Here is a 135,657-nt window from a genome sequence, read left to right on the forward strand (position 1 = left end):
TTGTTACTGCTGTTTCTAATAAATAACAGACCTATAACAGGCCTTGGTAGGAAAATGTAGGCTTGTGAAAGACAGATGAACAGAAATCTACACAGATGAAAGGAGCTCTGACTGGAGTCAGGGACTGGTGGGTTATGCCATCCCATGGAGTGCTTAAGGCTTAACTGACTGCCCTGATGGTTTTTTTAGGACCTTTCTAGGTCTGTGGGTGCATGTTACAAGAGGAGAAGAGGAGCTGGGCTCCTCTCCTTTTGTTTTGACCGAGGCCGGTTGGCCTCAGCTTTGGGTCCTCGATCATGGGCACATCCTTTGCTCTCAGCCATTCAGAAGCTCTGACCTTAGATTTTATTTCCTGTAGTCTTAACTTTTCTGCCTTCTCACTGTGCTTATAGATCACATACATGCTCCAGGTAGACTGCTTGTCCACACCGGTCCATAGTTGGGGCTTCCTAGTCCCTGTAAGGTGAGAACCCCTGATCACTGCTATGGTAGTTTGAGGTACTGGAAGACTAGTGACGTGTGACGTTAGACTACTGTCCTGTGCAAGAGCAGCTCACAACATGAGCTGCTACTAGTTTTCTGCAAGTCATTTTAGTATTTCCACAAGGTTTAGTCTTTTTAGTAAAGAGTTTCCATTTGAGTGTTTTGTTAAAGTGCCTTTGTTATTTTTGAATTAGAAAAATAAGGTAGGCATCTGTTTAACTGCTTATAAATAAGCCTCTGGTTCTAAACAGCTGCCAAAGGAGGCCTTAGAATCCTGGGGTGTGGGATGGAATGGAGCTTAGAGATCACTGTAACACCGGTGTTCAGGCAAGAGAACAGAGACCGCTCCAGGCATTAAAAAAAACCTTTAAAAATGTTTAATTATTTGAGAGAGAGGGAGAGAGCAAGCATGAGCAGGGGAGGGGCAGAGAGAGAGAGACACAGAATCCGAAGCAGGCTCCAGGCTTTGAGCTGTCAGCACAGAGCCTGATATGGGGTTCGAACCCACAAACTGGGAGATCATGACCTGAGCCAAAGTTGGACACTTAAATGACTGAGCCACCCAGGTGCCCCAGGCATTTTAAACAGAAGTAATTTAATATGCAGATTTCATTACAACAGTATTAGGGACGGAGGCTCTAAAAACATAAAGGAAGTCTACACGAAGATTAGTAACTGCTGGAAGCTGCTATCCCGGTGGGACGGGGATACTGGGAGGGAAAGTGGCCTTATCCAGAAAGCTGGAACTTAGAATCCCACACTCACCTAGAAGTGACACACAACACTTCTACCTAGTTTCCAGAGGCCAGAACTCAGTCACATGGCCACGCCTACCTGCGGCCGTGCTGGGAGTGGTCTACTGAGTGGCCAGAAGGGAACCGACCTGCTGGACAACCAGTCTGTGCCTGTGTGGGTACAGGGATCACTGTCGGGAGAGAACAGCGACACTTTTGCAGAAACAATCTTCAAGACTGTGTGCACATTCACACCTGCCCTGGCATAGTAGGGTGGATGTATGTCAGAGCGGAGTTCTCCTACCCACCTCCTGTTCTACTTCCCTTTCCTTCCCCTTGCTGGCCCTCTGAAGCGCTGCATGCTGAATTCTGTGTGCTCTGTTTTCAGGGGGCGCTGGCCCAGCCCCAGCCCTGGTGGAAGAGCCAGCTGTTTGTGTGGGAGCCAGTGCTGTTTGGGACCTGGGACGGTGTGTTCACATCCTGCATGATCAACATTTTTGGGGTTGTCCTTTTCCTGAGGACTGGCTGGTTAGTGGTGAGTGATGAGCTGGTGGCCCTGGAGTTTCTTGTGAGCTTGTGACACGGAAAGGTCTGCACTCTTGGGCATTCCACAGGGCAGGCAACAGATTCCTGAAGCACGGATGCTCCAGAAACATGAAATAAGAAGCAAGCACATATAACTAGCATTGCTATTTAAATGAGAATCCTGAGAACCTAGGCCTCAGACAAAGCCTCCAATGGGAGCCTCGCCATGGGTTTAAGTTATATGAGCACAGAAATATGAGCAATGTGAATCAGGGCACATCATGGGTGGGACTAGAGGTGGATCAGAGAGAGCAGACTGGTGGCAGTTTTGCTTCCGGTTTGTAACCCTCTCCTGCTTTCCTGGTATTTTTCAACTTGTCTGGTGCCCTCCTGGTGGCACTGGTTGCCTTGTCCCACCACACACAGAACCTGTGTGAGAGGCTGCACATGGCAGTGCTTGATCACAGGTGCATGAGATCATGGGGGTACGTTTGCTTCCTCCACGGAGAAACCAAAGGCCTCTTCTTTGTGTCTTTTCTGAAGGCATCCTGGGAGCTTCCAAGCAGATGTGTGTCCTGAGCAGGGGTTCTGAACCCCTTACATGGCACCTTCTTCCTGGGACACCAGTAAACTAAACAGGCTGCTCGAAACAAAAGGCTAGCCAGTCAGGAGTCACTGATGAGCACCTAATGTGTTCCAGGCACTACAAGGTACCAATGGGATTATAAAACAGAAGGCCCTGTTCTTCCCTCTGGTGAGCTAACAGTCCTGGGTAGATTTCACATCAGGAATCCAAGTGGTTTCTCAAAGCAGTATTAAATACCTCAGGAGTGGAATAGGCTATGAACATATGGTGGCTAAGTGTCCAGGAAAGCTTCCTGGAAGAGGTGTGGTTCAGCCAGGCTTTGAGAGGTGAGCTGGGTTGCACAGATGAAAGAGAGAGGGGGTCATTCAAGGTGTGGAATGTACTAGTCAGGGTTCTTCAGGGGAACACAGGCAGAACCAATAGGAGCTATATATCTATAAGAGATATATAGGATGTCCTATATATATGACTGGGGGGTCTGGTGAGTCCAAGTGAGACTCAGGTAAGAATTGATGTTGCAGGCTTGAATCCAAAGACTGGGAGCACAGGCGGAATTTCTGTGTTGCAGTCTGGCTACAGAATTCTTTCTTCTTTGGGAAACCTCAGTCTTTGCTGTTAAGGCCTTCCAACAGATTGGATGAGGCCCTTTGGCAGTATAGACGGTAATCTCTTTTTAACAAAAAATTTTCTTTTTTAACATTTATTTATTTTCAAGAGACAGAGAGAGACAGAGTGCGAGTGGTGGAGGGGCAGAGAGAGAGAGAGAGGGAGACACAGAATCCGAAGCAGGCTCCAGGCTCTGAGTTGTCAGCACACAGCCTGACGTGGGGCTTGAACCCACTAACCTGAGCTGAAGTTGGACACTTAACTGACTGAGCCACCCAGGTGCCCCTAGACAGTAATCTCTTTTACTTAAAGTCTACTGACTGTAAATGTTAAGCACAGCTAAAACAAAAACAAACAAACAAAAAAAACTACATTTACAGCAACATCTAGATTACTGTTTGACTAAATATATGGTCACCATATTCTATCCAAGTTAACACAGAAAATTAACCATCGCATGGGCAAATTCTGGGGGAGGAAAGCTGAGCTGTGACAAGGTGTATGGGGTTCTTAGCCCCTCAGGAGGCCTAGGTGAGGCCAGACCTTCCTGAGCTCTTTTACCTAGGTCATTAGCTCAGGGTTCAGCCTTAATCATGGCCTGGGTTACGCCTGGGTGGCTCACTTGGTTAAGCGTCCGACTTCAGCTTGGGTCATGATCTCACGTTTAGTGGGTTCGAGCCCTGCTTCGGGCTTTGCAGTCTGGAGCCTACTTCAGATTCTGGGTCTCCCTCTCTCTCTGCCCCTCCCCCACTCACACTCTGTCTCTGTCTCTTGAAAATAAATAAATGTTAAAAAAATTTTTTTAGGGGCGCCTGGGTGGCTTGGTTGGTTAAGCGTCCGACTTCGGCTCAGGTCATGATCTCACGGTCCGTGAGTTCGAGCCCCGCGTCGGGCTCTGTGCTGACAGCTCAGAGCCTGGAGCCTGTTTCAGATTCTGTGTCTCCCTCTCTCTCTGCCCCTCCCCTGTTCATTCTCTGTCTCTCTGTGTCTCAAAAATAAATAAATGTTAAAAAAAATTAAAAAAAAATTTTTTTTTTAAATCAGACCCACCCAGGAGTGGGTGACTTTTTTTTTTTTTTTAGTTAACATGTGAAAGCTTAGAGTAGGGTCAGCCAAACTCCCTAGTGTAGCTATAAGAATTTATGCCTCCTACACCCTTCCCAGACTTACAGGGCCTTCTGCTTACAAAAACACAAAGCCTTCATCTCAGACTCCTTGTTGTGCAGGCAGATTTAGGCTTCTGGGATCCACCTCTGTTTTTAACCTCTTCCTAAGGGCCACCTCACTGCCCAGCACCTCTCCAGCCTGTGTCCAAGGGAGGCCCATCAGTCTGACTGCTGTGTGGCAGAGGAAGGTGTAGCCAGTGACAGCTGGGTCCCTGGGCTCTGCTTCACACAAGGTAGTTATGGAATTGTAGAAAGGAGAAAAAGGTAAGCTTTCTCTATTTTTTTAAGTAGGCTCTATGCTCATCATGGGGCTCAAACTTATAACCCCAAGATCAAGATTCACATGCTCTGATGACTGAGCCAGCCAGCTAGGTGCACCCCAACTCTCTTTATTTTGATTCTTTTTTTTTTAAGTTTATTTATTTATTTTGGGAAAGAGAGAGCAGCGGAGGGGCAGAGAGAGAGGGAGAGAGAATCCCAAGCAAGCTCCACACTGTCAGAGCAGAGCCCAATGTAGTGCTCAAACCCATGAACTATGAGATCATGACCTGAGCTGAGATCAAGAGTTGGATGCTTAACGGACTGAGCCACCCAGGCGCCCCTCTATTTTGTTTCTTAAGTCTGTAAGGGCTTCTTCTGAACCCTCCCACTGGGTTATTTTTTGGAGAAATGACTATCCAGAGGTGTCAGTTCCCTCTGCAAAGTGAAGGTACAAGTTGTATTCATTTTCTCTTGCTGTGTAACAAATTAGTCCAGTACCTAGCAGCATGAGGCAAATACGTGTATTATCTTATGTATTATCTTACAGTTTCTGTGGTCCAGGTATCCAAGTGCAGCCTAGCTGGCTCAGAGTCTCTCCCAGGGTCACAGGCAGGCTCTCAGTCAGGACTGCATTCCCACCTGAAGGCTCTACCAGAGGAGGAGCTGTTTCCAAGATCACTTGCGCAGTTGTTGGCTGGCCTTGTTATGTGGGCCTCTTCCTAGGGCTGCCTCCTTACATGCAGCTCACTTACCCGGGGACCAGCAGTCTAAGGGAGAGAGAGAGAGAGAGAGAGAGTGAGAGAGAGCGCACCCAAGATGAAAGCCACGGTCTTTTTCTATCCTCATCTCAGAAGTGATCTCCTGCAGAGTTCTGTTCATTAGAAGTGAGTCATCAGGTCCAACCCCAACTCAAGGGGAGGAGATTACACGGGGCATGTGTGCCAGGGGCTGGGGGTCATGGGGGGGCTGCCTTTGAAGCTGCCTGCCACACAAATGCATCCTTTTGCCCTGAAATGATCTCTTGTTTTTCAGCTTTGACATTCGTTTTACCTGAAACATCATATTTGATCATGGGGAAAAAAGGCAAATGTGAAATGGCAAAGAAAAGATAGAGCTTCTAGGAGGTGGCATAAAGCTGGAGTGAGTAGAGGTCATGCTCAGAGTCTCAAATAGACCATGTGAACTCTAAAGAATAATTTGATAGCACACTTATAATTTTGAAGATGTTAAAGTGGCAGTTTTGGCCTGAAAACTTAAAGATTGGTGCAAGATATTTTATTATCACATGCAAACAATTTGAAAACACAAACAAAGGAAGAAAAGAGTAATTCTATAATTTCATTAAAAATATAAAATCAGCAAAATAAGAAACTGTCTGAATAAAGCATAACTGGATAAAACATCATCCTGCTCTCTTGGCACTGACAGCCCGGAGGTAAAGATGGGCTTGGAAGCAGTACTTGACAAATACTGTGGAAAGTACTAAGCCCGGGCACTGTACAAACCAGAGGAGGGTTCCAGGGACAGTTTTCCGGAGGAGGTGGCCCCTAACCTAAAAGGATGAGATGGAGTGAGGCTGTCTAGGAGATGGAGTGAGCAGGAAAGGCATGCCCAGGAGGGTGGTGGGGAAGAGCATGTGACTTCCTGCTGGGGCACAGGGATGAGACAGACTGGAGGGCGGGGAGGGGATGGATGGGGAGGGGCCTCATGAGGGTATCCAGTTGCTTTGACTTTACCCTATTGGCAGTGGGAAGTCAGTGAAGAGTTTGAAGCAAAGATGTTTCCCTTCATCTGAAATTTCTTCCAGGCCTTACGCTTGTGGGCTGCCTCTGTCCTTTTTCAGGTAACCAGCTCTTCCTCCCCGACCCCTGTTGCAGCTCTGGAGGTGTCGGGGGAGGTGGTTAGTGCTCCTGGGAGGGGCCTGACTGGCAGGGCCTCCCTGTCCTAACCCCTGACCTTGCTTCTTGCTGTTTTGCTGCAGGGAAATACAGGAGTGCTCATGGGCATGTTTCTGGTGTCCTTTGTCATCCTGGTGGCCCTCATCACCGTGCTGTCTGGCATCGGTGTTGGGGAGCACTGTGGTGTTGGCAGCGGTGGTGTCTACTCGATGATCTCCTCGGTCCTTGGTGGGCAGACCGGTGGCACGATTGGGCTACTGTACGTGTTTGGACAGGTGAGCCTGGGGGCTGGGGGAGGGGAGTTTTGCCCTGAGGCCATCAGCATATGGGATCTGTTCCCTCACTTGGCTGTTTGCCACCATCTTCTCATCCATGTTCCCATTTGATCTGAGGAGAGGCAAGTTGGGGTAATTGGCCCCATTTTATAGATGGGCAGACTGGGGCTCTGAGAGGGAGCTCAGAGGCATAGCTTAGCCCACTGTCCAGGACCCTGACCCAGAGTCCAGGGCTCCTTCCTCTCTACCTCTGGTGCCTTGTGGCATCCTGATCTGCCCAGGAATGCAGGGCTTGGCTGGAACTATTCTTGATGCCCATTGTAGGGAGGGGAGTGCATGACAGTGGCCCGAGCCCAGGTGGCAGCTGGGTGGCCCTGTCCCTGGGGCACTTTAGTGCTGAAGAAGGGACATTTTACCTGTGCCAAAAGACTTTCCTGGACGCGGGCACTTCTCAAATGAGCTGGAGCTCCAGGCTCATTGACAGCTTGAAGGCCTTGCCGAGGAGGCCAGAGCCGTGTGTGGACGCCCTGTCTGAGAAGGAGGGGGCGGTGCAGCAGGGTGGACACAGGCTCTCAGAAAACTAGTGAGCAGGGAAAAGCACTGGGACTTACTTAGCTAAAACACAGGGATGGTGACCTAATGAGGACGAAACAAAGACAGACATTAAGAAGCAGCTCTTTGTAAGCACTTCTTGGCTTGAGAAAGGCTTTTATGATGGTGCAAAGGGTGGTGGGTGGTTGAAAACACAGTTTCAAGAAAAGAATTTGTCTAAGGGTACAAGAGTCTCCTCAAAGAAAGGATACGTTTGTTCTTTTCTTTTTCAGCAGGGTTATTTTAGTATAACTACATCTGATTCTCCAACAGCGCAAAGGGTGTGTGTATGTGTGTGTCTGTGTGTGTGTGTGTGTGTGTGTGTGTGTGTGTGTGTGTGTGTGACATGCATGAAAGGCAGAGAGATTGTCACTGCACTCTTAAAGCCACTTGCCTTTACTGGAGAAAGATCTTTAAGCTCCGTAGCTTGGGAGTGAGAAATACATGGTTAGTTTACTTTATTACCCTGGAAATTTGTCTGTCGATGTTTTACTTCTGCGCTGTCTCCTAGCCAGGTTGCAGCCCTGCTCTCTGGGTAAGCAAGCTTACCTGCAGCAACAAATGCCACGACAGGGGCCAGTGCCAAACCGGGGGCCAGTGAAGGGCCCCTGTAGAGGGGAAGCTGGGATGTCGTGTCTCCTGTGTGTGGGTTGCTTCAGAGGAAGGGTGTTCACAGAAAAAGTGTTTTCTGCACACTGGCAGCTGCTGCCGAACAGCCACCCCATCTACACCCTCTCTTGCTTAGCTTGCTCTCTGTTCGGGTCTCGGTGAGAAACACCGGAGCCCCTCTGGCTGGCGTCTTCAGTACGCCTCTCCTTTGCCTGCTGCTGACCTGGGCTGGCTTCTCTGATCAGGGTGTGGGTGCTGCATAACCCTTTTTATATGCTATTGGATTCACTCCGCTAGGATTTTGTTGAGGATTTGGGGTATGTATTCATGAGGAATATTGGTCTGTAGTGTTCTTGTGATCTCTTTGTCTAGTTTTGGTCTCATGATAAAGCTGGCCTGATAGAATGAGTTGGGAGGTGTTCCCTCCTCTTCTATTTTTTAGAAGAGTTTCTAAAGGATTAGTGTTAATCCTTCTTTAAATGTTTGGTAAAACTTAGTGGTGAAACCATCTGGTCCCTGGCTTTTCTTTGTAGGAAGTGTTTTGATAACTAATTCAATCACTTATATAGGCATAATCTGATTTTCTATTTCTTCTTGAGTCAGTTTTGGTAGTTTGTGTCTTTCTAGGAATCTGTCCATTTTATCTCTGTTATTTAATTTATTGGTGTAAAATCATTCATAGATTCCTTATAATCTTTTTAGTGTTTGTAAAATTGGTAGTAATGGCTTCCCTTCCATTCCTGATTTTAATCATTTGAGACCTTGCTCCTTTTTTTTTTTTTTTTCTTCAGTCAGTCTAGTTAAGGAAAGTTTTGGTTTTGTTGGTTTTTCTTTTTTCTTTTTTTTTTTTTTTTCTGGTCTCCAATTTATTCCTACTCCAGTCTTTAGTATTTCCTTCTCTTGCTTCCTTTGGGTTTAGTTTGCTCTTCTTTTTCTAGTTTCTTAAGGTGGAAGGTTAGGTCACTGACTCGAGACCCTTCTTTCAGGGTGTAATTGGGCTTTCTGAGGGTCCCTATTCCTGGGTCTTACTGACCTGTAACCCCGTCATTCCAGGGCATGAATACACTCATTTATTTTTAATGACTGCTGAGCAGATTGCCTGCTTGCCCTAGAGCAGGGGTCAGCAGACTTCCACTATAAAGGTCCAGATAGTAAATATCTTAGTTTTTATGAGTCGTATATCTCTGTCACAACTATTCAATTCTGCTGTTGTAGTTCAAAAGCTGCCATAGTCAATATGAAAAACTGGGCTTAGCTGTGTTCCTATAAAACTTTTTTACCAAAACAGGCAGCAAGCAGGATTTGGCCAGCATGTTAAAGTTTGCTAACACTTGTTTCAGGCATAAAAATTTAGACGATATAAGGGTACCTGGCTGGCTGAGTCAGGGAGCATGCAAGCTCTTGATCTCAGGGTTGTGGGTTTGAGCCTCATATTGGGTGTACAGATTACTTAAAAATAAAATCTTGAAAAAATAGAGAGACTATAAACACTTAAAATAATCATTTTAAAGCTTGCAAATATTTTCATAACCCTGCATCCTCCCAAATCCTTCCCCATCATCTCTCTGAGTTGTTGGTGACCCCTTGGCCAGTGGAGGAAACAGTGAACTGGAGCCCCTCCTCACTCTATGCCCCACTCACTTTTAAAAAATTTTCAATGTTTTATTTATTTTTGAGTGGGGGGGGGAGAGAGAGAGAGAATGGGAGAGGGGCAAGAGAGAGACAGAGACAGAATCTGAAGCAGGCTCCAGGCTCTGAGTTGTCAACACAGAGCTCGACACGGGGCTCAAACCCACGAACTGTGAGACATGACCTGAGCTGAACTCAGATGCTTAATTGACTGAGTCATCCAGGCTCCCTCTGCCCCATTCACTTTTGGGTCTGAGGGCTTCTTTGAGGTTGCTTACCCTAGATACCAAAATATACGGCTTTCACCTGCATGGTTGTGTCTGTAATTACTGCTTTACATGGTCTTTGCTGGACTGTGCAAAAACCATGGAGAACTGGAAAACTTTCGTAGACCTGATATGGGCTGGAGTTTTGTTGTGGGAGTTAACGCAGTCAAGCAGCTTGAACCTTAAACAAGGATTTCATGTCAGAAAGGAGGGGTGTGGAGGGCAGCTCTGGTCTGTTAGGTAGGTACCCAGAGATGAAAAACAACATGCCCATGATTGTGAGGTGCAGTTGTTGTAACATAAACATGTTGGAGTGGAAGTGTTCTGCCCTGAAAGTAGGTCACTTTCTCTCTATGAAATGGTGGGTGACGCCCCCAGCTCCCTGCAGCAGAAGATTAGAAAGAAAAGGGAAAAGGAATGTCTGTGATTATAAACTTTAAGAGGTGATAAAAATACTGAAAAACTATAATAGGGGTGCCTGAGAGGCTCAATTGGTCAAGTGTCTGACTCTTGATTTCTGCTCAGGTCATGATCTCACAGTTTCGTGAGTTTGAGCCCCACACTGGGATTCTCTCTCTCCCTCTCTCTGTCCTTTCCCTGCTTGTGCGCTCTCTCTCTCTCTCTCTCTCTTTCTCAAAATAAATAAATAAACTTTAAAAATATATACATAATAAACTCTGGGGGTGTTTATGCATTAAACAAGTCGACAGGGATGTTTTCCAGTGAAGAGGTGTACTCATGGTTGGAGGGGAGGGTAGCTGGACTTCTCTGGGGAGGGGTCTGTGGTGTTGTCCATACCTCTGGGGTGGGGGTGTCAAGCTCAGTGGGCAGAGAGGTGTGGGGGGAACTTTGCTTCCTAGACACACCGTGCTCTCCGTACCTAAGTGTAGCATTTGCATAAAGTCTGCAAATCTTAATATATTTGTTTTTATTTTTCCCTTATAAAATTCTTTTAAAGTTACAAAATTATGTTCATTGTAACTAGTTAACATATCAGCGATAATGTAAAGAAAAAGTTTATTTCCCTCCCCATCCTAAGGTGTCCATTGTGAATACCCACCATCCTTTTCTGCCACCTTCCCTGTGTTTATGTATGTGAATTCATGATTGTTGAAGTGCTTGCTTGTTTTTACAAAAATGGGGACAGAGTTTATACTCTATTCCATGGTTTGTGTTTCTCACTTAACAATAAGTTATAGATATTCCTCAAGGTCAGTGTTTCAAAAAAGCCCGTGCTTTTTTGAAAAAACTGTTTATTTGTTTTGAGAGAGAGTGCATCTGTGGAAGCTCATGCAAGCTCACACAAGTGGGAAAGGGGCAGAGAGAGAGTGAGAGAGAGAGAATCCCAAGCAGGCTCCATACTGCCAGTGCAGAGCCCCATGCAGGGCTTGAACTCACAGACCATGAGATCATGACTTGATCCAAAATCAAAAGTCAGATGCTCAACCGACTGAGCCACCCAGGTGCCCCTAAACCTGTGCTTTTTAACTAGTAGCTTAGCATTGCCTAATATGAATGTACGATAATTCATGGCACATTTGTCTTCTGTATTCATCATTTTACTCTCTTCTATAAGAGTAGTTATATTTCTTTTCTCATTCCTAAAATCTGTAATTTTTTCTTTTCTTAATCAGACTGCTAGGTGTGTATGTATTTTATTTATCTCTTAAAGGATCAGCTGTTATTTTTATTTTAAATATCTTATTTTTAAGTAATCTCTACATCCAACATGGGACTCAAACTCACAACCCCGAGATCAAGAGTCACATATTCCACAGACAGGGACAGCCAGGCTTCTCTTAAAGGATCAGCTTTTATTCTCTGAATTCTTTCTTTCGTTATTTTTCTTTTATTAATTTCATATTTCCTTTTATTAAATGCCTCTTCCTACTGTCTTTTTATTTATATTGGTCTTTTTTATCATGTCTTAAGTTAAATATTTTATTTTTTTTCTGCCCTTTTTAACTAATAAAAATATTTAGGGTTATACTTTTTTTTTTTTCATTCTGAATGCAGGATTAGTGTGCCTCTCAAGTTTTAGGATATAATATTCTCCTTTTCATTACTTTCTAGATCATTTGAAATTTAAAAAACTCATTATTTTGCCAACATGGCTCAAATTTATTTCTATGGTATGTTTTCCCCTTGCTGATTTGGAAGTTCTACTGTGCTTTTTGTTCTGAGAAGAGTTATAGTCCACCCTTAGAAAAGCCATAATTATACTTTTCCTATAGTTATCAACCGAGCAACATTGCTTACTATGTTCATCCTCCTACCAAATATGAAATCTCTATGACACTTTGACTCCCCCACATTCCATAAATACCCTCACCTCTTACCCCAAAGCTCTTAGATTTTGAGAAGACGGTTTAATTTGTGGTTGTTATTGGTTTCCTTCATAGTAAGTCTTTTCAGCTTTAAGAATCCTTATTTATAAGTTACATTGCAAATTTCCAGTGACAATACCATCATCTATTTAACATTAACAAAGTATTTTATGAAATTCATGGCTAACTACTGTTCCTTCTTTTTCAGTAGCTAATAATAGTACAGTAAAAATGATAAGGCCAATAGCTAGTATCTCTATAACTCAAACTATGAGCCAGATACTGTTCTAAGAACTTACATAAATTATCTCATTTCACCGTTACAGTAACTTCTTTTTTCCTTGACTTTATTTATTTTGAAAGAGAGAGAGTGCGAGTGGGGGAGGGGCAGAGAGAGAGGGAGAGAAACCCAAGCAGGCTACCCACTGTCAATGTGGAGCCCAATGCGGGGCTCCAACTCGAGAACCATGAGGTCACAACCTGAGCCAAAACCAAGAGCTGGACGCTCAACCAACTAAGCCAGCCAGGTGCCCCCTCACAATAACTTTTGAAGCAAGTACTATTATTATTATTTGTATTTCACAGATGAGGAAATGAGGCACAGAGAGCTTAAAACACTTTCCCAAGTCACACAGCTAAGCCTGGGAGCCACAGCATTTGGCCCCGGTCTGATTTCACAGTCCATGCTCCTAACCACCATGTCCTTTCACACAACCTCCACAGGCTTCTCCTTTATGTTTTGTTCCTAGCATCTTCAGGCTAAAAAGTGATTTTAGCTATGAATTGGAGAGAGGGACTCTACTGGAGCCACTGGAGACAAAGGCAGTCTTTACTGCTTGGCCCACTTCATGTGAGCAAATTCTGTTCACCAGCTAGAAAAGGAAAATGGTGGGTTTGGAAGCTCCAGATGCAAATGGTTGCATTCCAGTTCTGGTGTCACCCTCTGCACATGTGTGGTGTCAGACACCTGGGAAGGTGATGATCATCACTGCATTGTTACCATTTGTTTTTTTAAATTCTGATATATCTGGCCATGCAGAGTCCTGTTGACCTGGCCAGATAGTGACAGAATAGCAGCATCCTTATGCCTGTCACACTCTTGTTATTTAGCCAAGTGTAAGTTTGAGTCATGAGGTGATGTTTCTCTCTCATCTCTCTCTCTCTCAAGGATGACTTTCCTTCTGCTTACATTTACTGGGCTCCCCCCTCCCCACTCCAATATAGACAGAAATGCCTAGTGTAAGTTTGGGGAACATTGACAATGATGGTATATGTCTAGTAGCAAAATGAGCTGATCTCAGTGAAGAATGGGACCTCCTTCCTGAGCTCATCTCCAGTACAGAAATTATATCGCCCTTCTGGTCTTTACCTAAAAGAGCAGGAAATTAATGGTACCCGCTTCCCAGAACTCTTTTCATACAGTCAACATATCACAAAATATCTGTTGAATGTTTGCAACATAGTTAGCAAATGTAGGGGCTTTGAAGAGGTATGATCAGCATAAACATTTTTGTTTTTTAGGATGTTTGCATTCTTGGTGGCTTGGGGTAGGGGACAAGCTTATATGCATGAACTAAGAATAGACTACTGACCCAGATAATTAATTGCATTACTTACTGGCAGTAAGCATAATATTTATTCAGAAAAGGGGGATGAGGAAAGGCTTCATGGAGGAGGAACTTGACTGAGGCCCAAGAAGAATTTGTTTCCTGAGAGAACAATGGGAACAGAGCACAGTGATGACCATGACCCAGTGGCCTGGGGGTGGGGAAGGATCAAGCCTTATGGAGAGAAGGGTGCTGAGGAATTATGAAAAGTGAGGTTGGTGTTATTTTCAAATATTTATTTGAAGTTGAGATTTATATATATATTCTCTTGAGACAGAGCACGAGCAGAGAGAGAGAGGGAGACACAGGATCCTAAGTAGGCTCCAGACTCTGAGCTGTCAGCACAGAGCCCCACATGGGGCTCGAACTCATGAACCACGAGATCATGACCCGAGTCAAAGTCAGGTGCTTAATCCACTGAACCACCCAGGTGCCCCTTAAATATTTTTTTCAAAGATAAAATCATGACTTTCAGGCAAATATAAAATATACATGGACCAAAGATTTTTTTTTAACTAATTAATTAATGGAGGAGCCAGTAAGATGTACCTAGTTCCTGGTGAAGCAATTTCATAAATAAATGTAAGGATAAGATTGCTGATACAAAATTGGTTAATGTCTTACAGGATAAGAAACCGAATCTTTTGGATTGTCTGTTCCACTGGACAGAAGCTATTTGCATCTCTGCTGGGAAAAAAAAAATCTATAAATGGACAGTAACTTCATAAAGTCTGGGACATTTAACACGTTTAATCAATAGTAAACAATGAGTAGAACTAAGTACATTCACCTAGCCAGTCCTTGGGTAGCCTTTGTTCCATATGACATTGAAAGGATTTGCTGCCCACTTTTTTTTCTTATTCTAAGTTTCAGGTAATTTTTTTTTTTTTAAATAATAGTGACCTACAAAGAAGTGGAGAAAAAACTGGGGTTTGCGTTAGTGCCTTTCTTAGGCTCTGCGAGGGGACCCCCTGTGTGCTTCTATTCTGTTTAGCTCTTGAATAACTCAGACAGAGAAGTCCAGAGTGCTCTTTGGCCCCGAGTCCCATCTCCCTCCTTCTCATTTTAGTCACTACTGACTGGCATTTGTGCTCCCCTCTGGGTGATGGTAGAGACGTAGATGAGAAGAAATGGGGCCAGAGGCAGAGGGCATGGCCAGGAAGGGCTCGCTGACCCCTCCCCCATGTTGGTTCCCAGGTGCTGAGCCCTGATGAGGGTGGGTGCAACCCTCAGTGCTGGGCGGGTCTGACCCACGGGTTCCTGATTCTCTGTTCTCTTGCCAACTCTTCCCACCTTGCTTGCCTGTCAGTGTGTCGCAGGGGCCATGTACATCACCGGCTTTGCTGAGTCCATCTCCGATTTGCTGAGCCTCAGGAGTATCTGGGCCGTGCGAGGAATTTCGGTGGCGGTGCATCTGGCCTTGCTGGGGATTAACCTAGCAGGTGTCAAATGGATAATCCGCCTCCAGCTGCTGCTGCTGTTCCTGCTGGCCGTGTCCACACTGGACTTCGTGGTGGGCTCTTTCACACACCTGGACCCAGGTAAGCCTTTGGGAGTTGAGTGGATGGGGTCTTCTAGGGGTCTGCACTGCTTTCTAGATGTGTGTAGGTGTGAGTTTGCAGGACTACCTCCCCATAAGTTTTGCCTACCAGGAGTGTGCTGTTCCTGGAGCAGGTGAGTGGGTGTATCTTGGCTGCAGAGGCCCTAAAGCCCCTCCTCACACAGGCATTTTCATTTAGCATATTTTCCACATTCCTTTTTGTTTTCTTTCTGTTAAAAAAAAATAGGAACATTTAAAACAAAGAATAAAGTAGAACTGGATTAGATAAAGATTAAATTCATTAACAGTAATTGGGAGAGTGGGCAGGAAATAGATTTGAAAGTAGGTAAGAAGATAGATTTCAATTTTGTGTGTCATATTTTATTTCTTTTGTTTCACTTATTTATTTATTTTTTTTAAAATTTTTTCTTAACGTTTATTTGTTATTTTTGAGACAGAGAGAGACAGAGCATGAACAGGGGAGGGGTAGAGAGAGAGGGAGACACAGAATCTGAAACGGGCTCCAGGCTCTGAGCTGTCAGCACAGAGCCCGACACGGGGCTCGAACTCACGGACCATGAGATCATGACCTGAGCTGAAGTCGGACGCTTAACCGACTGAGCCACCCAGGCACCCCTATTTTTTATTTTAGAGACAGAGAGAGAGAACTCGCACATGCACACATGTGTGCTGGTGGGGGAGGGGCAGAGGGAGAGGGAGAGAGAGAGAGAATCTCAAGTAGGCTTTATGCCCAGCATGGAGCTCGACATGGGGCTCGAGCCCACAAACCGTGAGATCATGACCTGAGCTGAAGTCAGGAGTCGGACGCTTAACTGACTGTGCCACCCAGGCACCCCTCTTTTGTGTTAAAAGGACTTGATGCAAATATTACAAATGCTACCAACTGTCATTTGTGGGAGATGGGAACAGATATAGGTTGATCACCTATAGTTTCTTTAATAGTACATTTTCTTTCAAAATAAGAACATAAGTCCATTAACTAAGCTTAAAGAAGGAGAATAAACAGCAGGTGTATTCTGGACCATTTGGAAATGGTGTCACATGTTGGTAACGGATGGACCACTGTTTAACCCTGGGTTTTCCTGGGCCTGGAGGATGCTTGGCAGCTATAATCCTCAATCCTTATGCTTTGAGTGGGATGCTGTTGCCCACAGTGTCTGTAAGGGTATAGCTTTGTGGTCTGGGTTGGTTTGGCATCAGAAGTCTTTGTTCCTCTCCAGAGTACAGGGCTGTTCATGGGTGCCTTAGAAAAAAGATAACTGAAGGGGCGCCTGGGTGGCGCAGTCGGTTAAGCGTCCGACTTCAGCCAGGTCACGATCTCACGGTCCCTGAGTTCGAGCCCCTCGTCGGGCTCTGGGCTGATGGCTCAGAACCTGGAGCCTGTTTCCGATTCTGTGTCTCCCTCTCTCTCTGCCCCTCCCCCGTTCATGCTCTGTCTCTCTCTGTCCCAAAAATAAATAAACGTTGAAAAAAAATTTAAAAAAAAAAAGAAAAAAGATAGCTGCCTGATATTTCACACTTTGGGGACTCTGGCTTTTTATGGGAACAGTGGCCAGGCATCTACATTGGAATCTGGATAGGGAAAGGGAAATGGGGCCATCCTCTATGATAGAAAAGAGAAGAAAAGAAAAAGACCTGCAGCACAAGGGCCTGTGATGGTGGGGGCGAGCGCCTGCTTTGTGCCAGGCCTGGTGCTTAGCACTGCACATGACTTAGCTCGTGGAATCCTTACCATAACCCATGAGAGAAGAACAGTTATACCCATTTTACAGATGAGGAAACTGGGGATTATATCACTCATGGTGATCTGTGGCAGAGCTGGGAATGAAACTGGATCTATTCACATATGTAGTCGTGCTGTTTCCTAGGTAGGAAATGAGAGAAGAACAGTTATACCCATTTTACAGATGAGGAAACTGGGGAGTATATCACTCATGGTGATCCGTGGCAGAGCTGGGAATGAAACTGGATCTATTCACATATGTAGTCGCGCTGTTTCCTAGGTAGGAAGCGATGTCTGTCTTTACACCACCAGCTGCCTTTTGGTGATAATAGCTCTGCTTTCCCCGTGAGGGCTGCCCTCGCGTGTTCTAAATAGTCTTGTCTTTCATAAAGATGTTGGTTGCGGGAAGTTCAGAATTCAGTTGGTACACGCTACTCTGGCCTTATTTTTCATATGTTCAAATTCTTCTGTTGGAAAATAGTCTCTCCCCTGAGCTCCCTGAGTGCCCCCTGCACTCTGACATCCTGATCCCTGCCCCAGAACCTCCAGACTGCCCATCACCCAGCATCTAAAGGGTTAAGCCCTGTGCAGGAGGGCTGCCCCAGGACCTGCTCCAATGTTAAGAGCCAATGCAGTGTCCAAACCGATCACTTGGCGCCTGGGCCTTGCAGCTTGCTAAACACTTGGAGCATCTCCATCGCAGGGGAGGAATGATTTGTTTCCTGGCCTTGCACCAACTGCAGAGACAAGCCCACATCCGGAGGGAGACCTGCTGGCTGTTTGGCTGTAAAACTAACTGTCAGTGGGGGCGAGGGGGTCCACTCCAGTCTCCCATTCCTGGGTGCTTTCTCCCTCCATCAGCGTGGTTGCTGAAAAAGCTTAATTAATTAAATTGCAGGTTGATGCTTCTAGCCTCTTTGAAACCTCACTAGGCCGATGTGTTTTCCTTCTCGATTAGAAGCTATCTTGGCTGCTCTTCTGTTACTCCAAGTATTTCTCCTTCTTTCTGGTCAGTGCATTAGCAGGGTGTAGTGTGAAGTGAAATTTATTTTCAATCATTTCCATGGCAACTGGCCCCTCTCAAATCTGTTTTTGGTATCACTGATGTTTTATATGGGCTACTTTCTTTGCAGTTAAAAATCCAAACTAAAACTAGATCATAAACCTTCAGAATGCATTTAGCAGAATGATTTCAGCCCTTTGGAAAAACGACATGCACATAGACATTTGAAAAAAGGCTGGAAAAAGGACTGGAAGGAACTATACCTAAGTGTCAGCAGTGGCTGTCTTTCTGCTGAGGTTATGGATGGCGGCGTTATCCTTTTCCATCAATTGGTTAGTGCTACTTAAAAAAGGCATTTCTCCTTTTCCATCAATTGGTTAGTGCTACTTAAAAAATTAATAGACTGTATTTTTTTAAGTTTATTTATTTATTTATTTTGAGAAAGGGGTGTGCAGAGAGAGAAAGGGAGACAGAATCCCAAGCAGGCTCCACACTGTCAGCACAGAACCTATCACGGGGCTCAATCATGAACTGTGAGATCACAACCTGAGAGCCAAAACCGAGAGTCAGATGCTTAACTGACTGAGCCACCCAGGTGCCCCTAATAGACTGAATTTTTTAGGGCAGTTTTAGGTTTATGGAAAATTGAGCAGATGGTGCAGAGGTCCCCATATCTTTTCCCTCTCCTTTCCCCACTTCCGTTCCCCCTCTTATCAATATCTCTCATTACTGTGGCATGTTCATTACAAGTGATGAACCAATGTTGATACCTTATTGGTACCTGAAGTCCATGGTTTAGAGTAGGATTCACCCTTTGTGTTATGCAGTTCTGTGAGCTCTTACAATAATAATGTGTATCCACCATTACAGTGTTGTAGAGAATAGTTTTAAGGTGTCAGAAATTCCTGTGCTCCACTTGTTCATTCCTCCTTCCTCCCACCCTTGAACTCTTGACAACCACTGATCTTACTCTTTCCCTCTCTTGTTTTGCCTTTCCTAGAGTTGGAATCATATGGTATGTAGCCTTTTCAGACTCACTTCTTTCACTAAGCAAATGCATTCAAGGGTTCTCTGTGCCTTTTTGTGACTCGCTAGTTCATGCCTTTTTGTCACTGAATATTTCATTGTGTAGTTGTAACTCAGTTTTTTTTTAATCCATTCACCTAATTAAAGGACATTTTGGTTGATTCCAACTTTTGGCAATTATGAATAAAATGTCTGTAAACATTTGTGTGCAGGTTTTGTTGAAGATACAACTTTTTAACACATTTGAATAAATACCTAGGAGCATGAATGCTGGGTCATACAGTAAGACTATGTTTACCTCTCTAAGAAACTGCCAAACTGCCTTCCCAAATGGCTGTGCCATTTTGTATCCCCATCAGCAGCTGGTGATAGTTCCTGTTTCTCCAAATTGTCACCAGTGTTTGGTGTTGTCAGTGTGTTGGATGTTAAACACTCTGATATGTATCTCTCTCTAATAGTAGCATCTCGTTATTTGAATTTGAAATTCAGTAATCACATATAATATTAAGCATCTTTTCATATGTTTATTTGATATCTGTATGTCATCTTTGGTGAGGTGTCTGTTCAGGTCTTTTGATCATTTTTTAATCTGGTTGTTTTCTTATTGCTGAGTTTTAAGAATTCTGTGTATATTTTGGACACAAACCCTTTATCACATGTAGGTCTTGTAAATATTTTCTCCCGGTCCATGGCTTATCTTTTTATTCTTAAAATAAATTTTTTTAATGTTTATTTTTGAGAGGCAGAAAGAGCACAAGCTGCGGGAGGGGCAGAGAGAGAGGGAGACACAGAATCCAAAGCAGACTCCAGGCGCTGAGCTGTCAGCATGGAGCCTAATGTGGGGCTTAAACTCACAGGCTGTGAGATCATGACCTGAGCCAAAGTCAGACACTTAACTGACCGAGCCAGGACTTTCCTTATATATAATTCTATATTGATAGATATAGAGTTCTATATTGATAGTCTTTTTACGTTTAATACTTTATTTTTATAAAGTTTTTATTAATATATATATATATAATTCTATATTGATAGTCTTTTTACATTTAATACTTTATTTTTTTAAAGTTCTTATTAATTTATTTTGAGAGAGAGAGAGCAGGGGAGGGGCAGAGGGAGAGAGAGGAAGAGAGAGAGAGAATCCCAAGCAGACTCAGCGCTGTCAGCCTGGAGCCCCACGTGGGGCTCGAACTCACAAATTGTAAGATCATTACCTGAGCCAAAATCAAGAGTCGGACGCTTAACCGACTGAGCCACCCAGGTGCCCCATCTTTTTATTCTTTTAACAATGTCTTTTGCTGAGCTGAAGTTTTTAATTGTCATGAAATCTAACATCAATATTTTTCTTTCATGGATCATGCTTTTGGTGTTGTACCTAAAAAACTGATGATTAAATCAAAGGTCATGTAGATTGTCTCCTATGTTATCTTCTAGACTTTTTACAGTTTTGTGTTTTACGTTTAAATCTGTAATCTGTTTTGAGTCAATTTTGTGTACTGTGTAAGGTCAATGTCCAGATTTGCTTTTGCATGTGCCTGCCCTGGTGTTGCACCATTTTTTAAAAGACCACGCTGCCTTTGCTCCTTTGTCAGAGATCTGTTGACTGTATCTGTGTGTGTCTATTTCTGGGCTCCCTGCTCTGTTCTAGTGCTCTTTGCTTGTTCTCCAATACCACACTGGCGTGGTTATTGCTACTTTCTAGGGAGGGCTGGGGTTGGCTGGTGTCAGACCTGCAACTTTGTCCATTTTCTTTTGTGTTATGTTTAAAATCAGGGAAGGAATGTTTTAAAAATACACTTAAGCCTAACTTTATTTCTGTCTCTTTATTTAAATATAAAAGACTAACTAGAAAAAAATCTAAACAGTCCTGGAATGTATAAAGTAAGAATGTGGAAAGTAAGACCACACTTTCATTTTCACACCTCTGCCCTCCCCAGGGAGGTTGGTACAGGCATTCCTTATATACTGCTGTCAAATACATCACCCCAAAAGTTAGTGGCATAAGACAACAATCAACATTTATTATTTCTTGCCTTTTCTGTGGGCTAGGAACTTAGCTACGGCATTGCTGGTGGTTCTGGCTCAAGGTTTCTCATGAGGCTCAGTCAGACGTCAGCAGGGGTGGCAGCTGCCTAAAAGCTTGACCAGGGCTGGAGGAGCTGGCTGGCAAGTTGGGGTTGGTTTTTGGAGGGAGGCCTCCCTCCTCCTCCATGTTGTCCTTTCCTGAAAGCTGCTTACGTGTCCCCAAGTCATGCAGTGGCCAGCCTCCCTGAGAGCAAACAATCAGAGGGAACAAGAAGGAGAGAGAGCGCACGCTCTGTCCTTCACATGATCTAGTTTCAGAAGTCACAGAGCCCTACTTCCGCCATAGTCTCTTTGTTAGAAGTGAATCACTTAGTTCGGTCCTCTTCAAAGGGAGGGAAATTAGTTTCTATAATTTTGAATGGAGACGTGTCAAAGAATTTGAGGACACACTTTAAACCATAACAGTTCATTTTAAAATCAGAAAAAAAAAATTTAAGTACACTTAAGTGAAATTATATTTCCCCTTTATTTCAGAGACAAATGTTTTATAAGAATTTTAAAAATATTGAAATATAAAATAAAAAATGGAAGTTCCCTCCCCTACTCTCTTCTTTTGCTCCTGCTCCCCAGAGGGAGATTGGTAAATATCTTTCCAGTCTATTTTCAAGTGCATGTGCATGTACATAAACACATATAACATAGTTCTTTGTAAAAATGTGCTTAAATTCTGTTGTTCTACTATTTTTCCTCTTTTTTTTTTAATGTTTATTTATTTTTGAGAAAGACAGAGACAGAATGCGAGTGGGTTAGGGGCAGAGTGAGAGGGAGACACAGAATCCAAAGCAGGCTCCAGGCTCTGAGCTGTCAGCATAGAGCCCGACGCGGGACTCAAACTCAAGAGCCATGAGATCATGACCTGAGCTGAAGTCGGACGCTTAATCGACTGAGCCACCCAGGCGCCCTGCTATTTTTCCTCTTGTACTCAATAATATATTATGGACATCATGACTGTAATGTCAGTACATTTGGGATTCCCTCATTCTTTTTTTGACATATAAATAGTATTCCATATAACAAGCTGAAAATACTTTATATTTAAACATTTGTTTATTGATGGATATTTAGTTTTTTTCTAGTTTGTTGCTACTAGAAGTATTGCTGACATGAATATTGTTGTGCAAAATTTAAAGCTTATTTCTATAGGATCAAGGGTTGTAAATAGAATTAATAGGACAAAGGTCAAGAATATTTTAAATTTTGATAGGTTCTGGGGCGTCTGGGTGGCTCAGTCAGTTAAGTGTCCAACTTTGGCTCAGGTCATGCTCTCACAGTCTGTGAGTTTGAGCCCTGTGTAGGGCTCTGTGCTGACAGCTCAGAGCCTGGAGCCTGCTTTGGATTCTGTGTCTCCCTCTGTCTCTGCCCCTCCCCCATTCTGTCTCTCTCTCAAAAATAAACATTAAAAGATTTTTTTTTTAATTTTATTATGTGCTGCCAAACTGGCTTCTCATAAAGTTGTTCCATTTTGAACTCTCATTGACAGTGTGTAAGAGTTATTGATTCCCCATACCCTGAACAATATTGGATACGTTCATTTTTTAAAATTTCTGGCAAGAAATGATGGGCAAAAATTGTGCTCCTTTAAAAAAAATTAATTTTTCTGAAATCATTAATGAGAATTATTTTATTCATATTTTTATTGCCATTTATATTTATTTTCTTTGAATTATTTATAATCATTCCCTATTGTTCCTTTGTGCTATCTTCCTTTTCAATGATTTGTAACTCTTCTACCTTCACAATTAATTCAAAATAAAACAAATACCTGGTTAGCTTTTATTAGTGTTAGACAGTGTTTGTTGTATATGTTGAAAAGTTTTTTCTAATATGTCATTTGTTCTTTTAAAATTAATTTTTATGTGTACTTAAAGTAATACATATACATAAAGATACTCAGTTTTGAGCCAAATTGCATACTCTGATTGCTTTCTTGTTTGTATATCTTCAGCTTCTCCTGAAACTAAGCTTACTCTATGTCTTAGTTCCTGGGGCTGCCTTAACAAACCACCGCAAACTGGGTGGCTTAAAGCAACAGAAATATAACAGTTCATGGTTCTCGAGGCCAGAGGTGGAAGAGCGAGGTGTTGGAGGGGCACACCCCCTCCCAAGTCTCTAGAGGAGAACACTTCCTAGTCTCTTCCAGCTTCTGGTGGCTCCTGGTGTTCCTTGGCTGGTGGCCACATTGCTCCCACCTTTGCCTCTGTGGTCACATGGCCTTCTCCTCCTCTTGCCTCTCCTCTGTGAGAAACTCGGGAGGACAACTTGTCACTGGAAATGGTCCAGTTTGGATAATCCGAGATGATCCCATCTGGAGATCCTTAACTTAATTATATCTGCAAAGACCTATGTCCCAAATAAGGCCACATTCACAAGTTTCTAGGGTTAGTGTGTGGGCATATCTTGTTAGGGTCCACAATTCAATCCACTATGCTCTATTTTTTTCATTTGCTTTATTTTCTAGCTTAAAAAAATTTTTTTTAGTGTTTATTTATTTTTGAGAGAAAGAGAGAGAGAAGTAGACAGATAGACCATGAGTGGGGTAAGGGCAGAGAGAGAGGGAGACACAGAATCCAAAGCAGGCTCCAGGCTCCATGCTGTCAGCACAGAGCCTGACATGGGGCTCGAACCTATGAACCATGAGATCATGATGTGAGCTGAAGTCAGATGCTTAACCAACCGAGCCACCCAGGCACCCCTCTAGTTTTTTTAAATCACCGTTATAAAAATATCCATAGAGTTTTATTTTCATTTTATTTTTTATTTTTTTAATGTTTGTTTATTTTTGAGAAAGAGAGGGAGACAGAGCACAAGTGGGGGGGGGGCGGGCAGAGAGAGAGGGAGACACAGAATCTGAAGCAGGCTCCAGGCTCTGAGCTGTCAGCACAGAGCCCGATGAGGAGCTTGAACCCACAAACTGTGAGATCATGACCTGAACTAGAGATGAACACCTAATCGACTGAGCCACCCAGGAGCCCCATCCATAGAGCTTTTAAATATGTACAGGCATTTTCCCCAATTCTCCCTATATTACATTTTCTCTTGGAAACCCCATCCTCACCTTCCTTCTGGATGGATGATATCAGGCCAGGATCACAGCTGTTGTTTGGTACTTGCCCTCACTTCTCCCAGGTGCTGTCCCTACTGTCTGGATCCCAAATCATCCTCTTCTGTCTAGGATGGAAAATGTCACTTTGGTAGGAGTGATTGGTAGGAGATATAAAAATCTAGGCTGAAAATCACTTCCCATAGAATTTTGAAGTCATTGCTCTACCTTCTGGCATTCAGCAGCATCCAGGAGTTTGGTGCTATTTGGATTTCTGCTCCTGGTAAGTGACCTCTTTATCTTCTTCAAGTGCTTCAGAACCTTCCCTTTTCCCTTGAGGTTCTAAGATTTCATGATGAAAATCGCTATTTGTTGACCTGGGGCACTTTCGATCTGGAATTTTCAAATTATTTCTTTGACAATTTCTTCCCCTTTGTTTTTTCTCTCTTTTTTAATTTTTAATTTTTTCCTTGAATTCTGAATACTTGGATATTAGAGCTCCTGGCTTGAACCTCCTGTTATTATTATTATTTTCATCTTCTCTCTTCTCTAGCATATTCCTTTTTTCCATCTGTATGGGAGAGTTCTTCAACTTTATTTCTAATGTAGTAAATTTTTCGTTTTGACTAGCCTTAATTTCCAAGAGCTCTTTGTTGTTCTTTGATAATTTGAGAATCTTGTTTCATGAATATAATATCTCGTTTTGATTCTTTTAGGCTATAACTTATAGGAGTTTTTTTTTTCTTGTCAAATTTTCTTCTGTTCTCAACATTATCTGTTTTTTTTCTGCATTTCCTTGTTTCTATTATCTTGTTTTGTTCTCTGTGTTAAGTGCTGCAAGCCTTCTTCAATGTCTGGTAGTCCCTGGCTGTTCATTCTTTCTTTTTTTTTTTTTTCTTTTTTAAAGTTTATTTATTTTGAGAGAGAGAGACAGAGACAGAGAGAGAATGAGTGGGGAAGGGGCAGGGAGGGACTCCGAAGCAGGCTTAGTGCCCAGCGTGAAGCCTGACACAGGGCTCAATCCTATAACTGGGAGATCATGACCTGAGTGAAATCAAGAGTCTGACACTCAACCAGCTAAGCCACCCAGGTGCCCCTGTTCATTCATTTTTTTAAATTAATTAATTAATTTATTTATTTATTTATTTTTAAAGTTTATTTATTTGTTTTGAGAGAGAGTGTGCACACACATGCACCTGTGCGCACAATGTTGGGGAAGGGTGAGGGGCAGAGAGAGAAGGAGAGAGAGAATCCCAGGCAGACTCCTTACTGTCAACACGGAGCCCGTCTTGGGGCTCTCATGAACCATGAAAACATGACCTGAGCCAAAACCAAGAGTTGGGATGCTCAACTGACCGACTGAGCCACCCAGGTGCCCCCATTCATTTTTAATAAGGAGGCACAGGTCAGCCATTGGAAGGTCTATGTAGCGGAGGTGGCAGTTGTGGTGGGAGGCTTCACTGTGGGGTGATGGTGTGGCACACTGTGCTGTTTCACCCAAGTCTCCCAAATGTGAGTTTCTGTAGGTCTTTCCTCTGGTACAGTTAGTGTCTTCCAGAGAACTCTCCAGTCTCCTGCCTCGGACAAGCCTGGCTGCCACAGTGATGGGAACAGGGCAGAGGAACAGGGCTGGTCGACTCATGGTCAGGGTGCAGACTTTCATTTAGTCTGGTGTCTTTCACCTGGTGCATCCTTCCCTGCACTCAGGCTCCTATGTCACACCTCATCCTGCATCTCAAGCCACTATGTCATGTCTCTCATTTCGTCTCCATGCTGCCTATAAAAATGGATCTTACTCTTCATCTCCATTTCCTCACTTCTTGACTCCTTGGCCTGCAAGCAGTCAGCACAGGCCCCTCTCTCTCTCCCCATCTCCCATCCTGTCTCTTCCAAAACAGCATCCTTGCACAAGGCTCTGTGGAGACACAGCTACATTACTGTAAAAAGCTAAATAGCACGGCAACTTAATTTAAACAAGGCCCTCTCAAACATTTGTTTGGCTTAAGGCTCCTAAAATGCCATTTTGTTGGATTATATTTTCATTTATGTAAGATGTGTGTCATGCCAAAATGATTTTATTGCCATAGAAGTCAGGCAAATATAGATAAAATACATTTTAGAAAATAAAGTGACATGTGGCACATTTTAATTCTATGTTCTGCATTTAAAAATGAAATTATGCATCTCCAAGCTTAACTTTTTGGTTATCTAGGAAGATGGCTGCTTTGCATGGGTCTGTAGTCTCCTCCAGTCCACTTCACATGCTCTGCTCTGCCTGGGTACACTGCCATCCGTGGGAGGGGGCTATTGCTCAGTGCACGGCTTGGGCAGGCACAGGTTCATGTGCTGAGTCTGGCGGGTGGGATCTGGGTCTGCCTATGCCCAGCTGTAAGGCCAGCTTGCTGTTAGGAGCTATTAAAAGATCAAGGGTCAGGCATGGCTGACTCTGCCATCTGCTGAAAATGCTGTACTTGAGGTCCCACTGACCTCTTGGTCTTTAAATCCAGAACCTTTGCTCATTTCTTATACCTGACCCCCTTGCACCACTGACCACTGTCTCAGTCCACTCAGGCTGCTATAACAAAATACCCTAGACCGGGTGGCTTATAAACAATGGACATTTATTTTTCACAGTTCTGGAGGCTGGAAATCCAAAATCAAGGCACTGGCAGATGTAATGTCTTGCAAGGGCCTGCTTCCTAGTTTGTAGAAGGCTGTCCTCTCACTGTGTCCTCATGTGACCAGAGGGCAAGGAAACTTTCTGAGGCCTCCTTTATAAGGGCACTGATCCCATTCAAGAAGACTCCACCCTCATGGCCTAATCACATCCCAAAGGCCCACCTCCACATACCATCGCACTGAGGATTAGGCTTCAACATATGAATTTGGAGGGGAGGGTACACAAACCTTCAGACTACGGCAACCACCTGTGCTGACTGGAATCAGTCTCTTCCCATTTCTTCTTCAACACAATGCTTCCTTGGCTCTTTTCTGAGTCTTCTTGTCCTGGACACAGGCAGGGGACCACAGGTCAGTTGTCAGCGCTGCTTTTCTCTGTGCTGTCTTCTTCAGAGGGATCCTGCCAGCACCACTGCTGTTGTCGTCTGCTTCTTCAGCTTTCTTGGATGGAGCTCCCATGTCACCAACTGCCATTCCATTTCTCCCTGGATGTCTGAGCATCACCTTGAATTAGAAGCAAAACTGAAGTCTTGCATTTTTTCCTCTCCCTTTATTTATCTTCTCCTCCTCACCCCCTAGCCAAAACAAAACAAAACAAAACAAAACAAAACAAAACAAAACACCTGAAAAAAACTCAATAAGCAAATAATTAGGTTATCTCCCAAATGTCTACACCATTTCCCCATGCCTGGAAAGCTGGAGTGAACTTTTATTTCTCTGTGTAGCTTAAACCTTCCTACCCTTTTCAACCCAACAATTCTCCCCTTAGATCAGCAGAGGCCACTTCTTATGTGGGGCACTTAGATGATTTCCAGATCTGAATTTATCCTTCCAGGAACTTCCTTTTGGTTGATTCTACCCATCTCCTATGGGCAACCAACCCTCCTGTACACTGAAGCCAGATTACTTTTCCTAAAACCATGCTTTGCTTAGGTTACTCTCCAGCTTAAACATTTCCAGCAGCCTTCTATTGCCTATAGGACAGAGTCCAAACCTAGTGGGTTTGTATTAACTGAGTTTCACGGGCTAGCCCCAAATTACTTGTTTGGTTGCATCTCCAACTCTGCACCTTCCTGCACCCTCTTCTTCCCAGAAATGTCTCCACTCACTGGGTCATAAGTACATATGAATACAGCCCTGTTCCTACATCTAGAATTCTCTCTACATACTCCGTTTGACATAGGTGCTCTCTCTTGGATGAAATAGTAGGAATTGTATATGAAGAATATGGTCTGAAATCTGGAAGCCTCTGGTGGTCTTGAGCAAGGTTACTTGTTCTGAGCCTTTGTTTTCTCATTGGCAAAAGTGAGGATAAAAGTGTTTACGACACCGGATTGCATTTTTGATTGTGTGGTGGGGCGGGCAGCCACAGCGGTGTGCTCAGGCCCCCCAGGATGTTAACGAGGGCATTGGAGACTCTGGTTCCTCACTAAAAGTTTTAAAAAATGTACTGATGAAATATTTCAAATATACAGGAAATAATGTGACAGATTCTCATCTACCCATCCCCCAAATTTAATGGATGATATTTTGCCAGTTTTGTTTCAGAACTCTCTTAAAAATAAAAACGTGTAAACTGTTACAGGTACAATTTAAATAGTACTTTGCTCCACTCCCTTTTCTCCCCCCGGTGACTACCATCCTGAGTCTGATATTTGTCCCTCCCGTGTGTTTTTATTTTTCTAACATATGTAGATACCACCGTTGATCTCTATTATTGTTTAGTGTTTGAAAGTTTTACACACATTTTATCATACCGTATGGACCCACTCACCTGGTAAATATCTAAATAGTGTGGATGATTGAATGATTTTGCAGTTTGCTTTTCCCATATTTTTGAGATTTGTTCACGGTAGGTCATGCCTTGCCATTTCTTTCATTTTAACTCTTACGGCGTCCCGGGAGACCCAGACAAGTAAACGGTTATTAAGTGACAAGTCCTGTGACAAGGATTTTGGGGTGGGGGGACTCCCAGTCCAGCTTGAGTCAGGGAAGATTTTCCAGAGCAGATTCCTGCTGAGCTCTGAGTGCTAAAGGAGTACAGGATTTAGCCAGAGGAAGAAGAGAAGGAAGCACATCTTGCAGTTCATGCAAAGACCCAGGAGCCTGCTGTGCTTGGGAAAATGAGAGAGCCCCGAGTGGCACGTGTGAAGAGGAGCCTGCAGAGCATGTGGAGCCAGCTCCTGAAAGCCTGGGCTGTCACGCTTAGGGGCCTGGGCTTTGTCTTGGGGCAGTGGGAAATGTGACATAAGTTTTCCATTTTAGAAAACTGCTCTGGCCGCGGTATGGAAAACCAGTGGCTTGGGGTAGGGGTGGAGGATGGAGGCAGGAAACTTATTTGAGAGGCTGTTGCAGTGATCTGGGAAAGCAGTGATGCTCCAGAGCCTCTGGAGACAGGAAAGGGGGCAGGTTAAAGACAGATGAGATGGCAGGGTGGGATGTAGGGATGAGGCAGAGTGGAGCGACGTGGCTGACACGAGGCTGACTGGCTGATGGCTTCGTGCTACTGGGATCTGGGAGGAATCTGGCAGGAAGAGATGTGGGGGAGAGGGAGAGGTCAGCATAAGAGTTCAAGTGAGGTCCAAGTGGAGACGACTAGAAGGCAGCGATGTGTGGTGGCCGAGGGCTCCCAGGGGCAGTCAGGCCTGGAGATGAAGCACCGGAATGGGCTGGCGCTTGGGGACAGCATGCCCATTTTGAAGCCAATAGCACCACACTTATACTAAGATGGAATTTAATTCACAGAAGAGGCTTTTTTTTTTTTTTTCACTTTTCCGTATTAAACAACAACAAATCCTCTCTGATAGAATTCCTAACATACAAAGCAGGTATCCTAAAGATTAATATTCTTTACCAAAGAACATACCCCATAATCTCTTCCGACGACGGTTTCCTGGTCCATTCAGGATATAACAAACACATGAATGTTTTGGCTGCTTCCCTGGAGCTTGCAATCAGCCTGCACTTGGGGTACTGAGGACAAGGCTTGTGGTGTCCCTGGGATGCACAGTGCCCGGCATATAGTAGTTCAGTAAATATTGGTGCAGGAATGCGCACACTAAGGGAAAGATGGTGATGCAGACTGCGACCTCTTCTGGTGCCAGCAGGTGCAGATGGCACATCTGTGCCCCCACTCTGGAACATCTTCCCTAGGGCCCCTTTTTCTTCCTGAGATGAAGACAGTGGCCCAGCTACCATCATGACTCTGTAGCATCATCTTCCCAGCCACGTGTCTTCCCGAGCCTTCCTTGTGGGCTCCTTTCCCCCTGTGGTGGGAGGGCATCTCTGTATAGCTTTGCTGGGAAGGGTTTTCCAAAGCCTGGGAGCAAGGCCTGCCTGGAAGGCCTTGCAGTGCCCCAGGTGGCCTCTGTGTGGAGTCGTGATTCTGGCTGTTTGTTTTCTGGCCTCTGAGGGCCAGGGAGCCTTGTCCCAGGGTAGCTCGCTCAGTCTTTCCTCTCTGCCCACAGAGGTACTAGGAGGAAGCACGACTCCTTTGTGTAGAATGGTCTATGGTATCCTGGCATTGGCATTTTACTTACACGGTGGTCAGTAGGTGATGCTGTACTGAAAGCTTTCACACCCACCATCTCACGAGACCCTCACAGATAAGGAGGCTGGGCCGGGTTATTTTCTCCATCTCACAGATGCAAGAACCCAGAGAAGTGAAGTAAGTTCTGAGAAGCCAGGCCTCGGAACTCAGCCCTCCCTGGTCCAGCAGAATGGAATAGAGTCTTCTTGGAATAACCGATGACCCAGCCTCTATCCCTGGTAGGGGTCTCAACGCTGCCTGCACATTAGAAGTGACAGGGGAGCCCCACCCCAGACCAAGTCACCCAGCACCGATGGGCGGGACCTATTGGGCTGTATTTTCTAACTTTCCAGGTGATTCTACTGTACACCCAGGGTCGAGAACCCCTGTCTGGGCCCCTGCTCATATAGCATCTGCTTTGCTGTCTAACACAAACTCAGTGGAGTAAGAGCCAGACAGTGGTGAGGCCACGTGTCATACTGCTCAGACTGGCAGAATCCTGGAGACAAGACCAAAGAATTCATTGCCCTAAGAGGGGGCTCAGGACAGAGACTAGCTCCTCCTTCCTCTGCCTGTCTCATTTGGCTAGCACTCAGCTAAGGGCCCTATGTGTCACAAAACCTGCTTATTCGTGTGATGTATGTGGGAAAATTATAATGAGTGCCAACTTTATGTCAGGCACTTTACATATATTATTCTTTAAAAATTTTTTTTCTTAATGTTTGTTTATCTTTGGGGGGGGGAGGAGTGTGAGCGGGGGAGGGGCAGAGAGAAGGAGACACATTATCCGAAGCAGGCTCCAGGCTCTGAGCTGACAGCATAGAGCCCGATGTGGGGCTCGAACTCGCAAACTGTGAGATCATGACCTGAGCCAAAGTCAGACACTCAACTGACTGAGCCACCCAGGTGTTCCCATATATCGTTCTAAGTAAACCTTAAAGCAACCTAGTGATATGGGTGGGATGGTTATTCCCATTTTACAGACAGGAACATTGAAACCCTGAGAGGTTATGCAACTTTCCTGAGATTGCATAGTAAGTGACTTAGCCAAAATTGGAACCCAGAGCTCCTGACTCTAAAGCACTATTCCATGGTGGTCTGGCATGCTCTTGAACAAGGGTGATGGAGCCATTCTCCTCCACCATATCCTTTATGCTCACCTTCTCCTTTAGATCAAGGGCGTCTGAGAACCTGTTAGTCTCGGCTGGGCCTTCCCATACATGATCAGAGATATTATGGGTCAGCGCTTGAAGGGGAAGCAGGAACGAGACAGAGGACTATAAGGCTAGGTGAGGAGCCAGAACCAGGTACTGAAGTGGCTAAAACATGGTTCCCGAATCCCTCCGGCACTATGGGAATAGACAAGGTCAGCTGACCAGGATCCAATTCAGGGCAGGGCATGGTGTCAATCAGGATAGGACCTGGTGCTCCCTCCTGGGTCCTCAGGCCCCATTCCTCTTCCTGGAGAATGCAGTGGTGAGGCCTGGCTCCCAAGACTGCTCAGCCCTCAGTCCTCCATATTGTTGGTCTCAGGCCGTCTGACCCCAGCAGAGGTAAGAGTTTCTGCACTTTCTTAGGTGACTCCTTGGAAAGTTTTGCTAATTCAGAAAGGAACAGGACCACAGGACCCCTAGTGGGGACAGCCGACCATCTGCTGGAATTTGTGGCCACGGTAAAAGGGATGGGAAGCAGCCCTCTTTTAGATTTTTCCTATCTTCTTTTCCTTTCTTTTCCTTTCTCTCCATCCCTTTCTGACTCCTTCCCCCCCACCCCCTTCATATCCTGGTTTCCTACTCCGAACTTCTCTCTTTCCCTCTACCGCTATTCATGGCTGGATCCTTTGAATGGGCTACTATACTGGGGTTTCTGGCTCAGCCTGGGGTCCTCATTACTGCCCTAATCCCCCTTTGCAAAACACAGATTTTGCCATGATGGATAAAAGTTAGTTGCTATCCAGTTAAAGACTTGCTCCATTGTAGACTGGTAATGAGCAGGCTTTTGAAGGCTTTTTGCAGACTGAGGCGGTGTTGATGATTTAGGCTTGAAAGGTTTATTCACGCACCAGATCAGAGCCCAACAGGTATGCCAATTAGCACGGCCAACCTTCCAATTGGTTGTGACAAGATGTGTCCTTGGGACCAGAAAGTGGACCTAATTTCTGGAAGCCATATTGTTGTGCTCAGGGAGAGATGAGGCCCAGGAGGTGGGGCTGGGGCTGCATCATCTACTGCCCAGTCCCCTACCCAAACCCTCCGTTGCCTTGTTTGTCATGTTATCTTCGGGACTCTACTGGTGGGAGTGCAGAGAGGTGGTTTCACCGGGGGCTCCTGAGAAGTCCAAGGTGTCCAGGGCTGCCCCTACACCAAGAGGCCTGTCACAGCAACACTGGTGCCCCTGGAGACAGACAGACATCTCAATCCCCTTTTGTCCCCAGCTCCAGAACAGGGCTTTATATCAGCAGGTGCTCAGTATGTTTGCTGAGTGAATGAATGAAGAATGAATCAGATAGACTGAGGGTACAAGGGAAAGGCTCTGGAATGTGACTGGAGGTGTGGAAAGCCCTGGCCCCTTCATCTCTTATCTGTAGTCACCTAGGAGACGGATACTCCCCAGGCCTCCCTTCTGAGAGGCGCCGACCTTCCTGTTTTGGCAGCAGTTCCCAGGTATTCTGTCTGCACAGGCTGCAGCTGGCAAGAGAAGCCACAATGCCTGTGTGGAGGGCCCAGCCCAGGGTGGGGTCAGGTTGCGAGTTCAGTCAGACAGTCTTGGGAAGGAGGAAGGAAGGAAGGGTTGCAGCTGAGAAGAAACTGGCTTTGAAAGTTTTCCTCCTGGATTTTTTGTTTGCAAGGAGTGGAGATGCTTGGAGAGGCATTAAATGCTCGACAAAAGAGTGTAGATGAATCACTGGTAAAATCAGAGTGCAGATCTTACCTGCAGCAGGTCAGCCGGGATGGTTTTGTCTGGGAATGTCTGTGTGCTGGAAGGATGCCACAGGCTCTGTTAATAACAGCTCTGTATCCCTTAGGAAAAAAAAAAATTTTTTTGAGAAAGCACATGTGCTTCATATTATGCATATCCACTGAGCATGTGTGTCCAGATGGCTGGGACAGGAGTCTCCTGACCCGTTCTTTCCGACTGTGTAGGTTTGAGAGAAAGACCAGGGATCTGGCAATGTTGGCTAGAAATTCCTGTAGGTCAGCTGGAATCCGGCTGGGGATTTGCTGATGTGAAACATGCATGGACAGTCAAACGCACAACAAAGGAGTCAAAGAGCAAAGCCAACTTGACCTTGAACAAAATCTTCCTTTGCTCCCGAACCACACACCAAGCAAGGCAAATTAAGGGAGATGGGAATATGGATTCCTATTTGTTAAAAAATAGACAATTGTTTTTCATTAGGCTTTCCCAGTTATAGCACATAGGATTGTGGTGACCTCATTTTTGACCAATGGCCAATGCATTCAACTGTCTGGTGGAATAATCTATTAATTGGGCACCTGCCAATTGTCTGCAATAGGAACTAGTTTAGATGTATGTTTTAAAAAGTGATAACGTTGTTATGGGCTCTGCCTAGACATGGGAATGGAAGCCCAAGCAGGTCACCACCAGCACTGCAGTCAGTTTTGGATGATGGGCTGTGTTTTCAGAAGCCTCACTGTCCCATGAGTGTCTTCTCTTACCCCTACACTAATTATATGGTATTGAAGGGAAAGCTGACATGTGCCTAGATTCCTTGAACTTCAGTATGTTGAATCTGGGTGATGTGCCTGATCCTGTGGGTGAGGAAACTTAGGCACAGAGAGGTTGAGTGACCTTTGCTGGGTCGCACAGAGCCACAGTTGCAAGCCAGTTCTCCCAGCGCCCCATCCAGTGCTGTTTGCCCTATACTCCACTGCAGCCCGAGGCCCATGTGTGACTCGTGTTTACAGCAAAGTGGTTGCTCACCCCTGTGTGCTGGCTGATGCTAGTTGGTGAAGGAGGCAGCTATGCTGTTTGACAGCCCACCTGCAAGCCAAGTTTGCCATTTTTAGGGAACCATGTCCCAGTCCCAAGTGTGAAAAGGCTTGGACAATTTGTTGCGAAGGCCACCTGCTTCATCCAACCTGCATCTTCGAGCAGCCACTGACTAGAAGATGGTGGTAGTTGTGGAACACCAGGAGGCCATGAGGAGAAGGGCTGACCACAGTGAGTCCCCACACTCATGGATTTCTTCCACGGAAATAACTTCTTCTGTAGAAAGATAGTTGCCATGCATAGTAAGACAGTTGCTTATCTATATAATAGTAATAAAACTGAGCACTTAGTATATGTCAGGCATTGTTTCATGTGTTGTACATGTGTTAATTTATTTACTTCTTACAGTGAGAGGTAGGTACTATGATTATTCCCATTTTACAAGTGGGGAAACTGAGGCTGTGCGTGGTAAGTACCTGCTGGAGGTTGCCTTGTTGGTAGAGGTAGGAATCAAACCCGGATAGTCCACCCAGAGCCCAGGCTCTCAGTCCTTAACTTTTATGCCTCCTAAGACTCTCATGACTCTAGACTTAGGCCTGCAGTCAGAGATGGGGGACCTTCTAGTTCCCGACTTAATTTCATCTGGTCTTCACGCCACTTTTTACGAGGTAATATAACTTTTGCCTGACACTGTGAAAGTGCAAAACGAAGATTCTCAAAGTTTTTACAGAAGGCATACCCACATCTCACAAAATGTATATTACTTTATAAATATAAACAGTTATGATTTTATCTGTAAAATGAAGTACATCACTTTGCAGAGAAAGAACATGGAAGGGGAGGTCTCTAAACAGGAGGAAAAACATTAATGCTTCCAATATTGGTATTACAATTACTTTCTTAAGTTATTTCATTCTAAAACATATATTGTGTATAGAAGAGTGTCTGAGACATCCATGCTGGTTAAAGAACAGCAGAATGTCATCTAGTGCCCAGGTTAGGAAATAGAAGGTTGCTCCCTCAAGGGCTCCCTGTGCTCTCCGCCAGGGGCTTCTCCTTCCTTCCTCACCAGAGTAATCTGACTTTCAGTTATTCAGGTCCCTGACTTTCCCAGGGTTGTAATATGTGTCAGGTACTAAAATCTGGAGGGGTGTGTTGGCGTACAGAACTGCTGTCTGTTTTTACGTCTGAGGTCCTCATTACCATCCTTAGCCCTTGGCAGTCGGTCGAATAGAACAGTTCTATGGGGTGACGAGTAGGCTGAAGAGGTGAGGGCAGCAATTTCATGGTCAAGTTCATGGTCAAGATGAACCAAGTACATGAGATTCTGAGATAGGCTCAGGCCAGTGTTCTGACCTCAGGTTAAAAACTAGGTGTGGTGGGCTCCAGAGAGCTTGGTGATGAGGGCCCTCAGCATGTCCTTGGTCCCATTGCTCCAGTCTGGGAGGTCACCCCATATGCATGTGCAGAGTTGTTCACCCAGGATCTCTGTTCACCCTCCTTTATCTCCCCTCTCTGTTGGATCTCCATCAGAAATGTCATTCTGATTTGCTCTCTCATCTTTAAAAAAAAAAATCTTAAATGTTTACTTTGCCTTTGAGACAGAGAGAGAAAGACAGAGTGCGAGTGGGAGAGGGGCAGAGAGAGGGGGAGACACAGAATCCGAAGCAGGCTCCAGGCTTCGAGCTATCAGCACAGAGCCTGATGCGGGACTCGAACTCATGGACTATGAGATCATGACCTGAGCCGAAGCTGGATGCTTAACTGACTAGGCCACCCAGGTGCCCTTGCTGTCTCATCTTGATGGAGGTTATCTTCCAGTAACTTCTTGAGAAAGAGCTCATGGGAGAGAAGTGGTTTGAGACTTTTTGTGTCCGAAAATTCTTTTTTCTGTGCTCACACTCGACCCATAGTTTGGCTGGATGTCAAATTCTAGGTTGCAAGCTATTTTCTTTTAAACTTCTGATTGCTTGTCTCCTGGCTTCTAGTATTGCTGTTAAGCAGTCCATTCTGATTCATAATCTTTTACATGTAACTATAAACTAGTAGGAAGTTCTTTTTGTCCCCGGTTTTCTGAAATTTCAAAACAATTCACGAACATGAGGTTCTCTTTATATTATGCTGGGCACTGGGTGGGCCATTTCTGGTCTGGTAATGTATCTTTCGGTTTTGAGAAATCATCTTGAATTATTTCAGTGGTGATATTTTTCTACACTTTCTGTTCTCTCTGGTACTTTTACTATTTGGGATTTTTTTTATTACCTATTTTTATCTTCACTTTCTGAGGGTTCCCTTAACTCAGTCTTGCATGCCTTCAATCAATTTTCTTATTTTGCTAAAATGTTTTTTAATAATCAAGACCTTTTTCTTAGTTTTTTGATTATTACATTTCATTTTATTGTTTTAATGACATCCTTTTTTTTTTTTTTTTTTTGGTTTGCTTCAAGGATGCAATACTTTCTTGTAGCCCTCAGAGTATTTGTTGATATATTTTTCAGAGTTTTCTTATCTATGCAAAGTTTCTGTTTCCTTTAAGCTGCCCTTTTCCTTTTGTTTGGGTCTTTATCATCCCTATCAGAGGGACTTATCAGATATCTGGTCATTCTTGGCTTTCTGCTCCAGAGTAAGAGTAGGGAGAAAAGGCCGAATGGAAGTCTGAGCTCATAGCTGGGTCCGGTCAGTTTAGTCTGGGTACACTAGCTATTGGGGACACTCTCCCAGGATCATCTTTTTAGGTGCTTCATGAAATGTTTCACTTTCTTCAAAGAGGCATCTTCCAGTCTGCCTGAAGGATGAGTCAAGCCACCCTTGTTGTGAGAGCTGAGTTGGGGGAAAGGGTTGGGGACCCCTGCTTCAGTATTCAGTAAACATGGACTCGATTTTTCTCAGCTGGGCCTGGCACTCCAGTCAAAGTCCTTGGTTTGCCGTCTCCAGAGAATGAATATGCTGCAGACTTCTGTTGGCCAGAGAGCACCAGGTGCCTGACTTCCCAGAGAGTCTGCCTTGGACTTCTGGTTTTAATGCACCTTCTCTCCCATGGCCAGACACCTGGTGCCATCCATCTGAGACTTTGGAGAATTTTGTGGGGTAAATCAGGTTGGTTTTCAGCTTCCCTTTGCTGGTTTGAGATTCCATTTTCTCAGGTCTGATCTCAGGACCACTGGACCACCCAGCGTGTTTCAGCTTCCAAAATGTTGTTGCCGTTTTCCCCATACTTAGGGATTTAGATACTAAAAACAAAACAAAACAAAACAAAACAACCCTCTTTACTATGTATTAGTGGGATTTGTGGAAGGAACAAAATTAGGTACAGATATTCAGTCTGCCATCTTACCCCAAAGGTCTGGTGTTAATATTTTTAAATGACAGACTGACCATGTTTAAACATTTTTTTAAATTAGAGATTTTTTTCTCTAGAAAAAAGAAATTATCTCTCTTGCTCTGGCAGCCTCTGAGGTCTTGTCCTTAAGACTATAAACCCTGTGTGGATTGTACCTCTGATTTGGGGAGCCATTTGTGAAAACCTTAATAATATTTTTGAAACATAAGGTTTCTGAGTGTTTATGAAGCTGCTTGGGATGATACTGTAGAAGAGATAGGAAGAAGGCATTTTCTCTTGGTGGATTGCCACAATGTGATTTGTGACCTAGGGTCACAATAAATACTTGTGACTACTTGTTATCTCCAGTACGTGTGACCTTAGGTGGTGGTACTTCATCATCCCAGTCGGAAACTGTGAATTAGCATCGTGGAAACCCTCCCAAGTGACTGTACCTGTACAAGCGAGCTTTCCTCCCCCATTTTGGAGAGTTTGCAGCCTATAGGGAAACAAGTTTTAGGTATTGCTCTGAGGAAAATAGGACTCTGTGCTTGAAATATGTGGGAATAGTGACTAAGGAAAAAGCTTCAGTTGTCTAAAGAGGGTTCTATAATAGGCATCGGGGCTCACTAGGACTGAAAATAAACAGAGAAATAGTTTACTTAGAAATGAAACCTTAGCTTGGGGCGCCTGGGTGGCTCCGTTGGTTAAGTGTCCAACTTTGGCTCAGGTCATGATCTTGCAGTTTGTGAGTTTGAGCCCCATATGGGACTCTGTGCTGTCAACCCAGAGCCTAGAGCCTGCTTCAGATTCTGTCTCTCTCTCTCTCTCTCTCTGCCCCTCCCCTGCTTGCTCTCTCTTTCTCTCTCTCTCACAAAAATAAGTAAACATTAAAAAAAAAAAAAAAGAAATGAAACCTTAGCTTCAAATGGGAAAATGCATTTATTCCTGGAAAGATTTTTCACTGTTCATTTTAAAGTTGTGTCTTGCTGACGCCTTGTCTTTCCCTGACTCCTTTATTGCCACTTTGTCCTTCCTTTGTCCTTTGTCTCTGTCTCTCTCCCACCCAAGCTTTATTTCCCTCTCTGTAATCAATTCCCTGCAATCAGTTAATCAAAAACCTTTTCTGAGCACTGCTATGTGCAGACCCAATGCTAGAAGTTTAGTTTATACACAGGGATAAGGTACAGTCTCTCCCCTAACCAAATAATCACCAGATGTGGGGTACGTGTTGTAAAGGAAAACACACTGGTAGGGGGTGGTGGAAGACCTTTACCTTGGAGTGTCAGAGAAGTCTTCAAGGAGAGGGCGACGTTTGAATGGACTGTGGAGGTTACTCGGCAGTTCATCTGGTGGCAAACTGGGCAGGGTGATCCCAAGGAAAGGGAACAGTATATATGAAGACATGGAGATGAAAAATGTATAAAAAATTTGAGAAAGCACAGGAAGTTAGGTGTGCTGGAGCATAGGACCACGGGGTGGAGGGGGGTAGCTAGAAGGAAATAAGGTTCCTTAGGTTCAATGAAGAGCCATGTTCTGAGGAGACAGAGGGAAGCTCAGGAAACTCAGGGCTGCTGTGTAACCCCTGTGGATCCCAGTGCTCCAGAGATCTGCCTTGGTGAGAACTAGAACATTAGCTGGTCTCTCTGTTGAGATTACAATGGTAGCTGATACCTGCTGTCCCCTGCTGCCTTCTCTCAGAGTCTCCCTGTACATTCTTGCCAAGACAACACCTGGTTGGATAGGATGTCCTGGGGAATCTCTTGGACGGTGGACTCCTTCAGGACCAGGCTGTGGAGTCACCTTTGGCTCAGACTGCCATCTCTGGTTCAGAGATGTGTCCAGGAAAGCAGGGCTGTAGGTTCCAAGGAAATCTTGGGGCAGAAATAAATTTTCATGACTCATATTCTCAAAAGACATAAGTATGACAGGTATCAAGGGTTTCCTGGATTGTCCACTACAGAGTGGCCAGGATTCATCCATGGGCTAAGAGGAGCTAGCCAATTTAAAAACTGGGGCTTAAACAACAGAAGTTAATTTTCTCACAGTTCTAGAGGCTAGAAGTCCAATATTAAGGTTCCAGCTGATTTGGTTCCTGATGAAGAATGTCTTCCTGGCTTGTAGACGGTCACCTTCTTTCTGTATCCTCACATGGCCTTCCCTCATTGTGCCTGTGTGTGTGTGTGTGTGTGTGTGTGTGTACACATGTGCAGGTTGGAAGAGGATAGGGAGAGAGGAAGAGAGAGAGAGAGAGGTAGGGAGTTTGGGAAAGAGTGTATGCAGTCACTAGCTCTCTGGTGTCTCTTTTTTATTTTTTATTTAAAAAAAATTTTTTTAATGTTTATTTTTGAGACAGAGAGAGACAGAGCATGAATGGGGGAGGGTCAGAGAGAGAGGGAGACACAGAATCGGAAGCAGGCTCCAGGCTCTGAGCCACCAGCCCAGAGCCTGATGCGGGGCTCGAACTCACGAACCGTGAGATCGTGATCTGAGCTGAAGTCTGACGCTCAACCGACTGAGCCACCCAGGCGCCCCGCTGGTGTCTCTTCTGATAAGGACACTAATCCTATCTGCTCAGTGCCCCACCCTTATGACCTTACTAACACCAATTACTTCCTTAGAGGCTCCGTCTCCAAATATAGCCATTCTAGAGCTTCAACATATGGATTTGGGGGGGGGGGAGGGTGTGGGTTAGGTGGGGATGCAAGCATTCAGTCCATAATAGATAGTATATACTAAATTATAGTGTTAATTTATTTTTATTAAGAATAACATATTTAATTTTAAAATATGAAGTATGAAGTTTATTTCCTTATAGCCTTTTTTCTATCCCCCTTTTTGTTACATAATTGGGCTCACACCATATATAGTATTTTTTAAAGTTAAAATTAATGTAGCAACATTCAGAAGCCCCAGATGGAATGTGATATAAACATAGGCTTGATGACATGTCTTATCTTGAGGATTTTCTTAGTCCTTCTAGTTAGAAAAGCAAACAGATAAACAAACAAAATAACTAGGAATAACTTTAGAACTCCACAGGAGGTTTAAAGATACAGAAATCCTAAACATGGAGCAAGGTCAGTGGGTTTTTCCTTTGAGTAGGGAAGTGACAGACTCCCAGTGGCTCTTTGAGAGCCCTGCCTGGGGTTAGTGTGGGTGCACAGGGGGAGAGCCTAAAGGCAGGGGACTGGGCCTCAAGCGTCCAGCTTACACTGCCAGGAGCCGTGAGGTAGAGAGGAAGACCAGATGCAGTTTGGGAAAACAGCTTTGTGATCTCATTCTCTTGTTTCTAAATACCACTTCATTGTTTCCATCCCCTCCCTCCACCCCCCACCCCTCACTCTCTGTACACTCCACCACCACCACCACCATCAGGAACACACACTCCTTAAACACAAGCAAATAAAATTTATTTTAACCACGAGAGCCATGATTGTTTTGTTTCTTGTTAGTCTATGATCTAAAATAATAAGAAAATGCCCCAGATTCTGCTGTAAGTATTTGCTTTACCCCACACCACTGGCTGTGTGAATGCACGCACACATAAAAGCCATGCGGTGACTGCGCTGCTAACCTGGCCACCTGAGATGCTTTGTAGAAAGCACCTGGCCGCAGCGCCCGGCACCCGAACCCACGCACTTGACTTCCTCCCCTGAGTGTTGACCTGCCCCATCCACGAATCAGTGACTAATGCTTTCTCCGAACTGAGCTCATTTGCGCGGTTTCACGTGCATGGTGTTTTGAGTCTCTCTCACACACATCCTCTCCTGGTGGATGGTAGGCTCCCTAATCAGGCACCAGGCGAGAAACCTGGGCCCTGGGCGGGGCTGAGGTCCCTGCTTTCCCCCAGGCCCACATTAGTGCTCTAGATGGCTATCTTTCGCATGTGCAAATAAGGTCTGCCTCACAAATCTGCAGCCCAGAACATAGTCTCTTTCACCCTGAACACTGGATCTAGAGATGTGAAGGGAAAAACTTCCTGGGCTACTCCAAGAATTGATGTTACTTTTCTGAAGAAGTGAAAATACTGCATTATGAAGGTATTTTGTTTTTGTTTTTGTTTTTGTTTTTTTGCAGGAGAAAACCTAACGATGAAGTGGTTCCCAAACTGTTACCCCACTCTTACTACTTCCAAACTTGTTTCTAATAGGCCATCAGATTTTAATGTCGCATGTCTATATCAGTTGGTACATTAGAAATCTCATACCTGTACCCTTGCCTGACTTTCTTTACGAATGGCCCAGAAACAATTAATACTTTTGGAAACACTAAGTATATTTCTGCTTGTAAGTAGAGAAAAAAAAATAAAGTGAAATAATTTATTAAGAGACAAAAAGTAGTGGCTCAAACCGCTATTCAAGATTTCTTGAATATAAAATCTGAAGAGAGCATAGTGACCAAGGAAGGTCATAGTAGCTAATACTCCCCACGTGCCGGCACTCTACTGGGCATCATCTATCTCAATTTATCCTTACGGTGTCTGTGGGGTCAATGTGTTGTTATTGTCCTTGCCGTAAAGATAAGAAAACTGAGGTTCAGAGAGGTTGTCTTCCTCCTGACCACGCAGCTAGTAAGCCATGAAGCCAGAGTCTGACCCTGAGGGTCCATGTCCTTCTTAACCCTCAAACTCATGCTGCTCCTAGCCATGCTATTGACTGAATTGTTAAATAAGCAGCACACTTACAGCGTGATGTTTAAAATGCACCTGGGAAGTTGTTCAGTAGTCGAGTGGAATGGGAACCATGGTTGCAGCATTTGGCACTGGGAGATCTCTGGCCAGGGTCCCCTCAAACACTGCCTGTGCACTCTGGGCCAGGACCCTACCTCAGTTGCCTCCTAAAAGAACTTGATTTTAGATTTCATCATTCGTTAGAACTCAGCAGGCTGTGGTCCCTTTCCGAACCAACCCCTCATCTACTGGTATGCATGGTAGGTGTCACGGAAGGACACTGGCAAGAGCAGCAGGCTCCACTAGCGATTGGGGAGGGCCATGTACCTTCTGTTTCCTCACCTGTAAGACAGGGGGCTTCTTTCACTCCCCAGGTTGCTCCTTCCGGTCATACCCATCTCAGAACTCAACAGAACTTTGTATGATGCTGCCTGCCAGCACGTGAAACATAGCCTAAGTGAAAAAGTACAAGAACACGCTAAAAGACAGAGAGTAGAATCACAACTGGGCCCTTCTTCTATGTCTGCAAAAATAACAAAACAAAGCATCAGAAATAGCAGGGGCGCCTGGGTGGCTCAGTTGGTTGAGCGTCTGACTTCAGTTTAGGTCATGATCTCACAGTTTGTGAGTTCGAGCCCCGCATCGGGCTCTGTGCTGACAGCTCGGAGCCTGGAGCCTGCTTTGGATTCTGTGTTTCCTCCTCTGTCTGTCTCTCCCTCCCATGCTCATGCTCTCTCTGTGTCTGTCAATAAATGAAGGTTAAAAAAATTTTTTTTAATTTATAAAAAAAAACAAAAGAAATAGCAGAAGTGCTGGTGGAGGCCAAGAGAGTTTGGCAGGTAGTTGCAGAAAGTGCTGAGGGACGCAGAGCTCAGCAGAGAGTACAGAGGTCACTCTTTCAGGCTGGAAGAGCCCCAAGGACAGGAAGCGCACCTTACCCCGTTTTCTATCCAGCACCTTAGAAATGACCTGTCACATGGCTGGCTGTCAGTTACGCTTTGCTGAGTGACTGACTGGGAAAGGAACCAGAATAGATCAGGCTCCAATAAGGAGATGGACATAGTTCTAGAGAACACAAATGAGAGCAGCTTGTGGAAGTGTGGTACCAGTTGTAGAGAATGAAGCCGATCAAACAGATTGTCAGAGCACAGACTCCAGACAAGTGGAATGGAAGGGTGGAAGGAGCGCCTGCCTGGGGGGCCAGCACACTGCACACTTACTCCATTCGGCCTCCCTCTGTCTTCCTTCCATCCACCCACCAGGCAGTAGCTATGGAAGCTATTGGGTGACAGGAGTCAGGCTCCAGCATACAGTGGAGAATAAAATAGGTATGGTCCCTACCTCATGAACTATGGAGATGATTAGGGAAGGTCATTGTTAATGGCAATAATATGTGCTTTTATGTATTTATTTATTATTACCATTTTTAATGTTTACTTATTTTTGAGAAAGAGAAAGCACGAGCTGGGGAGGGGCAGAGAGAGAGGGGGACAGAGGATCTGAGGCAGGCTCTGTGCTGTAGCACAGAGCCCGATGTGGGGTTGGAACTCAGGAACCACGAGATCATGACCTGAGCTGAAGTTGGATACTTAACCGACTGAGCCACCCAGGTGCCCCTGTGTTTTTATGATTAGTGCTACCAGAACCCAGGCTTCTTACAAGCTATGCGACGGCAGGCGAGTCACTGAAACCCTCTGAGTTTGCTCGTCTGAAAAATGGAAATAAATACCTCCCTGGAAGGGCATTTCTTAAGAATTAGAAATAATATTATATGTCAATAGTGGCTGTGGTTTTCTTTGAGTTTATGTATGTGTGTATATGGGGGAGGGTTCTCTCCCCACCCACCTCCCTGCTGCTTTCAAGAAAATGAGCACTTCCTGAATATTATGGAGAATAGCATTTTGGTTTTATTGTTTTGATGATGATTTATTCTGTTAAATTTTTTCCTGCTCCTCACAAGCTGACAGAAAATGCTAGATATCTTAAGGTACAACACCTTAAAATCCTGACTGCCAAAAATCATTAGAAACATTCAAAAGTAAATAAAATAGTAAATTCAAGCAGGAAATTGATAATTGTTGTTCCATTGAGGACCATTTTAAATTAAACATGCCAGATGTGATCATTATAAGAATAGTTCTCTGGGGATACCTGGGTGGCTCAGTCTGTTAAACGTCCAACTTCGGCTCAGGTCATGATCTTGTAGTTCTTAGGTTCGAGCCCTGCGCACGGCTCTGTGCTGACAGCTCAGAGCCTAGAGCCTGCCTCAGATTCTGTGTCTCCCTCTCTCTGCCCCGCCCCTCCCGCCCCCTTCGTGCTCTCTTTCTTTCTTAAAAAAATAAATAAACATTAAAAAAAAAAAAGGGAATAGTTCTCTGTATGGTGCAGTCTTAAGTTCCTAAAGTCATAAAGAAACTTCAGTTATGGTCTAAAATAAACAATAGCAACCAAACAAACCCTATCCATTTTTCCATTTTTTTCTCCAAGTTCTATTTGAAGTCAGAGGAAAATCACTTTTTGCTTTCTTGCACTGCAGTAACTCGGGTGGAAGCCATTTTTCAGACCCTTAAATGTGCTCACAGAATGTTGGGAAGGAGGCACGAAAGACTGGGTTCCAGTCCTGGCCCTGTCACTCCCTCGCTCTGTGAACTCTGTCTGCGCTTCAGTTTCCTCATCTGGAAAAAAGAGAATAATGATACCTGCCTCACAGCTTGCTTCAGGGTTAAATGAGGTGATAAACCTTATTTTCTCAGTTTTAAAACACCATCAAGTTTGAGACACACTAAATTTTCAGGTGGAAAAAACCATCACCTTAAGTCTACATGTTGATTGTAAGACATCCAAGTTTCAGGAAATCAAAATGAAAAAAAAAATCAGAGTCAAATTGAGGAAATACAGTAAAAAGGAGTACCTGGCCATTAGGGGGATTCTAGACAAGGGTGGGGCTGTCTCACTGCCACGATGTCCTGTCCGAGGGTGGAGTAGCTGCAGCGTGTTGTGCGGGGACCTCCCTGTCCAGCAGTCTGAAACGGGGCCGTCTTTGCAGCATTTCTCTGGATGCCTCCTCCCAACCCCCAATCACATGCCAAGCCTGGTGTGGATCAGTTTGGACACATGATGGTTTCCTTCCTATGTGGAAGTTCCACCTTGTAAAGATCAGAAAATGCTTCGGCATTGTCTTCTGGACCAAAGAGGATACTCTCTCCCTGTATGAGTTTCTTTGACACGGACCTAGTGCCTCCCAGCCATTTTCATGTCACTGCACAGCCAGAAAATGATAATATTTGTATAGTTCTCCAGGGTAAGGGAGGGACAGTCAGGCCAAGAGGCCAAAATCTTCACCATCTGGAACCCATTCTGGGCATTTAGCGTGGCCCACCTCCTCTAGTTGGTTTCCCCCCTGAAAAAGAAGGTGGAGGGGGAGGAGGAAAAGAAAAAGACACAAGAAGGAAACCCTGGTAATGTTCACTGTTCTTTGCTGGAGAATTTTGAGGGCATTTTAGTGTTTCAAAGCATTTTTGCAATAATTGTCTTGTATAATGGTCTTGTATCTTGATCAACATACCCTTGGGCCTATGGATACCATAAGCAAGAAAGTTTCCATACCTGTATGTGTGTCAGAACAACTAGGGAATCTTGTTACTGGTATAAATGTATATTTCCTAGTAGCCCGAGGCCTGAGAAACTGAATTGTAAGAAGTATACTCCAGGTGATTCTTCACGTGCCCACAGATCTAGGAACCACTGCCCTAAGGCCCTTGGAGAGTTTCACCTGGCACTATACTTTTTATGTCCTGCCTTATTCATATCCTTTCTTACCCTGTAAAGGTAGCCTTTCTGATGCAGTGGTCAAAACCTAGTCACATAGTAAGTTCCCTTGCATATGTGCTTAGTCCTGCCCCTGGTATATGAGGACACTACAATGAGCAGGGAATCTGCTTATCTGCTGGCCCAGAAACCCATCCTCCCAGGCTTGCAATTTTTAAAGAACAGTGTGTCAGTTTGGTTTGGGGACTGCTTGCATCAGAATCACCTAGGAGCTCATTAGAAAAACACTCTGAATCAGACTATCAAATTTTGAACTAATAATCTGCATTTTAAATCAGCACAAGGGTAATTTTTTCTTTAACGTTTATTTATTTTTGAGACAGAGAGAGACAGAGCATGAATGGGGGAGGGTGAGAGAGAGAGGGAGACACAGAATCTGAAACAGGCTCCAGGCTCTGAGCTGTCAGCACAGAGCCTGACGCAGGGCTCGAACTCACAGACCGCGAGATCATGACCTGAGTCGAAGTCGGACGCCTAACTCACTGAGCCACCCAGGCGCCCCAGCACAAGGGTAATTTTTAATGCACGTTCAGATTTGGGACCTACTGCCTGTGGGTAATTTAATAATCCCATTGATCTCTAAAAGGTTAATTTCCAGGTAAATAAAGAGATTGTGACCTCCATCAAAGGCAGACCTTTTAACCATCCAAACACACAGCTAGCCCCTTCAAGTAACCAGCCTTGCTTCTAGTACCATTATTGGGGTGGTAACCAGGGAAGGATGTTAAGGTCCAAGGAGCCAATGGTGTTCTTAAAAGCTTGATATGATGGCTTGTATACGCATAACATTCAACACATCCTGCCCTTGTTTGAGTTTAATCTGGCAGTTGGGATGTTTTCTCTCTGGCTGTTATGGGTCTCCCAATCAAAGTGGACCTTTCAGAGGAAGCAGTTGTAACTTAGGGTCCACAAGCCCCTGAAATTGCATGCAAAATCTTATATAAAAAAAATATATTTTTCTAGGAGAGGGTCCAGAACTAGTGCCAGATTCTTAAAGGCATGGTTAGCCCAGAAAGGGGAAAGATTAAGGATTCAAACAGAGGAATTTTTAACGGTTAGAACTGGGGAGAATTGTAAACAAAGGCTCATGTCCTGGTAAGGATTTCTGAACTTGAGCACTCCGAGCCAACAACAAACCGTGACCTTCAGCATTTCTTAAAACTTACCTAGTTTGTCTCCTCTTTCCTTCCTGCCTCGCTCCTTCTTTTAGGCTTGTATCTCTCTGGTTTTCTTCCCCAGTGTTCTTTTTTATTTCTTGAACTCTCTGCCCTGTCTGGATCTTGTGCCGTCCCTCCTCCTGTCCATTCCTTCTCTCCTCCTCTCCCTTGCTGCCCTAATTAGGAAGAGAGCATATGCTCTTTTATTTGTTCTACCTATAGAATAACATTTCATGTTGGTGGTTCTTGGTTTTAAAACTAGATGAATTGAATACTTAAGATTTCTTTGGAAGGGGGAGAAAATTATACCTTAGGTACCCGAATTCCTGGCTTTTTGGATCCGGCCTTTGATATATTGAAGGTTTTCTGTGGGCAGAAGTACTTACTCATCCTTGGCTGGAGGAGGGCAGGAGCAGACATGCCGCAGGCCTTCCTCTTGTTCTGAGTTGAAGAGTGATTGACCAGAATCCTGGGTACTCCCGCCCAGCTCCCACTAGTGATTATTTTCATTTGTTGGCTTTGACTGTGGAAGGCAGAGAAGCAACCTTTAGACTGAGGAGGCCATGGGAACACAGTCAAGGCTGCAGAAGGAAGTGAGAGCTAACACTGTCCAGCTCTACCCTTGTGTCTGCTCTGGCTCTGTGAGCAGGAGGGGGTTTGGCCTGCTGGGCTCCCTGGCCAGTTCTGGGGATAAATGCCTGAAGCATGAAATCACTGGCTTGGGAGGGCTCTTTCACACTGACGGGCCTGCCTGCCTCAGCCCTGAACAGCTGGGAGTTCCAAGGAAGTGGAGGGTGACACCCTGAGGGATGGGCTAGTATGTGTGTCCTGCCTGTGCCCCCAGCTCCTCTCCCTGCACACGGAAGTGTCCTCTGGCTGTGGGGAGTGGGCAGAATACCCTGCGTGGTTCTGTAGAAGAGCTAATAATGGCACTTCCTAGTTCAGGCATTTGAGGGGCACCTGCTGGATTGCGGTGGGTCTGTGAGAGACAAAGTCAGGGAGACGTGCCCTCATGTCGCTCACATTCGGGTGGGGAATGAGGCGACCACCTATATAGACACAGAACCGGACAGACGGTCCCAGGCTGAGGGTAGGTGGTGCAGAGAGGACCAGCTGAGAGCCGGCGTCTGTGGCTGGGCCTGGCTTTGTGGCCTGGGAAGCCTCTGAACGCTGGCTGGAGGGGAGTGTGGGGTGTGCCACGGGAGCAGTTGGCAGGAAGGTGCTGCCTCCTGGGGGCTGGCAGTAGATGAAGCCCTAAATCAGACATCTGAAGATTATAGAATGGGGCCCTGTGTGAGCCTCCCCTTTACCCTCACTCTGGCCCCGGCGAGGCCAGTGCTAGAAGTTGCTGAGCTTGTGGCAGAAGTGGCCCCAGGCCTGCTTACCATCTAATTTATTTGTCACTCCAGTCACAGATCTTAACGCTCACTGGGGGCTGGGCCATGCGTGTTCATCTTCAGAGACTGTTTCCAAAGACATAGTGAGCCCTCTGGCACGGCGTTGGCCCAACCCCAGCACACAGGTGCTTGGGCCAGCACCGGGCAATGGAACAGCCCCTGGAATTCATTGCACTTGCCAGTGGATTTCTAGGCCCTGTAGAGAGTTGACAAGTGGCTGTAACTGCTGGCCCAATTTGAAACACCGCACCATACTTACAACAGTTGTCAGAGCCGTGGCTTTCGAATCAGACCCGGTGTTCAGAGTCCAGCTAGCCTATAATTTGTGGCATGGACTTTCTGACTGCCTGCCTCATTTCTGAAGAGCAGGTCACAATGCCTACCTTGCTGGATTGTCAAAGCATAAAATACGATAACGTACGAGTGTCGTAGCTGGCGCAAAGTGGTAAGAGGTCCGGTGTGGTAGCTGGAACCAAGTGGGTGCTCAATATGTTATTATCACTATCATTGTTTTTCCTGGACACGTATGTCCCTGGGGGTCCCTGGGTTATATTCCACGACTCCAAGCTTCTCTAGCTTCAAGATCTGGGGATCTTGTCAAAATGAAGATTCTGATTCTGTAGGGGTGGGGGTGGGGAGGGGAGAGGAGAGAGCTGAGATTCTGCATTTGTAACAGGCTCCAACCTAGTCCTGCCTAGAGGAGTGTCCTCTTTCCTCCCTTGTCTTTGCTCTCTGCCCTATCGTGCCTCCCCTGCCCCCCAGGTCAGCCGGTCATCAGAACACTTCCTGGGCTCTACTGAAAAATACTCTCAGGCAACAGGTGTGAGCTGGGACCGGCCCAGGCATGATATATGGTTGCCCCTTCCCACTGAGCACCCCCAGTTGTTGCATCCATCTGGGGATGAGGAGAGGATCCTGAGAGAGGAGGGAACTTGTCCCTGGTTTTGAGGAGCTCCTAATCTGTTGGGGGGACTGTATGAACACACCTTACTGTCCCTGCAGAAAGGCATGCAAAGGCTTACAAAGGAACACGCAGACCAAGAAACCTGCCATCAAGGAACACACTCAAACCAAACTGCATCCTCTCTGGGGCTGCAGCAACCTGGGAGGTGGCAGGTGCCCTGCCCTGCTTGCCCTTCTCAGAGCCAGAAGACTGAGGGGCTGAGAGGAGAGCATCCCTGGCAGCCGCCCTGGAGGGAGGTGTGTACACAGCATGGGCACTAGCCCAGGGCAGCCCTGGGTAAAGGCATATCCATTTAAGGCCAGTTCTCATCAAGTGGGACCTGTGTCAACTGCTCCCAGGCCTGGGGTCATAGTGACTGTGAGGTTCTCGAAAGTGGGATCATGTGCTAAAAGCAAGGCTGGGATAACAGTGCCCTTGACTTTACTGTAGTTTTGGGTGGGAGCTGGATATGGGTGTTATTGAGAAACTGCATTCTGTGCATCTTGACAGCTTTGCCTCAAATCCCCGCCCCCATCCCCCATCCTACTCCCCACCGCTGGCGAATAAAACTCCATAGGTTCTCGATGTCAGCAAAGGGAGCCCTGATTTCTGCCGAAGCTCCTGAGAATATGGTGCTTTCTCCTAAAATCTGCCCACAGGAATGGCGATGAGATGGCTCACTGAGTGGCTCCACTCGGCAAGAGCTGAGCTCCCATACCTTTGCCAGAGGCGTCCACCGCTAGGAATAGTTGTTCGTACCTGGGGCTTTGCCCCTCACTTTCTGAAAAGCTGCAGCCAGGAAGCTCCCTTTATTCTCTATTTCTGCATCTGCAAAGCAGAGAGGAGCCCAGGCCAGAAACAGGGATACAATGATGGTCCCTGCAGGGGGCACTGTGGAAACAAGTGACTTGTTTATGTTTTATTGAGGTTAAACATATGTGACATAAAATTTGCCATTTCAACCATTTTTTAAATGTACAATCCAGTGGCATTTATTACATTCCTCACGTTGTGCAACCATGATGACTTTCTGCTTCTAAGAAACTATGTCTATTAAGCAATAACTACCCATCCCTCCCCCACAGCCCCTGGTGACCTCTATTCTATTTTCTGTCTTTATGAATTTGCCTGTTCTAGATGTTTCGTGTAACTGGAACCTTACCATATTTGTCCTTTTGTATTTTTTTCACTTAGCATAATGTTTTTGAGGTTCACCCATGTCGCAGTATGTGTCAGTATTTCATTCCTTTGTATGGTTGAATAATATTATGTTGTATGGACATACCACATTCTGTTTATCCATTCATCTGTTGGTGAGCATTTGGGTTGTTTCCATTGTTAATTATTAATATTTTATGGGTTTTGTATGTTTCCTGGGTCTAGACACTGGAGACACACCAGGAAATAAGACAGCATGGTTCTTGCCCCCACCTGGTAGGTAGCCAGGCAGGGACAACAGAGAGATGAGTGCTGTCACAGGACCTGTGAGGACCTACCGGGCACACTGGATGGGGGCTTGGCCACACTGGGTTCTGGTCTTGCCTGACCAGCTGTTAACTGTGCAGGGTTCTTTTCCAGGCCTCAGTCTTCCCATCTGTAAAATGGATTTGAGGCTAAAGGCCTCTGTGGCACTATCATTTCATGGTCCTATGATGCTGAATCTTCTGCTATGGAATTCTAAGAGAACATTTGCTTCCCTTCTTTTTTGGGTAGGGCGTGTGGTGGGAAAGAGGTACCTATGGCTGTAGAAGTGGGGAGAGGAAGGGGCGTCTGGGAATTTGAGTATTTCCAGCAGAGTGCCTGGCAGGAGGGTGGGCTTGCTGACACAACTGTGATTGTCTTGCTGACAACCCCCTGCGGGAGGCCACTTAACCTCTTACCCCCCACCCCCCTTCTTAGTTGCCTGCCCCAGAGAGAGGGTGTCCAGGCAAGACTAGGGAAGGTCAGAACTCTTGACGGCCAAAGGGGCTAGAGTTGTGTAGGAACAGCCCATTTGGGGGACTACCAGTTGGGTTAGGATTATTTCGGGGTCTCTGGGCCTGGAGTTTAAGCAGGATGGGACTTGGGATGTCAGAGGCCAGGACGGCCAGAAGGAGTAAGTGGTGGCTGGGTGGAACCCACAGCCAGGGTGGAGATTTCCTGTCAAAACAGCCACTTATCCTGGCGGGAGAGTGCATTCCTTTACCCTAGGAGATAAGAAGGCCCGATTTTCCTCTCAGGGTTCCTTTGAGCTGTGAGCAGCCACTGGAGACTCTGTAGCCCCCTCAGTCGGGGCCCCAGCCTGACCAGCTCATGCTCCTGGCTCCCCTCCCAGGCTCCCTGCATCCTTGAGTGAGCACTGACCCCAGCAGTGGCAGCCAAGGGTTGAATCTAGCCTCCTCTGTGCTTTGATTTCTTTACCTGAAAAATGCACCTATCTTGTAGGATCGTTCTGAGCTAATATACTTAAAGGGCTTAGAATAGTGACTGGGATAAAGCCTTACTCAGGGTGTGTGGCAATTGCTAGTCTTATCCCAAGATACCTCTTTGTTTCCTGGGCCCAGGAAAAGTTCCCACCAAAGTCAGGCCCTTTCATGTTCTGGGGCATTTGACAGTTCTTTTCTCTGTAGGCATCTCCAGGCAAAAATTTCTTATCTCAGCTGGCTGACCCCAAGGCAAGAAAAGATTCATTAAGCATTTAAAATAGAGTCCATTTCAGCAGACTGAACAATTTCTTGGGTATTAGAAATCATTCTTTGTCAAGACAAGGTTCTTCCTCCCTTTCACAAGTGAGGACTCCTTTGCTCAGAAAGAATCTCTGAACAGTCCATCCTAGATTGTAGGGATTGTAAGGGTTGGCAGGAGCCTCTCTTGTTATGGGAAACTTTCAGCCACCCCCTTCCAAGGGGGCACCCCTAACCTCTCCCCGCAGACCCTTCATCCCTTGGGTTGCCCAGCCTTGGGGGCTTTCCGGCACTGTTCCCGCCAGCCAGTTGTCCTTCAGGGTGGAGGCCATCCCCAGGGGCCTCGAGGCTCCAGACTGCTCCTCCCTGTGCCCTCTGGGCAGGCACAGCCCCACTTCAGACTTCCCTTCTGGCCACTGCTGGAATGCCCAGCCCTCCCTCTGTGTATTTTCTCTCTGGGTGGGGGCCTGGGAGCTGGAAACCCTGCTCACATCCTCTCCCCACCCTCTCTTTGGAGGACCAAACTCCAAAGAGGCCAAAGCCAGAGAGGAGACTGTGGTGTGGGGAAGGCTAGCAGCTCGCCGCCCAGAACTCCCGTGGGGAAGGAAAGCTGTGCTGTGGGTGGGCATCTTGGGAGCCTCTTCCAAACCTATCATCATTTCCCTTCTGTCTCTCCAGTCTGTGGTCAACACAGCCCCAACCAATACAGCCTGACCCAGTTCAAGTTCACAGCACTTCTGTGGAGTACCTGTAATGGACTGAGATTGTTATGACCCAGTTTAATGAGATAGCCCTGCAGACTGGGGCTCGGTACTCTGTGGGCTCCGGGCTGGACTCCAAGCTAGGGCCACAGTTCTGCTTCCAGCTCTCATGCTTTGCATAGCTGGTTTGCATCTCTGAGCTCAGTTGTCAAAATGGGTCCACGGATTAGACCATGAAGGTTCGTTATCTGCACTAATGGAGGGCACCCAAGATGCTGTAATAACCAACAGGAGACCTAGTAGCAGTACTTGTAATCCATAATTGCTTTGTTTCCTTAACATATTCAGGAATGTGACGGCAAGCTGATGTCACAGTTCTGTAGCACATGTTGTATCACCACCACAGGGAAGGGAGGGGGCATCAGGGAGGTAGGGGGTGGTGCTGTGATGTTCTAGAAGCTAGTTTGGGATTTTAGGTCTGCTGCTGGAAATCAGTGGTATAATTGGACTCTGGGTACTGAGTGTTAAGAATGAGCTTCTTGGGGGGCGCCTGGGTGGCTTAGCTTGTTAAGCGTCCGACTTCGGCTCAGGTCATGATCTCACGGTTCATGAGTTTGAGCTCCACATCAGATTCTCCGCTATTAGCACAGAGCCTGCTTCACATCTTCTGTCCCCCCTGCCCCCACGGCTTCTCCGCCCCTCCCCTGCTCATGCTTTCTCTCTCAAAAATAAACATTAAAAAAAAAAAAGAGTGGGCTTCTGGCTGGGCCACTTTCAGAATTAGAAGGGATCTAAAACATCACCTGGTAGGCCCTGCACCTGCACCTGGGTGTGTGGTCTGCATCACCTGGACGCTCAGTAGGGGTGCGGAACCTTGGGCTCATCTCAGAGTGACAGTCAGAATTTGTATTTCAAAGGGAAAAAGGACTCACTCACTGTCCCCCAGGAACCAGGGCACCAACCCCTGTATCTAGACTCTTGGTTCTCTTCTCCCAAATCCATGCTCTTTGGGCCCAAGTTGACCGCCCCGCCCCTTTGCAGCTCCTGGAGCTAACACCACAGCCCAGAGGAGGAAAAACTCCACTGGCCAGTGCAAGCAGGCAGAGGCATGCAGGTTGAACTGCCCATCTTTGTCCACCTTGGACTGTCTGGGGTTGGGCAGTGTCTGAGTAAATTGGGGGGCTGCTTGGGCAAGAACTCTGTGGGGCACTTAGTAGCAGGATGGGGCCCTGGACACTCTCTTTCTTCCCTTTTTCACTGACCTATCTTTGTGAGGCTATTTCAGACCTGTTCTCTCCCTTAAGCTGCAGATCTCTCCCCACAGGGTGACAACCTAGAGTGGTCACAACAGCCCTGGAGGTTGGGCGGACCCTCAGGCCACCATTCCAGCACCACCATCAGGGAGGGCCTGAGGGGAGGGGTGTGTGTGCAGCATGATGCTGGGCTCCTGGGAGAGGCACCCAATTCGTGTTTCCCCTACTGCAGGCCTACTGTACTTCCTCCTCGACTGGGAGCCTCTGCTGGCCCCTCTCCTCGTGGCCTTGTCCCCATCCCTCCCCCACTCCTCCACCACGTTGTTTTGGTGTGTGTCCCTTCCCAGAACCTCGGCCTCTCCTTTCCTTTTCCTTGCAGAGTTGCTCTTCCTGTGATCCCTCAGGCCCCAGCCCGCCCTCTGGGGCCCTCCCTGCCTTCCTCTCTCCCAGGCCCTTCCTCCGCTCTTTCTATTCCTGGTTGGACCAACCTCTCCCATTGTCCATTCCCAGGAAAGGGCTGTCTTGCTGGTCGGGGTTGGGGGCGGAGTGAGGGACCTGAGCCAAGAAGAAAGCCGGTGCCGGTGGCGGAAGCCCCAGCCTGCCCCCACACCCCCCCAGCTCTACTCACAGCAAGGTGCCCCCCACCCCTGCCCCATTGCCAGTGTCATTTTTAGAAATCTCACTTTCTAAGTTAGTCAGCAGCAGCAATCTGACACCCACATGTGGGGGCTGATGACTTCCCGACTGCCTCTTCTAATTTCAGCAGACCCCAGAGGTGGGGCCGGCAGGAGTGGGGGAGCGACAGGTGCCACAGGAAGCTTCCCAGCAGCCACCTGACAAGAGGGCTTGGGAGCTGCGGTTTGTCACAACTTGTGACCAGGGCAGACAGCCTTGGGCCAGGGCAAGGTGTCTGGGTTCCCATGGGTACTCCTTGGGAGCAGACAGCAGACCCTGCAGAATCAGGGCCCACTCATGGCAACCAGAGGAGCTGTGTTACCAGATTCTGGGAAGAAAGGCCAAGGCTTTCTGTAGATGACCTTCAAGCATCTTCCCTCTGCCCATTCCTGCCTGGACTTTGTCTTGATTTATTTTCTCCCTCTATGTCTCCCCACTCCACCCCCATTCTGTTTTTGTTGTTCCTAAAAGCACATAGCTCAAATGGGGCCAAAGTATTTTTGGTAAATACAGAAACAGATGTTCAGGTCAAACCCAGATACATTCACATGTGGCAGGTGCAGGCACTGAACATCCCGGGCCTTTCAGAGTTGGAAGATGTCAGCTGAGAATGCCCCAGATTGGCTCCCTGTTTAACCAGCAGAGGAACTGAGAGGTTTACAGGGGCAAAAACACAAGCCTTAGAGATCTCTGGGGAAACAGCTCGGGATGAATTACAGAGAGACAGTATGGTAGATGGAAAACTTTGAATTCAAACAGATCTGGGTCCAAGCTAGGCTCTGCCTTCTTCTAGCTATTCAAGCCTCAGCCAGTCATATACCCCTTGGTACATGTGGCATTCCACAGGGGAGACCCTCTGTTAGCCCCCTGCAGATGGAGAGAGGGAGATCCTGTGATCTTTGGGGGGGTGGGTTTCAGGGGTTGATGAGAATCTATGCTGTATGCCTTAGCACTATCCCCCTGGGGAAAAGATGTCCCCAGAGAGTTTGTCCTACAGACCACAGGCCTGCCCAGGACCAAAGCTGGCTCCCTCTTGGTGGGGAGGGCAGTGCTGGGGATCTGGGAACTGGTCTCCTACAGGAGAGGCAATAGCTGTAATACAGGCAGGTCTGGCTGTGTGACCTTGGACAAGATTCTGTGCCTTCCTGAGCCAACTGTCCTTATACCTGATCTTGCAGGGTAGTTATGGGAATCGGGGATGACATTGTAGAGGACTTACTTCCCAGTAATTGGTGCATAGGAGGTGCTCAATAAAGGGCTGCACGTCAGTGTGTTCAGAAGAGAGTTTGCCCTGTGATGTCCTTGAAGATGGAACCTGCACAATCCTGTGCACAGAGAGACTCCTCACTGCCTGGCAAGGACTGCGGTATGAAACTTTGCCGGCTGTGTCACCTGGGGCTGCTGCCACTGCGAGGCAGGGCATGGTAGCAGTCAGGGCATGGGACGCCGTAGGGGTGCACGGCCTGGTGGAAGTCTCAGGTGCAGAAGCAGCCCTAGTGTGGAAGTCCTGAACTTCGGGGTACATGTCCCTCAAAGAGACTTCAAAGGCCTGGGAACCTCCAAATGATGTGTAAAATGTGCTGTCCGTGGGGACAGCTTTCAACAGATTCTCAAACGGGGCCAAAACTAGCAAAATTAAGAACCTTTGTTCTCGATGTCAGTACATCAGGCTTGAGGACGCACTGTAAGAGGACATGGCAGGTGGGGTCCTCTCAGCCCTGTGCCCTGGATATGACCAGCTGATCTCACCCCATGCCTCAGCCAGCAAGTACAAGCCAGGCAGGGACATCAGTGCCTGAACTGGGCACCCACCCTGCCATATGCTTGAGGTTCAGCTTGACTTGGCTTGGGGTGTGGGATAGAGACTGGGTCCCCAGAAGTTGGGGTGGGGACTAGTAGGGCCAAACCTCGTTGGGGGCTGGCTCAGGACTGGGGGCCTGCGGTGGTGAGGTTGTAAGGGGGTGGGAGTCATAAGGGCCTGGGAAGGTAAAGGCAGAGGAAATGAAGCAGGTCCATTATGCAAGCTTCTGGAGCTCCTTCTCATCCACTGGAAAGTGACACTTGTGCCTGAGGTCTGTCCCTGCCTGAGTGGGCTTGACCAAATAGTCATCAAATGATCTCTCTGGGCCTTGGATTCTAGTGTGAGGGTGATCACTGCAGGATCTTACCTCAGAGCCTTATTTGGAGACCTCAGGCGTGTCTCATGGAGGTGTGGCTGAGTTAATTTTAGTTTATTCGCAGGTGGGATCTGCTCAGCCCTGTGCTCTCTCTTTCATTTTCTTCCTTCTTTTCCTTTCCTTTCCTTTCCTTTCTTTCTTCCTTCCTTCCTTCCTTCCTTCCTTCCTTCCTTCCTTCCTCTCCCTCCCCGCCCTCCTCTCCCTCCCTCCTTTCCTCTTTCTTTCTTTCTTTCTTTTTCTTTTTTTATCTGCCCCGTCTTTTATTTTTTCTCATAAATCACTGAAATCATTTCTAGAAGCAGATAGAGTATAAATAGAAAAAAAGAAAGAAAGAAAGAAAGAAAAGATACTTGTTTACAAAGAAGTTGTCTAGAGAAGGTAGGCTTTCAGTCCTGGGATGTTTTGTTTGTTTTTCTGAAAGATATAGTTGTTTTTTTGGTAAGTCGATTTTAACTTGTGAAAGACAATGTGGAACACTTGTAAAAAGAAAAGAGAAATTGCTCATAATTGCATTATATAGATATCCATAGTTAGTATGTTGTATGTTTCCTTCTAGTCTTTTCTTACACGTTTATATTGAAACTCTTTTGGTATTTGTACTATAAATGGTATCCAGGTTTCTTGCTTCACCATGTATCGTACATAACATGGACAATTTTCTGTGGTGCTAAAAGCCCTTTACAAACATTTAAAATACTTCAGTTCCCCATAGTTAGGCATTTAGACTCCCCATTTTACATCATTATAAGTAAAGCATTGAAATGTTTCTGTCCATAAAGTTCTTTTCAAAGTTAAGATGATTTCCTTGAGAAAGATTCAGAAGCACATCTGAAGGGAGAGGGCTGTCTCAGCAGCATGTCGGCGTGAGCGTGTGCTGGGGAATGCGTGGGGCCGCATCTGTCATAGGCCCTGCAGAGACTGGGGATGAGGCAGGCCTCCTCACAGACCCCCATGAGAGCCAAGTGACTTAGGCTCTCAATCTGTGGTTCTTGGTGGGGTGGAGGGAGAGAAGACTCATCCATGGGGCCTGGGCAAAGCCTTCATATACCCCTCTCTGACTGAGCTCCCATGGGCCTCCTCTGCAGGGATCAGTGAAGCCTGATGGGGTGTTTCTGTCCTGCACGGCTGGCCCGCCCAGCATGCCCACAGCCCTGCATTCAGATGGGCCTTCAGACCTGTGCAGCATTCCAGCTTGGCTGAACTCTGTTCCAAGGCAGGCTGGGCTTGGTGTTCACCTCAGAAAGGCTAGTCAGTGGGGTCAGCCAGCGGATAAACTAAAGTTAACTCAGCCATTATTGCTTTTTTGTTAATGAGGGGAAGACCAGCTGTGAAGATGCCAAACCATTCAGAAATGTTGCACAGTACTTGGGATTTAATGTCTCAGGACAAATTCCGCATTCAGGCAGAAGAAAGCAATCGACAGTGATTTTAAGTCCTGACCGGACTCCCAAGGGTCCCTTGTGCTTCACTGAGCTTTCATTTTATTATTTTTTTTAAAAATATTTTTCCTATTAAGTTATGAATCTTGGAAGCTGTGAAAAGCGCTGGTGATCTCACTGGGCTCATGAGTGAGCAGGAGCTCTTTTGTGGATTGAGGCCCAGGGGGAAGCTAAGCCCTGAGGTAGGTGGAGGACAGTCGGGCAGGAAATTCTGTCACCACAGCTCCAGGGGTCGGCTGGAGTGGTGGCTAGACGCCCATCCTATGTGGTTGTGGGGGTTGAGGGAAGGAGGGCAGGACTGGCTTCTCTTAGGCTATAGTTAACAGGAACAAACTAACTCATTCTCAGAGATGAGATTCAAAAGCAGAGGCTGGATATCCTGGATGTTCCTGAGCCTAAGAATACTTGATCTGGATCTTAAACTTCCACAGCCCACTAACATGTCACAGATGCTCTTCAAAGTGACCTCCTTTGACAAAGAAACAAAATAGGCTTAAAACCACCTGAAAAATTTTATTGAAGTCAGTGTACAAATGTTTAAAATGCTTTGAAGAACTCGGATCTGAGATGTTCTTGCTAAAAAGCAGCCTATGAACAAGTCAAAGTGAAAGCATGGATTCGAGATGTGCCCATAGCCAAGATCTAAAAGAAAGATTCTTCTTAATGTGACCCAAATTTGCCACCTACCTCTTGTGTGACAGGCACAGTGCTTGACTCTTGAGGGCAGACATTTGTGAGACTGGATTTCTTGCCCCAAGGAGTCTAGTTGGGGTAAGATCTAATATGGCCAGTCACAGTATTAGGGCACTTAGGAGGAATTGATTCTGATCAGGAGTTGATGTAAAAGCCAAAGGAAGTAGCATTTGAGATGGGCTTTAAGTGAGCATGGCGGGGCGCCTGGGTGGCTCAGTCGGTTAAGCATCCGACTTCGGCTCAGGTCATGATCTTGCAGTTTGTGAGTTCGAGCCGCGCATTGGGCTCTGTGCTGACAGCTCAGAGCCTGGAGCCTGCTTCGGATTCTGTGTCTCCCTCTCCCTCTCTCTGCCCCTTCCCCACTCATACTCAGTCTCTCTTTCTCTCTCAAAAATAAATAAACATTTAAAAAAATTAAAAAAAAAAAAAAGAGTGAGCATGGCAGTGGGGCACCTGAGTGGCTCTGTCAGTTGAGCATCAGACTATGGCTCAGGTCATGATCTCACAGTTCATGAGTTTGAGCCCCTCATCAGGCTCTCTGCTGTCAGTGCAGAATCTGTTTCACATCCTCTATCCTCCTCTCCCTATGTCCCTCCCCCCTCTCACAAATCAATAAACATAAAAAGAAAAAAAAGTGAGCATGGCATTGATGCTTAGAGATGTGGGAGAAGGGTCTGGAAGGCAGGGACACAGGAATGGGTATTACTGGTGTTCTTGGGGAGAGTCATTTTTGTGACTTCTGGGCAGAGGAAAGGCAGGAAATGGTGGCATGTTGCCTGGTTGTAGAGGGCTTTGATATTCATCTTAAGGAGTTTGGACTATATTCTGCAGCTAACAGGGACCCGTGGAGAGGTTTTTGAAGAGGGAAGGTAGCTTAATTTTTTCAATTAACAGAAAATACATAGATACACGCTCAGTGAAAGATTCCAACTATACGGAAATCTGTAAAGAAAAAAGAAGAAAAGGAAAAAATGCTCCCTTTCCCAGAGGTAACTATTGTTCTCCTTCAAGTCATTTTATCTACCTATATCTGTAGATAAAGACATACAAAATCCAGCCCTGGAAGTGTTAAGGCCGATTCTGTCACACTTCTTCCTTTTCCTTTCTCTCACAGACACGCCCCTACCTTTTTTTTTTTTAAGTTTATTTATGTATTTTGAGAGAGAGAGAGAGCGGGGAAGGGGTAGAGAGAGAGGGAGAGAGAGAATCTCAAGCAGGCCCTGTGCTGTCAGCGCAGAGCCTGACCCTGGGCTCTATCCCATGACCCTGGGATCATGACCTGAGCCAAAATCAAGAATCAGACGCTCAACCAACTGAGCCACCCAGGCACCTCAGACCCCTATCTTTTAATATTTAAATTTATATAAGCTAGGACTGTAATCTAGGGAAGCCTGCATGCTGTATCTTCTCACTTGACTCATTTTGCTCTCCTTTGTATTATTTCAGAGCACGGTTTTATTGGGTATTCACCAGAACTGCTACAGAACAACACTCTGCCAGATTACAGCCCCGGAGAGTCTTTTTTCACTGTTTTTGGGGTGTTCTTCCCAGCGGCTACAGGTATAGTAATTTGGATCCTTTTTCACTCCTGCATTAGGGGTATAAATGCTTGGTTTCTAAAACTCAGTATTATAAATGGCCTGCATATGCTCCTAGGATGTCTATCTGACTTTAGAGATGGCCTTAGCTTTGACTAAAAAGCTATTAACAGAGAGTTTACTTGTCCATAATTCCTGAAGGCTCCAGCATTATTTATTCTTCCTTCCCCTCCATACCTATCTATTGAAACCTCTTGGCCCGGTCAGTTGAGGAGACATATTTCTCTTAGGGCTGAGCAGGATGGATTCCTTAGCAGGGCAAGCTGCCCCTTCCACCACAGAATGGGTGCAAACTTGGTCTAGAAACTCCCCTCCTCCCTACCCCAACCTGTGAGTCTTCTCCAGGGGGCAGAGAAATGCCATTGTCTTCTCCCTGTACTGGGTGTGGGTGAGATCAGGACCCTTGGACAATGAATGAATCTCCCTGCCCTACCTTCCCCATTTTTCTGCTCTACAGTGGCCAGGGAGGAGCATTACAAACCTGAGATCCCTCTAGAAATCTTGTCTTAGGCTCCAGGCCTTGGCCCGGAAGGTGGTAAGCGAACATGTGGACTGAATGATCATAAGAAATAACCATTTGCTAGAGACTGGACTTGTCCCATGGCACAGACTCAGAGAAGCATTTTACTCTTGATCAGGCCGCATCAGTGGCCTGGAGTGTGGCTGATCTTGTCTCCGTGTCCTTCTCCCCTCTTCCCTCTGCCTGCCTTCATGTGGCTATTTCCTTGCTCATGATCCTCTCCTCAAATAACATAGGGATAGAAAAAGGAGGAGAAGCTACTAAGATGTTGAAACTTTAAAAGGTTGCCCGTGACAAATGCTGGCAAGGATGTGGAAAAACTGGAACTCTCATACACTGTGCAACCATTTTGGAAAACAGTAGGATGATTTCTTAAAAATTGAACAGTCTATGGCCATAGCACCGTAAATGTGTCTGATCTTGGAAGGTAAGCAGGGCTGTGCCTGGTTAGTGCGTGGATGGGCGACTGCCTGGGAATACCAGGTACTATATAGGCTTAAAAGAAAGAAACCTAAATATACACCCAGCCATTCCCTCCTGGTTATCCGCTGCAGAGAAGTGAAAACATGTAAAGACTTGTGCATGACTGTTAAAAGCAGTTTAATTTGTAATAGTCATGAACTAGAAATAATTCAAATATTCATCAACTGACAGATAAATTATGGTATAGCCATCCATGTAAAACTACTCAATAATAAAAAGGAATGAGCTATTGATACCTGCAACAATACAGATGGACCTCAAAATAACAGTGCTGCACGGGGCACCTGGGTGGCTCAGTTGGTTAAGCGCCCCACTTCAGGTCAGGTCCTGATCTTACGGTTCGTGAGTTCGAGCCCTGCATTGGGTTGTGTGCTGACAGCTCAGAGCCTGGAGCCTGCTTGTGAGCCCCTCCCCTGCTTGCGCTCTCTCTCTCTCTCTCTCTCTCAAAAATAAACATTAAAAAAAATTAATGGTGCTGCAAGAAAGAAGTCAGACAAAAACAAGTACTTTTTTTAAAAGATAAAATTATACAAAACTCCATTTATATAAAATTCTAGAAAATGCAGACTATAGTAACAGAAGGGAGATCAGTAGATGGGGAATAGGGGTGTGGGGAGCAGGAGGGAGGGACAAGGAAATTTGGGGGTATGAAACACTATTCTGGACTGTGGTGATAGGTTCACAGGTGTATCCCTATGTCACAACTTTCCAGATTATGACACTTTAAACGTGTGCAGCTTATCGTATATTAGTTACACCTCAGTAAAGCTGTGCAAATGAAAAAAATGAACAATGTTAATCGCCTTTAATCAGCTTTCCTGAATCCCACTCTGGCCTCCAGCAATGCATGTTTTCTCTGCTTTTCACAATCAAGCACTGGGGCTTTGTGCTCCTGTCTCCATTTCCTGCCTCCTGTTGCCCTTGTCCATGCTCTTCTTTTGGAATTCCGAGCCTGCCTCTCTACTGAAATGGCCTTTCCAGAGTCTTCAGTGGCTGCCATGCTATTCAGTTCAACTATCATCTCTAGTTTCTCAGTGCATTTGACTGGCAACCTCCACTTCCTCCTTTTCTCTTGCCTTCTCTGATGTAGCACCTCCTGGTCTGCCCCCTGCCTCTCTGACTTGCCTATTTGGGTACATCCTCTTCTGCCTGCCCATTAAATTTTGGGGTTTTTCTCTTCTTTCTCTACTGTTTTCCTTAGAATCTCATCCATGCCTACTGTTCAATGACCACTCACAAGACTGATGACTTCCAGACTTGTACCTCTAGCCCAGATTTCTCTAAGCTTCATATCATATACTTAGTTGCTTACCTGGCATCATCCACTGGGTATCTCAGACCCAACATGTTCAGAACCAAGCCCATCCCACCCATCCCCCAACTGGTTCTTCTCCTTTACTCTTTTTTTTTTTTTTTTTAAATTTTTTTTTTCAACATTTATTTATTTTTGGGACAGAGAGAGACAGAGCATGAACGGGGGAGGGGCAGAGAGAGAGGGAGACACAGAATCGGAAACAGGCTCCAGGCTCTGAGCCATCAGCCCAGAGCCCGACACGGGGCTCGAACTCACAGACCGCGAGATCGTGACCTGGCTGAAGTCGGACGCTTAACCGACTGCGCCACCCAGGCGCCCCATCTTCTCCTTTACTCTTGATCTCAGGAAATGGCATCTCCATCCAAACAATTGCTCACGCCAGTAATGGGGAGTTATTCATGATAACGTCCTCTTTCTCACCAGTACCCTCCAAGTCCTCCTAAAGGAACTTCTCCTTTACTTCCTACTTCTTTCCACCTCTACCACCTGACCACTCTGGTCCAAGCCTCATCTCTCAATAGATCACCACAGCAGTCTCCTACCTGACCCACCGCCCTGACCCCCACCTCCCAGGCTGACCACAGAAGTGAGCTTGGAGCTAGGCCTCAGGAGTGGCAGGTAGAATCTTGGTCCACAAATCCAGATGTGCCAGAAGTAATGCATCTCTTTCATTTTTATGAAATGAAAAGAGTCAGTCTCTGACTCAGTCTTCATTCTGCCAGGATGATTAAAAATGGATGTCAGTCATTCATCAATGCCTCTACATTGCCCTGCCATCTTGTTCCAGGGTCTTAGGGTCTTACCAAGTCCCAAGGCATGTCTGGCTTTTCATCATTGTACACACAGCCAGATGTCCTGTCTGCACATCTGTTCAAGTACATGCTCAAGTGCATAGGGAGCCCTATGCTTTAGAGCCTATGCACTTTCCAGGCCCTCCTTCCAGGGGTCTTATGGGGCTCCTGCTGTGCTGACCAGGAGTGGGTTGCACATCCACACGGCTCCAGATCTTATGAGCCTTTATCTCCTTGCCTTCAGCTCCAGGGGCAATCTTCTGTAATAATATGGCAGACACTTTTGTCCAGGGCCAGCTTTATGGGCATGAACCTATGCATTCCCACTGGGTCCCACGCTCAGAAAGGCCCCCTGCTCGGTGTAATGATTTACTTTTGCTAAAACTCTTAATAATTTTTGAACAAGGGATCTTATATTTTTATTTACACTGGACCCAGCAAACTATGTACCAAACTATGTCCACGTCCCCCCCCCCCCCCCACTGCCCGCCCCCGCCCCTGCCATGCTTTCCCCCACCTATTTTGCGGTTTCTTTTCTCTAAAAATCTCCTAAGGGCTCAGGCTTTTGAGAAACAGAACCCAAAACAGGTTGCAGGCAAATTCTGCTTCCTTCTGGCACGTATCTCCCTCAAGGCAATGAAATATATGTCAACTTCCTCTTGAATGGGCAGAAAATGCAAGGGGGGAAATGAATAGAGGAAATTTTTTTTTTAAGTTGACATTTGAAAATATTGACTTGCCCTCCCTCCCCCACACAGGCAGAGCACACCTTCAAGAGACTTCCCACCTGAGCATTTCCTTGGACCCCTGCCTGGGTGTCAGGGCCACAGTTACACCTGAGGCAGGGCTGTGGACCTCTTTGGCTGGCCGCACTCCAGGGGGCGTCCTCAGGCACCCACAAGAGCTTGTGTCAATAGTGTGACCCTGCTGGGCCCCCTCCACGCTGCTCCACACTTCCCCTCCTTTGCCTCTCTAGGCCCTGTGTCTTAGAAGAGAGGGGATGCCTGGTCTGACGGGGGGCAGGGAGTGGTGCCCCCCTCTTCAGTACTTCTCCCTCCAGCAAGGAATTAGCAGCAGCCTGAGGTTTGAAGAGCCACACAGTGGCCCAGAGTCTGAGCGGGACTAACATTTGAGATCTGCTAGTTCAGCAGCTCTCAATTCTTTCTTCCTTTTTCCTTCCTTCCTTCCTTCCTTCCTTCCTTCCTTCCTTCCTTCCACCCTCCCTTCCTTCCTTCCTTCCTTCCTTCCTTCCTTCCTTCCACCCTTCCTTCCTTCCTTCCTTCCTTCCTTCCTTCCTTCCTTCCCCTTTCTTTCTTTCTTTCTTTCTTTCTTTCTTTCTTTCTCTCTCGTTCATTTTATTTATTCCTTTTGAGAGAGAGAGAGAGAAAGAGAGCATGCGTGAACGTGAGTAGGGGAGGGGCAGAGAGAGAGAGAGAAAGAGAGAGAGTCCCAAGCAGGCTCTGCACTGACAGTGAGGAGCCCGACGCAGGGCTCAGTCTCACAAACCATGAGATCATGACCTGAGCTGAAATCAAGAGTCAGATGCTTAACCAACTGAACCACCCAGGTGCCCCTCAACTTTTTCTTTTTAATCCATATTCACTTTTGATAATGATACTGAAACCCTCACCTACACTAGAAATTCTGATATGCCTCTCTGGACCAGAGAGGGGTATATTTGTCCTTCCTTTGAGAAAGATTGCTACCTAAGAATATTAGTAAAGCTTTATATTCTGCAGCTTAAATTATGAAAATATTGTTTTGTAAAAGTCCAAATATAAAATTATAATATTGAAGAAACTATCTACACAGGCCTTTTGTTTTACCTCACGCTTCTCCGGAGATAGGCTTCCCCGTCTCTCCCACCTCCCCTTGGCCCGACCAGGTTGAGAAGGACTGATCTTTTATGTGACCAGCTGGGGAAGGAGGAGCACAGAGGGGCTTATGAAGGATTGCTAAAGGTCACCCGGCTAATTAGTGACCAGAGTTGGGCCACCATCCTGCTATGGAACATTGCCTCTCTGGCTCTCTCACTGTTTTCCAGGGGCCCCAGTGTAAACACGGTAGGCAGGACGAACAATTTGTATCACTTGGCTTTCCCCTGGCAGATGTTCTGTTAAGCTATGAAAAGCATGGATGATTGGCAGTTTCCATGGTGACGGATTTGCCAAGGATTAGCTCTGAGTGAGTCATGGCTGGGGCTCCCTCCAACGCCATCCTCTTCTGGAACAAGAGAACCTCCAGGCTGTGGAGAGGAGAGAGGAGTTTGGAAGAACAAACAAAAGTCCCCCCCACCTTGTGTCCCCATCTCCAGTCAGACATATGATTTAAATTACTTCAGATATTTTATCTCAAGGGCAGGACACTTCCTGAGGGGAGCAGCTGAAGTCTAGGTTTCAGTGGCTTCTCTGGATTTATGAAGCATGTCCTTTTGTACTTCTGTCCTTCTCCCCAAAGTCCACCACACCCTGCAGTACTGGCTGCAGGGTGGGGCTGGGACCTTGGAGTAGATTCTGCATTTGCTTTGTTTCTTAAAGCACTTTCCTTCTCCAAGCTACACAACAAAACTTGCCCTGAGAAACAAATATCCACCCCACAGAATGCTTTTTCTCTCTCTCTGTTTCTTTGTCTCTCTCTTTCCCTCTCTCTCCTCTCTCTCTCTCTCTCTCTCTCTCTCTCTTTCTCTCTCTCTCTCTCTCACACACACACACACACACACACACACACACACACACACACACAGCCACTCCAGGGATTAGGGACCACAGTACATGGAGGAACTAGGAAATGGAAACTCCCAGAGAATGGGGTCCACAGGTTTAAGGAAGAGAGAGCCTCAAGTAAGGACAAGCTGGAGTGGGGCTCACTCCACTGCATTCTGATGAGTAGGATAGGAACAAGAGAAAAGAAGCTTTATAATTATTGTCATGTTTCTTTTTATAATTTTATTTATGGAATTAACATATAATTTTATCAAAATTGTTATAAATATCTGTAATAATCATTAGCATTATAATAGCCTACTACGTGTGGAGCTATGCTGAGCACTTTACATATAGTCTTTCACTTAAACCCCACCACAGCCCCACTGCTTTGATTAAGCACAGATTTACCCTGAAGGCAATGAACCCTAGACTTCAGGGTCCCTCACTTGAGTAAGCTCCTGCTTATGCCCTGTTCTTAATTTCATATTCATGAGTCTGTGTTGTTTTTAAAGTGTCAGACTCCATAGAACCTGGACCCTTCCATGGGTTCTGTTATTATTCCATTTTATGGATGAGGGAACAATAACAAAGAGAGGTTATTTCCCCAAGGTACTGAACCCCATTGCTTCCCACCTACTTTGGAGAGGATGCTGGAAGAGAGAATGCACGCTTGTCTGGAGCTGCCCCCGACCCAGAAGCCAACAAATCTGGCATTTAATTGAATTGAATTGAATCCTAGGATTTAAACATTCCATTATTTGACACTGTCTCAGCAGAAACTCTAAGGCACCGAGAGGGTGGGGCCTGACAGGTTCTGCCTCAGAGAATGGAGCCAAGAGGGGATGAAAGGTTCCTTCGGGAACAGCTGAAAAACCAACCAATAGGTTTGGAGAAGGAGTGGGTTTGGAGTTCAGGTGGAAGATAAGGAGAGACCACCAGGGTCCTTAGGAACCCAAGGATCTCTGAGTGAGGGACGGAGCCCGTCTCTCCTGAGTGGACATTTCTTTAGCACCTCCTAGGTGCCAGGCACTGTGCTGAGTGCCTTATAAATGCTCATTCTAACTTTAACAACAGTTCTGCCAGATAAATAATCATATCCCCATTTGTAGACGAGGAAACTGAGGCTCAGAGCCACCCTGCCTCCAAACAGTAACAGACTGCTTCCTTCAGCACAAAAGGCAGCAGAGAAGACATGGGAACTTTAGTGCATGGATCTTCTGCCTTAATGATAGAGAAAAATAAACTCATGAACTTAAAAGAAGAAAGAAAATAGGCACCAGAGATACAATTAAGCTAAAGCTGAAGGAGAAAATTAAAGGTTTCTAAGAACACAGATTTGGGTTGAAAAGCACCCAGGAGGAAGCTTGGAACCTCCTTGAGAAAGAGTCGTTCTTTAATGAACAACTAACAGAAACCAGAAAAGCCTAGAAAAACTATTAGACTTTTTTCCCCCTTACGAATTCTCATTTTCAGTAACAAATAAGAAAGTAGGGTGGGGAGTGGGATTGTGATGGCAGGCAACAAATGAAGTGTGTGTGCTGTGGTTGACTCCCCCCACCCTCCAAAAGGACATGGCCATTGTCTTGCAAATGTTGTAAGCAAGTGGTTACTTGACGTACTGGTTCTTTTAACCACAGCTTATTTTTGAGATGTAGAGGGGATGAGTTCCTCCCCTAGCCATCCATGCCTGTTTTTAGGTCAGATGTTTGAACTGGGGCATTAAGCCCAAGCACCATATTCACCTGGTGACACCCACCCCAGCTATAGGCACAATGTCAATGCCCAGGAGACTATGGATGGCTCTGGATGTTTAGCCTCATAAACCTAAGCTGGTAAGATGATGGCCAACACCAGCTCACATATATACAAAAGCTGAGACAATAAACATGCTAAAAGTCTGTAGAACTAGGGTAGAAGACCAAATCAGAAGGCATATGAAGGAAACCATATGAAGGAAGCTGTTCACCAAAGTCACATGTGCACAGACTACATTGTCATCCTGATGCAGGGAGAAATGTGGTTTCAGGTAAAGCAATTAACTGCTTCCTGGAACTGGCAGTTTAAGACCTACCAGGAGGGGAAATGCCCTGGTCCAGGCACAGACTAGTGATTTGGAACTGGTGATGAAAGTACCTGTGGGTAAACCAATGTATAGTGCTGATCATAACTGATAAATTCAGCCTTCTTGTGGGGGAGGTAACCCCAAATTAATCATACAGTTACTTGGTTATAAAAGGGAAATCCAAGAAAAGCATGGGTGTTAGAAATCAAGAAACTGTATTACATAGTGGAAAGAACACTGACTTGAGATCAGGAAACTTGAAGATAGTACTGCAGTTAGTCTGAAACTTGGGCAAAATCACTTCTCCTCTTTGGGCCTCAGTTTCCTCATATGTAAAATAAGAGGTAGGAGTAGATAACCTATAGGACACCTCTAGCTTTAAGAATTGTTGATTCTAAGTAGCCATTTTAAGCAGTTTTAGGAAGCCTCCCAAGAAAAGTATAAAGATTAAATAGTAATTATAAAATGGACACAAGTGTTTCCCAAACTGTCTTCCATGGAACACTAGTAATGAATAGTTTTTCTTTAAAAAATAATGTAGAATTGTTAAGTGAGTTTTGGGAAACGCTGTGTTACATTTCTCTTCTTAGCGATGGATGATGAAAATTAGCATATTGTAGGCACTGGTAAGTCCAGCAGTAAAAAACTTTCTAACCTTATTTATCAAGATTTTCCCAAGCTTTTTTTCCCTTTAATATCTGTAAAACATCTGGACACCAATGCTCTCGGAAATAGTATTTGTTCTTCTACACCCACCCTAAATTCAGCTCTAACATTAACAGTGATATCTTAAAATGGTAGCAGAAGCAGACAGAAAGCCAAACTAGAGAATCTCTACAATACTTGACAAGCATGGGCAGAAATTACTAAATCAAAATAATTTTTCTAGGGGCGCCTGGGTGGCGCAGTTGGTTAAGCGTCTGACTTCAGCCAGGTCACGATCTCGCGGTCCGTGAGTTCGAGCCCCGCGTCAGGCTCTGGGCTGATGGCTCGGAGCCTGGAGCCTGTTTCCGATTCTGTGTCTCCCTCTCTCTCTGCCCCTCCCCCGTTCATGCTCTGTCTCTCTCTGTCCCAAAAATAAATAAAAACGTTGAAAAAAAATTTTTTTCAAAATAATTTTTCTAGATCCAGCTGGCAAGCGAGAAATTTCTAATTCACCAGAACTAGTGCTCATCTGCTTGGGAATTGTGTAGTCACGCAAGGGTGAAATTCTGGAAGTGACAGTGTCAGTGTGCAAGCCAGTCTAACAGGTGTGCATAGATCACTACAGTAGCCTGGCAGGAATGACCTGCCTAGCAGGTACTTCCCTGTCGTTGATGCTTTGTGTCTGTCCTACCGACTACCTACCCTTTGGCTTCTCTGTTTTGTCTCAAAAGCCAACTTCTGGCTGTCTGTGTTCCTGAGGGTGGCCTTGTCCATGTCTATCCTCTCTGTTCCCACTGACCAGGATCCCAGGGCATCCCACACCAGGCCAGCTATCAAGAACTGTGATCAAAGGTTGGGTCATGGACTGTAACGGATTCTGGGTGAAGAAAAGGGCTTTTGTTATGAATATAGAACCTGGTTGGAAGCAGGAAGCAATTAGGCTTAGTCAATCACTTTCCTAGACAGAGCATACATATCAGTGGAGTCCTTGTGGGTCTTTGTAAATGATCTGATGGAAGGTGCACAAAATGATGTGACAAATTGTAGGAGGTACTAAAGTGGCAGAATAATTGGTGGTATGTAATCTTACAATGCTGAATGAATGGGCATAAAATTGCTAGGGGCTAGGAGCTAGAATGAGGAGGCCACTGTAGATGTTGGGAGGCAATGTGGCCAGGCAGGTGAGTTACCAGGGAACCTGGTGACAGGTGGGAACCTTTGCAGAGGTCAGAATTTAGGAGGTCCAGGAAGGGCTGGTATTAGTGGATGAAGTTAGTGGGGTCTGGGAGTCAGGTGAACATGGATATTTGGCCAGGGATGCCCTTGACACCAGGTAGTTCTGGCAGTGAGCTGTGAGCCCGTAGCCTTTGAACAGAGCCTCCGTGACAGATCTGGTCTCAGGAACACTGGTCAGAGTGAGGCAGGTTGTGGGTATCCTTTTTTTGATACAAATAAGACCTACACATGACAAAAAGGAAAATCCTACAGAAGTGCTTATAATATAAAGCAATAGTGTCCCACTCTACCCGTTACCACCCCAGATACCCCTCCATGGGAGCAACCACTTTTAATTATTTTTAGCACTTTGGGAGCTAGCTGCATATTTACCAAACAATAAGCTTGAATCTGTAACTTGATGAATCAAAGACATAATCTATTGAATCTGTGTTCAGAAATAGAGTTTAGCTTACTTACATGCTCCTTCATTGACTTCCTAAATTTTGATGGTTAACGTTGCTTTTTTTCTTAAATTAACTTTTTAACTTTAAATAATATTCTTAAATCTCTGTTATTTTATCAATTTTGGGCTACATCCCTTCATTCTTTATTGTTGGTGTGGGAAATTGAGATTCTGTGTTGTGTTTTAAGATTAATGTATTACAGTCATATTTATTTTTATGTGTAAAATATTTTTACAAGGAATACTTCATTTATCTCAAGGGAATCCCTAATTGTAAGGGAATCTGTATAATCTTTTTGTATTTGTGCTTTCCTTTTTCTTTTTTAGCAGCAGGCAAAAGTTTATTAGAGTATAAGATTAGAAAGTAAGAGTAGTAGCTAACTTCGGCTCAGGTCATGATCTCACAGTTTGTGGGTTCGAGCCTCGCGTCAGGTTCTGTGCTGACAGCTGAAAGCCTACAGCCTGCTTCGGATCCTGTGTCTCCCTCTCTCTCTGCTCCTCCCCTGCTCATGCTCTCTCTCTCTCTCTCTCAAAAAATAAATAAACATAAAAAAATAAAAAAGAGAGAAAGTAATAGTAGTAGGAAAAGCTCTGTTTCAGAGAGAGGACATTTGAAAGTGAATGCCCATGTATCTGTGCTTTAGAGCAGTATCAGGGAAGCCATAACAAGTTGATTATTAGCAGGTGAATGGGCAACATCCTCTGAAAACTGTAGTCTACAACTTTAAGTGAACAGACACAGTTTCATATACACACAGACACACAGACACACAGAGACTCAAATCTATTAAAAAAACATTTTGGTCTTAAGTTTACAAGTCAACAATCTTTGTAACTTCAAAGGCAAACTGCTCAGTATTAGAAATTTCTTTGTTCTTTTTAGCAAACACTAGAAATTCTCCTTTATGATAACAAGATACAGAATAAGTTTAGAATTAGCTTAAAATTAGTTGCAACTGGTATAAAAATATTCACTAGCCTTTTCCTTATTTACCTACCAAATTTAATGGCTAGCTCAAAAGGCTAGATTCATTGCTAGAATCTTTCAAGTTTTCTTTTCCTTCCTTTCTTTCTTTCTTTCTTTCTTTCTTTCTTTCTTTCTTTCTTTCTCTTTCTTTCTTTCTTTTCTTTTCTTTTCTTTTCTTTTCTTTTTTTTAGAGAGAGAGGGGCAGAGATAGAGAGGGGGAGAGAGAGAAGTGGGGCTCACCTGAAGTGGGGCACAAGCTCACCCAATGCAGGGCTCAAGCTCACCTAATGTGGTTCTCAAGCTTGCCCGATGGGGGACTCGAACTCACAAACCATGAGATTGTGACCTGAGCTGAAGTCAGATGTTTAACCCACTGAAGGCGCCCCTCAAGTATTTTATTAAATGCACTGAAGCTTGTAACAGTTAAGCCGACTTGAGTGAAAGATCATGGGACTTATATTTTTGTTTTTCAACAGTACTATGATGAAATTATTAGTGCTTTTTGTGTTCTACTTCTTTCTCTGTCTCTTTTTAAAATTAGTTCCTAATATCAGTTAGTCATAGCTTTACTTTTATATTGTCAAGGTAGATAATATTCATATTCCATTTTGTAACTAGAGTTATGTCCTCTGTGCTTGTCTATAGGTCAATTTTTAGACGTCAGAAAACAGTAAACATGTATCCTATTGTGACTATGTAGCTGTTGTTCATTGAAGAGTGAAGCAGCAGCTAGAATTCCATTTCCTTTGCTGTGATTCTGATGAGGTCCTTGTGCCATTTAGGGGAGAATATTCCTAATATCGTGGCCAAATGACTTACTTTGTTCTTACATTTTATCAGTTGTGTAAAATCATGTCATGACATGTTAGCTTGAATCCTATTTAGACACGGACTTTCTTCTTCCCTTTTCCTGGAGTTTCAATAAGCTTTCTTTTCTCTTGTTGCCAAAATATACAGTCAGCATGTCCTTAAATTCATTCAGTTTGTTAGTCCAGTTTGTTCATTGTGTTGAATCCAGTTCCTATTCAGAGGCCTCTCTCTTGGGGCCTCAATCCTTCTGCTCAATATCTTCTGGTTTCTCTGCGGTACAACTGTTATTCTGGGACTCTACTCCATTTCCGAGTCAAACAGAATCTTGTGTTTTCCTCCTTCATGGTTTACATCCTCATTTTGCTGGAGTACATGCTTTAGTATCTTCCTCAGAAATGATATGTGGGAGGTCAGTTTTTTGAGCTCTTCTCTACTAAACTTTGCTTTCACTTAATTGGTAATCTGGCTAAAATTCTCGTTTCAAAATAATTTTTCCTCAGAATTTTAAAATCAGTACTCCATTGTTTTCTAGCATTCACTGTTGCCAAAGAGAAGTCTAATTTTTTTCCTTTATAAGTGTTCAGTTTTTACCTTTGGAAATATTTAGGGTTTTTCCTGAAGTTGCACAACGATGCATTTGGGTATGGACTTTTTATATTTTGATCTTTGTGTTGTCTATGGGATATTTCAACCTGTAGACGCGTGTCTTCTCCAGTTTGGAGACATTTACTTCTGGTTATCTATTATTTACTTCTCACTTATTTATCTGGTTATTTCTTGTGTTTTCTCTGTTCTCTCTGCATCTCCTGTTAGCTGGATGTTGTAGCTATAAGATATTTCCTCTATTTCTTCTCTTCTTTCCTCAAATTTTGTACCCCTTCATCTTTCTGTTCTCAATTCTGGGATACTTACTTTATCTTTCAAATCTTCTGCATTTTTAATTTTAGTGATCATTTCTGTAATTTCCAAAAGTTCTTTTTTGTTCTTGCACTATTTTTGTTTTTCATTGCATGTTGCTTTATAGATAGAATATTCTTCTTGGGTGTGTCTGGAGCTACTCATTACTATTTTCTTCAAAATTCTCTTCTGTGTCCTGATTTATATTTTTATTCCAGCCCAGGTTGTTCTATTTTTATCATGCATGTATTTGTGTATTTGTTGCTGGTTTTCATCACACCCCTGGCAATCTTTGGTTGCTGGCGTGGATTCCTGGCTGTAGTGTGTGTAGGTCTGTTTCCCTAAAGGGGCTCTTCCTTCACAGGCAACTTGACAGCAATAGATTTGTGAGAACAGCTAGTTCTTGAAGAGGGCTTCCTTTGGGTGTAAACATCCACACTAACAGCCCTGGTTTTCCTCGGGTTTATTCAGATCCTCTAGAGAAGTTTTCTAAGGCTTTCTTTTCCTTCCCTTTCACTCTGTGTCATTTTCGCTGTTCTCTGTGTTCCAGACATCTGTAGCAACCTTTCGTCTACTTATGGCTGATGCCCCATCTCAATCCTCCTCTTAGAGGCGTGTATGCATTTCCCCCTTTCCTACCCTTTTAATAAGATTTTGGGAAGAAGAGAAACAGGAGGAAAGAAGAGGTGCCTAATGTGTGGTTTGAAAACAAAAAGCCCTTTAAAAATTAGTTTTTCCCCAGTTTCAAAATGATCACTGTAGAAAATTGAGAAATATATATATGTATAAGCAATAATATAAAAAATGATCTGTTTTCTATCACCCAGAAATAACATTGTTAACATTTTTAAAACATGTCCTGGTTCCTTTTTTTTTTCCCTATGCATAAATTTATCTGTTGCCTTTTTTTTTTTTACAACAATGGGATCATGCCATATATGTTTTCTAATATGCGTCTGAAAATGAAACAATAGCTTTTGAATATCTTTCCATGTCACAACATATCTCTGATAACACAGAGCCCTGGTATTTATTGAAAGACATATCATCACTTATTGAACGAATCCCTTACTTGTAGACATTAGGTTCCTTCTCATTTTCACTATTATAGACAAGCATTTATAAACATTTTTGGCTACATCTGTACTCATATCCTTGACCATTTACTGAGGATAAAGTCCCAGTCGTGGAATTAATTGCTGGTCAACCCATATTCAGTCCCAGTGTGGGGCCCCCATTCAGGGCACCCTTTGAAATAGGCCCTCATTAGCTCCCTGGTTCCATACCTTCACCTCACTCCATTTCACCTGAGCTCCCCCAACAAGCATTATAGAGGGTGGGGGGTGGGTAAGAGCATAATTTTCAGAGTCAGAGTGACTGAGGTTGAATCCTAGCTTTCCCACTTACTAAATGTGTGACCTCCGGCTATTTTAATTAACCTCTCTGATCACTAGTTTCCTTTTCTATAAAATGGGGAAAATAATTCTACTTTTCTGATGTGATTGTTGTGAGGATAAAGCAAAATAAAAAAATGCATGGAGAGCATTAGCACAGGCACTGGCAGGTTGAAAGTGTTCATAAATCCATAATGATGGGGTTAGACCCAGCTCTGTCCCTAAGCCCATGTAAATCTTCCTGCAAGGCCACATTGGAGATGCACCCACCCCTCTGTGAAACTTTCCTGACCAGGACTTATAGAGCACTTGTGGGCTGGACCTACTTTTGATGTTCAGAACACATCATCTGTTGCATTCTTCTGTGTGTGAGCATGGACAGAGGCGATGTCCCCCCTCCCCATCCCACACTGCCCTCCCTCCCCATCATGACTAATTTATGACTTCTCATGAGTGTGGTTGGGGAATAGAAGCAATAACGAAGAGGAGTTTGTGACTCAGTTCTTTAGACTGTTCTCAGGATTGTTCTTTAGAACTTGCTTAGAGCCCTTTGGTCTCTGGCTCTGGCTGTTGGATGCAACCTGCCCCCCAGGACACCTGAACCCCAGTGTAGTCAGTGGGAAGCAGAAGCAAGGAACTCTGCTGAAGAGGGGAAAGCAGGTGCTTTGCTAAGGCTGAGTCTCCCCAGGGAATTGGCGGGGGGCGGGGGCGGGTGGGTAGAGGCAGAGCTCAGTATGTGGCCACAGGACCTTTGTGCAGCCTGCCAGCTGCCTCACTCACCCTCATTACTTTGCACTGCACCATAAGATGCTTTTGTGGCCAGCAGGGCTTTCCTCCCAAGCATCATCCAATCCACAAAGGTCCCATTCATGCCCCACGGATGCCTCCCTAGTTGCCAGGGGAGATTGAGAAGCTCAGTTGCCAGAACTGCAGATGGAAGGGCTTGCCGTGGGATAGCTTCCAGGAGAGGGCCCTGATGAAGAGAAGGCGATTCATGGAGTGGAGTTCGCTGCTCACCCCTCTCCCCTGTCTGGGTGTCTTTCAGGAGTCATGGCTGGTTTCAACATGGGGGGTGACCTCAGGGAGCCCGCTGCCAGCATCCCCCTGGGCTCCATAGCAGCTGTTGGCATCTCGTAAGTAAGTTCCCCTCATGGCAATCAGCTGGAGAGAGGGAGAGAAAACCCCAGGCAAAAGAGGGGATTGCCCCTTTTGTTCTGAGAGTGCCCCAACTGTGGCCAATCTATTTCATATTCCAGTTCTCCTTTTAACACTCAGCGGGCTGGAAAATTCACGTCTGGTGGGTTCAGACGCTTGCCCTTTCATACCCCCTGCCTGGGAATGCGGGAGGAGGAGGAATCCTTTCTTTCCTTTCTCCTCAGCCTCCTGCCCCTCCTCCTCCCCCACTTCCATTTTGAACTTGGGGATTTTTTTAACCATTGGTTTTCCAGGATCGTTGGGAGGAATTTAAAGGTGAAGAGTTTTACAATCAGACATGTTGGGATTTCTATCCCAGCTCTGCTGCTGGGGGGGCTGTGTGATTTTGAGCATTTTACTTGGTTCTCTGAGCCTCTGTTTCCTTTCTTGGAAAGTAGAGATAATGAGAATATGTGTGCCCCAGAGACTGTGGAGCAGATACTGTGTGTAAAGACACATAGCAGGCTCTCCTTACCAACCCCCCCCCCCCCAACCGTCCTCACCCGGCCTGCCTCCCCTGCACCTCTCCAAGGCTGTCAGGCTCCCTGGGTTTTAATTCACACTGTGCCACCCACAGGAGCAAACTGAGTGGCCTCGGGTCTGCTTCTGACCTTCTAGAATCTTCTGTTTTATTCTCAGTACTACAGAAAGAAGCTTCTCTGCCTTCACTGGGTAGACATGACAATGTCTTGAGAAGTTAAAAGTGCCCGTATTATTTCAACCATGATATTGTTAAAATATTCACAAATGCTGACTGTGCTCTTAGCTTATTATAGTGACACCATCACTTCAGTCTATTTTGTGCTCAATATGGCTGTGCGTGGGGAAGAGAATGGAGACAACAGAGCATACATGGGGTGTTGGGAAGGAAAGAGAAGAAAGAATCCTGCCTCATTTGGAGGTCATAGCTGGGAGGCCCCTGGAGAAACCTTTGGCCCATCCTCTCACTGCCCAGATGGGAATGAGGCTGCGGGGATCATGTGACTTTTTCAAGGTCGCAGGGTGCCTGGGGGCAGAGCCAGGTCACTGCTGCCCTTTTCACACTTGGCTCGGCTCTCTATCATCTGGGATCCAAGGAACAGCAGGACCGAGAAGCCTGAAAGATCATATACTTGTTCTTCAGGGGTACGAAGGGGGGTTGGGGGGTTGCCCGTCAACCCTGCCTGAGTCCCGGCAACCTAGAGGTCAGTGGGGCCTCTCGCTCCCCACTCCCAATACACTTTGTGTGTTTTTCTTCTTTGATGTCAGAGACAAAACAATGATACACTTTTTTGGCAAGAGATGCTAGAGGAGAAAGAGTACTGAAAGCCCCCTCAGACAAGCGAGGGAGGCTTTATGACTGGCCTTTCTCTTTCCTTCTGAGACAAGTCCCCACGGGACCCAGGGGCTGAGAGGGGTGGGTTGGGATGGGGTTGGCCGAAGTCAGGGATGTAGCTCTGCTCCACTCTTGGGGTTTTTTGCAGGTGGTTTCTGTACATCGTATTTGTCTTCCTGCTGGGCGCTGTCTGCACCCGAGAGGCCCTTCGCTATGACTTCCTGATAGCGGAAAAGGTGGGTGAGTCCAGCACTGCTGAAGGGCTCAGTCTGCTGGTTCGTTTATTTGCTCCCATAACAAATGGCTACCTCCCTCTTGCAGCCCTGCCTAGGAATCCAGAGAGTCTTGGGCCCAGGGCTGAAGTAGCAGGGGAAGAAGGGCAAAAATATGGAAAAGGTAGAGGTTTTTCTTATAGATCCCTAGAAACAGATAACAGCCCCTGGAAAGGCACTTACATGCAGGTGACTAAACAATGGAACACAACCATCTCTTCGTGTCAGAAATCAGGACAGAAACAAAGGATACCATGAGCAAAAATCCCTTGCTCAACCAGTCCTTCATTTTTGCCAAAAGCCTCACCTCCTACCATGAGCAGAAAGTGCTGCTGTAAGGAAGCCGGTAAAAGGAGGAGGCTGATGGGCAGAAAAGAGGCAGCTAAGTGGATGGAGTCCAGAACACCAGGGTGAGGCCCGCCTTGCCCTCTGAGGACCTTGACTCTGTGTTCTCTCCCAAGGGTGGGCTGGGGTTGATCTGGCCGTAATATCTTTGTTTCAAGAGCTGTACACGCCGCCTGCCAGAAGGTTAGCAAATTCCTCACGTTCCACAGCTGCCCTTTACAGGATAGAGGTTGTGTGACAGTCAAGGACACTCATTTGGCATCTCTAGAACCTAGGAGAATAAGATTCCCATATGCTTTTCTGGAAATCCCCAAAAACTCCTACCTTCTCTTAAGTTCCTAGAGGATGAGTGGACCCTGAGATTCCTGTTAGTTATCAGAGAAATGTAGTAGGCTAGGAAAGTTTTCTTAGTTAACTTCTGAGTGTTTCTGCTCCTATTTTGGGAGAAAGTACCATTTTCTCCTGGTGTGAGGCTCGGCAAAAGCTACTTTGCTGGTCTTCATGGAGGGCCACTGGCCACTCCTTGGGGCAGCCTGGGGCAGAAAACTCTGAACTTTCTCTTCTGAGCTACTTTTGGGCTTGGTTTCCACATTAGCACATGTTTCTTTTTAAGATACGTAGGCCACGATGTAAAGATGACTTATGTTTTCAGGGGTCTTGACTATGAAAGCAGGTTTTAAAAGAGGGGAGCTGCTCAGGTAATGAGAGGACTGTCACCCCACTTCCAGGGACCAAGGTCTTAAACCCCCAGAGAGAGGTTTGCTCTCAGGGAAGGAATCTACAGCCCTCATGTTTAACTGTATGCATGCTTCCATCTTGAATTTCACCTCCAAGGGGCCTTTTCTCTAATTGTGGAATGAAAAGCTTGGCTGCATCAGAGGAATTAAAGGCCTCAGGGAACAGCTGATCCTTTGACCTGGGGAATCTGCCTGCTGCTGTCTGCAACTTGCCAGTGGCTAGCTAGCTGGCTAGCTCCGCCTGCCTCTAAAGCTGGTTTCTTTCTAGTAGATTCCCTCACAGAGGTCCTTTCAACCATTTGAGGCTCTTACCTGGATGGAACACAGCAAATTATCCCCTGGTCTGGGGCTCCTCTCTCTCCCTCCTTCCCCTCCTTTGCAGAAAGAACTAAAAACAGGTATGTGGGATGGGAGGCAGCCTGTATCCAAGGAAGGCTACAATGAGAAAGTAAAAACATCTCCATGGACAGCACGGGAAAGCCTTTGTGGGTGGAAATTCCACTGTTAATAATAGACACATGAACTGGGGAAGCTTGCTTGGAATGCCACCTGTCCCAGACATTGAACAGGTAGGCAAGCATTTAGCCAGCTGGGGGCACCTGCTAAACCGTGCTTGGCAACGATCTATGGGAATGACATTGTGCACACATCAGGATGAGAGGTGGAGAGTTCATTTTTTGGAGAGGAATAGACTGTGTCTTAGAATAGACAGTTGTAAAACCTAAAAGAAAGGAAAGATACTGTTCTTGGTTCTCAGCAGCAAACAGGGGCTGGCACAGCAAGTAGGTCAACAGAGACAGAACCCACCAGGGCAACTCTAAAGTGGCGGCACTCTGGTGTGCTGCTGCTCCCCAAAGCCCGCCCCCTACAAAGGGGATCACACAGGACTTCCCCCCCTCAAAGCCTTGAACCTTGGCTTTCCTCCTTTTGGCTTTCGGTGTTCCTCCTTGGGACTGACTCAGCTGCAGTAGCAGGCACATACTCAGGCAGTGAGCTGGGCCACAAACAACTTTATTAGCACTGCCTGGAGAATGGAAGGGTATAAGTGTACAGTGTCCCACGTGGTTACTTGACCCAGCTCACCACCCTCACCTGGTTTTAGTAAACTGTTCATCCGGTTTCGTATCTTAGCTATGGCCTGGGTTCTGAGCCAGCCCATCTCTGAGCTCTTCTGGCCCCCGCGGAAGCAAATCCTCCCCAGTCTGGTCTGTGTGTCCTGAGGGTCTCCCCTTTGGGCACAGACCAGGGCAGGCCTCCAGGATGCTCCCCTTGGTGCTGGTTCTCTCAGAGCTCCTCGGGGCACGTCTCTGTCTTTCTGTCGGATGCTTTCTGCCAGAACACTTACCTTCAATGGCTGCTGGCCGCCCCGGCCTTCTTTCTGCAGCTGGTCAGTTCATCTGTTTCTTTTTGGGTTTCCGGCAGCTTCTCAGATCTATTTCTAATTATTTCGCTTCCCAGCCTACAGTTTCTCTAAGAAGTTTCTTTTTTGTTTTATATCCATGCCCCACCGAAACTTTTCCCTGGCTTTGGGTGTTAGTCTCTGTAGTGTTACACTTTCTAAAAAACCTTTAGTACATTGTGGTGGCTCTGAGGTAATCTATGTAAAGCACAATACTTGGTACATAGTAGGTGCTTATTAAATTTGGACTCCTCTGTACACTACTTATGGGGATAACCTTATAGATGGGGCATATTTTTCCCCCTACAAATCCAGCATATTTAGCAGGATAGGAAAAAAAAAAGTCAGTCCTAATATCAATCCCAATTATTATTCAGTTATAGAAAAGGAGTTGTATAAAGATCAGTTATTAGTAGGGGTAAAACTGAACAGATTAAATAATTGTTTCAGAATAAACTTGTATACAGTTCAGGAAAAAAAATGTTTATTAACATCCAAAAGACCAAGTACTTTAGGAAGGCTGGAGCTTGCTACCTAGCAAAATAAGAACAAACTAAGTAGGAAAAGTACCCCAAAAGCATCTTTGTTAAAAATGAGGTATCCATAGATTTGGCAGTCATGGTTTCATGTATTCAAGAGGGACCTTGAGTGCCCAGGGCACAGGCTGTGCTTGGCAAGATGGGGTAGGGCAGGGCCCTCGGCTGGTGAAGGAGCCTCGCCAGCTGTTGAGTATCCACCATCCAGCCCATCCTGGCTGCCCTCTGCTCCCCATCACGGACACGGAACTGCCTCTCGGGAAGTGAAGCCATCTTTATTTCCTGATGGAAAATGGCTATGAAGCGAGAGAGAAAACTTGACTGAAAGTTGAGTTGTTGGTCATTTTGTGGTGTAGGGTCTGTATTAGAAAATTCATGTCTGATGTGAGAGAAAACTAGGGGACTGTGAGGCAATTTGGGATTATAAAGGGTTTCAGGATATACTCCTGAGTAACATCAAGGGCACATAGGAATTGGATGAGGCAGAATGAGCACCCTGCAAATGACTTTGAATCCAATCCTTCAGGAGAAGGGAGCAGCCAGTGGATAGGTGGGATTTCTTAGTGAAGCTCCAATGGGAGTTGGGATATAATACGAAAAGCAGAGAGATGGAATTATGATTTTTATCAGTAGTTACTGAGGAAAGAAATTAGGGTAGTTCCCACCTCAGATAATATGTTGGAAAGACAGAATTTTTTGTGATGGCTCAAACAGGTGTATGACAGAGGGGTGATTTTTTTTCCCCCCATAAAGAGCTGTTGACACACATCTGCTCAAATAAATGCTCACTTCCATCTCCACTGGCACAGTTAGCAAGTCTGTAGTTCTGTATGAATAGAGACAGTGATTAAATTCTCCAAGGGCTGGGAGCAAAGCTGTGTGGTTTCCTGCTGTGCCTCAAAAGTCTTACCCTGTGCCCAGCACTGTGCCAGGTACCTAACCTGTCCTCAGTGAATGCTTCCAAGGATGGATGGATGGCAGATAGAGGGGACAAAATAGGATGCACATGGGAGAGAGAAATAGAATGGAGCTTTTATAATTCATCCAGACATGAGACATTTCATTTTTCAGCAAAATTGACAGAATAACCAGAATAATAGGTTTTTTGTTGTTTTAAATATTTATTTATTTTTGAGAGAGAGAGAGAGAGAGAGAGAGAGAGAGAGAGGGACAGAGTATCCAAAGTGGGCTCCACACTGACAGCAGAGAGCCTGATGCGGGGCTCAAACTCCAGAAATGTGAGATCATGAGCCGAAGTCAGACGCTTAACCAACTGGGCCACCTAGGCACCCCAATAAAAATTTTATATAAAAGGATTATCAAGTGAACAGACCATTGTAAACACAATTGATACACTGGGCATAACAAGTCACTATACCTGGACAGTCCCCTCTCCTACCCCTAGCCCAAAGGTCCTGCAGGAATCCCAGGGAGTGTTTGTGGGAAGGCTGGCCAAAGATGGGCATCCTGGTGCCAGAGACTCCAGCTCCTGGGTCAGCCCCACACTAGGAGGAAGCCAAATTAGGGAACCTCATTTCTGATCTGAGTAAATGGACAGGCTTTCAATAAAAAAAAAAAAATTTTTTAACATAAATATATATAATCTTTTGGATAAGAAGCAATACAGTTTCTGCAAGGAGATACCATGCCTACGTCTCCTGGAGAATTCTCTGAAAGGACAGCGTGGTGGGTACAATGCACCTTGCCCAGTGGCTCTCCACCCTGGCTGTGCATTAGAATCACCTGGAGGGTTTCAGAAACATCAAGGATGTCTGTGCCCCACCCTACACTCATAAAGCAAAACTTCTGCAGTGATTCTTAGGTATAGCCAGATCAGAGAACTACTAATTAGATTTTCTATAAAGCTTTTGATAAAATTTCATCATGGAGTTTATGTATTTTTAAAACCAGCAAATACAGGATGCATTTGGTCAAGAAGACAGAAACAAAGGTTAGAAGTGAAGGATTGCATCTCAGAATGGATCAGAGATTGATAATGGAGCCAGTTTATCTGCCAATTTTGTGAGGCATCCAGGGAACGAGTCACAGTGAAGTCGTGAAGCTTCATGAATTCCATGGGCATGTGCTGAGCCTGTTTGCCAGACTGTTAGGCGTGGTGGGGCAGGGGCAGGGGCAAGATGCATGAGACACAGGAGCTTATGTTGCACTGCAAGATAAGCCATGAGTGTAATGGACTACAACCCAGGGTGGAAATTACAAATGCTGTCAGAATATACAAATAGAGTGATGGGAGGGGCGCCTGGGTGGCTCAGTTGGTTAAGCATCTGACTTGGTTTTGGCTCAGGTCATGATCTTGCGGTTTTGTGAGTTCAAGTCCCACGTTGGGCTCTGCACTGACAGCATGGAGCCTGCTTGGGATTCTCTCTTTGCTACTCTCTCTGCCCCTCACCCAGTCCCTCTGTCTCTCTAAAAATAAATAAACTTTAAAAAAAGGGATAAACATTAGATGATATTAATTTCTTTTTTTTTTTTTTAATTTTTTTTTCAATGTTTTTATTTATTTTTGGGACAGAGAGAGACAAAGCATGAACGGGGGAGGTGCAGAGAGAGAGGGAGACACAGAATCGGAAACAGGCTCCAGGCTCCGAGCCATCAGTCCCGAGCCTGACGCAGGGCTCGAACTCACGGACCGCGAGATCGTGACCTGGCTGAAGTCGGACGCTTAACCGACTGCGCCACCCAGGCGCCCCGATATTAATTTCTTCTAGTTATAAAATGATAAGAAGAGCGGGGGTAGAATAGACATAGACACCTGTGATAATGAAGAAAATAGACATGAGAGATTCTGGGGATAAGATGAGGTAACACATTTAGGGAAAAGTAATCCACGCTGAAATGAAGTTCAAGTTAGGCTCTGCAGTGGACCTGAGTTATGTTCATCAGGCCCCTGGCATCCTTGACCATTTGGGGGTTATTCCACCTATATCTGATCTTGGAGGGAGTGATGAGCCCCACTTAATATTAATAGTACAGAAGCCTGAAGGACAAGATGCTCTCTTGCCTGCCCCTTTGTGGCCTAAATAGGGCATGTGACCTAGCTTAGACCCATCAGATGCTCCAAGTGTAATAAATGGGACAACAGTGAAGGGATAGTGGGAATTCATCTGCAGGGAAACAGGGTGCTGGTAGCATCCTGGTCAAACTGTTCCCATTCCAGAGTCCAGCTTGTGCCTCCAGGCTTCGGTCTTGCCCTTTCTGAGCATGATCTTTCAGCTTCGTGATGATTCTGTGAACCTCCAGTGTCCTACAAATATATTCTTTTAAAAGTATTTTGTTTCTAATCGGGAATCCTGGCTGATGCAGGTTTCCTGTGATAATTTATGAGCCAGGAAAGAGGTCTAGCCACGGACTAGTATTCCATGTAGCTTGATGCCACTGACCCAGTGAACTGACAAGGCAAGGACATAAAAAGTGAGGTGGAGAATCTTCATCATGAAGGGTTTGACAAAACCATGCAAATTAAGATGACCTCATCTGTGATCTTTGGACAAATGAGCATTTGGAACATACAGTTCTGGCCACCGTGCCTATGGTAAAGTAGAATGGAGATGGGCATCTCAAATAATCAGAAAACAGACTTCCCGCTGGGTACAGATGAGGTCCAGCTCAGGGCAGGGACGGGGAGGGGAGGGCAGTTCCTGACAGCCTGTGACACAGCTTCATGGCCAGTAGCACTGATCTTTGCAAGTCAACATCCAGCAGAACAACTGTGCCCTCTCTTAGTCTATCTGTTGGTGATTTGTGGGCCATGTGGGTCATGGAGCTCATTCGTTCCTTCAGCGTTCGAAGCTCTGTGTTGGCACTGATACTAGGATGAACAAGATAGGGGCCCTGCAGAAATGAGGCCTCTGGGACCACTTGTGTGGGAGGGTGCTACTCACCTTACACTGAGGTGCTACGGAGTCCTGAGGAGCAGCCGCTGCTGTGAGGGGCTTGGGGAAGGCCTCATGGAGGAAAGGAGGTTTGTGCTGAGTCTTGAAGCACAACTGGGTTTAACAGACAGACAATGAGTAGATTAGGAGTGGACAGAGGGTGTTAGCTGGCAGGGAAACATTCTGACAAAGACTCTGAGTGTGTGGGGTATGCGGCTACAAAGGTCACAGACCAGGAAGGGGCCGAGAATGTCAGGGTGTTGGGAAGCCATTGATATTGTTATGGCAGTGACATTATGATCGAGTTTGAGTTTAGAGACGTCACTCTGGCAGAGGCTTGGGGATAATTCAGAGTGGACAGAACGTAGAGGCAGGAGGCCAGTTGGCCAGTGGTTCTCAAAGTGTGGTCCCCAGACCCTTAGCATCAGCATCAACTGGGAACTTTTTAGAAATCCAAATTCTTGGGCTCTTCCCTAGAACTGCTTAATCAGAAACTCTGAGGTGGGGATCAAAAATCCGTATTTTAACAAGCCCTCTAGCTGAGACTGATGCACGCTCAATTTGAGAACCTCTATGTTGTTCATACAAGAACTGATGGTGAGCCAAACTGAAATAGTGGCGGTATGAATGAAATGGGATGGAGTTGGGAATATTGGAAATATATCCGAGAGGCTGAATCTAGAGAACTAATGATCGATGGGGTGCAGATGGTGCTAGGGAACAGAAAGGGACAAGCATATTCTGGCATTGGGTAATGAAATTGCTTCCTTATATAGGTGTCCCTGGTGGGCTTCCTGTTCCTTTTGGGCTTATACATCTCATCTCTGGCCTCCTGTATGGGAGGACTCTATGGAGCCCCCCGGATCCTGCAGTGCATTGCCCAGGAGAAAGTGATTCCCACACTGGCCTGTCTGGGGAAAGGGGTGAGTGATCCTTTTTTTGAGAAATGTACATTTTGCTGCGAACCAGATTATCAGCCAATAAATTGCTTAAGTCTCTCCGATTAGAGCCAGTGGTCAAGTTCTCCAGAGTGGGAGAAATGAGAATGCAGAGTTGTTCTCTCCTGTCCTCTGGCAGCCTTAGGGTGGAGCCAGTTGGACAAACCATCTGTCAATGTCATAGCCACCAGAACCTCTTGGCACTGGGTTAGCTAACTGACAGAATGGCATCTTGGACCCTGAGCAACAGGGAAAGGGAGTGTCACATCCTTTAATAAAAATAAATTTGGGATCCTCTCAGTTCAGCATAGAAGAAAAAATCTCTTGGTGAGGAGGGGAGCTGGACCTTGCAGCTCAAACTCTGCCCTTGATTTTTGCCTTTCCTTTGGGGTTGCTGTATGATGATTTCCCATACCTCGGGCCTCTGGGCCTCCTGTCAGTCTTCATGGCTCAAACTCTCACCGACAGAATATAGCTTGGTTGAGTCACAAAATGATAGAATGGGACATTCCTAAAACCTAAACGATGACAAAAGAGAAATAGAGAGAGAGAGTTAGAGAGAGAGAACCCCACTTCCCAATAATGTGGTTTACTGAGAAAGAGTTCATTTCTGTCTTATTGGAGCACCACAGAGACCCTCCCTCAACCCCTTCCCACCCCAGACCCCTCTCAGGTAGGGTCACCAGCCCTCCCTTACCATCCTCCACTTCTGACCCATCAGCCAGCATGGGCTGGGTGGGAGCACTGACTCTCATCTCTGTACCTTCTATGTGGTATATGCCTTTTCTTTTACTTTAATTTCATGTATTTTTATTAGGTAATGTATACACAGGGCTCAAAACTAAGAAAGATATAAAAGGTATACATTGAGAATTTTTGCTCCTATCATGACTCTTTTATTATCTCTTTCTTCACCAGCACCCATGCCCTATCAGTAGCTGTTTTTATTAGTTTTTTTATGAATCCTCTCTATTTTTTTATACAATTATAGTGTTCTAACATGTGGTTCTATACCTTGCTTTTCTTCATTTAATATAACTTGGAAGTCCAACTTTTCATATGTATGTCAAGAAAACTTTTTCATTCTTTTTCCATTGGGTGGATAGACCATAGTTTTTATCTAGTTTCCTATGGATTGACCCATGTGTGGCTTTCAGTAAACAGTGCTACAAGGAATAATGTTGTGTATGTGTGTGTAATTATTTAATGTGCAGGTATATCTGTAGGATAAAGTTTCGTAAGTAGGTTTGCTGCAACAAAATGTATTTTTAATTTTAATAGATATTGTCAAGACACCTTTCATAGGATTTGTATGATTTTTGTATTTCTACCAGGAATGTATAACAGTTCCTGCTTCCTCACAGTCAGCATCACTCTTAGATTCAGGCCAAAAGACCCTGCTTTATAGACTCTGTTCTGGGTTCTGGTCCTTGATAAGGAGTTCCACTAGATCCCAGACCCCTCTTCTGGATGGTGTACATGTGCTACACTGGACCATTTGCACTCTTGCCTGGAATTCTCTGCCCGGATGTCCCACAACCTACATCCAGGGTCTGCGAGGGCCCCTTCCCTGGGCCTGTCCTTTTAGGACCTGGGTATGGGCAGGAGTCCACATGTAGGTGTGAGGCCCCCACAGTATGGTCTGGGAAGGGTAGGAGGTGGGCTAGGAGCTGGCGGCTGTATGTGGCCATCCTCTACTGAAGAACTCTGAGGAGAACAACGATTCTAAACTTGAACCTGGTCTTCCCCATTGTCCTAAAGGTGTGTTTGCAAAGGAAGGAAGATAGAACATATTTGCTTTAACTGTTTGTTAGCTTGGTTTATACTTATACATATTTGGACATCATGTGTGAGGACTGCCATTTGCACTCTGGTCCCAGGTACCACATTATTAGCAATCACAGTTCATTGTCAAATGTGACTTTTTGCTAGTTGTATAGTGAGAAATGGCATCTCAGGATCCTTGTGATTTGCATTACTCTCTCTCTTTTTTTTAAATGTTCATTTTGGGAGGCAGAGGGACAGAGAGAGAGGGGGACAGAAGATCCAAAATGGGCTCTAGGCTGACAGCAGAGAGCCCGATGTGGGGCTCAAACTCACAAACTGTGAGATCATGAGCTGAGCTGAAGTCAGACACTTAATTGAGCCACCCAGGCGCCCCTGTGATTTGCACTACTCTTATATGAATGAGGTTGGAGATCGTTTCCTCTTAGAGTCATATATATATCCTGTGATTGTTGGTCTTTTTCTTCTCAATTGCTAGAAGCTCTTCTTTTGTTGGGGAAGTTAACTCCTTGTGATATATATTACAAATGTTTTCTCTAGTTTGTCACTTGCCTTTTAACTTTGAAGTTTTTTTCTCCCCAAAGCTTCTTTACATATGATTAAATTTTATTAGCACATTTTCTTTTTTAATGGGGGAGAGAATAAACTTTAAAAAAATTTTGAGAGCTATTCAACATATAGAAAAGAGCATAAAACCAATATGAACAGTTTTTTTTTTTAATTTTGTATGTTTATTTTTGAGAGAGACAGAGTGCAAGTGGGGGAAGGGCAGAGAGAGACAGAGACACAGAATCTGAAGCAGGCTCCAAGCTCTGAGCTGTCAGCACAGAGCCCGACTTGGGGCTTCAACCCATGAACCATGAGATCATGACCTGAGCTGAAGTTGGACACTTAACTGACTGAGCCACCCAGGCACCCCAATATGAAGTTTTGAAGAATAACTGAAATGAATGTTCCAGCCTCCACATGCCTTCTCTGGTCAGAGCCCCATCCCTCTCTGTACCTGTAGTCTTCTGTGATAATAATTTCCTTGCTTTCTTCAAGGCTTTACTCAGGAGTCAGCAAACTTCTTCTGAGAAGGGCCAAATAGTAAATACTTTAGACTTTGCAGGCCCTATGGTCTCTGTCACAACTACTCAACTCTGCAATTGTAGCTCAAAAGTAGCCACAGACACAGACATGTCTATTGGGGGATAGGTGTAGCTGTTTTCTAGTCAAACTTTTTTATGGACACTGAAATTCGAATTTCATGTAATTTTTGTGTGTCATGAAATTTTCCTCTTCTTTTGATTTTTTTCCCCCCCAACTGTTTAAAAGTGTAAAACCGTTCTTAGCTCATGGGCATACATAAACAGATGGTGGCCAGATGGCCCATGAGCCATAGTTTGCTGACCCCTGGTTTGCTTCCTACATATGCATCTCTAAACAAAATTGTTTAATTTTGCCTGTTTTTAAACTTTGTATAAATGTGGCATGCCTCTTTCCCTCAACATTATGTTTACGAGATTTGTCTACATTTTTGCTTGAAGCAGCAGCTTGTTTATTATCATCCCTATATAGCATTTCCTCACTTGCTAGAATTTATTTATCCATTCTGCTGTTGATGGACATTTGGGTTGTTTCCAATTTGGGACTGTTACAGACAGTACAATAAACATTCTTATATTAGTAGAAAGGTTCACATGTAAAGGTCTTCCAGACTATATACCCGTTATTGGAATTGCTAAGCTATAAGGTATGTCTATTTTCACTTACTAGACAACAAACTCTTTTCCCAAAGTACTTGTACTAATTGACCCCTATCAGCAGCAGATAAGCATTCCTATCCCTCTGTGTTTGTGCCAATGCTTGACACTATCAGACTTTTTAGTTCTTGCCAATCTGGTGGGTGTTTAATGGGATCTTCCTATGGTTTCAATTTGCATTTCCTTGATTACTTAATGAAGTTGGGTACCTTTCCTATGCTTAACAGACATTCTTTTGCTCACTTCCTTTTTTAGTGGGTTGTCTGACTTCTAATTATTTTGTAAAGATTCTTTGATATTTTGGATTGTTCTTCATCAGTTAAATGTGTTACAAATATCTTTTCCCATTCTGTGGCTTGTTTTTTTTTCATTTCTTTATGGTGTCTTTTGGTAGGAGAAGTTCATATTCCACCCTTAAAACACTTTACAACCTGCCCTCATCAAAATCTTGGCCTGGACCATTAGCATTTCCTTCAGCCCACCTAGCACCCTCCTTTTACATTCTCTTTAGTTTCTAAGTACTTACTTTATTCTTAGTAGTTTTATTGTTAGAGTATGCTAAATAGCTGTAGCAAATTTACCCAAAAATGTAATTGTCAAAGACAGTAAAAGCATACTTTTACTTCTTATTTTTCCCCCCAGAATTTTACACTAAAGCTCTTGGGCAGGTGTTTCAGGTCAACAGGGGCTTTGGCCCTCTGAGATTCAGGCTGATGACTTTGCTGTCTTCATCCTGTGACTTCGAAGGCTGCACTCTATTCTGACCGTCAGAAAAGGGAAATGCACCTGAAAGAACACATGTGGGAGGTTCACAGGTCAGGTCTGGAAATGGCTTATGTGTCTGCCCCTCCCCTTGCAGACTGCTGGCTGTAAAGGAGGTGAGACCAGTGTATAGATCCTGTGTATATCTGAGGGTGAAGCTGACAGAATGAGAGAATGAGAAGAGACATGAAGAATTTTGCTGGATTGAGCAGCTGTTTTCTGAGACAGAGACTACAAAAGGAGTAGATTTGATGGTGGGAGATTAGGGGGTCAGCAGTTTGGTTTGGGACATTTGAGATCCTTTTAGACATCAACTGGAAATGTTGAGTAGACAGTTGAATATTTAAGTCTGGATTGCAGGGGGACATTTCAGACTGGAGATTCAAATATGGGAGTTAAGAGCACAAAGCTAGTATTTAAATTTAGGATTCTGGGTACCTGGGTGGCTCAGTGGGTTAAGCATCTGACTTCAGCTCAGGTCATGATCTCACAGTGTGTGGGTTTGAGCCCCACATTGGGCTCTGTGCTGACAGCTCAGAGCCTGGAGCCTGCTTTGGATTCTGTATCTCCCTTTGTCTCTGCTCCTCCCCTACTCACACTCTGTCTCTCAAAAATAAAAATTAAAAAAATTAAAAAAAAATAAATTTAGGATTCTGGTTGAAATCACCTAGGAAGGGAGTATAGATAGAGAAAAGAAGGGGTCTGAGGATAGAGCTCTGGGCTACTTTAAATGTAGATGTCAGAGAGAGGTGTCTGGGTGGCTCGGTTAAGCATTGAGCTTTGGTTCAGGTCATGATCTCATGGTTTGTGGGTTCAAGCCCCACATCAGGCTCTGTGCTGACAGCCCAGAGCCTCCTTGGGATTCCCTCTCTCTCCTTGCCCCTCCCCCACTCACGCTTTCTCTCCCCAAATAAATAAATAAATAAATATTTCAGAGATGTAGAGGAGTTAGCTACAGAGACTAAGAAGGAGCAGACAATGAGGGAGGCAAGTCAGGAGAAGGTAGGCAAAGGAAGTCTTTCAAAGAACAGGAAGTGATCAGCTGGGTCAAATATAGTTCTTAGGGCAAGGAAGATGGGGACCAAGAAGTGTCCAGTGCTTTTGGCTGAAGAACCATGTCAATGACTGTGTGATGAACAGCTTCTGTGGAGTGACAAATTATATGGAGTTAGCACATGTTTTCTACTCCTGTTCTCCTGAAGGTCACCATACCCACCTCCATTAATAACAGATATGTATAAAATAAGTGTGTGTGTGAGCATGTGTTTCAGAATTTCTTCACCACAGCCACAAGAGATTCTGTTGTATCTTTCAGGGTCTGCCACTCCCTTCAGCTCATTTTCTCCATTATAGCCTGGGAACTTTGCACCACTTTGATTTCTAAGACTGATGTTAAAATCCAAAGAGGGTTGCCTGGGTAGCTCAGTCACTTGAGTGTCTGATTCTTGATTTCAGCTCAGGCAATAATCATAAGATTGAGCCCCATATTGGAGAGGGACTCCATGCTCAGTGTGGAGTCTGCTTAAGATCCCCCCACCCCACTACCCCTCTCCCCCACTCACTCTCTTTCTCTAAAAAAAAAATAACAAAACAAAAAACAAAACAAAACTCCCCAAACCCCCCAATAAAAGCCAAAGGAGAAATATTTGGGAAGTCCAAGTTCTATATAGCCATACTCCATATTAATAATTCTGAATACAACCAATACCCATGGTGTATTGACCTACTGTGTGTCAATGCTGTGTCAAGCATTTTATGTGCATTAGCTCTGTTCTCACAATAACCCCATGGGAATGAGTTGGATATTATTATCCCAAGTTTATAGACAATCAGTTATTTACTGATTGGTAGAACATGGTACAAGTGGTTGAACCATTATGAATTGTGTTTCATATAATGTGTTTCATATAATGTGATTTTCTTCTGAAATTTCATAGTCTTGCATGTTATTTTTCTTTCTGCAGAAAGGGCCAAATAAAACACCTATAGCTGCCATCTTCCTGACCAGCTTAGTGACAATGGCCTTTGTCCTTGTGGGCCAGGTAAATGTTCTAGCCCCCATTGTCACCATCAATTTCATGCTGACATACATTGCAGTGGACTACTCTTACTTCTCTCTGTCCATGGGTCCCTGCAGCCTTCCCCAGGTGCCTGAGTCAGTGCACAGGGAGGGCACAGGAGCTCTCCACTGCTCTGAGCACCTGCTCTTGCAGAAGGCTCCCAGCTATGGCTCTGAGGGCACTGCCCGAAGCCTCTCTGAGGGGACTCTGCTCGAATTCACCAAAGACATGGATCAACTCCTCCAGCTAACCAGGAAGCTTGAGAATAGCCAACCTAGGCAAGGAGACAGTGACGGGATCCCAGAAAGTAAGAAGGGGAAAAGCAAGAAGGCCACAAAGTCAACCTTACAAGATAGCTTCCTTTTGGACCTCAAATCCCCAGCTTCCTTGCCTGCTGAGGGCTCTGACAGATTGCCTACTACCTCATGGGAGGGGCAGGAAGCCTACTGGAACAAACAGAGTGCCAGGAGTGAAAGAGTTTGGTCTAGAGGAGCATGTGGAGAACAACTTGTCCCTGAGCCAAGTTACCAGCCTGGCCCAAGTGGAGAAGGTGAGTGCTTTGGAATCACATTAGGGCCTCATAATTTGGGGTGACCTCACCTACCCAGTTATCAAAACCCCTTTTCAAGTCCTCAGCCAGTTTACTTTATAGCTGGGTTTAAAATCCTTGTTAATTTTGTGTGATATTTATTTTTTAAAGTTATATTCAAGTATCAGCTGAATTTGTAACTCTACTCTGTTATAGTGATTTTAAACAGAAATTTCTGTTTACTCTTGTATGGTAGATCTTGGAGCCATGGCTAATAATTGAACATTATTTCGTTTTACTCAAAACTCAGCTGAGATATAATATAAACATGAAGGGCACCTGCATGCCTTAGTTGGTTGAGTGTCTGACTCTTGATTTCAGCTCAGGTCATGATCTCGTGATCTCATGGTCATGATCTCATAGTCATGATCTCATGGTTGTGGGATCAAGCCCCACGTTGGGGTCTATGCTGAATATGGAGCCTGCTTGGGATTCTCTCTCTCCTTCATTGTCTGTCCCTCACTCGCTCATGTACTCTCTCTCCCTCTCAAAATAAATAAACTTCAATATCAACACAAACGAGACCAATTTTTCCTTTCAAAAGAAGTGGAAATGTAACAAACTGTCTGCCTTAGGAGGTTTTGTCTGTGGACAAAAGACAAAAGATAAATCTCCCAAACCAGGCAAGAGGGGGTGGAAGAAAGATGGCCAAAGGAGCACAGCTTTGCTTTACTCTCTCAAATCTACAAACATGGTAACACACAGGGAGATTCTGAGAGAGAGGCTTACAGGGCATGAGAAATTCTGAGAGAAAGAAAGAACTTATAATTTTGAGTCTTCCACATTCTAGGTGCTTTCCATATGTTATTTCATGTAATAAAATAGATATTATATTTTTCCATTTTACAAATGAAGACACTGGGCCCCAGTGAGGTCACAGAGAAGTCTCAGAGCTCATACTTTGCACAGCCAGATGTCACACCCAGGTCCATTGCCTGTATTTGAAGTTCATTACTTTTCTTTACATTATCCTGCCTTTTGAGATCTGTATAGACAAATGTGAGCAAAGAGGAGAAGACAGACAGATGTAGAAAGAGATGTCTAAAAACAAATGCTTTACATTCTTCCATACACTTGCTTTTCCTTCTTTACCTCTGAATTGGTGGGAGATTTTTAATGACAGGAGCATTATTAAATTTTAAGAATTATTTTATTTTTATCAAAATAATAAGTGTACAGTTTAATATGCCAAGTAGACTTAAAAGTAACATAATCAGAAATAGTAGTTCTCACTCTTCCATACCATCCCTTGTACCCTAGTCCCACTCCCAGAAAATCCCACTTTCAACCAAAAAGTTGCTTCTTTTATTAACCTTCATGTGGCTAAATAATATATTTGTATTTCTATTTTTTGATATGTCAGTTTCAGATATCCTCATTTGACTTTCTATGGTAAATGAAGTTTTAACACATTTATGCCACTCTGACTTCTCATCCAATATCCCCAGTGTACTTATATCACAGTTTTGATTAACTTAATAGCTAGTATTCATATTATTATGATTAAGTAAATATTGCTTAACTCTGAGCCATATTACATACACTATGATTACATTTCCTTTTTTGTACAACTTTTTCTGTTTCCTGGAGTTAATAATTGCCTTACTTTTTATTTGCTTGGTTTTCTGTCATCATTTTTCTCTAAATGCTCTGGCAGATATGTCAAATGCCTCTTAATGTTATTTTCCAAATGCTTGAATTCTTCAGAAATCTAACATATTCATTTCTTTTTTTGTCTTTGTCTAATGGCTGTCATCCTGTTCCATTCTAGACTATCTGTTCTCTAAGCCTGCTATAAAACTCCTGGAATTTCTCTTTATCACACTCTATGTCAGATCCAGGGAACAAAGATTTTCTGGATACAATATTACAGTGGAATTTTTTTTTTTTTTTTTTTTTTTTGCCTACCCAGCGTTGAATGACCTCCCTATGTTTGAAGAATTTCCGGTGTTACAAGTCTTGGTGAGAGGAAAAGCAAGCCTTTCACGCTCAAAACTGAAGATGTCAGATACACAGTTTTCCAGCCTCTCCTATATCCAAGAGTTCAGGCATGAGGCTGAGGCTCTGCCAATCAGATGAGCCCTCCTTATACCTGGAACTAGGAACTGGAAACCTGAAGAAGTGGTGACTTCTAGGAACTCTCTAAAAGCCTTATGGTAGCAGCAGGATGGCTGCATTCCTGGCTCCAGTGTCCAGCGCTTTCAGAGTCAGTGGGCAGGATTCAGCATCTAGACCTTGGTGCCTGCTGCAGGAGTGTCCCCTCCTAGACTGCTCTGACATACAATATTGAGTGTTGTTCCTAGCTGTATAGCCTTGAACTTAATTTGCTAGCCTTTCCAGCTACTCTCAGAGGGAAGGCTAGGAAATATATTTTTACCTGATCATTTTGCTGCTTCATATGAAATGGTGTGGATTTTTTCCTAGGAAAGAAGGGGGAGATTGGGTAATGACAATCAGTCAGTGCCACAATTATCATGGTTTTAATTTCTAAGAGCTTTTGGTTTAACCCAATTTTTCCTTATCCTTTTTTTTATTTGAACGTCATCTCATTCTTGTTTTATGGATACAATGGCTTATCTTATCTCTCTGGTAATATTACTTATTCTCCCTTTAAAGTCTTTTTCTGTTCTTTTTACTGACTTGTGTTCTCTAGATCTTTTTCTCTTTGGCTTGGTCTTTCTCTCTCTCTCTCTCTCTCTCTCTCTCAGAGAGGCTTTACTAAAATGTCTGTTGAACTTGTGATTTCTTTTCCTACTTAGAAGTGAAGTACTAAAAAGTTGTTTAGAAGATCTGTATACTGGTCAGGGCCCGTTGATTAGGGCACCTCACTATATAATGATTAGGTTGTAGGCTAGCTTTTGCACAGGAGGATCCCAAAAAGTGACTATCTAGAGGTTTTCAAAACCTCTGGACTCTTTAGTTCCTCCAGAGGAGAATCCTTTAATCTCTTGTCTTACCCAGATGGCTGCATGCATTCAGGGAGCAGGGGGAAGTAGGGGAGTTAGGGTGTCTCATTGTTTAGGATACAGACTTAAATTCAATTCCCCAGTTTCTAGCTCCATTTACCCATTCTTGCTGTGCCTGGTGTCCCAAGTCCAGGCACTCACTGGTTTTATTTCTTCAGAGGAAAGGGGTCAGGCAAAGGAGTTATTACCTAGCTGTGTGGGGAGAAGAAAGGATCTTGATTTCCAGCTATTTCAGACACAGTCTTGGAACCAAATGCCTTTACCTTACCACTTCCCAGGGACATGGCACTGCCTAGTCTTGAACTTTGCTGGGGCCTGCCAGGGTGTATTGGGCTGCTCCTTGCTGGTACCCTGTCTGTAGGGCCTGGAATTCATCCTTCTCTGCTCTGCTCACTCTGTTACCATTCCCCTGTCACCTTTCCATCTTCCAAGATCTGTTTTTATCTTTCCTCCCTCATTCTCCTTATGCTTGTGGGTTTATGCCTATCTAATTCCTTTTCTGTTTTCTCAGTGGGTTTCCAGGAGAGATGTGCAGTCAGTTTGCAATCTTTAGTCAATGAAGTGCTTGCTGCCCAGTTGCCCAATCATAGAAATGTCATAGCTGTTGACCACTCCCTGTCCTTCATCCTTGCTGCCTGTACCTTGGTGCAGACCCTTCCTATACAGTACCCAGACTCTTGTTAAGTCTGCAAACCAGTGTCCTGCCTCCAGATTCTCCCACATCCTGTTTCTCCTTCCCATTGTCCACTGAATGATTTTCTAAAATAAAACTCTTATCATGTCTCTCTTACTTAAAAACCTTCACTAGAATCAAATCTCTTCCATCTAAAGTCCAAGATCCTTGGTGGGATTTGCAAGGTTCTTTACAATCCTGCTCTGTACTACCTTTTTGACCATTTTCCTTGTGACGGCCCATACTCTGTATGTTCCAGTTAGACCTAAATGAATGCCCTAAACACATCTTGTTCTTCATCCCTTCCCGCCTTTGCATATGCTGCTCTGTCTTCACAGCTGCTTCACCTCCCGCTTCTCCATCTGGAAAACTCCAACGTATAGTTTAAAATCCATCCAACTTTTCATACGCATTTACACTCCCTCTGAGAAGGCTTTCCTGATTTCCTCTCCTGTGCAAGTATAACATTTGATTTATGCTAGCAATATAGAGAGTTAACACATTGTTTTATACATTTATATCGAATTTTTTACACATTTGTCTTCAGGCCCATGTCTGTCTGTCTTGAGGAAAAGAAATATTCGTTTTATTCCTTCGCCCCTAGACTGTGGGCTTCCTTTAGTCACAAGCCATGTCTTTCCACCTTATATTTATCACAGTATTCCCACACAGTACACAGCATGCAGCAAACAGTAAAGGCTAAATTGATGCACAATTGAGCAAATATTAACTTCAAAAAAATGAAACATTGATCAGTAAAGTAGAATAGAAAGAATTACACTATGATAAGAACCTAATCTGTGACAAACCAGATGTCATACAATAATAAGAATCAAATCACTATTGAGTAAACATTGTTGAAATCAAATGGATCAAAAAGATTAACTTGGGCTGTATTCTTTACCTTATATAGCCATGAATTCCTTATTTATAACAGCTGTGCAAGAGAGATATTTCTGACTATTGAAGACTATCATCAAAGACAAAAAGGATCTGATTAAATAGAAATAAAAAACATTTGTACAACACAGTGTCACAGAAGGAAACAATTATTCTGACAAGCACGGCCGATAAAAGCATACCTTCCAATGCATATTATTTTTAAAAATAGGAAGGTCAAAATCCAGATTCTACTAAAAAGAAGCATGCAGATGAATATGCAGTTTACATTTGAAAAATCAATGCCCGGATTCATTCATTGCTCATTCAACAAACTAACTTTTATTGTTAAGTGTAAAATATTGTTAGTAGTTAAAAATAGCCAGTGTTTTTCAAACATGTCCCATGTTCTTGGCACTGAGATAAGCACCTAACAGATTATCTCATCTAAGCTCAGACTTAGGCATTGTTATTGTCATTTTACAGAGGCATAGAGAAGTTAAACATTTGCTCAGGATATGAGACAGCCAGAATTTGAACACAGGTCCTTTCACTTTAGAACTTGTGTTCTGAACCACTGTACAAGGTATATGCTGCTAGCTGTTAGTATCTGTTATAAACTAGGCCATCGTATTAATTCAATAAATACAAATTAAACCACCTTCAAAATATCATTGCACATCTATTAAGCCATCAAGAAATTAAATAAAATAGGTCTGTGGTTATCAGGTATATGAACACATTGCTGAAAGCAATTCCAGTGGATTTATTCCTTCTAGATCTGTTGATTAAAGTTTTTCATCAAATTTGGGAGCCATTATTTCTTCAAATATTTTTTCTGCTCTTCTCTTTCTCTCCCATCTCTATGGGACTCCCACTACACATTAATTAGTATACTTTACATTCCCCCCCCCCCCCCCCCCGGTTTCTGAGGCTCTGTTCTTTTTTCTTCTACCTTTTCCTCTCTGTTCTTCAGTTTGGATAATTTCTACTGATCTATCTTCATGTTCACTGATACTTTCTTCTGCCATCTCAAATCTGCTGTTGAGCCCATAGAGTAAATTTTTTATTTCTGTTATTGTACATTTTAACTATAGAATTTTCATTTTTGTAATGTTTGTATGTTTTTGTTGATATTCCCTATTTTGAAAGTCATTGCCATCATATTTCTCTTAAGTCACTGACATTGTATTTTTATTTAATTCTTTGAACATATTTATTATACTAGTGCTTTGAAGTCTTTGTCTGCTAAACTCAGTGCAGGCCCACTCAGAGTCAGTTTCTTTTGATTGCTTTTTTTTCCAGAGCATGGGTCAGTTTCCTGTTTTTATATTTTTAAAGTTTATTTATTTTGAGAGAGATAGAGACAGTGCAAGTGGGGGGAGGGGCAGAGAGAGGGATACAGAGAATCCCAAGCAGGCTCCAGACTGTCAGCTTGGAGCCCGATGTGGGGCTCGAACCTACAAAACCATAAGATCATGACCTGAGCTGAAACCAAGAGTCGGACACCTAATCGACTGAGCCCCCCAGGTGCCCCAGTTTCCTGTTTCTTTGCATGTCTTGTAATTTTGGGTTGAAAACCAGACAATTTAGATAATATAGTGTGGCAACTCCTGATTCTGATATATGTTTCCATGTTTTTGTTTGTTTTAGTAAATTTCCTGGATTTGAACTTTGGAATCTGTCTCCTCTGTAGTTGTGGATTCTGATGTCTCTACTCAGTTTTTTATTCTTATTTTTAACTTTTATCCTGGCTTCTAAGGAGTTTGCCCTTGTGCCTACGTGGCCCATAAGGCTCTACCCTTTGCCAGTGGATCTGTGTATAGGTTGGGAAGCAGTCAAAGTTGCAGCTAGTTTTCCAGTCTTTCCTGGTTTTGCCAGTCTCAGTTTGGCCTCCCCAGGCAGGAGCATAGTTTTTCAGTCATCCAGGGAAATGTGGGGAGATATAGTCCTTCCATAGTCTTTCTGTGACTCTCTCATTTCTAGATCTTCCCATTAAGTTTCTGATGGTCCACTGCTTGCCCTAGCTGGGTCTGCAACCTCAGGCTAGCAAAACTGAGGACTTTTCCTTTTCAGTTTTCTACTATACTCACCATGTTTAGCTTATAAAGGCACAACTCACAAGTCTTTTCCCTCTGGCAGCGAAACTGCTGGTTTCTGACCAGCTCCATGCTGGTAAGAACGGGAATGAGGATGGGAGATCAGGCCATAGGCTTTCACTGTTCAGACCCTCAGCTCCATCAGTTTTTGAAAAATAAATACTTCTTAATTTTTGTCTCCATTTGGTAACTTCTAGAGCTGAATGATTACTTTTTTATTATTTTGACCAGTTTTATACTTATTTCTTGTGGAGAGGATTCACTGACCACTTCACATTGCCATCGCTGAAAGTCCCTCTGGTTCATTCTCCTCCTCCTCCTCCTTCTTCTTTTTAAATTTTTGTTATTGAAGTATAGTTGACATAACATCTTTGGTTAATTCTCTCTGGAGAATTATCTTTCATGGTATAACAAGAAATATAAAACTATTTCATTGCCCTAACTTTGTAAATCTGTTTGGGGGAATTGCATATCAAGGAAACAACTCAAAATCAAACAATAAACCATAAAATGTGTTCAAGATGGTCATAGCTGCATGGTTTGTGCTAGTAGCAAATTAGAAATAAATGTGCAATGTTTGGAAAGTGGTTAAAAGAATTATATTATCAACTTAATAAAATACCATATGGACTTGAAACATGATCCTTTGTGGACTATAGCAATGCACATTCTTGGTTTGTACAGGTTAACTAAAACTATGTGTTTATTTATTCTGATAAAGATATGGAGTGCATTTTCAGAGATGGTTTAATATTTATTTATTTATTTATTTATTTATTTATTTATTTATAATATAATTTATTGTCAGATTGGCTTACATACAACACCTACTGCTCATCCCAACAAGTACCCTCCTCCATGCCCATCACCCACTTCCCCTCCCCCCCCCCATCAAGTCACTCATCGTCAGGGAAATATAAATCAAAGCCACACTGAGTCAGAGTGGCTAAAATGAACAAATCAGGTTTAATATTTATTTTAAGTAACTTCTATCAAATTACTTAATTTGTTATTTTAAAAATTGACATAATTATGTTTGTTATATTTAATACACTTTTTAATTTTTGTTTATTTGAAAGAGAGAAAGAACAAGTGGGAGAGGGGCAGAGAGAGGGAGACACAGAATCCGAAGCAGGATCCAGGCTCTAAGCTGTCAGCACAGAGTGCAACATGGGGCTCGAACTCACAAACAGAGATCATTACCTGAGCCGAAGTCCAATGCTCAACCGACTGAGCCACCCAGGCGCCCCTATATTTGATATTTTTAACATGTCTAATGCATAACTTTGTCTACCTGTTTGTTTTGCAACTAAGGTGTGATAAAGTAAAGTTGCTTTCTCTTTTTTTAAGTTTATTTATTATTTATTTTGAGAGAGAGTGGGGGAGGAGCAGAGAGAGGAGAGAGAGAAGCCTAAGCAGGCTCTGTGCTAAGAGCACAGAGCCTGATGTGGGGCTCAGTCTCACAAAACATGAGATCATGACCTGAGCCGAGGTCAAGAGTTGGATGCTTAACTGACTGAGCCACCCAGGCACCCCTTTGGTTATTATTGGTTATTGCTTTCTTGGTTATTATTTTAGAATCTATAACATGAGAGACTGTCCTCTCCCACCACTAGTCTGTAAGACCTGCTTCTTCTAGCAAAATCCTTGACAAGAGAAAAAAATTTTTTTAGTCATTTTGGAAGGGTTTTGAAACCATACCTGTTCAGAATTCAGAAAAATTGTCTGCCTGCTTTGTTGTACCTATTCAAGTTAGTTAGGTTAGTTGAGAATCCTTGCATGAATTTTCCCTCACATTGCTGACATATAAAACTGCACTGTGCTTGCTTGGAGAGCACACCCCTTCCTTTTGTTTCCCCTCAGAGCCCTTAGAAAACATACACACATACATACAATTCCCTTAGGTACAGTGTAATTGAGGTTATGTGAGACTGAGATTAACTGGGAAAGGGTGAGCTTAACATTTCACAGATCTCAGAGAGGCAAAAAATCTAAGTCCTTAAACAATACTCTTCCGTCTTAATAACCAAGGGGACAATTGTATTTCACTAAGCATACGATTAAAAAAATGAATCATGACTTGGGCATGTTAAAATTGTACAATTTGATTAATGTTAATCAATAGTATTCCCATTTTTTAAAAAAGTAGTAGGGGTACCTGGGTGGTGCAGTCGGTTAAGCGTCCGACTTCAGCCAGGTCACGATCTCGCGGTCCGTGAGTTCGAGCCCCGCGTCAGGCTCTGGGCTGATGGCTCAGAGCCTGGAGCCTGTTTCCGATTCTGTGTCTCCCTCTCTCTCTGCCCCTCCCCCGTTCATGCTCGGTCTCTCTCTGTCCCAAAATAAATAAACGAAAAAAAAATTAAAAAAAAAAAGTAATAAAGCCATTAATTCAAATCAGTCATAAACCTTGGCAGAGTTTATTTTAATCCACAATTAATGAGGAGACATTTATTGAGCACTTCCGATACACAAACTTCTAAATGCCAAGATTTGGCATTTAGAGATGTAAAAGACAGTCATTGCCCTCAAGGTATGGAGGTACAAAAGATAAGTATAATAGTAGGAAGCACATAATGAAGGGAGACAGATGTTGAAAGGATAAAGGCTACCTTGGGGGCTAGGATAATTTCTTTATTCATTTAACCACTTGTAAGGAATATTTACCACATCTCAAATGCTGTTTCAGGTATGGGGGACATTCTGTATAGACATAGAAGGCCTCTGCTGTCATCGAGCTTGCATTCTAGTAGGGAAAGACACATAGTAAATAAGCAAACAAATATATAACTGTAATGTCAGTAAGTGATAAGTACTATCAAAGATAATAGAGCAAGGTAACAGGATAGAGAGAGAGACTAGGGTGGAGAGAAAGGTTACTGTTTCTGATAGGTTTTCAGAAAAGATATCTCTGAGAAGAGGATATTTTAATGGAGAACTGAATTGTATAAAAGAGAGAGCCATGCAGAGATATTGGGGAAGAGTTCTAGGCAGAGGAAATGGTGTGTATGAAGGTACAGGTGGGAATAGGATTGGCAGATTCCAAGAACAGCAGAGGTCCAGCAGCAACTGGAGAGGAATGAGCCAGGGGAGAGGGATAGGATGAGTACAGTGAGGAAAGGGCCATGCAGGTCAGGGTTGTGATATGATCAGATTTAGGCTTTAAGGAGATAACTAAAACCAAACCAAACCCTGTTGAAGATATATAAAGGTAGGCTAAACTGCTATAACAATAACCAAAAACATAGTGACTCAAACACAACGGAAATTTATTTCTCACTTGCACTAATAGTCTAGGACGGCTCTCCTCCATGTATTGATTCGGGGACTCAGGGTCCTTCTATTCTTTTGACTTTACTATCCCTTAGTACCTTGTCATACAAAGTCAGGACTCAGTTACCATATTCATATTTCAGGCACAAAGAAGAGGCATACCTATTCTCCTAAAGACCTTGGTGCAGAAGTGACATTTATCACTTTTGTTCACATTCCAGTGGTGAGAACCTAGTCATCTGGCCACACCTAGATGTGAGAGATCCTGGATATACTCTGACTGTGGTTTCTACTACAGGAACACAATACAGTAAATCAGATGAAAGATGAAAGTGACTTGGACTAGGATGGGAGAGCAATGGAGTGGTCACATTTTGGATACATTTTGGTGGTAGGATCAACAGGAATTACTGATGGAATAGATGTAGGTATGTGAAAAAGAGGGGTCCAGGATAAATCTTTGATATTTGAGTGAATGGTAGTATCATTTATTCAGATCAAGAAGACCTGGGGAAAATAGATTTCTGCTTTAACCATGTTAAAGTTTGAAGTGTTTGTTAGCCATGTAAGGGGAGATATTAAGAAGACAACTAAATATTCAAGACTTCAGTTCAAGGGAGAGGTCGATGATGATATAAAATTGGAACATCAGTGCGTGGATAGTATTTAAAGCCACTTGAGACTAGATGAGATCTCCTAGGAGTGAATATATATGGAAATAAGAAGATTGCTGGGGACTAAATAAATGCTGAGATACTCCAATATTCGGAAGCTGGAAGGAGGTGGTAAGCCAGCAAAGGAGACTGACAAGAAGTGGCCAGTGAGATAGGAGGAAAACAAGGGGAGCAAGTCATCTTAGAAACCAAGAGGAGGTAGTGTTTCAACAAGTAGAAAGAGATCACTTGTGTCAGATGCTGTCTGAAAGGTCCAGTAGGATGAGGACTGTGAGTTGACCATTGAATTTGAAGTTTCACATCATTGGCAACTGTAGGAAGGGAAGTTTAGTGTTGTTTACAATCTTAAGAGTGGGCTGAGGAAATATTGGGAGGTAGAAACTGTATAGGCAATTCTTTTGAGAAATTTAGCTCTAAGGAAGATAAAGAAATAGAGCAGTAGCTGAGGGATGACTGGGAAATATTTGTTTAGGTGGGAGAAGTTACAGTATATTTGTATTTGGTGGAAAAAAGTGATGATGCAAAAGCAAAGCCCTTGAGCAGGGCACTAGTGGAGGGATGTGCCTTATGTAAGAGCCAGGGATATTCATCCACTGTAGAAGGAGGGAGGGCAGAAGAGAGGATACAGATGCAAGTGGCTTGGTAGCTTTGGTGATGAGAGAATATAAAAGCTCTCTTTTGAGAGAAGAGGTCATAAGTTTGTTACATCAGAGAGTAGGCGAATGAGTTGACTAGGTGTAAGACCACTGAGGAATGGAAGTGTGGAAGTGTGGAAGCAGGTAATGTAAGCAAGAGAATGCTCTTAGTCTTTGATCATAGAATCTTAGCTGGGTAAGAGGGTACTGAAAAGAGGAGGTAAGTAATAGAAAGCAAAAACATACCAGGGCAAATTGACTGGAGATCCCTCTGTAGGCTATGAACAGTGGAGGCGGGAGACAGCAGAGTAAATGAGAAAAAAGAAGTGATAAGCAGGGGTAGATAGATTGAAATCATGATTTAAGAGATGTAAAGTTACTAGCCTCAAGTGTGGTCAAGGGAGTTAATAGTTGAGGTGAATGGAGATTGTTTTTGGCTGAGTTACAAAACTGGAGAGGAGGAATTCATAGATATTTGCTCTTAAAAATAGAAAAGGGTTTGGTAACAAATTGGTAACCAAGGATTCGGCTCATTTATTTTTTAGAGTTCTTCCTGAAGTCTAGGCTCCAGGACCAAGATATCCAGAGGAGACCAATTTCTTTCTACACCCACATGTGCAACCCCTGGGTCTCCCTGTTAGGGGTGAGTTACCTCATTTTTATCTCAATTGTCCTTGAGAAAGAATTCAGGTAGAGATGTTGATCTAGGGAGCTGCAGAGGGGAGAGGAAAAAGGACACCCTTAATTAGGAGCAATGTGATTTAAGTGTGTTACATTAGACTTTAGATGGGATTACAAATGGCAAGATTATATTTAATGAACCACTTATTTCAATCAGTGGTTTACTTTAAAAAATAATTAATCATCTGTGATAACCTCTGGGTCACTAAATTTCTAGGTATACCAAATTAGCATAATTTCACTCTAATTTGTTTCTTTTAGGGAGAAGTAGGACAAGGAGCTAGGGTAGGATATTTATTGATAGTTTTGATTACAGGGTACTTTTGGGTGGGTGTCTTCTCAACTATCTGCTTAAGTGCAGTTTTTTGAATTATGTGTGAACTTCTGTTTAGAATTTATAGTGATCAGAGGTAGATTAGAGGGACTGTTGTTTCTTGAAGTCTTTACCTTGTGACTTGCTTACCACGTCATAAACTATTAGGTGACTTGCCTTCGTATTCTGTTTCCACAGGCTGTTGGGTCCCTTCTCATCATGTTTGTGATCCAGTGGGTCTATACCCTCATTAACATGGGTGTTGCTGCCATTGTATATTTCTATATCGGTCGGGCCAGTCCAGGGCTTCACCTTGGTAAGCCATTTTGCTGCCATCTTCCTTCTTCTCGTTTAGCTTTCATTGAAAAAACTGCATTTTGAGCACCTATTAAATGCCAACTAATTCAGATTCTAATCTCATTTTCAAGTAGCTTATTATAGTCTAGGAGGAAAAATATAACATGCATATAAATGGTAACAAAAAATAATAACAACTTGTAAGGTTTATAAGACGTGTGGAAGTAAAATCGATGACAACAGCAGCACAAGGGAGGAGGAAAGAAATGGGAACATACTGCTTTAGGTTTCTGATACTAATGTGAAATACTATAACATCACTTAAAGGTAGACCACGATAGGGGCACCTGGGTGGCGCACTCAGTTAAGCGACTGACTCTTGATTTTGGCTCAGGTCCTGATCTCACAGTTCATGGGGTTGAGCACTGACAGTGTGGAGCCTGCTTAAGATTTTTGCTCTCTCTGCCCCTCCCCTACTCATGCTCTCTCTCTCTCTCAAAATAAATAAATAAATAAACATTTTTAAAAAGGTAGGCCATGATAAGTTACAAAGGTATACTACAAGTCCTAAAGCAACCACTAAAATAATACAACAAAGAGTTATAGCTAATAAGCCAATAAAGAAGATAAAATTGAATATAAGAAAGGCTCAAATAGAAATAAAGCAGGAAAAAGGAAAATGATCATAAAGGACATATAAGACAAACAAAAAACAGAAGGGTGGTTTACAACTATATCAATAAACCTAGCTATACCTATATACCTATATAGTTATATCAATAAACACACTAAATATAAATAGTCTAAATATTCACAATTCAAAGGTATAAACTCTGAGATTGTCAGATTCAATAAAAAAGCAGCTATATGCTGCCTATAGGGAATCTACTTTAAATATAAAGACACATGGGTTACATGGGTGGCTCAGTTGGTTAAGGGTCTGACTCTTGACTTTGGCTCAGGTCATGATCTCATGGTTGTGAGATCAAGCCCCACACAGGGCTCCATGCTGAGCATGGGGTCTGCTTGGGACTCTCCCTCTCTCTCTCTGCCCCTCCCCAGCTAGCACACACGCACACACTTGCACTCTCCCCCCGCCTAAATAAATAAACATTAAAAAAAATAATAAAGGCACAAATAAGTTAAAAGTAAAGGGGTGGGAAAAGATAATATCATGATAACATGAATCAAAACAAAGCTGGACTGATTATACTAACACCAGACAAAACAGATTTCAGAGAAAAGAATCTTATCAGAGATATAAAGAGGGTCATTTCATAAAGGTAAAGGATAAAGAGGGTCATTTCATAAAAATAAAGGGAAAAATGCATCAAGAGGATATAACAAACCTTAACATTTATGTACTTAGAACAGAGCTTTGAGGAGTGCCTGGGTGTCTCATTTGGTAAGTGTCCAACTCTTGATTTCTGCTCTGGTCATGATCTCACAGTTCATGAGGTCAAGCCCCACATCAGGCTGTGTGCTGGCAGGGTGGAGCCTGCTTGGGACTCTCTCTCTCCCTCTCTCTCAAAATAAATAAGCATTAAAGAAAAAAAAAAGAAACAGAGCTTTAAAATAACATGATGCAAAACCTGACAGAACTGCAAAAAGAAATAGAAAAGTTTATAATTATAGTCAGAAATTCCAACACCTCTCTCTCAATAATTGCTAAAATAAGTAGGCATAAAATCAGTAACACTTTATTTATTTATTTTTAAATGTTTATTTTGAGCAGAGAGAGAGAGAGAGAGAGAGAGAGCACTAGTGGGGGAGGGGCAGAGAGAGAGGGAAAGAGAGAGAATTCTAAGCAGGCTCCGAGCTAACAGAGCCTGACATGGAGCTCAGTCTCATAAATCGTGAGATCGGGACCTGAGTCAAAATCAGGAGTCAGATACTTAACCAACTGAGCCACCCAAGTGCTCCAAATCAGTAAGACTTTAGAAGACTTGAATAACATTGCCAACAATCCCAAGCAAATTGACATTTATAGAACATGCCACCTAACAACAACAGAATATACATTTTCTTCAAGTATATATGAACTTGCCAGGATAAACCATATTCTCGGATTTAAAAAAAAAAAGTCACAACAAATTTAAAAGCATTCAGGTAAATTCAAGAACAAAGTATGTTCTTTGACTAAAGGGGAATTAGAAATAAGTAATAGAATAATATTCTGGTTATCAAAATATTTAGAAACCAAAGAACACTAAATAACACTAAATGACTAAGAATACTAAGGAAACTAAATAACTTGTCGTCCAAAGTGAAATTACAGGGGTATTTGGGTGGTTCAGTCAGTTAAGCATCTGATCCTTGATTTTGGCTCAGGTCATGATCTCATGGTTTGTGAGCTCAAGCCCCACGTCAGGCTCTGTGCTGATGATGCAGAGCCTGCTTGAGATTCTTTCTCTCTCCCTCTATCTCTGCCTCTCCCCTGCTTGCATGCTCTCTTTCTCTCTCAAAATAAAGAAGATAAACATTTAAAAAAGTGGAATTACAAAATATTTTGAACTGAACAAAAATTAAAATGTAACATTTCAAAATTATGGGATGAAGCTAATTCAGTAGTTGGAAGGAAATTTATAGCATCAAATGCTTATATTAGAAATGAAGAAATGTCTGAAATCAATGACCCCAGCCTCCAATTTAAGAAACTGGAGAAAGAAGAGCAAATTAATCTCAAATACGAAGAAAAAAAAGAATAAATATCAAAGTAGAAATCAATAAAAATTTTACATAGGGAGAATGCCAGTGAAACAAAAATCTGGTTACGTGACATCAGTAAAATTGACAAATCTTTAGCCATACTGATGAGTATAAAAGGAGAGAAGTTATAAAACTATCAATACCAGAAGTGAGAGAGATGGCATTACTAGAGGCTACAGATATTAAAAGAAAAACAAAGAAATACTATAAATAGTTATGTGCCAATAAATGTGGCAACTTAGATAAATTGGACAAATTCCTTGAAAGATATAAACTACCAAAGTTCTCTCTAGAAGAAACGTAGGACTATTTAGGTCATGTAAATACCTTGTCATTAAAAACCTTCCCACAGAGAAAACTCTAGGTCCAGATGGCTTCACTAATGCAAACTACCAAATATTTAAGGAAGAGAAGAATATTAATTCCATAGAAACTCTTTGGAAAACTGCACACCAATATCCTTCATGAATGTAGATGCAAAAGATCATAACAAAACATTAACAAGTTGAATATAACCATATGCAGCATAGGGACCAATGCAGGGCTTTAACTCACGACGCTAAGATCAAGACCTGAGCTGAGATCAAGAGTCAGATGCTTTACCGACTGAGCTACTGAGGCACCCAATTCAGTATTCTTAATGCCAGTTCTCCCCAAATTGTTCCATAGATTCAACACAATCCTAATAAAAATCTCAGCTACCTTTTGTGTAGCAACTGGCAAATGGATTCCAAAATATTTATATGGAAATGCAAAAAACCTAGAGTAGTCCAACCAGCTTTGTAAAAGAACTAAGTTGGAGAACTTACATTACCTGATTTCGAGACTGATTATAAGCTAAAGCAATCGAGATGGTATGGTATTGGCATCAAGATAGACAAATAAATCAGTAGCCAAAATAGAGAGTCCAAAAATTAGCCCACACATACATGGTCAGTTGATTTTCAAAAAAGGTGCAAAGGCAATTCAGTGAATGAAAAGTCTTCTCAGCAATTGGTGCTGTAACAACTGGAAATCCATATTCAATGCATACATCATACAATATAAAAATAACTCAAAATAGATCATAGAACTAAATGTAAAACCCCAAATTATAAAGTTTCTAAAATAAAATATGAGAAACTGTGACTGTGAGTGAAGCAAAGATTTCTTAGACATAACACTCAATACAGGAAAAGAGTTGAAAAATTGGACTTCATCAAAACTGAGAACTCTGATCTTCCAAATATACTGGCAAGACATAGGCTGTGAGAGAATATTAGCAATTCACATATCTTATAAAGGACTTGTATCTAGAACATATAAAAACTCTCAATATTCAATATGACAACAAAAATGGGCAAGAATTTTAAATAGATTTCACTAAAGAACATAAATGGATGGCAAATAAGCATATGAAGATGTTCAACATGAGTGGTTATTAGGAAATGCAATTAAAATCATAACATATTACTATATACCTATTTATAAGACTAAAATTAAAAGTACTGACCATGTCATATGTTGGTGAAGATATTCCAAGGAGAACTATCATACACTGCAGGTGGGAGTGTAAAAATGATACAATCATTTTGTATAACAGTTTGGCAATTTATTAAAAAATTAAACAGGGGAGGGGCGCCTGGGTGGCTCAGTTGGTTGAACATCTTACTTCGGCTCAGGTCATGATCTTGCATTCATGAGTTCAAGCCCCACGTCGGGCTCTGTGCTGACAGCTCAGAGCCTGGAGCCTGCTTCAGATTCTGTGTCTCCTCCTCTCTCTGCCCCTCCCATGCTCATGCTCTGTCTCCCAATAATAAATAAATGTTAAAAAATTTTTAAAAAATTAAACAGGGGAGATGAGGGTATGTGTGTGAAATAGGTGGTGGGGATTAAGGAGTACACTTGTTGTGATGAGTGCTGGTGATGAAGGGAATTGAATCACTATATTATATGCCTGAAACTAATATAATGCTGTATGTTAACTACACTGGAATTAAAATTTAAAAAATATATAAATAAATAAAATCCCCCCCCAAAAAGTTAAATCTATACCTGCTATATGAACCAGCTACCGTACTTCTAGTTATTTACCCAAGATGAATGAAAGAATATGGCCATTAAAAACATGACATGGGGCGCGTAGGTGACTCAGTCAGTTGGGCTACTAACTCTAGATTTTGGCCCAGGTCATGATCTTACAGTTGTGAGATTGAACTCCACGTCAGGCTCCACGTTGAGTGTGGAGCCTGCTTGGGATTTTCTCTCCCTCTCTCGCTGCCCCTCTCTCCCACTCTCTCTCTCAAAAAAAGTACATGAATATTCATAGCAGCTTAATTTGTAAGTAGCCCCAAACTAGAAACAACCCATATGTCCAACAACAGGTGACTCTATAAATAAATTGTAGTACAGCCATACAATGGACTACTACTCAACAGTAAAAAGAATGAACTTACTTTTTTTAAAGAATGGACTATTGATACATGCAGTAACATGGATGAATCTCAAAATAATGATGATGAGTGAAAGAAACCAGACAAAAAGAGTACATAGTATATTATTTCATATATCTATAATTATTGAAAATGCAAACTAATCTATAATGACAGCAGATCTGTGGTTGCTTTTGGATGGGGTTTGTGGGTTGGGGGAATGTGTGGGAGAGAGGTCTTATGAAGTGACTTGAGGAAACTATTGGAGGTAATAGATTTGTTCATTATTTTGTTTGTGGTAATGGTTTCACAGTACATATATGTGTCAATACTTACCAAATTTTACACTTTAAATACATGTAGTTTGTTCTAAAAATGTACCCAGGATTTGTTTTAATTAGTAAGATTAAACACAGGCACAGAAATGGTAAGATACACACACACACACACACACACACACACACACACACACACACACAGAAGTGATTGTCAAGAAGGAAGAAGCTTATACTGACAGACCCCTAGAAAGAGGAAGCATGGCATACCACTCAGGGCCACATGGGGAAGGACCAGGTTGGTCAGGAGGCAGAAGAAGAAGAGAAGAGAACAAGGCTCAGAGCCATAATTGGAGTTTTAATGGGAAGGAATGGGTGAGGCAGGTAGGTAGCTGAGTGAGTTTAGGTTTGGATAGTTTGAATAATTTCAGTGGGCTCTGGGCTTGAGGAGTGGTCACTAGCTGTCCCTGGCCCTGGAGTCACAAGCTGTCCCCTGGCAGGGGAGTATCTCAGTGTGTGGGAGTTTAACAAAGGAGGAGATTGGGGGTAAGGGCTCTGGATTGGTTGGTTTGTATATCAAAAGTATGCTCACAGGGGAGTTGGCTATCTCTAGGAATTAGCTCCACCTCCAGGATCAAGGCCACAAATTCCAGAGTGGCAATAATAAAGAAAGTAAGAAAACACAGTCAGTACTCTGATTATATGTCAGTTATTCCTCAGTAATAAAGCTGTTTAAAAAATACAGTTGAGGAGTGCCAGGGTGGCGCAGTCAGTTGAACGTCTGACTCTTGATTTTGACTCAGGTCATGAGCTCACAGTTCATGAGATCCAGCTCCACTGTGGGGTTGATGCTGACAGTACAGAGCCTGTTTGGGATTCTCTCTCTCCCCCTCTCCCTCTGCCCCTCCTCCAACTGCTCTCCCCACCATGAGTGTGTGCTTTCTCTCTCTCTCAAAATAAATAAACTTAAAAATATATATACAGTTGAGAGCACTTTTAAACAAAATTCTATGATGCCCCAATTTAAAATGAAGCAATTAGTTTCAAGTTCTAACTAAATCAAACCATAACAATCCAGGCAAACTGAAAAGAAAAAAAAAGTTCTTCAGAATTAGAATAGTTTGATGTATAGAGGTTTACTTTGTTTGTTTGTTTGTTTAGGTAGGCTTCACACCCAGTCTGGAGCCCAACACAGGGCTTGAACTCAAGACCCTGAGATCAAAACTTGAGCTGAGATCAAGAGTCAGACACTCAACTGACTGAGCCACCCAGGCGCCCCTGATGTAGAGTTTTGAAAGTAAAGCACTGCAAACATTTTAAGTCCCACTTATGTGAAAAATAATGCTTTAGAAAAAGTCATGCTAAGGAGAGGTCCTAGTATCAGCTAGTTTAATGGATAGAATATATTTTGATTAACATAGGGATTACATTAGTGATTGCTTCTAAATTTCTTAGAAATTAGTTTGATATTAAGAAATTTAAATATTTCCCAGAAACTTATTCACAGGAAAACATGAAATAAAATTTCAGGCCAATCTACATCTGAAATTTAGATAATTTAGAACCTAAGTGATCACACATAAGAAGGGTCAGTAAAATGTTCATTTTCTTTCTACTGAGAGTATCAAAATATATTAGGAACTTTCTCTTACAATTGTAGAATTAATGCAGATCTAAAATTTATTCTCCCGTTAACCATAAGAACCCTGAATGAAACTGAGGAAATAAATGTTATTAGGGGCATACTGTTGACATTAGCCAAGATTCTAATGTAAGCCCCATAATGCTAACATTCTGATTATATATTGAATATTATCTTATTAACCAATGTTATGTATATATATGTATATATGTGTGTTTGGTGTATATGGTAGATATATATTCACTGTACCATATACATACATACATATACGCATATATGTATGCATATGTAAGCATATACATGTATAGGTATACATATATACATATACATATATATAAAATTTGGAGAAGCATTTAAAAAAATTACGTTTGATTTGATTTCCTTCCAATTTTAGTATATGTGCTGCCAAAGCGAGCACCATTTGATTTGATTTCCTAAAGTTTTATATATATATAATTTATTATGTGAGATTTTTAAAAAACCCACATCAAAGGAGGGATGGATTAAAAAAAAAGTTGATAAGTCCTATTCTAATCAGTGTGTCTGATGTCAAGAAACTTGGGTAGTATCACAACAGTCTCACTTCAAACTTCAGCTCTGACGTTTCTACATATTGAGGTATGTGAGTCACTTAACACCTATTGAAACATCCTAAGTGCCAGGTTCTGTGGGTGTTGTACTGTGAGTGTTCCAAGATGAAAAAGACATCCTTTCTATCCTTAAAGAGTGAATGGTCTAGTAGGGGATTTTATACCATGTATTTAACGTATCACCAATTTGAATCTAAGAGATTATCAAAATAATTTTAAATTCCTAAGACTGAAGTTAGCAAACCCTCTGCTTTTTCCTGTATAGCACTGTATTTAGTTTCTTTCTTGGGATTTTGAATTTTAGAAATTGTTGAAATATAGGTTTGAAAACTACATTTGGGTACAAAGTCCTTAGCTGGTTGCTGTCGGAGTATTACCATGAATAAAGTTTAGTTAAACTGAAAAATGAAAAAAAAAACTGTGCTAATTCTGTGTGTGTATCAGAGAGTGTATAATCACACTATTAAAACTGAGCTCCTGGATGCATACATAGAGCCTTTAATCAATATTTGTGTATATGTCTTCCCTGTAGGATCAGCCTCCAACTTCAGCTTCCTCAGGTGGATGAAGTCTCTTCTGATCCCCTCCTGCAGGTCTGTGCTACTCTGGGGCCCTGAGAGGTATGGTACTAAGGGTGTCTAGCCCCTGGCTAGGTTTAAGCGAACTGTGGAATGGGAACCTGGCATTTGACAACCTCAAGGACACTAAGACTCTGCTCCTCGCTGCCCCCCCACAACCCTGCCCCCCAGCCTCAGCTCATCAGAAGCTTCCTCTGGCTCAGGCTTCTTCCCTTCTTACCCTCAGGAATCACGAATAGAGGCTTTATTTAGAATGTGATCGCTGGGTGATGAGTCAAGAGAGCTGCTGTCAGTGTGCAGCCTAAGACACACCAGCATCAATACACAATCATACACAAGATTAAGGCCTGAAACACCACCCATCTGCCATCTCAAATCAGAGGTAGCTGACATGATTGTATTGGTGAAAACGAGTACAGAAACAGAGCAGAGATGCTGGAGGATTTCTGTGGGCCCTCCATGTTCAAATACACGGGGAAAGGGAAGAACAAACTGTCTTGAGAAGCAGGAGGAGGGCTCATGTAGAAGGTAAGGTTTCAGGAGTGCTCTCATCTCTCTCCTCTTTTTCCAACACCCTTCCAGTAGCAATGCTTCCTCAACTTTGAAGGCCTTGGGATTCTGGAAAATCACTTCCTTCCCCTTTCAATACCAGTGCAGAGTCGAAGCGGCAGGCTGGGCAAATCCAGTCAGGACCCAACCAAGTGTTTATTTTGTTTCATTTTGTTGGTTTGTTTCTGAAACTATAGATATCTGGGTCATACTTAATAGTATTTGCACCTTCCATGCCCTGACATTGCTAATGGATAATGGCAGCCTTTCCCATTGATCCCAGATGTAAGTTCAGAATCCTCTTGCCCCAGTTTTTTTTTTATTGTGGTAAAATACACATATCATAAACCTTGCCATCTTAGCCATTTTTAAGCATACAGTTCAGTGGCATTAAGTCCATTCACATCGTCATGCAACCATCCGCACCATCCATCTCCAGAACTCTCCATCTACAAAACAGAAGGCCTATACCCATTAAACTAACTCCCCATTCTTCCCTCCTAAGAATTCTTTTAAAGACAACTCTTTATAAGCACTAGCAATCCGTTCAAGTTGGTGAAGAGATGAAACCTAGGTGTTAGAGCCTAGGATGATGACAAAAAGGAGCAGGGGCCATGGAAACCAACAGGGAAAGGGCTGGGAGGAGGTGGTGTGTGTGTGGCGAACCCCTGTCTGCCTGGAAGCTGGGCTAACATCCTTTGCCTAGCTATAGAAGGGGGCGGGTCACCTCTTGGCCTCTCTTCCAGTCTGAGGCACCAGGTTGGATGACATGTCACAACACACTGGCATTTTCCCCTAACACCTAGTCCTAGGGGAAAGTAGAGTTTGAGTGGACATAGATTCTGTGTAGAAGTCACCTACAGAATCTGGAGCTAGCTGCAAGTGATGTGTGATTGACAGTATTTGGCCTTATCTGATTTGCAGGAATATTTTTAGGCATGTCTGGGTTTAAAGCCTATAAATGACCATGAGAGGTCACTACTCCTTAAGCTGCACTCTGAACTCAAGGAATCTCACCTCTGAGGTCACTGTAGTACTATGTAGAAAAAGCAGTGTTCTAGGAGGAGATTATTCCTCCTAGAAAAGGATAGTGCTTTGGTTGGAATGGAACCCAGTGCACACTATTGAAAGCTCTGTGGGCTTGTAAAGTGGGTGGTAGAGGCATCAGCTAAGTGTCAACATCACACTTGCTGGCCTCAGGGTGAGGTACCCTGGTGGTTATTCAGGAGGGTGAAAGGACCAAGACATGGTGATTCATTTAAAAGTAGAAATTGCTAGCTGTGTTTCTGTTTTGTAGTTTGGAAGGTTTTGTTCCATCCACCCACCACAACTATAGTCCTAGAGGCTCTTCAAAACCAAAGAAGAATAATATTGTAGAATGTGTTTGGGCAAAGGACTTTGGCTATGTTATTTCCTCTGTTACACATATAATTTCCAGAATTATGTGAAATTGGCCTGACCTTGCCTTGAGAGAACTTTCTTTTAGAAGTCCTAGCAACTGCCCAGGTGAGAATTCTCAGGCCATTCTGCTGTAAAAGTGAAGCATATTATTTCCCCAAACTCAGAAGAATGCAATGGTTTCAGCTAAAAAAAAAGGGCATTAACAAAAAAATACATCAGCAAAAACACTTGTATGTTGACTGGCATGGCATTTTTGTCACCTCCTAACCTCACTTCCTGGAGATCCAACCTTTAGAGAAATTAACTCATTTCTCAGAAAACCTCCCATCTTTCTGATTTGGGTATGTTCTCAGCAAGCAGCTGCAAGCTGTAGTCCTGTGATCTGAACTTCTGTAACAGCACATCTTGCAGCCGACAGCTGGAGCTTTCTGCTGACGTTCCACAAGCTTAGAACCTTTTAAAAATAATTGTCAAATATATTCTTTATTTATTTTTTTATTTTTTTTAACGTTTATTTATTTTTGAGACAGAGACAGAGCATGAATGGGGGAGGGTCAGAGAGAGGGAGACACAGAATCTGAAACAGACTCCAGGCTCTGAGCTGTCAGCACAGAGCCCAACACGGGGCTCGAACTCACGGACTGCGAGATCATGACCTGAGCCGCAGTCGGCCGCTTAACGACTGAGCCACCCAGGCGCCCCTCAAATATATTCTTTAAACAACTCGCACATTACTACTCATGAAGTAGATGATTCTTTTTAAGTAAAATTTTAACAAGGAAATCCATGCTTAAGGTATGACTTAAGGACCTAACACAGACTGACGGAATTGATAGGGACTGAAAGATGAGAAAAATAGAGGCACCGGAGGTGAAGAGGTTTGCCTGGGGCGTTTGCCTGGGGCCGTGAGGCTAACTAGTGGCAGAGCTGTGACTATCCATCTTCAATAGGTACCCTGACTGCCCGTCTGATCTTTCCTTACTGCATTCTGCCTCTAGCACTTTCCTCTTGTATCCCAGACATTTTCCCTTACCGGATTATTTTAACTCCAACTGTATGTAGACACTTCAGTGACAATGGAATCCATATCAGGACTTGCTTTTTGTCTTCAGGCCAACGAAGTGTCAAAAGCCTTTGCAGTTCCCATCGTAGCTGGTTCCTATGTAAACCTTAGCCCTGGGAACCATTCCTCATTCAACTTCCTTTCCAAAGAACCAAAGAGGGAGTTTCTCTTCCTACTCTTCTCAGTTTTCCAGCCTCTCCGTTCCATGATTTCATTTGACAGAAAACCAAAGCAAAGCTGTAGAGCCCCAACTTGATACCATTTGGATGGTTATCTTTGTGGGTTGCCTCCTATTGGGTGGATGCAGTTTTACCTGTTTCTACTAAAGAGAGATAAATCTCACTCTCTCCCCTTATTTTGATATATATTTATTACAGTTTGGGTTCATAAACTATTATACACATAGTGTTCCGCAGTTATTTTATTTAAATCCATATTAAATAATAAGTACAAGATAATAGCACAATGACATTTTTGTAGATTGTTACTCTATCCCAGAGGAGACTCATCTCTGCTGTTACAGTACTTCGTCTTTCTGACTGCCCTCTGTGTTTCTCTCACTGAAGGAGCTTGAGATCTCCCCAAGAGCAGATAATTTTGGCGCCATCCCTGGCTAGGGTTGACATGGAAATGACTCAGCTCACCCAGGAGAACGCAGACTTCGCTACTCGGGATCGCTACCACCATTCTTCCTTTGTGAGTCGGGAACAGCTGATGTCTCAGTACTAGGGTACTGAGTGCTTAGTAGTAGGCAGCCCAAGGGCCCTCCTTTCTTGGAGCTGTCCTGTGCACAATGGATCTGAATCTCAGAACCTTCATGATGCTGATTCTCCTCAGTAAGAAACTCAAAGACCTGTCCTCCCACTGTTGTTCTGGAAAATGGACATCTGCATTCTGGTCTGGAGTACCACATCTCACCAGGGTAACCACTGGAGTGGCTGTGGCCTCCTCAACATGCACCCAGTTTGAAGAGCTCCACAACAAACATCAAGACTTGTAGGTGTGGAGAATCAGCCCAGGTTGCTTGTTCTGAAGGCCACAATAAACGGTTATTTTAAATTTTATTGTATTATTTATTTTTTGAATAAATAATACACTCACATGGTTATAAACCCCAAAGGATAATCACATAGAGTGAAAACTCTCCCTCCCATCCTCGTTTCCCCTGTGTTCACCCCCTGTCCCAGACATAGTCACTGTTCTTATATATACTTACAGCATGTCTTTATGAATACACAAGTAAATAGGAATGTGGATTCCTACTACTACTTTTTTTTTCCATAAAAGGTAAAATGTTATATATATGTTCTGTACCTTGCTTTTCCCCTTAACTTGGAGACATTTCCACATCAATGCATATACGGTTTCCTCATCATTTTTTATTGTATGAAAGTGGTATAATTTATTTCATCAATTCCACAATGATGACATTTGGATTGTTTCCAATCTTACGCTGCTATAATCAGTTCTGCAGTGAATAATATTGTACATATGTACAAGCATAAAGTGTATGCGTAGGATACATTCCCAGAAGTGGAATTGCAAGATCAAAGGGCACATGCATTTGTAAGCCATTATTGTTTAGGGAAGGTCTTTTTAATTAAAAAGTTAAATTACCATGAAATACCTAATGGTGACTCACGTTCTCAAAAGCCTTTGTGGTCCCCAGCTCTGTGGACACCTTTGCAGCTGTTTTGCAGGATGAACGCATGAGGGGACAAGACTCTTTTGGTTCCTCTGTGAGCTCAGGGTGGCACTCATCACAAGCACGCAGTCCTGGAGGCCAGGGCAGTAGCTTCCCCTGGTAAATTCAGCACCTGGCCCAGAGTCGGTGGTTTCACCACTGAGCCGGAGGGACATGCCATTGGGTCCGTCCTGACCCCTTTCTTCTGTAGTAGACGTTCTCAAGCCAGTGTGCTGAGACTCACCTGGGAGGCCTGTTAAATGTGCAGATTTCTGCACCTCATCCGTAGGGTTTTTTGTTCAGTAGGTTTGGGGCAGAGTCCTGGTCTTTACATTTTTAATAAGTGTCCCAGTGATTCCACATGAGCCATCCTCGGGCCCTGTGTTGAGGAGCACTGGCCCGCTGGATGGAATGGGTTAAAGCAAGCAGGGATGGGAAGGTCATGATGAGAAGCCAGTTGGATCTCATTCTCTCCTAGAAAATGAGGCCACGTTTATGATTACTGTTCAGGCACCATTTGGGTTAAAGAAAACAAACCCAGTAGGGATGTGGGAAATAGCAACACCATAATGCAATGGACTATATTCATGAAGGCCTGAGTTGGTGATCTCTGAGGGCCCTTTTCAAGAAGAAACTGCCCTCGTTTCCGAAATGTCTTCTCTCACCGTTCGAAGTCAGTCACTGAAATTAAGATGTTAGCAGGGCTGTGCTCCCTCCAGGGGCTCTGATTACTGGGGAGGATGCCATCCTTGCCTCTTCCAGCTGCTGGTGGCTGCAGGCTGTCTTTGCCCTGTGGCCACATTACTCCTGTCTTCACAGCCAACATCTTCAAATCTCTCTGCTCCATGGTCACACCGCATCTCCTCTGTGAGTGTCAGCCTCTGCCTCACTCATAAGGATACATGTGGTTGCATTCAGGGTCCACGCAATCCAGGATCATCTCCTCGTCTCAAGAGCCTTAAGGATTGGGATGTGGCGATCTTTGGGGGTACCCCTTTTCAGCCTACCACAGAAGCCTTTAACAATTCTGCGTTTTACTCTTTTGGATTCTGCATAACAAGCTAAAAAAGCAATGCCTCTGAAAAAGGTGGTACTGAGCTTAAAAACCACACACAGCAGAGGATTCAAGTATCCAGGTGAGAGCTTTGCCAATCTGATTCATGTTATAGAAAAGAGTAAGAGAAGGACAGGGTATAGAATTTCAGCATTCCCCTCAGTGTTGGGGATACCTAAACGAATAGCTCACAGTCTTGTGTGGGAGGCAGATGCTAAACACACCGAACCATCTTATTAGGTCCAAAAATCTTGTGTTTCACCCAAACCATATTGTGTAAATGGTCATAGTAACCAGTACAATAATCAGATGATAGCCTGGGATCTGCAGGAAGCAGAAGTTCCCTGGTGCGCCCAGGGAAGCAGGAGCGAAAGGAAACAGGACTGAAGCAGGGAAAGAGGCTCCACATTGAATGAGTAACGCTTTAGCATCAGGGGCGGCTAAACGCTCCATCTCGAAGGACCCTTCTGAGAGACTGTAGGGACACCTGCATCTCAAGACCTTCTTGCAGAGGGAGAAAAGGATGAGAGTTCAGCCACTGGTTTTTGTTTCCCACAGTCAAAGTTTAGCCATGAGACTTAAACCACCTCCCCGCTTCAGTCCTGACCATACTTGCGATTTGCACTCTGTGAGCACCTAGCAAGTTCTGCAGGAAGCAGCAACCTTATTCTGCGGGAAACTGGCTGGAGCCTAGCAGAACTGGTCACTACGGTGGTGGCTGAGATGGAACAAATGGCCTTGGCCCCAGAGACGGGTGGGTCAGAGAGGATCTGAGGTGGCACATAAGGGATGTTGCCAGAAGTAAGTACAGTTGTCAGAAAAATGAGACACAGATGTCACTGGATCATTCAGACAGTTTGCTTATCCAAAGGCTGCTCAAAACTGTCAGTGTAGTCGGGGTTTATGGCAGTGAGACTAGGAACATTTTCTAAAATAGGTGGAGGGGAAGGTTCTGGCCTAAAGATTTTACCAAGGGGTACACTGTCATGGATGAGAATGTGAATGAGTGAGGGTCATATGACACCTTCTAGGACCATGACTGTCACCTTTCAGGCCATGCTGTCTATTGATTAATCTATCCAATGATCTATCCTTCCCCCATCTATCTATCCACCTACCCACTCATGTATTGATCTAGCCATTTATCTACCCACCGCCCCCACCCACCCATCCATTGACCTTCCCATCCATGTATCCATCCATGGCTGGAGCCACTGTATACATGCCCAAGACCACCTCACCTGAGCCAGGTACCCCTCACCAATCTCAGAGCTTTATAATGTAAAAATATGACTACAGGCCAAACAGAGATGAACTCAGCCACCACCCTCACACTTCCAGGGTGAGTACAGCCCCATCCTAGAACATTCTTGAGTTCAGGGCTGGGAACCAGAACAGTGGTCATTTCTCAGATGTCTCTGGGAGTCATGCTAACAAGTCCTCTGACCTACACAATAGAGTATATCCTGTATAAACAATTATAAATTAATGTGGAAGTTCGAGGTTCAGGATTCCATCTGCCTTCCTCCTCTCCAGGTTTCTGAATGAGGATGTATATTTAAGGATAGGAAACAATGTTCCAATTTATGTATTAATACCTGGACAGAGGTGTAAGAGCAGTAGTGGAGAATGCAGCTGAGGTCAGAAGGTCGAAGCGAGGCCTGTGGTGTCTAACTTTGTTCCTTTTGAATATATATCACTTCTCCCAAAGACTCTGGCATGAGGAGCTGGAATTAAGAGAGAGAATGACCAGCTGACCTCATCATCCAGTAACAGATAAGCAGAGATCATAAGGTGACCACACATTGCCTTTCAATTCTGGGTCCTGTTCGCCAATGAAACATGGTCCCAGCTTTGACCAATCAGATTGGCCTCCTGCTCCCATGGGGAGGAGCAACTATAAGAAGCCAGGTGGGGTGGGGCCAGAAATGTTCCTTGCTTCTGCAGTGGTGTGGCAGAGGGAGCTTGGGTGGTAGCTCCATCCTCTCCATGGGCAGAGGAGGAAAGTGAGAACTGAAGGGACCCCAGAAGAAGTAAGAGCAGTGACAGAGGCAGACACAGGGATTGTGAATAGGCAGAGAAGCCCTAAGCCACCCTTGATAGCAGTCAGGGGGGGCTCCCTAGAGGAGGAGATATCTGACCTGCATCCAAGCACTTGCCAAAGAGAGGAGAGGCGAGACATTCCCAACAGAGGGGACAGCGTGATGAAAAGTGTTTGCGGTAATTCAAGATTTCAGAGGCAAAAGAGTGAGGCAGTGTGAGGCAAGAGAATTACAAGGCAAGGGCCAGGTCCTGAAGGGGCTTGTAGCCCACTCTGTGTGCTAGGAGAAGGGAAGGCTGAGAAATGATAACAAAAACCCATCTTCAATATTTTATGGGACTTTATCAGAAGATCCTTATAGGAATTAAGCACGATCCAGGAACACTCCAGCTTCAGCTCCACTCCTACCTGGACACGTGTTGGCCTTCTGCACTGGAAAGGGAAGGGGGGCGAGTGGTGGGCTTTCACTCCTGAGGTCAGAGCAAGTGGAGGAAGAGGCCGCAGAACCAGCCCCGAACTCTGCAGGGGCAGGGACCAATCACCCGAGGTTCCCAGAAGGCCCGCTGTGTGCTGAGTCCCAGCCGCACTAGTAGCTGGTAAGGATGGGCTGTCAGGGCAGGAGGAGGTACAGGGTAAGAAGAGAACAGAGTCCTCTGTCCTGCTGTGTTACTTTCCTATCCCCTGCTGTAACAATTACCACAGAGTTAGTGGCTTAGAGCAACACAAATATATTCTCTTACGTACGGTTCTAGGAGTGGGTCTCACTGAGCTAAAAATCAAGGCATCAGCAAGGCCACGTTCCTTCCAGAAAGTCTACAGATTTCCTTGCTTTTTGCAGCTTCTAGAGGCTGCCTGCGGGCCTCAGTGGTGGGCCCGTTCATCTCCCAAGCCAGCAACCAGCCATCATTTGTGCTCTGGCCTCTGCTTCTGTTACCACATCTTCTCCAACTCCACTGTCTCCCTCTCCTGCTTTTAAGAGCTTGTTTGGAGATCCTAGCAGGAGAGAGCAGCTACCCCTATACACTTGGCCGAAGAACGGTCCACCTGTATCAGGGAAGGTCATCCTCTTCCACCAAGCACACAGCTTCTGGAGGGACACACATAGAGCCGTGAGGGAGGAAGGGGACACACCTGCCTAGCCGGCCAGATCAGCCAAATCAACCCTGGCTATCAACGGGGTGACAGATGTCGCAGCCAGATCACCTTCACATCCCTTCTGCCTTCCAGGACCCGTGCGATGACATTGGGCTCACTGGATAATCCGGCATATTCTCCCCATCTCAGGGTCCTTAGCTGAACTCCATCTGCAAAGTTCCTTTGACCACGTAAGAAATGTTTCATAGGTTCAGGGCCATCTTTGGGGGCTGAGGACCAGGGAGACAATGGAGGTTCACAGCCACACAGCAGTGCAGCATACAGCCAAATGACACTCTACAAGTTGAATTCACACATGCTGAGGAGACATGGAGGGAGAAGACATCCAGGAGACTTTTTGGGGAAGTGGGTTTTGAATCAGGTTGGGCAGAGGATATGGCAAGGCTTGTGAAACAGCAGAATGAAGTTCAAGGACAAATGAGACAGAAGGACCAAAGCAAGAGAATGCAAGGTCTTCCCTTCAGCCTAATGACTCTTCTTCCTACCTTTGACTCTTAAGTGGATTCACTTGGAGGGAGTTTGGTGTAGTTGCAAATTCATGGGGAAGCAAATCTCCGTTTGAATCCTGGCTCTACCCCTTACCAGCTCTGCGATCTTAGGGAGACTTTTTAGCCTCTCTGATCCTTGATGTCCTTCTCTGTGGAATGGGAATTATAAGTCCTCCCTGACTCCAAGTGGCATTGTGAGTACTAAGATGAGATGCACATTTTTGGGGGGAGGAAATAAAGGTGGAGGAGGTGTCATAAAAGGGTTCTTCTACCAGCGCTGCTGATTCCATGTCACTTAACTGGGGGGGGGGGGGGGAGACACAGAAAGAAAAAAAAATCCACGAATCATTGCACTATTCTTGGCGTCTACTAGCCTGAAATTTCATAGCAGAGTGGAGTCCTACTGCTTCAGCCGCAGACATAGTGGGACACACCTTCGCTAGCCGGCAGCAGGAAATCTGCGCATGCGCAAGAGCGAGGCGAGCCGGCAGAGTTGCCTCCTGCCATTTCAATCTGCGCTTCCCCATCACCCCCTCAGCTTATCAGATTCTTTGGCCACATTCCTATACCACTTCTCCTCTCAAGCTTCTCCCTTCCCTTTCCAGAGCCTTGGGTGTTTTTCTTAAATATCAAAAAACCTACTCACCAGTGTATTTGAACCAAGACTTACTCTAGAGCAAATAACCCACTTTCTTGCTATGTCTTATCCCCTCGGTGTCCACATAGAGCCCAGGAGGAGAAGATCAGATAGTGGTTACATGGGTTGTGGGGGGGAGGGAGGGCAGTAATTCTGTACTGTTTGCACTTTTCCACAGACAGGGGAATGCCGAAGTCTGTACTCATCACACACTGCTCAGCATCCCTGCATCTGGGAGATGTGCCTGGGCTCCTTTGAGGGGCCTCGTAAGCAGAAATAGATGCCAGTTTGTCAGTTTGAGGCAGTGAGTGGAGACATAAGCCCCTGACTCTTGACAAGGTACTCTTCTTGGGGAGAAGGTCACATTCAAGTAAAAGGCGAAGCAGATGGCAAGAAAGGCCCACCAGCATCAGGGGGTCCCCAGTTGGCTGTGCTCCTGGGCAGGCAGCCCATCTTGCAGCATCGAGGCTGGTACCCTTTCTCTGTTCCCTAGTCTGATGGGCTGGGAGTGAGTGGAGGTTGGATAGCAGTTGACCCTCACCACCATTCACTGAGGCGAGGGTGGCCACAGCCTTCTTCCAAAAGAGGCAGAAGGAGTTCTATAAATGAGTCTCTAATGGAGAGCCTGGGCTTTTCCCTGTTTTATTTTTTGTTTGAAAACACAAGTGTGTGTGTGTGTGTGTGTGTGTGTGTGTGTGTATGTCTGTATGTCTGTATCTGTGTGTATATGCACTTTCCTGTCTGTTAGAGAAGTCACTATATAAAAGAAGCTGGACTCACCAAATGTGAAACCTGGCTTAAAATAGGGGCCATGTGGTCTACATCAGATTCACTTTGGGAAGCCTTGAGGGTGAGTGGCATTTCAAAGGATTAGTAGCTATCCCCCAGCAGCCAGCAGAAGGGCTTGATGAACACTGATCTTTGTGATGTGACCTGCAGCATATGTGATAATAGGTCGAAGATGGAGAAAACAGCCCTGCTTTCAGATATGAACCCCAAACTGAAAGTCACAAGGGCAGATGCTCCAAATGGCAGTGTCGGCTTCTAACTGAGCTGCTTATCAGATGGGCTATTCTGTGTAACTATGTGTGTCTGTATCAGTCAGGGTAGACTTGCTGCTGCAACAAATAGCCCTCAAATCTCATTGACTTGACACTTTACACATTTATTTCTGGCTCATGTCCCAGTCTGATATAAGTGAGAAGGGGATGAGAGTTCTCTTCACTGTAATTCAGGGACCTAGGTTCCTTCTGTTTAGTAGTCAAACATTGTCTAGGCAGACAGGGTCTTCCCCTGAATTCTCAACATCCAGCTGGTAGGTGGAAGAAGAAAGGGACACGTGGAGGATGCCGTAGAAGTTTTCGGGCCCAGGGCTAAAAGGGCTCATGTCACTTCCTCCTATGCTCCATTGGCCAGAACTAGACATATAGACTGTCTAAAGGAAAGACTGACTGGGAAATACAGAGCGGCTGTGTGTTCAGGAAGGAGAGGAACCAGGTTTGGTGGGCCTCTGGCTGCTGTCTGCCACCCTCTGCCACTGTGCTCAGGATGTAAACAGCTGGAGTGGGTTCCTTATTGATGGCAAATGAGTGAATCTCCTAATCTGTTCCATGTTGTTTCACCACACTTGATCCAATGGTTCTGCCATTCCTTAAATTGTGCATAGAATTCCATGTTTAGTAGTCTCTTCAGAGCCTGTGAATATTCTAATGAATGGCAATTTTTTATTCCTTGAGGGTTCATTTGAATTCTGGAAGCACCCCCAAATCACTAGGAACCCAGTCTGGGAATAAGGGGACCAATCAAGCTAAATTTTCTTCTTTGGGTCAAAACTGAAGGGTGAGCACAGAGCCAACTGACTCTTGAGGCAATTTCCAAAGTTGAGATCCCAACACAACACATTTTGAGGACTGACAGGACCTCTCAAAGGGCTAACTTGAAAGAATATCATGTATTTATTTTTAAGTTTTTTAAAAGTCTATTTATTTTGAGAGTGGGGAGGGGCAGAGGGAGAGGGAGAGAGAGAGAATCCCAAGCAGGCTCTGCACAGTCAGCATGGAGCCCGACGTGGGGCTGCAACTCACGAAACCCTAAGATCATGACCTGAGCCAAAATCAAGAATCAGACGCTTAACCAATTGAGCCACTTAGGCACCCCAAAAGAATGGCATTTATTGAGATAAATTGTGTGGGTTTGCATGCATGCATATGTGTGTATGTGTGTGCAGTGAGTGACAGCGATTATGGTTCAGGCGCTCTTTTATTCATGACCTGTGGTCTTTTTTGCCTAACCAGATTGAAAGACCTTCAGTTATAAATCATCCCAATTCATGGTTTTAAATCTTTTTTATGTGCTCTGTCAACTTATCCAACCTATCATGGATTTGTTCAGTCACTCACTTGGTAAGTATTGAAGTCTATATGTGCAAAACTCGAAAGAAAGAAAGAAAGAAAGAAAGAAAGAAAGAAAGAAAGAAAGAAACTGTGAAACCAGATGACAGCAGTTGCTTTGTAGCTCAGTCTGTAGGTGCTGGAAGCAGAGTGTTCTAGGATGAAGAAGCAATAATTGGGCACAGACTTCTTGGATGGCCAGGAAGAGAGGAACTGGGCTTGGAATAGACTGCACTTGGATGTTTCAACCAAAGTGTTCTGAGAAGAGTAATTATCTGCAAGATTTTCTAATCGACTGAAGAGATTAGATCAGTTCTTCTCTGGGCTGAAGTTTCACTTTTCTGGGGAAACCCAGTGCCCTGGAAAATCTTCACGTCTGTTTTAGAATTAGTCATGTTACCCCAAGGCACCCGGCCTGAGCTTATCTCTTCCCCACAAGCAGTAGCTAGAAGCGTAAGAGATAGGGGTGGATCATGCTCTCTGGCTGCAGTTCCACGAACGAATTTGGGGATCCCATCATTCTATCATACAGCTGTGTTCAGAGATGAGGGGGCAAAGCCTTATTTCTGAAAGTGTGGTTCTCGGATCACTAAGGTAAGAAATCACCTGGGATTTTTTGCTAAATCGAGATTCCTGGGCCCTTGCCAGACCTACTAAATCAGATCTACTGAATCAGACTAAGCAACTTCTTCCCCAGGCGATTCTCTCAAGTTTGAGAAGTACAGGTGGAAAGGCTTTGGGCTGACCCGAATCTGAGATTAGTTGTCTTCATTATCTCCAGCCTCTGTGATAGGCGTTAGCGCTCCCAGACCAGAGCTTTATGTGATGTGTGCTGGCGAGGTAAGCTGGTCTGTGCCGGGGTCCAATAAACTGCCCTGCAGGGAGGCACTTCCCCATGGGCCACACTGATTAGCCAGAGACAAAGCATCTCACAACCTCATCCCACTAAGAACAGTGGAGTTGGGTTGTATCACCTTGGTGTGCATGTGAGTGCACAGGTGTGTGTGTGTGTGTGTGTGTGTGTGTGTGTGTGTGTTTGCTTGCAGCTGTGGGTCTATTTATCTGTAGACCTGGATATATATGTTTTGTTCTCTCTGCCATTAGCTAGTGCAACCCTCCCCTTGCTTTCTGCCCCAGCCCCCAAATCCTCCCTTCTTTCCAGTCCCACCCCTTAGGTTGCTAGGGCTCCATGGTCATGGTACTCAACTGCAGCTGGGGTCCTGCAATTCATGGTCAATCCTTAAAAATTAAATAAAATCTTTCCTGAACCAGGTGTTATACTAGATACCCATATGCATCGTCTCGTTTGATCCTCAGAACAACTCAGTGAGGTAGGTACTGGTGTTTCCCCTATTTTACAGATGAGGAAATTAAGGCTCAGGAAAATGAAGTAATGTACTCAAGATCTCATAGCTGGTAAGTGGCAGATCTTGATTTGAACTCAGATCATTCATCGCTCACAGTCCACAGTCCCCGTGGAAGAAAGTCCAGCTCTTCTCTTCTCTCTGTAAGTCCTCAGCTGCTCATCCTTTACTTCTAGAGCAGGCATTGGCAAACTATAGCCCCCTGGGTCAAATCGAGGGCGGGGCTTGTTGTTATTTTAATTGAGGTGAAATTCATAAAATGAGCCATTTTAACCATTGCCTGTTTTTAAATTCTTTTTCATGTTTATTTACTTATTTTGAGAGAGACAGAGAGAGAGCGTGAGCGTGTGCACAGGAGAGGCAGAGAGAGAATCCCAAGGGGACTCAATCTCAGGAACCACCCAGGCACCCCTCAAAATAAAGTTTTATTGCAGTTCTGCCCATTCAGTCACATATTGTCTGTGACTGCTTATGCACTACTGTAGCAGAGGTGAGCAGTTGTGACAGAGAACATATGGCCCACAGGCCTAAAATATTGACTGTCTGGCCCTTTATGGAAACAGTTTCCTGGCCTCTGCTTTAGAGAGTATTGACCTGGATCCAGGCCCTTGGGAATGAGTTTTCTCAGACATCTGTGTCCCCATGAAGAAACACCCATCCTTCCTAAAGGTAAATTCCCCTCTTTTGTTGTATGCCATGCTTTTGTACCTCATGGACCTAGCTCCTCAGCAACCCCCGTTTCCTCCTAATTCCTCCTGTTTCCACCACCCACGGGTCAGTCCCGGCAAATACACACCTTTGCCTGATCTGCTGTGTCCCATCCCATTTTTCTTTCTTTTGTGTCCAAATGACTGGTATAGAGAGGGTTTACACCTGGATATTTCACCTTCTCTCCTTACCTTCTACAATCCAGCTTCCAGCTTCTGCCCTTCAGTTAACCTTTTGAACACATCTCCAGGTGGATGTCTTGGAGTTCAGTGAAATTCATATAATCTACCTGGTGTCCCATCTTTGCAAAGGCCATGGTATCGTGTTGTCCTGCTGTCCAAAATTAGTTTGTCTTTGTCTCTCTCTTTCTCCTTACATCTGTTCTGCTACCAAACTCTGCTGCCCCGCCTTTTTTTAAAAATTTTTTTTAATATTTATTTTTGAGAGAGAAAGACAGAGTGCGAGTAGGGGAGGAGGAGGAGAGAGAGAGGGAGACACAGAATCTGAAACAGGCTCCAGGCTCTGAGCTGTCAGCACAGAGCCCAACGTGGGGCTAGAACTCAGGACCAGCGAGATCATGAGTTAGGCCAAAGTCGGATGCCCAACAACTGAGCTGCCCCGGTGTCCCTCTGCTGCCCTTTTTGGAAATGTCTCTTGGGTTGCATGCACTCTTCTTCATTCCCGCCATCAATTCTTTGGTCCAGGCCTCCATCACTTCCTGTCTGAATCACTACTGAGGCTCCTCACTGGTGTCCCTACCTCCCCCTTCCTGAGCTCATCTCTCAGATACTGAGAGCTCAAGTAGAATCAGGGCCTTGGTGTTTGCTTTCACCATTCTTTCCAGAGTCTTGTCCCTGCTGTAGTCCTCAGCACCCGTGTCATATACTCTCTCTTGTACTGAAAATGTTCTCTTTTGTTTTCTTTGCTCGGCAAACTCCTTCAGAAAAGAATTCTGATATTACCTCTCTAAGAAAGCTTCTCCAGAAAATCCTCAATGTTCTTAGAGGACTTGCTTCATACTTTTGTAAAATAACTTCTTCTACTTACTTGTAGGTCTGTACTTTCTCCTAATCTGCTGGCCAGTCGAGGGCAGAGACTATATCTATCTTCCTCACCTCAGAGCCTAGCATGGTGCCTGTTGGTAGTGAGTAGGTGCTCACTAAATGCTTCTTGAGCAACCACTTTGATCACATCCCTCTACTGCTGTAAGCTTACACTGAGTCTCTCCTGCCCACTGCACTAATTTTAAGGCAGTGGTTTTCCACCTTGGATGCACATTAGAATCACCTGGGAGCTTTTGAAGACTACTGATGCCCCAGCCCCATAGCCAGAGATGTGGATTACGTAGGTGGGTTCTAAGCACTGGCATTTTGTAAAAACTCACTTGGCAATTGTAATACCCAGCCAGGATTGAGAATCACTGGTCTGTCTGATGCCTAGTTTTCATACTCTCATTCATTTCTCCATCTCCACAGATCCTGCTCAGAACCCTTCTCACGCATGTGGCCTCTTGCCAAATTGCTCTCTCTCATTCAGACCACCCTTCTCTCCCCACTCAGACAAGGGCAGGGACCCTGTAGGTTTGCCTCCCCAGAGCACCAAGCACAGGGCTGCAAGTGTTGGGAGAGGTCCCTGCAGAGTGTGAGCCTGAGCGCCCAGGTTTTGTTTTTTTTCTTTTTTCAAATCTTTATTTTTGAGAGAGAGAGAGAGACAGAGTGTGAGCAGGGGAGGAACAGAGAGAGAGGGAGACACAGAATCCGAAGCAGGCTCTGGGCTCTGAGCTGTTAGCACCGAGCCTGACATGGGGCTCCAACTCATGAACCACCAGTTCATGACCTGAGCGGAAATCAGACGTTTAACTGACTGAGCCACCCAGGCAGGCGCCCCTGAGAGCACAGGATCTATTTGGGTTGGGTGGGGAGGAAGAACTGGGTGTGTTCCTAGCCTGCCTCCACACCAGTGTGTGGACAGCATCCGTTTCCCTACACGAGTAAATGACCCCCTGTTGGCAGAGAGCACAGAGCACCCAGCCTTAGATTTGCTCCGCTAGCAGGCATGCAGCCCTGTTTCCTGTCCCACACTCTTCCAATCCTCTCCTTACAAAGTGGGGATGGTTCAAGGTAGAGGAGAGGGCACTGGGCTGGTGTCCGAAGATGAGTTCGGGTTTGGCCTTCTGTGTGTCTTCTGCAGGCACATCCCTCCTCTTGCAGGTCCTGGGCCTATCGCTCAGGTCCCTGCAGCTCAGTCAGTGGAGTTTTTACTGCTGTCTTGACGAGGAGCCCCCAACCCCCGAGGCCACTCGGAAGGAGCAAAAGATGTCACAGGCCCGATGTTTCCGCTTGCTCATGTGAAACAAAGACCTTTGGAAACAGGACATTTTGAGACATTATCTTTTTTTTTATTATTTATTATCTTTGAGAGATTTACTTATCTTTTATTGTCCACAGTGGGTCAGAGATTAGAAGCCACAGCTTCAAATATTCCTTTTTTCCAAATTTTAAAAACAGATAAATCATGAGACTCATAATGTAACTGTTATTTAGTTTAACCCATGCTGAAAGAACTCGGGATGGCAGTGACCCGTGGGGGTGGAGAGTGGAAGGGAACATGGGTATCTCTCCCTTTGAGCGCTAACTACACAAACGCTCTGTTCATTGAGCTCCGCAGGGCATATTTATGGCACAGGTGTACTTTTCTCTCTGCTTATTTTTTTGCAGTTTAATTTATTTTGAGGGGGAAAGGGGCAGAGGGAGAGGGAGAATCCCAAGCAGGCTCTGTACTGTCAGTGCAGAGCCCGACACGGGGCTCGAACCCACAAACTGTGAGATCATGACCTGAGCCAAAATCAAGAGTCAGATGCTTCAACCAACTGAGCCACACAGGCACCCCTCTATGTATATAATATTTTATTAAAAACACTTTTTTTAATGTTTATTTATTTTTGAGAGAGACAGATTGTGAGCTGGGGAGGGGCAGAGAGAGAGGGAGACACAGAATCCGAAGCAGGCTCCAGGCTCCGAGCTGTCAGCACAGAGCCCAACACAGGGCTGGAGCTCATGAACTGTGAGATCATGACCTAAGCCGAAGTCAGATGCTTAGCTGACAGCCACCCAGGTGCCCCTGTAGATCATATTTTAATAAAAAGTTTCAAATAGTTGCTCATGCCCTTGTGAGAAATTCAGACAACACAGAGAAGTACACATGGTCTTCCAATGACTTTAAAAATAAAACCCAGCGAATGTAAAAGTTGATAACACAAATATTTTTTTTAAACACCTTTAGTTCTAAGTAATAGTGTGTTAAAGAGAAGAAACAGAAAAGAGAAGGACAGAAAGATCAGGCATGAGGTAGGTGATTGGCAGAAAACCATACAAAGAGAGAGAGAGAGAAAAAAAAAAAGAGCCTGATGGAGAAGTAGGGATACGGATGACCAGGGAGGCACTCACTGATGCAGAGTGAGATGTGAAGAAAAGTAGAGATGGAAGTAAGCAGAAACAGCCCCATGGAGGAGACACCTTTGAACAGAAAGCAAAAGAGAAAGGCCAAAAGAATGGCAGGGGGCAAGGGGGGAGCCCAAGGAGCCATAGAGGAAGGTGAAACCCCCCAGACTCACAGCACAAGGCAAAGGGGAGCGGCAAGGGGACAGAGGGAATCCAGCTGAGAGATAAAGGTGTGGCTCTTGCACCTGATCACCACTGGATTGCCGCTGCTTGTTGAAAGGCAGGGGAGCTTTGCAATCACATGAAGACATTGGCTCCCCAGTGACTCTGGATCAGGGCCCGGCGCTTGGGAGGCACTCATCAAATAGGTATCGACTTATTGACTGAATGAAATGATGCCTGAAACCCCAGGCCCCTCTGCCCGCAGTGGGAAGTTCACCTCTGAGTGTTCTGCTCTTTCCCTAGGGCCCTGGCCACTTTGCCCAGTGTCCTGGCATCCTAGGAATTTCCCTGCCTGCTCCGGGGAGGATTTTTCATGCTGGAAGATTTTGCAAAATAAGACCACTTTATCAAAATCCTGTTGCGTCGGAGAATGTTCCTGGCTCATTGACGTTTCCAGTGTGTAACCGATTTTATCGGAGGAATGTTATTTGGAATGCAGTGGTCCTTTCAGATGGGCAGACAAGAAACGGAAGGTCATTCGAGGACCCACCCCAAGCTGTCTAAGTTAGAACTCAGGGTTGCCGTACATGATGCTTGGGAGCCTGGCCAAGCCATGAGCAAGCCTTCCTCCCTGGAGGAGGTCCCAGCAGTTTGCGGTGGAATTGTGGTGTTTATATCTCACCTTGGCCCTCAAGGCAAATACACCAGCTGGTGGAGATGCAGCGAGGGCTCCCGAGGCCTGGAGTCCAGCAAGCAGCTCAGCTGGACCTGGGCAAAATGAAACCATTCCTGACATTTCAGAAAGGGGACAGTAGGCTTCTTCTGTTTCTGGGTCTCTGAACAAAAATGGTGCTGGTGTACTAAGTGTTCCGGGGGGCTTAAATCCTCCCTCCTCTGTTGTAAGCCACGTGCTTCCAGGGTCGGTTGCTTCTGTTTGCAGAGGTTCTTATACTGAATGGGATGGAGAGACTGAGACAGGAGGGGAGGGGATGTCAAGGGAGGTCAGAAGTCTTTGTTTCTGGTGGGAGGGAATCTACCCCGAAGTGGGACAGGCTAAGGTGCTCCAGCTCAGGCCAGGGATGCTGGACACTGGTCAGCAACGAGGGGCAAGTTGGGAACAGCTAGTGCTGCTGGACGCTCTCCACTAACATCCGTGAACCCTTGACAGAGCTGGGTATTCTAGCACGTTTCTCTCACTCTACAACTATTTCTAAACGTCTTCATTGTCCTGGGTAGACTGGTGTCCCCAAAAAGATATGTTCAAGTCCTAACCCCTGGTACCTGTAAATGTGACTTTACTTGAAAAGGTCTTTGCAGATGTAATCAAGTGAAAAGGAGACAATCCCGGATTAGGCTGGGCCCTAAATCCAATGACTGTTGTCCTTCTAAGAAGGCCATGTGGAGACACAGACACGAAGGGAGAAGGCCACGTGACTACAGTGATGTGTGCACAAGCCAAGGAATACCAAGGATCACTGGCAACCACCAGAAATTAGGATGAAGCGAGGTGCCTAGGTGGCTAAGTCGGTTAAACATCTGACTCTTGATTTCGGCTCAGGCTGTGACCTCACAGTTGGTGACATCGGGCCCCGCACCAGGCTCTGCACCGTGAGCACATAGACTGCTTGGGATTCTCTCTCTCCCTCTCTCTCTCTATCCCTTTACCATTCTCTGTCTCAAAATCAATAAACTTAAAAAAAAATAAAGAAAGAAATTAGGACGAAGCAAGGAAGAATTCTCCCCTAGAGCCTTCAGGGGGGGAGCCTGGCCCTGCTGACTCCTTGATTTTGAACGTCCAGCCTCCAGGTCTGTGAGAGAATAAACTTCTGTTGTTTTAAGCCACCAGGTTTGTGGTACTTTGTGATAGCAACCGCAGGAAGTGAATGAATATATTTGTGTTCCTCAGAATTTCAAATCCCTCAGCTCCCTGCTCCTGCTTCAGTCCCTTCACACTTAGCAGATATCTTATATTTGCTATTTGATAAAGAAAATGGAAGTCCTCAGCCAGAAATCCAGACCCCTTCGCTGTGCCCCCTCTCCTCTTTTCCTCCTTCCAAGGCCAGTCCCTCTGCCTGTGCTAGGAATTCTATCTCCTCCTGCTTCTCAGAAACCTTATCCTGACCACCATCTTTTCTCTTCCGTAGAGCTCTGATTTTCTCTCTCCCACATAGACCCTTTCCATGTTCAAATTCTTCCCCTAAAAGTAAGGAAAACTTCCCTACTCCTTCATTCTTCCCCTTCAAAGCCAGACTCTCTTGATACATCATCTTACCAGTGTGGTTTCTTCATTTCCCGCCCCTCCCTACTCTGTTGCTGCCTCTGCTCCAATTGCTACATTCATACCTTCCTTATTATGGTCAGAGGGGACTTCCATGTTGCTAAAGCCAATGGGTATTTTCGGTCTTCACCTTACTTGACCCTTCATCAGGGTCACATACTGTTAATCAACATCTCCTTCCCTTTGCTCCAGTGACGTGACTTTCTCCTGGGTCTCCTCCCACATCTGTGTGGCTCCTTCCCCATCTCCTCCTGGCTCAGTCTCCTCTCCCCAGCCATTTCATCTTGTGGCCCCAGGGCTCATTTTTAGGTTCTCTTCACTTACCATAGTGCTCTCTTTTCTAGGTGATCTCATTCCCTTGTGTGCATATCTGGACCTCAGACTTGGACCTCTCCTTTCAGCTCCACATCTGCACATCTAAATGCACACTTGACATTGCTACTCAGATATCTCAGAGTCACCCAGACCCAAGTCCAAAACAAAGTTAATGATCTTAACCTCAAAGATCTAGTTGTCCTACGCTGTTTCCTCTCCTTGTGAATGGTACTACCATCCAGCCAGTCGTGAAGGCTAAAAACTCAGGAAATCTTTGACCTCTTCCCCCTCATCCTCCACATCCATCAACATATCTTATGGATTTTGCCTCGTACAATCTCAGATCTCTTCTATGAACTGATTTCTATCATCCTTGTCCAAGAATTGTAATTTCTCACTTGGACTCCAAGAGTTCAGACATCAGCTCTTGTTTCTAAGTCATTCATTCCCCTTATCATAGCCAGAATAATGATTTATTATTCTGTTGCAAATCATGTCACTCCTCACCCCCTTTCTCTTTTCCACTCCCACCTCACCCTACCTCCCCAACTTAAGGCCTTAAAATGACTTCCCTAAATTCTTAATGTAAAGCAAAAACCTTTGAAATTAGCTGTTAGGGTCTGTCTGATCTGGTTGCTATCAAGATCTCAAACCTCACTTCCCTCCCTCTTCCTCACTCTGTGCTCCAGCCACATTAGTTTTCTTTTGGTGTTTTACATTTATCCCAGTTCTTCCTGCCTCAGGACCTTTGCACATAGTATCCCTGCTCTCCTTTGCCTGATGAACAGCCTATTAATTGCCTATTCGGCTTTCAGAGGGTGGCTCAATCTCAGGTTTACAGGAAAACTGAAGACCCCTCCCAAGTGTTCTCCTTCCGGGCACTTTCCACAATGACAAATTTACATTTATGTTCTTTTGATTACTGTCTGTCTTCTCCAAACCTTTAAGGCCTATGAAGTCTGAGACTCACCCAGCATCCAGCACAATGCTAGGCACAAAGTAGCCACTTAGTAAATATTTGTTGAATGACTAAATAAAAGAAAGAAGGTACTGTGTTGGAGTCTGGGGATACAGAGATGAATGAGGCATGGAGCTTCTCAGAAAGCAGCTCATAAATTGGGGGATGGGGGCAGGGGGCAACTCAATAAGAGGATGACTAAACAGACTCAGGGTATAATGGGGTGATGAGTACATAGAAGAGGAGCACGCCAGAGGAGACGGTGCTGTCTGGGCCCCGCTCACCACCCCCAGAGGAAGCTCAATCCAGGTGTCTGCTGGCTGATCTCAGCCCTCAGGGATCCTAGTCCTGTGATGTGACTGCTATGCAGCCACCACTGTATCCCATCCATGGCAATGCCACCCCACGCTGCCACGAATCCTACAGGCGATGTCCTAAGGATCTGGGCACACGTCAGGCCTGAGCAGAGTGCAGTGTTATTAAAGGCTCTGGTTACAATTAGAGCATCTTGTGGAGTGCTTCAGTTGGAAGAGCTCTGTGCCTTCTGGACAGTGATCTCATCACATCCTCAGACCAACCCGGGGATGCAGCAAAGGGTAATGATTTCTCTCCCCACTCTACAGGTGGGGAGACTGAGGCCAATGGAGACCACTGGACTTGGCCAAGGAGTGAGAACAGCTTGGGAACGGAACTTGGAGAGAACCCAAAGCCCTCTCTACCGGGTCGCACCAGCCACACTAGTTGGCAGAGGACAGCTCCT

The 135,657-nt window shown here is 44.4% G+C and overlaps 1 protein-coding gene across 1 annotated transcript; it reads left to right on the top strand.

The window, feature by feature from the left end:
* The first annotated feature begins 1,303 nt into the window (after positions 1 to 1,303).
* Positions 1,304 to 117,213, top strand: SLC12A8 (solute carrier family 12 member 8). The gene is made up of 13 exons (XM_047100435.1): positions 1,304 to 1,456; positions 1,606 to 1,752; positions 6,343 to 6,534; positions 14,873 to 15,104; positions 60,527 to 60,640; positions 75,994 to 76,081; positions 77,606 to 77,693; positions 85,416 to 85,562; positions 91,834 to 92,479; positions 104,260 to 104,357; positions 104,907 to 105,024; positions 113,165 to 113,252; positions 116,790 to 117,213. The coding sequence occupies exons 1-13, from the start codon at positions 1,304 to 1,306 to the stop codon at positions 116,950 to 116,952; spliced, it is 2,274 nt and encodes a 757-aa protein (XP_046956391.1). The 3' UTR covers positions 116,953 to 117,213.
* The last annotated feature ends 18,444 nt before the right edge of the window (positions 117,214 to 135,657 follow it).

This window comes from Lynx rufus, unplaced genomic scaffold (assembly GCF_022079265.1).
Source record: "Lynx rufus isolate CCGP_SWC_20201006 ecotype Redwood Valley unplaced genomic scaffold, mLynRuf1.p SCAF_5, whole genome shotgun sequence".
Lineage (NCBI taxonomy): Eukaryota > Metazoa > Chordata > Mammalia > Carnivora > Felidae > Lynx > Lynx rufus.

Coding starts and splice junctions, on each gene's coding strand:
- SLC12A8 (XM_047100435.1), top strand. CDS start 1,304: ATGGCCACGCCTACCTGCGGCCGTGCTGGGAGTGGTCTACTGAGTGGC. Junction 1,457..1,605: donor CAGAAACAATCTTCAAGACT/GTGTGCACATTC, acceptor CTCTGTTTTCAG/GGGGCGCTGGCCCAGCCCCA. Junction 15,105..60,526: donor TTTCACACACCTGGACCCAG/GTAAGCCTTTGG, acceptor GTATTATTTCAG/AGCACGGTTTTATTGGGTAT.